This window comes from Ostrea edulis, chromosome 3 (genome assembly GCF_947568905.1).
Source record: "Ostrea edulis chromosome 3, xbOstEdul1.1, whole genome shotgun sequence".
In the NCBI taxonomy this organism is placed as follows: Eukaryota; Metazoa; Mollusca; class Bivalvia; order Ostreida; family Ostreidae; genus Ostrea; species Ostrea edulis.
Genome location: NC_079166.1, coordinates 14220263 through 14364441, shown reverse-complemented (window position 1 = coordinate 14364441; position 144179 = coordinate 14220263). Strand labels below are relative to the sequence as shown.

At 35.5% G+C, this 144179-nt stretch overlaps 4 protein-coding genes and 2 long non-coding RNA genes across 8 annotated transcripts in view; 3 read left to right on the top strand and 3 right to left on the bottom strand.

Annotated features, from left to right (window-relative positions):
• LOC130053253 (adhesion G protein-coupled receptor L3-like) overlaps positions 1 to 14182 on the top strand; it is an 18133-nt gene extending 3951 nt beyond the window's left edge. The window contains exons 3-23 of the mRNA XM_056160153.1: positions 151 to 242; positions 460 to 663; positions 828 to 908; positions 1046 to 1145; positions 1239 to 1355; positions 4155 to 4221; positions 5148 to 5247; positions 5393 to 5442; positions 5749 to 5869; positions 7155 to 7261; positions 7412 to 7514; positions 8883 to 9033; positions 10242 to 10311; positions 10507 to 10567; positions 11184 to 11269; positions 11768 to 11894; positions 12126 to 12167; positions 12705 to 12782; positions 13046 to 13094; positions 13198 to 13247; positions 13343 to 14182. Coding sequence (XP_056016128.1) covers positions 151 to 242; positions 460 to 663; positions 828 to 908; positions 1046 to 1145; positions 1239 to 1355; positions 4155 to 4221; positions 5148 to 5247; positions 5393 to 5442; positions 5749 to 5869; positions 7155 to 7261; positions 7412 to 7514; positions 8883 to 9033; positions 10242 to 10311; positions 10507 to 10567; positions 11184 to 11269; positions 11768 to 11894; positions 12126 to 12167; positions 12705 to 12782; positions 13046 to 13094; positions 13198 to 13247; positions 13343 to 13378 — 1892 coding nt within the window. The 3' untranslated portion in view covers positions 13379 to 14182. The remainder of the gene's footprint in view (positions 1 to 150; positions 243 to 459; positions 664 to 827; positions 909 to 1045; positions 1146 to 1238; positions 1356 to 4154; positions 4222 to 5147; positions 5248 to 5392; positions 5443 to 5748; positions 5870 to 7154; positions 7262 to 7411; positions 7515 to 8882; positions 9034 to 10241; positions 10312 to 10506; positions 10568 to 11183; positions 11270 to 11767; positions 11895 to 12125; positions 12168 to 12704; positions 12783 to 13045; positions 13095 to 13197; positions 13248 to 13342) is intronic.
• A 17934-nt stretch (positions 14183 to 32116) lies between these two features.
• Positions 32117 to 50810, top strand: LOC130053254 (adhesion G protein-coupled receptor L3-like). The gene is made up of 23 exons (XM_056160154.1): positions 32117 to 32560; positions 32855 to 32941; positions 36313 to 36404; positions 36622 to 36825; positions 36990 to 37070; positions 37208 to 37307; positions 37401 to 37517; positions 40274 to 40340; positions 41270 to 41369; positions 41503 to 41552; positions 41841 to 41961; positions 43248 to 43354; positions 43505 to 43607; positions 44954 to 45104; positions 46420 to 46489; positions 46685 to 46745; positions 47522 to 47607; positions 48109 to 48235; positions 48467 to 48508; positions 49074 to 49151; positions 49670 to 49718; positions 49822 to 49871; positions 49973 to 50810. The coding sequence occupies exons 1-23, from the start codon at positions 32260 to 32262 to the stop codon at positions 50006 to 50008; spliced, it is 2280 nt and encodes a 759-aa protein (XP_056016129.1). The 5' UTR covers positions 32117 to 32259; the 3' UTR covers positions 50009 to 50810.
• A 1348-nt stretch (positions 50811 to 52158) lies between these two features.
• LOC130053255 (uncharacterized) lies at positions 52159 to 60094 on the bottom strand. 2 transcript variants are annotated; one of them, XR_008801781.1, is made up of 3 exons: positions 60001 to 60094; positions 56207 to 56383; positions 52159 to 53910 (listed from the first exon to the last, which is right to left on the bottom strand). It is a non-coding gene; the product is annotated as an uncharacterized LOC130053255 (long non-coding RNA). The 2 variants fall into 2 exon arrangements; XR_008801780.1 differs by lacking the exon at positions 60001 to 60094 and adding an exon at positions 56485 to 57096.
• A 2-nt stretch (positions 60095 to 60096) lies between these two features.
• Positions 60097 to 98163, top strand: LOC125674203 (adhesion G protein-coupled receptor E3-like). 2 transcript variants are annotated; one of them, XM_048911300.2, is made up of 26 exons: positions 60097 to 60424; positions 60556 to 60795; positions 62358 to 62420; positions 70295 to 70438; positions 73056 to 73223; positions 73781 to 73882; positions 74299 to 74393; positions 74525 to 74722; positions 74854 to 74922; positions 77808 to 77925; positions 78035 to 78139; positions 78382 to 78454; positions 80773 to 80890; positions 81634 to 81683; positions 81881 to 82001; positions 82272 to 82372; positions 82687 to 82789; positions 85907 to 86084; positions 87466 to 87535; positions 89006 to 89072; positions 89280 to 89392; positions 93383 to 93509; positions 93738 to 93779; positions 94166 to 94276; positions 95885 to 95912; positions 97219 to 98163. In XM_048911300.2, exons 1-26 carry the CDS (start codon positions 60328 to 60330, stop codon positions 97281 to 97283), a joined length of 2766 nt encoding a protein of 921 aa, XP_048767257.2. In that variant the 5' UTR covers positions 60097 to 60327; the 3' UTR covers positions 97284 to 98163. The 2 variants fall into 2 exon arrangements, with proteins under 2 accessions (XP_048767257.2, XP_048767258.2); XM_048911301.2 differs by having other exon boundaries at positions 60131 to 60424; positions 60571 to 60795.
• A 4885-nt stretch (positions 98164 to 103048) lies between these two features.
• LOC125676852 (uncharacterized) lies at positions 103049 to 122639 on the bottom strand. Its single transcript, XM_056160152.1, has 20 exons — positions 121321 to 122639; positions 115887 to 116027; positions 115582 to 115744; positions 114612 to 114739; positions 113311 to 113433; positions 112349 to 112486; positions 111546 to 111640; positions 110715 to 110869; positions 110199 to 110323; positions 109671 to 109778; positions 108181 to 108433; positions 107258 to 107348; positions 106919 to 106983; positions 106435 to 106570; positions 105609 to 105709; positions 105388 to 105480; positions 105003 to 105104; positions 104717 to 104851; positions 104308 to 104398; positions 103049 to 104203 (listed from the first exon to the last, which is right to left on the bottom strand). Exons 1-20 carry the CDS (start codon positions 121802 to 121804, stop codon positions 104039 to 104041), a joined length of 2892 nt encoding a protein of 963 aa, XP_056016127.1. The 5' UTR covers positions 121805 to 122639; the 3' UTR covers positions 103049 to 104038.
• A 7197-nt stretch (positions 122640 to 129836) lies between these two features.
• LOC125676942 (uncharacterized) lies at positions 129837 to 131378 on the bottom strand. The gene is made up of 3 exons (XR_007370883.2): positions 130974 to 131378; positions 130643 to 130855; positions 129837 to 130049 (listed from the first exon to the last, which is right to left on the bottom strand). It is a non-coding gene; the product is annotated as an uncharacterized LOC125676942 (long non-coding RNA).
• Positions 131379 to 144179: the final 12801 nt, after the last annotated feature.

Here is a 144179-nt window from a genome sequence, read left to right as displayed (position 1 = left end):
TCTAGTGGTTTTGCTAGCAATTAACATATCTGGTATTTCTTAGATTAACCAAACATCTATTAGTATTATAGGTGACTAACACATTCTTCGTTATTAGCAATGACCTTTCTTTGGTGAAGGTGCCCTGTTGACAAGGCTTCTTAATTATAGGTACACAAAAAAGAACATGTGGCAAAGACGGTAAATGGGGGGAAATAAATGCAGATACGTGTAAGCAAGAGAAGTTAGAGAAGTTAGAAAATGTAAGAGTTAAATCATCTATAATGATAAGGGATATTCGCATCCACTTTTAAAGCTACATGAAATAGTGGTAATGTAAAGAAAAAATCCAGTACCCTTAATGTGATTACTTTTGGTACTGTATACAACTGAATTTATAAACTTTATCTGAAACCATCTTGAAGTAAATACAATGGATTCTGTTCATTAAACTAAAGTTTGTTTCTGCAAATGTTTAAGGCTTTGAACATTTCGCCAAACATCTCCGAATCTATGGTCGAATCATCTCTATCAACTATATCTGATATCGTCAATCAAACGTCCTCGCCTGGGGAAAAGGGCATGGCAAGTGTGGATATCGTACAGAGCGTTAATCTTATAGCCAAGATATCACAGAAAAACATCACATTTACAGATCAGAAGGCTGCTGAGAAAACAGCAGAGGTAAGACATTTGGCGTACATATTCTTATCACATACGTCGTTGACTTTATTTTTGTGGAAAGTCTGGCTGTACGCAGTGTTTATCATAAAATTTATGCACCGTTACATGGTTTCTATATATTCAAGCTTTGCATACCTAAAACGTTAGAATGTGTATTTTTACAGACATTCATGGGTGTTGTCAGTAATCTACTGGGCACAGGAAAAGATCACGTGACAACTAAGAACAAGACACAAGGGAAAGAAGTAACACTGTTCAAGCAAAATTAAATATTAGTCCAAAATTAATACAAAAATCATACACATACATGTGATACTGCAATTTACTCTTCGTACAGTGTAATAGTTTGATAATTTACTTAAATGTCTGAAATTATTTTAAGGTTACGGGTCAAATATTATCGTCTGTGGACGGATTCGCAAAGTCGGTAACGAAAGCTCTTACAGTGAATCAGAGCGTAACAGTGAAGAGGGACAATCTTTGTAAGGCATGATACTGGTAATAGTGCTTCTTTGTTACAATAGTAAATGACAGATAGAGGATAATTAAACAAGTAAACTTATTTTATTTGTCAGTGTTGAACATCGAACGGATTCCAAAACAGAAAATAGTATTTCCGAAAGAAACAGAAAATGCAGTTGACGATGGTACAAAGTTCACGTTACCAGAAGATGCACTGGGAGACATAACAGGTGTTACTTTTTACTATAATCTCATTAGAGAGAAAGTAGTAATTCTGAATTCTTACTTTCAAAATGATTGGAAATAATTGAGTGTGGAATTAATTAATGGAATGCTTGCTTATTGAACTGTTACTGGTAAATAGGCAAGGCGTTTTCCAGCTATTTTAAATTATCATTATCTTTACCTTTTAATGCTTTGTTAAAAACGTTAGCCCCTGTGCTTTTGAAGACAACCGCGCAGAATGCTACAACTAAGTATTTACTGGTTCAATGTTCATTCCATTGGTGCAAACATATTACACATCTGTTTCTGAACCCTATGCAGTTGAAAAAGTTCCTGTCAATTCAAATTTTGAAAGGGTTTTTACAGGGATTGTATTTTGTGGCGGAAGGATTGGTCAATCAAAAAGTTCTAAATGTGCGTGATATTACATTTTCTGTTTCATTCAACATATCATCTATCTTTTTACTTCAATATGTTTATTTCAGTTTTATAATATGATACAAATAGTTGAGACTTGGAACTAGTTCAAATAATGTAATTTATCAATTTGGTTGACATATTTTTCCAAATAGAACATTGATTCTTTAAAAAAACACACCTTTAAATTCATTAATATCAAGTGCAAACCCCTTTAATACACATTCGAAGTACACTTATTAAGTTTTGTTGAATGTAATCTAAATTAGAAAGAATTATCTGTTCACTGCTTTGAAGGAGAAACTTAACACGTACTGTGCGACCACATATGCCAGAAGTGGTGTAAATCAAATGTGGATTCTAAAATATTCTACAGAACTTTTAGTAAACTTGAAATCGAAAAATTTTCTCAAATCAACAACATCAAAACATTTGACTTTTCAACACTCTACACGACCATTCCCCACGATAAATTAAAGACTAAACTTTTTTAAATCATGGACTTTGGCTTCTTCAACAAAAATGGAAAATGCAAATATTGCTATCTATTGATCAGTCATCCAAAGAATTACTTTGTTAAACGTCACTCTGATTACACGCACAGGCAATCTGAAGTTGAAATAAAAAATATGCTGGAGTTTCTCATTGTCAATATCTTCGTTGTCGTTGGTGATCAGGTCTTCCAACAGTCTGTTGGAATTCTCATGGGCACCATAGGTACTCTTCTGTTAGCTGCCATGTTTTTAAATTTCTATGAAGCAGAATGTATTCAAAAACTTCTACGTGAGAAGAAACAATTTCTTGTTGTGGCCTTCAATTCGACATTTAGATATATCGACGACGACGTCGACACCATTCTCTATATTCATATGAAACAGAATTTATTCAAAATCGTCTACGTGAGAAGAGAAAATATCTTGTTGTCACCTTCAATTCGACATTTACACATATTGACGAAGTTTTGTCTATTAACAATAATAACTTTCATTCATATTTAGATTCGATAAATCCCCGTGAACTCGAAATAAAAGACTCCACTGAGCCGTCCACTCCGGCTTCATACTTAGATATTTTATTGAAAGTAGATATTAACGGCAAACTAACAACTCCATTTTATGACAAATGGGATGATTTCAGCTTCTCCACCGTCAACTTCCCATATTTATGTAGCAATAATCCATGATACCCTGCATATAGCGTTTATGTAAGCGAGCAGTCTTGATTCGGTTTGATGGTGTTTATTTTTATAGCATTGACCTATAAGCAAAATAAATAACAATTGTATTAGACAAAAAGGACAAGTTCATAATTTAGATAAACTGTTGACAATAAGTTACCAATAATACAGCTTACATTTATAATAGAAAAATATGTTTTGTAAGAAATGGACCTCTGAACTTACAAACAAATTCTGAATATATACTAAGACAACTTTAACTGCAAAAATACAATAAAGCATAAGCGTTGCAATTAAGAATAAGAGTCATTTACAAAAATATTGTAGTAAGGTAAGACCTAAGTAAATATGATTCTTACGTACCACAAGATGCACCTGATTGAAGCTGGATAGCTAGATTTTCGAAGTAAAATGTACACTGCTCTGATTTACTCAGTTTGAACGGTAACTTATAGTTAAAGGTGAATCATGACTATTGGGTAATACTTAATGACGAATGAAATTTAGCGTTACAAAACTATTAACTCAATCCAATGCGCATAAGAAAAACAACTCAATCCGATGCGCAGTAGAAGTCCCACTCAATCCGAAATTTACTATACTTTTCAAAAATGTAATCAAACGAAAAATGAATAAATACATAAGAAATCAATAAGAATAGATTTGTACTACCACATTTATATCTCTCAACTGATTCGATACCCAAGAGCTTCTTCTGCGTATGTTCAGTTTTAAATCAAAGCAGGTTACTGACAAACAAGGTGATGTTGATGGGGTACAACAGTCTCATTTAAAGTCAGCATTTCGCAAACTCTATGGTTGTTATTACGATCTAGTTTGCCAATACAAACTATCATTGGGTAAAATACTGTCTGACGTGTTTCATACCGATTGTTAGACCGTTCCTAGCACACTGATGTGTGACTACGGATAACTCCGTTTACCTGATCAAGATATAGGATTCACCGCGGGTGTGACCGGTCGACAGGGTTGCTTACTCCTCCTAGGCACCTGGTATATCCAGGGATCCGTGTTGGCCCAACTATCTATTTTGTATTGTTTATAGGAGTTATGAGATTAATCAATGCTCATTATCTTCATCTTTTATCTAAGCTATGATAGATCTAATACTGCATGAAGAGGTGTAAACAATCTCAGAATTCCTATATTGTATATAAAATCAGGTGTTGGTTCCCCACTATCGTTTCAGATGTTGCATTTACAGCTGTAAAATATGATAATTTTGGATCAGAGTTTGATACGGCAGGAAGTAGCAGGTAAGGTTTCAAGATTTATGTGTTTTGTTGAATTTTGATGTGGCATAATTTAATAACAATTGTTTTCAAATGCGTTCCAATTCACCCCAAAATACTTGTATAAAATGTACGTAAATGTATCATTCAATAAAAAGCACTAGCCATTAGGTGTGGAAGCCTATAAATTATTCAGTTAATATGATAGCCTTTGTTTATATTATCATCTCTAGAATATAAAATTTGGTATCATTTTCTAAGCATAATAAAAATCAGAATTGAAATGTCGGGCGTGTAAACTGGGAACATATGTGAACTTGTGAGTCTCCATTATCTGTTGAACAAAATGCAGATTTTTCTTGGACCATAAAGTCATTCAAATATCTAGCCCCGAAAGTATCAATGGAGCATTTCAAGGGGTTGGGAGAAGTATGGAAGGTGAATATAACGTACAGTGATCAATCCCATAACTCCAATAAGCAATACAACATGGATAGTTGGTCACGGATCTCTGGATACACCAGAGGTGGGATCGAGTGCCTAGGAGGGGAAACATTCTCTATCAACCGGTCACACCCACCGTGAGCTCTGTATCTTAAACGGAGTCATCCGTAGTCAAAATCAGTGTGCCAAGAGCAGCTGCATAACAATATACTGAATCCCAAACTCTCCACATGGGAAGCCGTGGTGACATGTACTATTTTTTTGCATTCTATTTGTATCAAAAGAACATGTCAAATGTTTATACGAAATGTAGTGAATCACAGACCCATGATTTGGGTAGACTTGAAAGGTAATTGGGTTTTATTTTGTATTGTAAGTGATAACAACATCAGTTGACAGGATATAACTTAAAAAAATTGTATCATCACATTCCTTTGTCTGAATTTCTAAGTTTGTATGCAATGTAATTTTCCTTTATCCTCATTCTTATTAATTTCTTTCCATAGGAATTCATCACTAGGCTCTAGCGTTTTATCACTAACTCTGGAAAATGTGAAAGAAATTATGAAAAATATCTCACTCACTTTCGAGCAAAATTCCAGAAATGTAAGTTAATTTTACCAAATAAAATTCCAGATCCTCGCCACTATTGTCCAAATGATTATATATATATATATATATATAGATAGATAGATAGATAGATAGATAGATAGATAGATAGATAGATTGAGAGTATCACAATTACTTACAGGCATCAGTAAATACCACGTCAGAGTGTGTCTTCCTAAATAAACCAGAACAGTAAGTTATACATATTTTCTTAAAGTATTATATACTTGATAATGTTTTGTCATGTGATATGGATATCCACTCAACGAAATGCATTGCTATAACGTCTGGAACATAAAGTAATATACTCAAAGAAGTTTGATATAAACCATTATCATTACCATGCCATCTTTTTCTAGTGCTCAAATATGTACTAAATTTTTCGATTTTTTTATACCAATCTATTGGGCTACAACGACTCACAAATGATAATCCATTTACCAACCTTTCAACTGATAAATCGAAAAAATACTCACGTCTCATTGTTGTTTTATACAGCTCTTGGAACAATACCGGATGCAGTGTTCTTCATTCCAACAGTTCATATACGACTTGTACGTGTAGCCATTTGACCAGCTTTGCTATATTGATGAGTGTAGACTTTGGTGAAGATAATAAGGTACACTGCATGAATACTGGTAAAAATAACAATACGAAAATTAAAGAAGAAGGTCATGGAAACATCTATTAATTTCCGGTGTCCAGGATCTGTAAATTCCTACTATTTATTTTTGTATTGAAAGCGATAATTTAGCTCTAACTCCACACAGAGTGAATTCTCTTGTACTACTTTCCCTTACGAATAATACTATTGGCGTTGTAGCGTAACGGACTATACTGAGGTGACTGGAAAATTTAGCTTTGTATAGTTTTATTCCATGTAATCAGAGTTTGTCGTATTTACATTCTCATTGTTGTACGGTTTATTTTGTTCATTTTCTACATTCAAACCTAGTCTCGCTTTTCCCAGAGTCTCACTCTCGAGACTTTGTACATGCGAGAGTCTGATATTTTGATTTTGAGACCAATAGACCAAAACAATTACAACTGATAAGGATATTTGCGTGTTTTTCTTTGTTCGTTGCAAAGCAAACAGAGATATTTTATTGAATGTTGACTTTTAGTGTTAAAAACGGAAGGTCTTTCACTTGAAAATTTAAATTTTGCCGTTGTAAACAAATTCTGATAGTTGCTTCGAACTTTAGTTCCTTCACGTTACTCTATCACCCAATCAGAAACAGTACCGATTTCTCGGTAAGCCTCGATTTGAAACCATCAAACAAAAAAGGAATCTTACCAGACTCTACCTTGTGCAGTCTCGAGAGCGAGAGTGTGTGGGAAAGCAAGACTACATTCATACCGTATCTTAAAAATTGAAATAGCTATTTTCATCAAGTTAAATACATTCTATATGTGAATATTCTGAAACTACTTAATACAATTTTATATGATATAAAGTGTGTACAATACCCTTAACTTGCCAGGACTACGATGAATGACTAATGTAGGAAAAGACAAGCTTCTAAATGGTGTGCTTGTTATAGGTAACAGGGGATGCTTACTCCAGTAGTCGCGACCGAGTTTGTATCAATAAATATTCTTGTTATATATTCTTAAACTGTACCTCAATGCTTAAAAAGTTTTAAAGAACTATACAAATTGATCTGTTTCGAAATATTGCACAATGTTCCCAACAGTTATGATGTCACAACCTACCATAACGTAGCTGAGTCATCTTGTCAGTGATATCATATCAAGCAAAAAAATCCAAACTACTTTTACATGATATGCATGAGTCAATGTTTTGTCTATCCTTAGTGTGGGGATTCTGAATAAGAGATTATCTAAAATGATATCATGCACGACAAATCCCCATGATATATTCTTTGATTTTTTTTCCATAGACACCACCACCGGATGATCAAAGGCTGACTATGATTTCTAATATCGGATGCAGTTGCTCCATCGTTGGCTCGTTGGCAACGATTTTTATTTACCTTTATTTTTGGAGGTTAATATCTAGTTAGATTTTTGCTGATTGATAAAATAATTATTTTTCGAAATTGAGTTGCATTTATTGCTATTTTCCTATAATCTAAGATTTGGTGTAATCACTATTACAGTGATATGATTATATGAGGACTTTTCATTTCTGTTGCAGATATATGAAATCACGGCGTTCCGTCTTGATTATCAACCTTTGTCTGGCTATGTTTATCGCTTACATGTTGTTTCTGTCAGCAAAGGACAAAACCGAAAACCATGTATGTATCTAGAAATCCACACAAGTATTCACACATTACTCACATGTTTCAGTTGTTTCAACAATTTCGTATAAAGACGATCTTTTCGCAAATTATATGGGAATTTTATAGGTCATGAAGTCGAATGTTGTGTGGCGTATTTCATGAAAATATTGCTAGCTCCTTTTTTGCACAATGATGTCGGCTAAAAATTTACTTAATCAAGATATAGCCCAGTTGATGGGTATGACTGGTCAACAGGGGTGCTTACTGCTTTTAGACACCTGATCCCACCTCTTGAATTTCTAGTGACATATGTTTTGCTTATGCTTGATTAAGGAAACAGAGTAATCCGTTTTCAAAATCAGTATGTAAAGAAAAGTGTAACAATTGACATGAAACACATCAGGCAGCATTCGACTTATTTATGAGTAGCTAGTCCAAAATATCTTACGTGTTCCTGGCTTTTTTATGATTTTGATATTTACCGTACCAGGAAAACGTCAGAACCGGTGCCATTCCGTGAACTGGAAATTCGCCGCCTCCATCTGGAGGCGGCATTCTCGGGCTGATTTTAAATACTTTGGAGTCGACTTCAATGTTAAACTCATAATTAATCAATAAAACAATGCTTCTTGTACTTGCTAATATCGATTAAAAGAAAACATCACTACATAATTCGATAACAGAAGCACACAATTGTAGTCAATCGAATTTTCGCTGTCATTTGAGCGAACAAGTCACGTGACAAAAAACAAAGGTTGACAGTTTGTAAAAAATGTTTTCATGAGGCTATCTATGTGATGAAAAAATCCAACAAATCGATATTAGTAAGCACAAAAAGCATGGTTTTATTGAATAATCATGAGTTTAACATTGAATTTTGCTCGCAAGTATTTAAAATTGGCCCAAGAATGCTGCCTCCACCTGGAGGCGGCGAATTTCCAGTTTACGTAATGGCGCCGGTTCTGACGTTTTCCTTGCATGGTAAATATCAAAATCATAAAAAGGCCTGGAAAACGTCAGATATTTCGGACTACTGAGTAGCATGTCTTAGTTTAATAAATAATCACACGCTTAACATACTATTGCGGATCGAATCAGTGGGGAGACATAAACACCATATGCTGGTGATTGCTAATTATTGCTAGATGGAAATGGGAGGTTGACGATGGAGAAGCTGAAGTTACCCCGTGTGTCATAAAGTTGTGCCGTTTATTAGATTTATAAAATATCTGAATATATGAAGCATATTTGGTATATTTTCTTTGGCGTCTTTGTTGATCTTAGAATCGTCTTTCAATTGTTAGTAGTATATTTCCTCCTCTTATTTACCTGTATTTGACCTAGAAATGAAAATGTACACATACATACTCTATAATATTTCAGATTGGATGTGTCGTTATTGCTGCCCTTCTGCATTACTTCTTCCTGGCTATGTTTTGCATCATGTTGGCGCTTGGGATCGATCTTGCAGTAGCTGTACTTGATGTGTTCAACTCCAGATCAAGTTCTGCCTTTCTACTGCTATTAGGCTGGGGTGAAGTATTTGTTTTAAAAGAACGATGTGTGATAACGGCTTCTTTCGACCCATATAAAGCGTATAGTTTTAAACTTCAAAGACAAAGTAAATGTTTCATGTCACGAAACAAAACTTACCCAGTGTATTTTTACATAATTTTTATCTGAAATTTATAGTGTTTTGAGATAGATTTGTGATATAATTATAAAAGAGTACCATTGGTTGTGCTTGATATTTTCAAACGAAAACATCAAGAAAATAATCATTTTGTATCAAAATACCGAATAAAGCAGTTTATAATGAAAGGCGAAGATAACGAATACTGATCAATCACATAACTCCTATAAGCAATACAAAGTAGAGATTTCGGCAAACACGGTCCCCTGGACACACCAAAGGCGGAGCCAGGTTCCTAGGAGGAGTAAGCATCCCCTGTCGACCGGTCACACCCGCCGTGAACCCTGTATCGTGATCAGGGAAACTGAGTTATCCGTAGTCAAAATCAGTGTGCAAAGAACGACCTAACAATCGGTATGAAACACGTCAGTCAGTATTTGACCCAACGATAGGCTGTATGGTCAAACTACATTACTGTATGTTGTATTTCCGGTTCTACGTCATTTCGATCAAATTGAAATAGAACTGTATTGTATGAAGATTATTGCACAAAATACACTTAAGCTTAGGTTAATATAAACTTTATCATATATATATATATATATATATATATATATATATATAGATAGATAGATAGATAGATAGATAGATAGATAGATATTTGGATTGATCGAATGATTGAATATTGTTTAACGTCCCTGTCGACAATATATCACTAATATGGAGACGTCGCCACTGCTGGTGAAGGGCTGCAAAACTTTACGCCTATGCTCGGTGCTTATGCCGATTGAGCAGGGAGGGATCTTTACCGTGCCACACCTGCTGTGACACGGGACCTCGGTTTTTCCGGTCTCGTCCAAAGGACCGCCCCATATAGTTGCCTCGTACGACAAGCAAGGGGGTACTGAGGGCATATTCTAACCGACATCCTCACAGCACTTATCTTTTGGAAGAAAATCAATCATAATTCATAACTTGCAAATACATCATTATAATGCTTTTACATTTTGAAGATCTTTTACACTGGATTTATGGTTTCATATTACATGTGGTGATATCCATAGAAAACAAGAACATCTCAAACATTTTTAACACACTGATTATAACAGGTCTACCAGCTGTTATTGTGGCAGTAACCTTGGGGGTAACAGAAACGCGTGGATTTGGAAATACGGAAGTGTGAGTATTGCATGTTTTCACGTATGGATAAGATGGATTGATTGAATATTGTTTTAAGGAACGAATTCTAAATGTAAGCATTCGTTTAATTGTGTAAATGAACATATGCATGTTTGATAAATAAATGTGGTCACTAATGATTTATATATTAAAACCAAACTACTTGATGTGATAAAAGCAATGTTTTATTATTAGTTGCTGGCTCGCGAGGACAACACGATACGGATTCATTGTTCCAGCACTGGTTATTATTCTGGTAAATGCTACTGCTACTTCAGAGACCCGAGTTATGTAATGTACTGTAGTAATTTATGTAATGTAAGTGATAACTACTACTTCAGAAAACCGAGTTATGTAATGTACTGTAGTAATGTATGTAATGTAAGTCATTATCTATATAGAAAAATAGGCTTTAAGTCGTGAAAATCAGTATTTATTTTGATGTCTGAACCAACGACTGAAAAAGTTTAAAATTTCCCGATGATTGTCTCTCTATGTCGATATGCTTGTCTGTCCAATATAAACATTGTTACATCTTCATTGTTTTTATCTCTCGAATTACTGAGCGAAAGACAGTCAATCAGTGAATCGTAGCGCAATGTAATGTTGATTTATATATGATATACATATTTTTAAAACAATCTTATTCACATGGAAGGTCATTCCCACTTCCAGTGGAGATATTCGTATTTCAAAAGTGGAAACATGATACGATCTGAAACATCCTCTCAAGAAGTGAGCTGGAAAACGTGACGTGTGAAAGCATGATTCCGATATTGTTGTAGCATGAATTGACAAGAAATTGTTTGCTTTTCTCGCTCTTTGTCCTTTTTATTTTATTTCCATCACACCGTTAAAATCCTTTCTTCCAGATAAATTTTGCCATTCTTGTTGTGGCAATGAGAGCTTTGTTCTCTTCATCATTTATGATAAAGAAATCAATCAGAGATAAAGCGAGGTAAGTGATGGTCAGTATTGGGAAACCTTGAATGTGTGGAATCGTCTCTGATACAATTCCATATGATACAATTCCATGTGATACAATTCCATGTGATACAATATTGATGTAATAATCATACATGTTTATTTGAAGTTTGCAATATTTGTCAAGAAAGGTTAAGATAACGAACAGTGATCAATCTCATAACTCCTATAAGGAATGTAAAACAAAGAGTTGGGCAAACACGGACCCCTAGACACACCAAAGGTGGGATCAGGTGACTGGGAGGAGTAAGCATTCCTGCCGACCGGTCAAACCTTCCTATCATACACATATAATCTATGAATTAGTTATGATATCAAAGCAGAGGGGTCAGTTTTATGTTGCATTGAATCATACGAATTTATTTCGCAGATTAGGCCCATGTGTAATATTATTAAGTAGACAACCATCAAGAATGTACCTGTTGATTAAAATATATTTTAGTATTGTAATGGAGTAGTATTGATGTTACAGGAGCGGAATACGAGGAACATGTGCGTTATTACCTGTCCTTGGATTAACCTGGGTATTCGGAATTCTCTACATAGATGAAAATACGATTATTTTCGGGTATCTGTTTGCTGTATTTAATTCATTACAGGTAGGTCATACATTATAAGGCTTCCAGATTACAAACATTTATATGTTGCAGTTTTCAACGTTTGATGGGTTATATCTATGGATATCAACGAATGTAAACAAATAAGACCATCCTAAATAGGAATGACTGTCTAGGCAAACGTAATGTGGATTTTGAAGAAATCGTGAAATTGAGCAAGAAGGTCATGTATTACATAAGTGATTAATTACGTCTTGTTTTACATTTTAACAGGGACTGTTCATTTTCCTATTCCATGTCCTGTTAAACAATCAGGTAGGATTCACATTTGATACAAATATACACTGTATATCAATACGCACATGCATACACCATAAAGAAATAAAAAAAACTGTCGCTCCTTTACACATGCTTAAAAATGGTCGTGGGTTGTGAATAGATGCTTTGGAAATGAATTATGTTCTCTCTTGGAACTTCAAACACATAGATCTATCGTCGAAGATAAAGATAAAGATTTTAGGCAGCATTTGTTCATTGTTCACAAACCTACGGTATACACATATAATGATCAGTTATAAATTATGTAATTAAAAACTCTATAAAAATTTTCACTGATTCTTGAATATCTTGGGATGTACTTGGAATGTTTGGACGAACGTTTATGCAAATAAATAATACAGTATAGAATGTCATTATTTCACTACTTTTCAATCACCAAAATTGGATATCCTTTACTGATTATTACACGTCCTTCTTTATTATACACAACAGGGGCACCTACATGTTTGGAGGGTCCATGGTTTGTACTAGTAGATCAGGTAGTTTGTATTTTACTGGTATATTATTTTGTAGGTTCGAAAAGCAATATCAAGAAAAATACAGAAATATGAATCAAGAACACTAACAACAAAATCATCGAAACATAAGTCTGTAAGTAACTAAGCTGACAAAATATATCTGATGAAGAACGGAAACGAAAGATACATGCAAATTATGACTAGCATTGTTGATTTGTTGATTTGTGTTTCCTTAAAACCAATTATATATATATATATATATATATATATATATATATATATATATATATGTGTGTGTGTGTGTGTGTGTGTGTGTATAAACACTTAAGTAAACACAAGAACACGCGGGATGTACCACTTACCTTAATCGCTCTACTGCTGCTCTTTTCAATTCAGGAATCCAAATCAAATTCTAAAGATCTGCACAGTGATGATGAGGTTAAAGGTAATTACGGGAAAATTTCTATTCCTTTTGTTTTGCTGTTCCTGCTATCCATCAGCTAAATATGTGTGTGTTGCAAATAATTGGAATTTTTATCAAATTATAGAGTCCCAAAACAACTCCGGCGTGGTTCTTCTTCCAAGAATCAATCTGTCGGTGAGTACAAGATCTTCCAATTAAGTAAGAAAGTCGATGTTAGTTTTGGAATGGTGTACGTATGTGTATTAATATTTCTGTTTACATTTTCACAGAATCCAGTTCGCCGAACAACATACACATCATTTTAACTTCTCAATGGCTATGTTCTTCATTTGTTGTCAATTTCCTGAAGGATACATACATCTGTTTTGTTGTGACATGAACTACTTGTAAGCAGATTTTTTAAAGATAAAATTGCTTAGTGGACAAAGCGTGTATTTGCATGAATGTCGAATACTGTTCCTATAATGTAAAACCTATACGGTACCAATTTTGATGCACCAGATGCGTATTTCGACAAATAATGTCTCTTCAGTGATGCTCAACCGAAATGTTTGAAATCCGAAATAACTATGAAGTTTTGGAGCTAAATATAGCCAAAAACAGCGTGCCAAAAAAGTGGAGCCAAATTCGTCCAAGTATAAGAGCTATGCATGAGGGAGATAATCCTTAATTTTGAAATGAATTTCTAAATTTTATAACAGCAATTAAATATACATCCACATTTTCAAGCTAGTAACGAAGTACTTAGCTACTGGGCTGTAGAGACCCTCGGGGACTAACAGTCCACCAGTAGAGGCCTCGACCCAGGGGTCATAATGTAAAACTTATACGGTACCAATTTTAACGTCTGAACCCTCACCTATTCTACATGTCTGTTTAAGGTCTATGTTGTAATTCCTCATCAGATGCTTTGTTTATATGGATACCTCTGATGAATGTAACAAGTAAATCAAGTACCATATTTGTTTTTTAATTATTCAATTATTTATCTAGTTTGTATAGCATGTTTTGTTGCATTTTGTATTTAGAAAAAATCACACATTTATTTTTGCATAATACTGTTGTCTTGTTAAAACATTGTATAAATTGATAGATAACTCACATTTCAATGCGAATTGAAAATTTATTTCGTCATGTTTCCGCAATTCTAGCGTTAAGAAGGGAGTATTTTACTGGCTACATAATTGTGATTATGTCATTTTTAAACTAAATCACGAAAAGGCGATTTCCATAGGCATAACAATTATGAAGTCCTACATGTACTGTCAATTTAAATGTGCAGGATATTTTTAGCTACGATTTACAGTGCAGTACAAATAAGTACTCTATACGTTTATTATTGTGTTATGAATGTAGTTTGGTTAATGTAGGTAACTAATGTACTTGTAGTGACCTTGTACTCAGATGAAGACTTGCATAGGCTCCGATCGCTGCCAAATTTGATTATGTCTCTCATAATCTAATCCATTTAAACTAAATTCGTGTTGAAAATTACGTTTTTGTAGTCATTTTGTCATAGTGGAATGGTATGAAGCCTGTTGTTAATTCAAGTAGTATATCGTCCACGTCAAGTGACATTCGGTTGATGACACATGTATCATTGTACTACCAATGCACAGTACATTTTCAAATGACAATGATATCACTGTTGCCTGACAACATAAATGCTGCAACAGCTCTGGGGTAAACAGTTACAATAAACAATGCCATAATAAAATAAATAAATAAAATAAATATTTATTCAGTATATACATACATACAAACATACATACATAAGTACCAAGAATAACCCATGAAAACTCGAAAGCTTATTTCCAATGGGGTCCTTTTGATGGACGGATGTTTGCGCTAGGGGGTCATTTATGTGGGAGGAAATCGGAGTACCCGGAGGAAACCCACCTGTCCGAGCGGGCGACCGCCATACTCTCTCACATACAACCACTGCCGATCACGGGGATCGAACTCGGGTCTCAGCGTTGAGAAGCGAGAGCGCTACCTCTATGCTACCAGGACACCCTAATTTCAATGAAGCCGGAATAAACAGAATGATATCAATCACGATCTCGTGTATTATATTAGTAAATAAGATTGGTGGAATTTCCGATAATAAACAATGCTATATACATTTGTATGTCGTGCCTAATTCCTGAACAAGTACTTAAATTGTTATAGTAAACATACATTTGATAACACTTATTTTTCAAAATAAGAAATGTTAATAAAAAAAATGATTAAGAGGGGAGGAACAATATTCACTTTTAAACTTTGAATGTATCCACGATATAAACTAGTATTCATGTTCAGATATATTTGTGTAGTTACAAAGTACACAGATAAAAAAATATATATACTTTATCTTTACATAGATCAACATAACCCAAAATAAATTCGATCTTCACCGATCCATTATTACTGAAATTATCACATGAGAATCAGTTTCAGATGACAAATATAAAAGTCTGACCTAGACATAAACTGAAATATGTCATATTTTTTCTTCAAATTAGGAAACTTATTTCTGTTCATTTAAACAATTTTTGTTAATGGTATCGCATTTTGGTCTTCCGAATATTCACAGGATGTGATTGAAGTACAATTCAACTTGTAATGGAAAGTTTCCTTCATTTAAAAACCATATAAATCTATAGATTCACAAACGTTTGGGAAGAAAGTGTAAGGTCATCAACGTTGTTTTAATCATGAAACGTTGAACAAGAGCGTGCTGTTAGCTCAGAAAGGACAACTAACTCTATGTGTTTGCAGTGACAAAGCATCACGGATAACAACACCTAGAGTCTACATCCTTTTGGAAATTATTCAACCTGCCTGTAACTTCGAATGAGCCAACCTTTTACTTTGTCCCATCTAGCCACCTTAGATTCATGTATATACACACATGTCCTAAAAGATATTAAGTTCCGAAATAGTAAAGGAACTACATTTATTTATTATATCACACAGATTTGAATGAATGAAGAAGTTTGACTTGTTTTCTGTATCGCCACGTTGATTGTCAAGGTGTACGGCGGGTGGTTATTACCGTATGCTTTTATATCTAAAATATCCCGTTCGTCTCAAATCCTGCATGTAAGTAATACGTAAGCATAAAAACTTCATCTGAATACGGGAAAGAGAGGTATGCGATCAAAGATACTGAGAAGGTGTATGGACTTCACAGGATTTAATCCAGTGACTGCTCTACCTGTAATCATAGTTCTTTTGTCAATAGTAAAATTGTGGTGTTTGATTGTATTTGATGTCTTATAACTATTCTTTTGATAACATCAACGACAAATCGCTAGGAGCTATGTAGATTTTATATTAATATCTGATTCACCTGGGAGTATAGCATGTAATATTATGTTCTAAATCGTAACTAAAATAAATTCCACATTTTCTAAGTGGTACGTGGAGTGAGGTAGATTTGACGGACTAATTCGCTATATAAAACCTACATTACAAAAATATCTTAGTGGGGGATGTTTTTCGAATATTTTATTTGCTGATAAAACTTCAAAATAAAAAAAATGCTGAAAATTGATTAAATTTTCAACCCTTGTAATTTTTTTTTCTCAGTGGATTGTAATATCATTCATTATCTATCTTACTAGTATTGCACTCAGCCCGTACATGAAATTATTATTTTAATTATTTATCTGAATAGATACGATATATATTTACATTATTTTCTATTACAAGTCGCATAGGGAGTGACCAAATAAACTGTCTTGATAAAAAAGATAATGCGATGACATACCCACCACCTGAATACGTTTCTATACTACAGTTTACCGGCAATGTTTGTTGAATGTATCACTTAAACCAGATAGAAAGGGTAAGAGAAAAAACTACCGTGCTTAGGTATATTGTCTATTAATTTTATGCTTAATTATCAAACAGTTTTGGAAGTCTTCACCATAATTATTAGATTCGTTCTTTAGATGATTTATTGTTACACCAATCAAAGTTTCTCTACAACAATGCATACATAAAATTTCATATTTGGACACATAAGATAAATTACCAGCATTTCTTTAGCTTAAAATTGACAAAATATCTATCAATCACGTTTAATAAATACACACGCAGTTTTCATTGACAAAGAGTGTTTCAACTACAGGTTGCCCATAGATCAAAGTATCAGAATTAAAAATCTCTTGGAAACTCGATAGACAAATAAATTACTTGAACAACAGTCCAAATTATCGGACGGAGCTACAGGAAGTTATTTCGGGATTACTTCAACTTGGACAACAGAAGCAAACTTGACCAGAAAAAACCTTTAAGAAGGTTAAGAATTGTTTCTATAAACACAAGTCGTTATTATGATTTGGCGTACTTGTAATAGTCATTTAGTACTTTATTTTAAAAAGTACAAATATGATACAATGTGTGTGTTGATGCTGATAAGGCAGCATAAAATAAATGAATATATACATTAACCAATAGAAGTATCATCTTGATCACAGGGAGTCTGGGGAAAAAAACCAGTACACCCGGAGACACCATTCTATGCAAAATTATGCCTATCAGTCAGTAATTATCGAAGACCGGGATTTGTGGAAGTCTGCAATGCAAATCCACAGTTGATGAAGCTCTCTATTTTGTATTCCTTATAGGAGTTTTGAGATTGATTACTGATCGTTATCTTCACCTTTCATCTTATAAAGGATATAAAATATTTGATCTGTTATAACGTTTATAAGGTATGTTATAAAATTTATTATTTTGAAAGCATTTGGCTAACATGAATTTTAATTATGAATATTATGAACATTTTCTCAATTTTTGGAAGCTCATAATGTAAAACTTATACGGTACCAATTTTGATGCACCAGATGCGCATTTCGACAAATAATGTCTCTTCAGTGATGTTCAACCGAAATGTTTGAAATCCGAAATAACTATAAAGTTTTAGATCTAAATATAGCCAAAAACAGCGTGTCAAACAAGTGAAGCCAAATTCGTCCAAGGATAAGAGCTATGCATGAGGGAGATAATCCTTAATTTTGAAATGAATTTCTAAATTTTATAACAGCAATTAAATATACATCCGTATTTTCAAGCTAGTAACGAAGTACTTAGCTACTGGGCTGTAGAGACCCTCGGGGACTAACAGTCCACCAGCAGAGGCCTCGACCCAGGGGTCATAATGTAAAACTTATACGGTACCAATTTTGATGCACCAGATGCGTATTTCGACAAATAATGTCTCTTCAGTGATGCTCAACCGAAATGTTTGAAATCCGAAATAACTATGAAGTTTCAGATCTAAATATAGCCAAAAACAGCGTGCCAAACATAAAGGATATAAAATATTTTATCTGTTATAACGTTTATAAGGTATCTTATAAAATTTATTATTTCGAAAGCATTTGGCTAACATGAATTTTAATTATGAATATTATGAAGATTTTCTCAATTTTTGGAAGCTCATCATGTGAAATTAAAACATTGTTTGCAAAGTTTAAGTACAAATACCATGACACCTTTTATATGCATAACGTTGTCTAAGAAAAACAGGCAAAAATGAAATTTGAGATAATTATGCAATTTCCTTATCTTTAACATTTAAATATGTCCGTGTGTAGAGTACTTGGGAATTTATTTTGATTTGATACTTTAAACATTTTCTAGGTTTCGTGTCATCAGACAAATACTTCATGAAGGTACAAAGTCAGAATTTAAACGTAGTTCGAGTTGTTTGCCTTCTCCAATAGTTCTAATTGTTTCCTTTATTCGTCTATTACATTTTCAATAACTAGAATAATCCACGTGAATATTTCACAGTTATGGTACATGAAAATGCAGAGATAACGAACCTTACAAATATTCTATAAAAATATAAATCTGAAACAAGGGCAAACACGAATCCCCAGATACACCAGTGGTGGCATCAAGTGCCTATGAGAAGCAACTATTCACTGTCGACAAGTCCCAACCGACATGAGCCCTTATTATTTTGATCAGGTAAACCGTAGTCAAAATCACTATATTATGAGCGATAACAACTGGTATGAAACACATTAAGCAACATTTGACCTAATGATAGGTAGCAAACCAAACATTCAATTGCACATTTGTAATGTATCAAGCATTCCAAATGTGTAGTAGTAATAATGAAATAGGGGCACCATAAAAAGGTGTAAATTTTGTTGACGATATCTGATAAGAAATTCGATGGAACAATATATATATATATATATATATATATATATATATATATATATATATATATATACATCTAAACACTTTGTAGATATTTTTGACCGTCTTACCGGTCTTCTTCAGTCGTGTTTAACTGTCATAGCAACGTAAAGCAAGACTACATACATATCAGCACTCATATATATATATATATATTATTACTACAGTAACTTGATCCGAAGAGTCGGATCACGTCTCGTTGACAGGCGCGGATCATCAGATCACACGAGACGCGAAGCGTCGAGTTTGATCTGATGATCCGCGCCTGTCAACGAGACGTGATCCAACTCTTCGGATCAAGTTACTGTAGTAATGATAAATTTAATATATACCCCCTTCCGCATTTTAAATCCACATTTATAAGATCATAAATGTAATCCAAATTATCAAAAACAGACATACCATGAAATTATGTTTTGTGTACGTAGTTTTGTTTTGTGCGGTCAATATTTTCCACATTTATGTTTGTAGCCTTGCGTTACGTTGCTATGACAGATAAACACGACTGAAGAACACGTTCTTTAAAGTATATATTTAAACTACCTGTTTTGTATTACTTATAGGAGTTATGAGATTGATCACTGTTCGTTATTTTCGCCTTCCATATATATCATCAATTACAATCATTATTCTCTCAACTGATTCGATACGCAAGAGCTTGTTCTGCGTGTGGTTAGTTTCTAAATTGAGACAAGCTACTGACAAACAAGTTGATAGTGCAGGGGTTTCAACAGTCTCAATTAAAGTCAGTATTTCGCAAATTCTATGTTCTTTATAACGATCTAGTTTGCCAATACAACCTATCATTAGGTCAAATGCTGTCTGATGTGTTTCATACATGTACCGATTGTTAGACCGTTATTGGCACACTGATTTTGACCACGGATAACTCCGTTCACCTGATCAGGATATAGGATTCACGGCGGGTGTGACCGGTCGACAGGGGATGCTTACTTCTTCTAGACACCCAGATCACACCTTTGGTTTTCTCCATGACGTCTTTTGTAATGAGCAAGCATTTGTTGTGGATGCAGTTAATGGTATTTCAATTTCCTGAATATGTTTTTATTTGAGAAGCTGTATATAGAACTTTCGTGATGCAGAAAGACTAAAAACATAGTTTAAATGATATCGGGTTAAATTGTATCTAAACAATATACGTTTCATGTTTAGTCAAATAATTGTTTCATCACAGTATTTCATACCAGTTTAATTTACAATGCGGCATTGCATGACAGATAACTAAACACCCTTTTCAACAGTGTAAACATAACACCAATACATACTAAGTGGTTTCCGGGTGGAATTTGTCCACCCTCTTAATCCAGCATACGTGCAAAGTAAACGAGAAATAAGATTGTTCGCGAAGATACCATAATTGTATCAACAATTGTCGCTCTGATTTGTTTACCTATATACGAGTATTGATTAGATATCCGGGCACAAGGTATATTGGTCATATGTGGTGCACTACTTTAAATTCTTATTATGGTAGAAAGCAACATGTCGAATTTACGTGGACTCTTTCTGTTTGGATGTGTTCTCTGTTGTTTGAAAGGTAATTACGAAGTGTGAATCCTCGTTTTTTATACAAAGCATAATATAATATCATCCTTTATAACTGTTGCAGTGGGTAGGTATTTCACATGTAGAATTTAAAAACAAAATTCATCCCCGGTCACTTGCGAATATAAAAGATGTGCGTATAATATCTTCCCGGTTTTTAAGTGCTTGAATACTGTATTCAAGCACTTAAAAACCGGGAAGACATTGTCATTAAGAAGGCACATAAAGGGTCCACTGCAGTCGTTATGGACAAACAAGATTATATAGCAGAAGCAAACAGACAATTGTCAAATGAATTCTTCTATAGAAAAAAGCAATGTTGACGCTATCATCGAAAAAATGAGATGCAATGAAGAAATAAGTCTTGAAACTTTCACCTGTCTCGTTCCCTCTAACGACAGCACACCTGGACAATTCTACCTTCTACCTAAAATACACAAAGAAGGAATACCAGGCCGTCCAATTGTCAGCGCTATTGGTCATCCAACTGAGAAAATCTCACAGTTTTTGAACATGCACCTACTACCTCATGTAAAAACCATACCGTCCTACCTCAAAGACACGACAGACTACATGAACAAAGCCCCAACTTCGAACTTGCCAGACAACACCCTTCTCGTGTCTATGGACGTTGCATCATTATACACGAATATTCTTGACGATGAAGGCATTGGGACATGCAAGGAAGTCTGGAACAGTAGAAAACACCAAAACCCGTCCACGGACTGCTTGGTTGAACTTTTAGAACATGTACTTAAACGCAATAACTTCATGTTCAATGGGAAACATTACCTCCAAGTAAGTGGTACGGCCATGGGAACTAGAATGGCACCCTCGTATGCTAACATATTTATGGGTAGACTAGAAAAACAACTTTTGCTACAAGTACCCACTAAACCCCTCAGCTGGCTTAGGTTCATCAATGACATCGAAATCAAATGGGTCGAAGGAGGAGAAAGTCTGGACAATTTTGTGTCCTTTGTCAATTCATTTCATCATAGTATTAAGTTCACAGTGGATATTTCAGATACCACCAATACTTTTCTTGATACAAAATCCACTCTTAGAAATGGTGAGATTGAATTTGATCTCCATATCAAACCGACCGACGCCCATTTATATATAATGCCATCCAGCTGTCACCCACATCACATTTTCAAGGGTTTACCGAAAGGCCCAGCAATTCGTGCAAGACGAATTTGTTCCAGTGAGGAATCTATGAACGACAGGGTCAACAATTAAAGTCCCATTTATGCAAACGAGGTTACAAACCGCTATCTGTCACTAATGCCATTGATGAGGTTAAAACAATTGACAGGTCTTCACTGTTGCAGTATAGGGAAAAAACGAAATGCTGTAGAGTACTTCTAGTCAGCACTTACCACCCTACATTGAAGACCTAAACAAAATCCTAAAGGATAACTTCCCGAAACTCTTGGATAATCATAGATTGGCAACATAATTTGGTGAGCCACCAATGGTGTCCTTCAGACGACCCAGGGATATCAAGGATTTGGTGGTAAGGGCCAGATTAGACAACCTCCTACCCGATGGAGGCTTTTCAACTTGCTCTGACAAGCGCTGTTTGCTTTGCAAATTTAGCCATAATTCAGAAACGTTCCAAAGCTTCACTACAGGCAAACCGTATAAAATATTGGGTCAACTCTCCTGTAAAACCAACAACTGCAGATGCCTCATCAATTGTAAACAATGTGGACAACAATATGTTGGGGAAACTACAAACATCAGACTTAGGACTAATAACCATCGATCAACGATCAAAACCAAACGCATGACCGAACCTGTAGGGGAACATTTCAACAAAGAAGGTCACATTTGGCAAGACATGCAAGTGGTTCTTATTTATCATAACCCAATATGGACCGATGCAGAGCGAAAGAGCACAGAACAATCCTGGATGCACCGTTTGAAATCATTCCGTCCAGTTGGAATGAATAATTTGAATGATTTCACGTGCATGAATCCAGGATAAATCCTTAATTAAAATCAGTTTCCATAGCCTAATCGCCAAATTCCACCCGATAAGATATCTTATTTTGTATGATTAATATAAATACAATTCGTTTCCCCGGTTTCAAGGCTCTGACCTTGAGTTTCTTTATTGAACCTTGAGTTATTTAGCCATAACGAGGATTCCCAAAATTGCGATTATTGTTTGACCTTCAATACTTCCTAATTATGTTAGAACATCATAAGAAATCATTACAATTATGAATTTATATAGCTCTCTCTCTCTCTCTCTCTCTCTCTCTCTCTCTCTCTCTCTCTCTCTCTCTCTCTCTCTCATATTCTAATCTCGACATTCCGACTTTTTTTAAATAAAAAAAGGAGGGGGAGGGGTGATAATAAGGGGGAAAATATATTGACCTTGAAGACTAGTATTTTATTAATATATCATCTTAAGACCTCTTAACTATGGTAAAACATTATTCTAAATCAACATAAGTTCGGATTCGCACAGCTCTTTATGTTGCGATATCAGAATTTCTAGAATGCGGCTTTAATTTGTCTGACCTTGAAAAATATGTTACCTTGAAAAATAATACTGAATCTTTTTCCTTAGACTTCTCTCCCATTCACCTATTCGATTGTTGATTTTAATGCTAGATCTGTGTCTTTTGATTGACCTTGTTTGTTGTTTAATCGTGTTCTTCTGGCAATCATTATTTTTCGCTGTTCACCATATACGAATCATCAATGGTACGGACTAACTAATATTGTTTTGAACTTAATCACTCCATATCATTATCTCCCCACCATTTTATTCCATAATCACATTGTTTTGTAAGTTTTCCCTCTAAATTTATCTGATTTCTGTGATTTTTCAAGAATAATTTCAAGATTTTGTACTATTTGCCCCAGACCCCGGCCTATTGGGGATTTTTGATTATTTCAATGCAAAATCAGGTCCGAGTATGCGATCAAAACAACTAAGACTTGGCTCCCCAAGTAGTAGGTAGGGTAAGCATTTTCATGTATAGACTGACTCGAGATCTACCTCTGAGATGTTATGTACACAAGCAAACTGTGTGAATTGGGGTAAGGCTAGAGGTTGTGAAAGGTACCTTAAAAGTGAAAGGTACCTTAAAAAAGGAAGTGCTAGCCCCCCCCCCCCCCTTTTTTTTCACAAATTCCTGGATCCGCCTATAACGCGGTTTTAAAAGACGTAAAGACGCAAAACAAAGGCTTTAAAAAGCGTATTAGCTGGAAAGAAAGGCGTAATAACGCAAATCAAATGCATATTTAAGGTGCAATGAAGCGGATTTACGAGACATAATAACGCAACACGAATATGTACGAGAATGCCAAGATAAAAACCGACTTCTCTGCACAGCCCTTTAATTCATATTAAATTTACAAGTGGTGCATTTGTATGCAAGAGAGATTTGATTTAAGAATTTATGAAAAAGGGTGTAGTGTTACAATGTAGCTAAATATTTAAAGTAATTCGAACGCGCGCAACTAGTATATTTGAATTGCTTGTTGTCTTCAAATGAATTGATGATATCAACAATTGAATTTATGTGTTTTAATTCAATGGAAAAGAGCAATAATTCAACTGCATTATTGAATTATGCACATCAATTCAATTAATGCGCACAATACTTGAATTATTGCTCTCTTCAATTCAGGTAGCTCCATCCTCAGATGATTTATTAATGGTTGAAAGTGGAAAAACTGTATTAATATCCACTCAATAAATGTAATTGAGAAGCAAAGAAAATGCGTATGTTACCTCATTTCTTTAAGATGTCAGACATAGCAACACAGAAATGTGGGTCAACATCAGAAAATCACACATTTTGGAAAATTAGAATCATAAAAATAGAGAAAAACTTGTTCAAATGACAAATTCAAAATACCAACAGTTTAAAAAACTTCAAATTTATGAATATGTATAAATCAATTTATGATTTATAATTTGATGTGAAACGAACAAAGTATCTTTTTGTTTTCAACCGTGACGTCATTTTATAAATGCATACAGTAAAACTATCATTGTTCATCAGATTTAGATTAAAATGCACAGGATGTTCACGTTCAGCATGTTGTCGTCCATCACTTAGTACCGAGGAAAATCAAATGATACCTATATAACATTGTTATTGCTGAACATAACCCTGGTCTATCTTCATTTCAAATAAATGATCCGGGTTTTCTACATTCATTATGCGTGAATTATATAGATCATTATAAACGCAATCAACATATTTTCATCATCCACGCATCGATGAAGTTATCGGGTAGAATGTTGTCCTCTATTTCAAATCATAAAGGGTATGTCATTGCACCAAAGCTGTTGTCTTGTTATTGCTGGTTTTCATCGATAATATGTTATACATTCCATGATGTTTCATTAATTATTAAACACTAAATTGTCACATATATCAAATGATCCAATCATATACTTAGGGCAAATTATTCATTTTAACTATCTCAATTGGATGGGAACGTCCATCTGTAGATTTAACTGATATGTGAAATATTTTAAATGGAGTGGGCTCAAAATTAGGTCTATTTATAGTTTCCGTTAGCACTATATATCTACATCTCCAATGGTATTACCTTTGATATCTTTACCAATTGTAATGATTGCTATTTCCTCATGAATGTGGCGAACTTGTAAACATTTCATGTATGGATCTTGATAAATATAGTATGTTTATTTTATTTAGGTGTACTTACAGCTAGTTCGCCTACCAAACCCACGACAATTCCTTTAAACACTACGGATCACACTAGTGCTTATTGGTCTTCTACAGCTGATGGTCCTACAACCCTGACAACTACTACAACTACTAAAACTTCTATACATACTACAACTCTTCAAAATAGTAAAACTTCCACAGCTCCAATAACTACTACAGCCCCTACAACTATTACAACCCGTAACACTACTACACCTCTTACGATTACTACAGCCCCTAACACTACTACAAACCCTAACACTACTACAGCCCCTAACACTACTACAGCCCCTAACACTACTACAAACCCTAACACTACTACAAACCCTAACACTACTACAAACCCTAACCCTACTACAAACCCTAACCCTACTACAAGCCCTAACACTACTACAGCCCCTAATACTACTACAAACCCTAACACTACTACAGCCCCTAACACTACTACAGCCCATAACACTACTACAAACCCTAACACTACTACAAACCCTAACACTACTACAAACACTAACACTACTACAGCCCCTAACACTACTACAGCCCCTAACACTACTACAGCCCCTAACACTCCTACAGCCCCTAACACTACTACAACCCCTAACACTACTACATCCCCTAACACTACTACAGCCCCTAACACTACTACAAACCCTAACACTACTACAGCCCCTAACACTACTACAACCCCTAACACTCCTACAGCCCCTAACACTACTACAACCCCTAACACTACTACATCCCCTAACACTACTACAGCCCCTAACACTACTACAAACCCTAACACTACTACAAACCCTAACACTACTACAGCCCCTAACACTACTACAAACCCTAACACTACTACAGCCCCTAACACTACTACAAACCCTAACACTACTACAGCCCTTAACACTACTACAACCCCTAACACTACTACAACCCCTAACACTACTACAACCCCTAACCCTACTACAAACCCTAACCCTACTACAAGCCCTAACACTACTACAGCCCCTAATACTACTACAAACCCTAACACTACTACAGCCCCTAACACTACTACATCCCCTAACACTACTACAAACCCTAACACTACTACAAACACTAACACTACTACAGCCCCTAACACTACTACAGCCCCTAACACTACTACATCCCTTAACACTCCTACAGCCCCTAACACTACTACAACCCCTAACACTACTACATCCCCTAACACTACTACAGCCCCTAACACTACTACAAACCCTAACACTACTACAGCCCCTAACACTACTACAACCCCTAACACTCCTACAGCCCCTAACACTACTACAACCCCTAACACTACTACATCCCCTAACACTACTACAGCCCCTAACACTACTACAAACCCTAACACTACTACAAACCCTAACACTACTACAGCCCCTAACACTACTACAAACCCTAACACTACTACAGCCCCTAACACTACTACAAACCCTAACACTACTACAGCCCTTAACACTACTACAACCCCTAACACTACTACAACCCCTAACACTACTACAACCCCTAACACTACTACAGCCCCTAACACTACTACAACCCCTAACTCTACTATATCCCCTAACACTACTACAGCCCCTAACACTACTACAAACCCTAACACTACTACAGCCCCTAACACTACTACAACCTCTAACACTCCTACAGCCCCTAACACTACTACAACCCCTAACACTACTACATCCCCTAACACTACTACAGCCCCTAACACTACTACAAACCCTAACACTACTACAGCCCCTAACACTACTACAAACCCTAACACTACTACAAACCCTAACACTACTACAGCCCCTAACACTACTACAAACCCTAACACTACTACAGCCCCTAACACTACTACAAACCCTAACACTACTACAGCCCTTAACACTACTACAACCCCTAACACTACTACAACCCCTAACACTACTACAACCCCTAACACTACTACAGCCCCTAACACTACTACAACCCCTAACACTACTACATCCCCTAACACTACTACAGCCCCTAACACTACTACAGCCCCTAACACTACTACAAACCCTAACACTACTACAAACCCTAACACTACTACAGCCCCTAACACTACTACAAACCCTAACACTACTACAACCCCTAACACTACTACAACCCCTAACACTACTACAACCCCTAACACTACTACAACCCCTAACACTACTACATCCCCTAACACTACTACAGCCCCTAACACTACTACAAACCCTAACACTACTACAAACACTAACACTACTACAGCCCCTAACACTACTACAAACCCTAACACTACTACAGCCCCTAACACTACTACAAACCCTAACACTACTACAGCCCTTAACACTACTACAACCCCTAACACTACTACAACCCCTAACACTACTACAACCCCTAACCCTACTACAAACCCTAACCCTACTACAAGCCCTAACACTACTACAGCCCCTAATACTACTACAAACCCTAACACTACTACAGCCCCTAACACTACTACAGCCCATAACACTACTACAAACCCTAACACTACTACAAACACTAACACTACTACAGCCCCTAACACTACTACAGCCCCTAACACTACTACATCCCTTAACACTCCTACAGCCCCTAACACTACTACAACCCCTAACACTACTACATCCCCTAACACTACTACAGCCCCTAACACTACTACAAACCCTAACACTACTACAGCCCCTAACACTACTACAACCCCTAACACTCCTACAGCCCCTAACACTACTACAACCCCTAACACTACTACATCCCCTAACACTACTACAGCCCCTAACACTACTACAAACCCTAACACTACTACAAACCCTAACACTACTACAGCCCCTAACACTACTACAAACCCTAACACTACTACAGCCCCTAACACTACTACAAACCCTAACACTACTACAGCCCTTAACACTACTACAACCCCTAACACTACTACATCCCCTAACACTACTACAACCCCTAACACTACTACAACCCCTAACACTACTACAGCCCCTAACACTACTACAACCCCTAACTCTACTATATCCCCTAACACTACTACAGCCCCTAACACTACTACAAACCCTAACACTACTACAGCCCCTAACACTACTACAACCCCTAACACTCCTACAGCCCCTAACACTACTACAACCCCTAACACTACTACATCCCCTAACACTACTACAGCCCCTAACACTACTACAAACCCTAACACTACTACAGCCCCTAACACTACTACAAACCCTAACACTACTACAAACCCTAACACTACTACAGCCCCTAACACTACTACAAACCCTAACACTACTACAGCCCCTAACACTACTACAAACCCTAACACTACTACAGCCCTTAACACTACTACAACCCCTAACACTACTACAACCCCTAACACTACTACAACCCCTAACACTACTACAGCCCCTAACACTACTACAACCCCTAACACTACTACATCCCCTAACACTACTACAGCCCCTAACACTACTACAGCCCCTAACACTACTACAAACCCTAACACTACTACAAACCCTAACACTACTACAGCCCCTAACACTACTACAACCCCTAACACTACTACAACCCCTAACACTACTACAACCCCTAACACTACTACAAACCCTAACACTACTACAACCACTAACACTACTACAGCCCCTAACACTACTACAGCCCCTAACTTTACTACAGCCCCTACCACTACTACAACCCCTAACACTACTACAGCCCCTAACACTACTACAACCCCTAACACTACTACACCTCCTACGACTACTACAGCCCCTAACACTACTACAGCCCCTACCACTACTACAATCCCTACCACTACTACAACCCCTAACTCTACTACAACCCCTAACACTACTACAACCCCTAACACTACTACAAACCCTAACACTACTACAACCCCTAACACTACTACAACCCCTAACACTACTACAGCCCCTAACACTACTACAACCCCTAACACTACTACACCTCCTACGACTACTACAGCCCCTAATACTACTACAGCCCCTACCACTACTACAATCCCTACCACTACTACTACCCCTAACACTACTACAGCCCCAAACACTACTACACCTCCTACGACTACTACAACCCCTAACACTACTGCAGCCCCTAACACTACTACAGCCCCTAACACTACTACAAACCCTAACACTACTACAGCCCCTAACACTACTACAGCCCCTAACACTACTACAACCCCTACGACTATTACAACCCTTACAACTACTACAACCCCTAATACTACTACAGCCCCTACAACTACTACACCTCCTACGACTACTACACCTCCTACGATTACTACAACTCGTACAACTACTACAACTAATAAATCTCCTACAAATACAACAGAAACAATATCAACAACAACAGAGAATAAAGTAACAACTGACAATGTAATCAATACACCAAGAACAACATTAAAAACAACAAAGAATAATGTAACAACTGGATATCCAACAACTACATCAGGAACAACACTCGAATCAACAGAGACTGATGTAGCAACCGACGAATATCCAACGACTACATCGGAAACACCATGGGAAACAACGGTGACTGAGGTTACAACTGCTGAAATTATAACGACGTCACATATACTCACAACTCCACCAGACAAATGTAAATTCTATATCACGACAAACCTTATTTCAACAATTGTGTATTGCTATGGTATATTCTAAGGTTTTCTACGCCATTATCTTTCGTTTTTCTTCTTAATCTTGATACAGACATTATGTAATAGTAGTAATCTTATGATCACAATTTTTAATCATAAACTGTTGTTAAAGGTACCCCAAAATGATACTATCTGTAGTTAGCTTTCCTGTGTAAAAATACAGATAACCAATGATCAATCTAATAAATCTTATATGAGAGTGAACAAACACAGATATTTGTCAACATCGGGGTGAGGTCAGGTGTTCAGGAGGAGTAAGCATCCCATTTTTACACCGGCCGTGAGACCTCTATCCTAATGAGGTAAACGGAGTAATGTTAATATGTAGTCAAAATCGGCGTGTAAAGAACGACCTAACAATAGGTACGAAACAGGCAGCATTTGACCTATTGGCGGGTTGTATCGTTATAACGACCATAACATTTGCGAAATGCTGACTCTAAATGAGACTGTTGAAACTCCTATTACATCAATTTATTTGTCAGTAACCTTCAATCAATGAAGGGATAGATGTACACACCATGGATATCAATTGTTTTTCTCATATAACCATACTTTTTTCTTTCAGATATTGTAAATCTAGATGTATTGATAGAACATGCGCCGATTATTGAAGGATACGAGCACGGCTCCGTTAGGTGTTCCTTCAATTTTACACAGGATTTCTTGATTGGAACAGTCAACTTTACTTGGTATAAGTATGGAGTAAAACTGCAAAACTCGTCTATTTTGTCGATTTCCTCAAATTGTGAATCCATGTATTGTTATTCAGCTATAGATTTTCTTCAAATCAGCATTCTTGTGGAAGGCAAGTATCTACATTAAGATTATTTTATCTATTCCCGAAAATATACAAAGTAGTCCCAATAAATCATAGAGTGATAAAAACAACTAGAACAACGGCTCATATTTCACGAATTTATTGCTTTATCATTTCTAAATATTGTGATGTCTGTATCATATATAATTCACCTATTTACCTGCATAAAAATATTTTAAATACTGTATAGAGGATTTCTATACCTAGGTAATGTTTGATATGCAGTGTGAGACGTAAAACAGTGTGTCTGTAAAATCCAGAACCTGATAAGTTTGCATCTTAAAAGTAATTTGTAATCTTTATTTGCATAACCAGAATTCATAACTTTGTTTTGTATGGCAAATCATGTCATTTTATATTAGTTCAAAATATTTAGCGAGCGTTTGGATAATACGGGAAAGAAACTATAAAAACGTAAAATGACGACATTCAACGAAAGTACTGCGTATGAGAAACAAACATCAATATTCGCCAAACTGTTTTCATACTGACACCTTCAAGAGACATACATATAACCCGGCGACAAAGAACATAGCCAAAATTCAGTCTAGGTCTAATGTTCATTCATTGCAATTAGAAACTCAGATTTACAACGTCTGAAGAACGACCTTATCCCACCTACCCAATACCCATACGGCGCATTCCTGTTAATCTTTTTAAATTATTTATTTTGAGGAGATATTATCAAATATGTTATATTTGTTCTCTACACACAATGCAAATCGTTTGCATAAAAATAACAATTTTTCAAACTTCCCAATGTGTACATAAATAATAGAATATATAGAACGTCGTAATCAATGACGTTGTAGCAGTGTAAGAAAGAAAAAAAATCTCATGTGGCTTTCAAACATGGGCAACTATTTCTCTTACACTAGGGATTAAGTGAAAAATAATTGTTCTACAACTTAGAACAATAATTATGTTATGATCAGATAAGGAATTTAAAATCCTCATTTTCAAGTAACATTTGGAAGAACTCTCAATTTGTTTAGACATAAAATTAGAGCATTTCAAGGATATTGTTTTTTTATCGAGATAAGAGGTACATGTATCTGTAAACAATATATTTAGAGCACTTGCAGTGTATGGATGAGTTCTAGTTTTGATAGTCTGATCGATAATTACTTCGTTCTCTTTTGTTAAGGACTATATACTTGTAACGTGGAAGCAGACGTTCCTGGAATATATTATAACGGAACAGCAGAAATGAATATAGAATTGAAACAGATGCCTGTTCTGGTGATGCGGCCTATCAGCACAGTTGTAGCGGAGACCGAATCAGTTGATATCAACTGCCACATCAGAAATGTGGAGGAAGCATATTTTGATTCAAATGACACCATGCTAAAGTTGTGCTTTGCCAACGGGACGGAAATACATAGGTTTACCGGAGACATGTACAATCAGTCTTATCGATTTGATGGACGTTTCAGCGAGAATTTTACGTGTGGGCTCGGAAACTGTACTCAATTTGGGGTATCCTCCAGAATTACTGTGACGGGAAAAGGTAAAGAGCGATCACATATGAATTCAGTACTGTTAAACAATAAAATAAAGATTGATTAATGAAAAATGGTGTTTTATCAGGCAATAAACAGTTTGATAAACAAATATATATTATTTATGTATGGAGGATTTTTATTTTTTCCATACTGTTTTTTTTTTTACAACTTTCACATAATTATTGAAATTGACCTGAATTCTGTAATGCCATCTTTATATTTGCTACTCAAAACTTCATAATAATGGGAACCAGATTATGCAATACGGTACTCTAAATAATGCATTTCATGATTTGCAGAGACCACGTTATGCCCTTCAGTCAATATATGGCCCAGTACACTTTCAGAACACGACGCCACGGCCCCTTGTCCTTCCGGATATACAGGTATTGTCTTTTTTATCGTAAACATTCTGATGAAGTGTGCAGTAAGACAAAAATAGTCATGGAAATAAGACATTGGGTAAATCTCTCTGATTGATTATGTATTTATTCAAACATTCTAGAAATTGAAATGCATAGTCACAGTTGTCCTAATTATTTTTCTTGCATTCATAATTATAGTTTGGTTGTCATTACATGTTTTGAAATATATCAAAATCATCAAATCATTATAGAATTGTGATGAAGAATTTGACAGTTTACAAAGGTTAATTTAGGCCTGTAAAGGCGTTCTATGGGATACATACGGTAATCACTTTGAGTGTATATAACAGCATGACCAGGATTACCCAGATGTAAAGTCCCAACGAATAGTCGTCAGTTAGTTAAGTACACCGCAATGTAAACATCCATTATGACAATTGATTTAGGCAACACGCTCGACACCCTGTTTACAGGTATTTCAAATGAACTGCAAACCCATGATATTTGGAATAATCTCTGCCATTGGAACACGTGGATTCAAATTGGTAAATTATGCCGATCAGTTATCAGGATGCGCAATTTTTAGTAGCTATTCGAGTAAAAAAGAATTAGTCGAGCGTCGATGGTATCGAAGAATTGTCGAATATTCGTTGACATCCCTAGAATTAAGGTTTAGAATCTGGGTGAGGTTTTTTGGTTTTTGGTTGATATGAAAACGTGGTAATAGTTTTAAAGGGAAATGTTACACCAGAGAAATTTTATGTAGATGAAAAGATAATATGTACACCAATATTTTGAAATTCAAAATTTGAAAATACCTTATTATGATGTTAAAAAAAATAATGCAGTTAAATCGGAAAGGAGTTTGCTGATACTGACTTTTGTTCATCCACGTTTTAAAAGGAAGTCAATCATTATGACGATGTAGAATAGTTCCTAAAGGTTTAAGGTTTGCGGTAGATTTAGATTCATCGTCATAATAGCTGACTTCCTTTTAAAACATTCCTTTTTGAATGAGTAGAATTTCCTTTGCCGGTCCCCGGAAGTTTACACAATGCGCAAGCCGCGCGACCCATATCCTGGTTGCTATGCAAAAGTAAACATTTCCACACCATTTCATTTTCGGCGACTTGCAATAAAACAGGTCGGTGCTAGTAACATCTGTAAAAGATAGAGCTAGTTTTCTTGATTTTTGAAGGATTAGGACTGGATTTGAAACTTGTATTTTCGTGTCCGTTTCAAAACGAGAAATGGATTGGCGGATTATTTTAGAAATACTTTCCTCACACAATATTGTGCAAAGTAATGTTATATCATACTGTGTTCCGTGTGCTGGCAAAGCTTTTTAAGTGCCCTCCAAGTTGACTCTGTCGTATTTGTGTGGGCACTGGAGTTCGGAGATCTACAAAACTAACCCTATGGCTCACAGTTAAACGATTGAATCCTTCTTCACTGAGGGAGCTATATACGCTCTTCAACAAACGCTTATAATAATGGTGCCCGGCTTTACATGTGTCTCTTAATTATAGTCACCGAGGTATCCGCAGTGCTGTCCGCCACACTGACAAAAACAGCATATTGAATATCAATGCCTCCAAATACCAACACTCCGTCCACAAGTCTTCCTTTGTGATATGTCTATTCCCCCAATTTCGATTCATCAATTTTAACAGTCCCCCAATGTGTTATTGCCGTATTTTTCCAAATAAACTTCACACACTTTTCGTCCAAAATTATACCAATCCGTTATTAGTTATTTTTTAAAGAAATATCCAGTTCATGAATGACAAAATCTTGAGCACACTTATAAACACAAAAACTGTGCTAAAAATGACTTTTTCCAATGTTAAATTGTGATTTTCAAACCAGGATGACTTTTTAATCGATAATTTCTTGATACATTTTTGTTGTTACAGCTCCAAACGTGGCTGCTGTAAGATGAGTCCTTTTGCAATCCAAATACTTCAAAACCACAAGATTTACAGATTCAGAATAAGACCAATTATGCTCTCCAAAGAATCACATATTTTCACAAGGTCTTCAATGGCATATTTGTGTACATTGAGGTTACACATGTCAAATTATTAAAGTCGTTAATGTAGAATTGGCTTGTGTGAAATCAATAACGGATAAAATTTTGAAAAATCATGTAAATATCATTGATTATTTATCACTTTTAAAATTCCACTTTATAACATGACATAATGTCAAAGAATTCAAATTCTGAGCAAAAAAACAAAAAACAAAAAACAAAAAAAACAAAAAACAAAACCGTGGAAAACCACTTATTTTTTAAATTTGCCAATCGCTAAAACGATGGCATATTATAAAGAAGGCGCATTCGAAGTACTGCTTTGCGCGTTTTATTGGGACCAGCAAAGTGGAATATTTCCCTATTTACCTTATCCACCCACCTGCGTTTGATTTCATCAGTTATTATATGTATTGTGATTTAGTGTTTTATGTATAGATATACGAATTATGAGATAAGACGAGAGAAGACCCTTAATGTCTTCCAACCATTGATTGGCCTATTCATTTAACGCGGAAAATATAACACTGTTGATGTAAACAGTGCATCGGGACTTCATATTTAGCCTTGGTGTGTTTTCTTACATACCAATCTGTTATCGTATGCGGTGACTTGTCTGTATGAACATATACTATTCTGTACTAGTTACCTCCAGGCCTCCATAACTACAGATAAACATACACACAATAGCAGTTCAAGTTGATGACAGCAGACACTATCAGGTTTCCGTCAGTCACGGAAAGAGATGAATAATAAAAAAAATGAATGATTATATTTAGAGAAAGATAAACGAATGATACGTTGTTTGAATACACACATAGATCAACATGGCATAACTATTCACTTGTTGGTATAATTTATTTTATGACCCTTAAGGTAAGATAGTATGTATTTGGGGATGACTTGGCGAAATATTTGTGTATTATGACGTCATATCCTATTTCGAAGCGCGATATATTCGGTAGAAGAGCTAACGTAATAGTAAGTCTTGCAGTATACCATCCTACCATCCGTTATTCGATGTTTTGTTGACAAAGCAGGGGAAACTTACATAATCCACCACGTGTCCTTAAAACGAATTTAGATTAGCAAAACATGATAGTTCCGCAATAACGCTGACATTTTCCCCAGATAACTTCGGGTAATCTTTTATCAAATGAAAAAAGGGCAAATCACGTGACACACAAGAGTAATCATTGCTTCGATCTTGTCTAGTGGCTTTGCTAGCAATTAACATATCTGGTATTTCTTAGATTAACCAAACATCTATTAGTATTATAGGTGACTAACACATTCTTCGTTATTAGCAATGACCTTTCTTTGGTGAAGGTGCCCTGTTGACAAGGCTTCTTAATTATAGGTACACAAAAAAGAACATGTGGCAAAGACGGTAAATGGGGGGAAATAAATGCAGATACGTGTAAGCAAGAGAAGTTAGAGAAGTTAGAAAATGTAAGAGTTAAATCATCTATAATGATAAGGGATATTCGCATCCACTTTTAAAGCTACATGAAATAGTGGTAATGTAAAGAAAAAATCCAGTACCCTTAATGTGATTACTTTTGGTACTGTATACAACTGAATTTATAAACTTTATCTGAAACCATCTTGAAGTAAATACAATGGATTCTGTTCATTAAACTAAAGTTTGTTTCTGCAAATGTTTAAGGCTTTGAACATTTCGCCAAACATCTCCGAATCTATGGTCGAATCATCTCTATCAACTATATCTGATATCGTCAATCAAACGTCCTCGCCTGGGGAAAAGGGCATGGCAAGTGTGGATATCGTACAGAGCGTTAATCTTATAGCCAAGATATCACAGAAAAACATCACATTTACAGATCAGAAGGCTGCTGAGAAAACAGCAGAGGTAAGACATTTGGCGTACATATTCTTATCACATACGTCGTTGATTTTATTTTTGTGGAAAGTCTGGCTGTACGCAGTGTTTATCATAAAATTTATGCACCGTTACATGGTTTCTATATATTCAAGCTTTGCATACCTAAAACTTTAGAATGTGTATTTTTACAGACATTCATGGGTGTTGTCAGTAATCTACTGGGCACAGGAAAAGATCACGTGACAACTAAGAACAAGACACAAGGGAAAGAAGTAACACTGTTCAAGCAAAATTAAATATTAGTCCAAAATTAATACAAAAATCATACACATACATGTGATACTGCAATTTACTCTTCGTACAGTGTAATAGTTTGATAATTTACTTAAATGTCTGAAATTATTTTAAGGTTACGGGTCAAATATTATCGTCTGTGGACGGATTTGCAAAGTCGGTAACGAAAGCTCTTACAGTGAATCAGAGCGTAACAGTGAAGAGGGACAATCTTTGTAAGGCATGATACTGGTAATAGTGCTTCTTTGTTACAATAGTAAATGACAGATAGAGGATAATTAAACAAGTAAACTTATTTTATTTGTCAGTGTTGAACATCGAACGGATTCCAAAACAGAAAATAGTATTTCCGAAAGAAACAGAAAATGCAGTTGACGATGGTACAAAGTTCACGTTACCAGAAGATGCACTGGGAGACATAACAGGTGTTACTTTTTACTATAATCTCATTAGAGAGAAAGTAGTAATTCTGAATTCTTACTTTCAAAATGATTGGAAATAATTGAGTGTGGAATTAATTAATGGAATGCTTGCTTATTGAACTGTTACTGGTAAATAGGCAAGGCGTTTTCCAGCTATTTTAAATTATCATTATCTTTACCTTTTAATGCTTTGTTAAAAACGTTAGCCCCTGTGCTTTTGAAGACAACCGCGCAGAATGCTACAACTAAGTATTTACTGGTTCAATGCTCATTCCATTGGTGCAAACATATTACACATCTGTTTCTGAACCCTATGCAGTTGAAAAAGTTCCTGTCAATTCAAATTTTGAAAGGGTTTTGACAGGGATTGTATTTTGTGGCGGAAGGATTGGTCAATCAAAAAGTTCTAAATGTGCGTGATATTACATTTCCTGTTTCATTCAACATATCATCTATCTTTTTACTTCAATATGTTTATTTCAGTTTTATAATATGATACAAATAGTTGAGACTTGGAACTAGTTCAAATAATGTAATTTATCAATTTGGTTGACATATTTTTCCAAATAGAACATTGATTCTTTAAAAAAAACACCTTTAAATTCATTAATATCAAGTGCAAACCCCTTTAATACACATTCGAAGTACACTTATAAGTTTTGTTGAATGTAATCTAAATTAGAAAGAATTATCTGTTCACTGCTTTGAAGGAGAAACTTAACACGTACTGTGCGACCACATATGCCAGAAGTGGTGTAAATCAAATGTGGATTCTAAAATATTCTACAGAACTTTTAGTAAACTTGAAATCGAAAAATTTTCTCAAATCAACAACATCAAAACATTTGACTTTTCAACACTCTACACGACCATTCCCCACGATAAATTAAAGACTAAACTTTTTTAAATCATAGACTTTGGCTTCTTCAACAAAAATGGAAAATGCAAATATTGCTATCTATTGATCAGTCATCCAAAGAATTACTTTGTTAAACGTCACTCTGTTACACGCACAGGCAATCTGAAGTTGAAATAAAAAATATGCTGGAGTTTCTCATTGTCAATATCTTCGTTGTCGTTGGTGATCAGGTCTTCCAACAGTCTGTTGGAATTCTCATGGGCACCATAGGTACTCTTCTGTTAGCTGCCATGTTTTTAAATTTCTATGAAGCAGAATGTATTCAAAAACTTCGACGTGAGAAGAAACAATTTCTTGTTGTGGCCTTCAATTCGACATTTAGATATATCGACGACGACGTCGACACCATTCTCTATATTCATATGAAACATAATTTATTCAAAATCGTCTACGTGAGAAGAGAAAATATCTTGTTGTCACCTTCAATTCGACATTTACACATATTGACGAAGTTTTGTCTATTAACAATAATAACTTTCATTCATATTTAGATTCGATAAATCCCCGTGAACTCGAAATAAAAGACTCCACTGAGCCGTCCACTCCGGCTTCATACTTAGATATTTTATTGAAAGTAGATATTAACGGCAAACTAACAACTCCATTTTATGACAAATGGGATGATTTCAGCTTCTCCACCGTCAACATATAGTGTTTATGTAAGCGAGCAGTTTTGATTCGGCTTGATGGTGTTTATTTTTATAGCAATGACCTATAAGCAAAATAAATAACAATTGTATTAGACAAAAAGGACAAGTTCATAATTTAGATAAACTGTTGACAATAAGTTACCAATAATACAGCTTACATTTATAATAGAAAATATGTTTTGTAAGAAATGGACCTCTGAACTTACAAACAAATTCTGAATATATACTAAGACAACTTTAACTGCAAAAATACAATAAAGCATAAGCGTTGCAATTAAGAATAAGAGTCATTTACAAAAATATTGTAGTAAGGTAAGACCTAAGTAAATATGATTCTTACGTACCACAAGATGCACCTGATTGAAGCTGGACAGCTAGATTTTCGAAGTAAAATGTACACTGCTCTGATTTACTCAGTTTGAACGGTAACTTATAGCTAAAGGTGAATCATGACTATTGGGTAATACTTAATGACGAATGAAATTTAGCGTTACGAAACTATTAACTCAATCCAATGCGCATAAGAAAAACAACTCAATCCGATGCACAGTAGAAGTCCCACTCAATCCGAAATTTACTATACTTTTCAAAAATGTAGTCAAACGAAAAATGAATAAATACATAAGAAATCAATAAGAATAGATTTGTACTACCGAATTTATATCTCTCAACTGATTCGATAACCAAGAGCTTGTTCTGCTATGTTCAGTTTTAAATCGAAGCAGGTTACTGACAAACAAGGTTATGATGATGGGGTACAACAATCTCATTTAAAGTCAGCATTTCGCAAACTCTATGGCTGTTATTACAATCTAGTTTGCTAATACAAACTATCATTGGGTAAAATACTGTCTGACGTGTTTCATACCGATTGTTAGACCGTTCCTAGCACACTGATGTGTGACTACGGATAACTCCGTTTACCTGATCAAGATATAGGATTCACCGCGGGTGTGACCGGTCGACAGGGTTGCTTACTCCTCCTAGGCACCTGGTATATCCAGGGATCCGTGTTGGCCCAACTATCTATTTTGTATTGTTTATAAGAGTTATGAGATTAATCAATGCTCATTATCTTCATCTTTTATCTAAGCTATGATAGATCTAATACTGCATGAAGAGGTGTAAACAATCTCAGAATTCCTATATTGTATATAAAACCAGGTGTTGGTTCCCCACTATCGTTTCAGATGTTGCATTTACAGCTGTAAAATATGATAATTTTGGATCGGAGCTTGATACGGCAGGAAGTAGTAGGTAAGGTTTCAAGATTTATGTGTTTTGTTGAATTTTGATGTGGCATAATTTAATAACAATTGTTTTCAAATGCGTTCCAATTCACCCCAAAATACTTGTATAAAATGTACGTAAATGTATCATTCAATAAAAAGCACTAGCCATTAGGTGTGGAAGCCTATAAATTATTCAGTTAATATGATAGCCCTTGTTTATATTATCATCTCTAGAATATAAAATTTGGTATCATTTTCTAAGCATGATAAAAATCAGAATTGAAATGTCGGGCGTGTAAACTGGGAACATATGTGAACTTGTGAGTCTCCATTATCTGTTGAACAAAATGCAGATTTTTCTTGGACCATAAAGTCATTCAAATATCTAGCCCCGAAAGTATCAATGGAGCATTTCAAGGGGTTGGGAGAAGTATGGAAGGTGAATATAACGTACAGTGATAAATCCCATAACTCCTATAAGCAATACAACATGGATAGTTGGTCACGGATCTCTGGATACACCAGAGGTGGGATCGAGTGCCTAGGAGGGGAAACATTCTCTATCAACCGGTCACACCCACCGTGAGCTCTGTATCTTAAACGGAGTCATCCGTAGTCAAAATCAGTGTGCCAAGAGCAGCTGCATAACAATATACTGAATCCCAAACTCTCCACATGGGAAGCCGTGGTGACATGTACTATTTTTTGCATTCTATTTGTATCAAAAGAACATGTCAAATGTTTATACGAAATGTAGTGAATCACAGACCCATGATTTGGGTAGACTTGAAAGGTAATTGGGTTTTATTTTGTATTGTAAGTGATAACAACATCAGTTGACAGGATATAACTTTAAAAAAAAAATTGTATCATCACATTCCTTTGTCTGAATTTCTAAGTTTGTATGCAATGTAATTTTCCTTTATCCTCATTCTTATCAATTTCTTTCCATAGGAATTCATCACTAGGCTCTAGCGTTTTATCACTAACTCTGGAAAATGTGAAAGAAATTATGAAAAATATCTCACTCACTTTCGAGCAAAATTCCAGAAATGTAAGTTAATTTTACCAAATAAAATTCCAGATCCTCGCCACTATTGTCCAAATGATTATATATATATATATATATATATATAGATAGATAGATAGATAGATAGATAGATTGAGAGTATCACAATTACTTACAGGCATCAGTAAATACCACGTCAGAGTGTGTCTTCCTAAATAAACCAGAACAGTAAGTTATACATATTTTCCTAAAGTATTATATACTTGATAATGTTTTGTCATGTGATATGGATATCCACTCAACGAAATGCATTGCTATAACGTCTGAAACATAAAGTAATATACTCAAATAAGTTTGATATAAACCATTATCATCACCATGCCATCTTTTTCTAGTGCTCAAATATGTACTAAATTTTTCGATTTTTTTATACCAATCTATTGGGCTACAACGACTCACCAACCTTTCAACTGATAAATCGAAAAAATACTCACGTCTCATTGTTGTTTTATACAGCTCTTGGAACAATACCGGATGCAGTGTTCTTCATTCCAACAGTTCATATACGACTTGTACGTGTAGCCATCTGACCAGCTTTGCTATATTGATGAGTGTAGACTTTGGTGAAGATAATAAGGTACACTGCATGAATACTGGTAAAAATAACAATACGAAAATTAAAGAAGAAGGTCATGGAAACATCTATTAATTTCCGGTGTCCAGGATCTGTAAATTCCTACTATTTATTTTTGTATTGAAAGCGATAATTTAGCTCTAACTCCACACAGAGTGAATTCTCTTGGACTACTTTCCCTTACGAATAATACTATTGGCGTTGTAGCGTAACGGATTATTCTGAGGTGACTGGAAAATTTAGCTTTGTATAGTTTTATTCCATGTAATCAGAGTTTGTCGTATTTACATTCTCGTTGTTGTACGGTTTATTTTGTTCATTTTCTACATTCAAACCTAGTCTCGCTTTTCCCAGAGTCTCACTCTCGAGACTTTGTACATGCGAGAGTCTGATATTTTGATTTTGAGACCAATAGACCAAAACAATTACAACTGATAAGGATATTTGCGTGTTTTTCTTTGTTCGTTGCAAAGCAAACAGATATATTTTATTGAATGTTGACTTTTAGTGTTAAAAACGGAAGGTCTTTCACTTGAAAATTTAAATTTTGCCGTTGTAAACAAATTCTGATAGTTGCTTCGAACTTTAGTTCCTTCACGTTACTCTATCACCCAATCAGAAACAGTACCGATTTCTCGGTAAGCCTCGATTTGAAACCATCAAACAAAAAAGGAATCTTACCAGACTCTACCTTGTGCAGTCTCGAGAGCGAGAGTGTGTGGGAAAGCAAGACTACATTCATACCGTATCTTAAAAATTGAAATAGCTATTATCATCAAGTTAAATACATTCTATATGTGAATATTCTGAAACTACTTAATACAATTTTATATGATCTAAAGTGTGTACAATACCCTTAACTTGCCAGGACTACGATGAATGACTAATGTAGGAAAAGACAAGCTTCTAAATGGTGTGCTTGTTATAGGTAACAGGGGATGCTTACTCCAGTAGTCGCGGCCGAGTTTGTATCAATAAATATTCTTGTTATATATTCTTAAACTGTACCTCAATGCTTAAAAAGTTTTAAAGAACTATACAAATTGATCTGTTTCGAAATTTTGCACAATGTTCCCAACAGTTATGATGTCACAACCTACCATAACGTAGCTGAGTCATCTTGTCAGTGATATCATATCAAGCAAAAAAAATCCAAACTACTTTTACATGATATGTATGAGTCAATGTTTTGTCTATCCTTAGTGTGGGGATTCTGAATAAGAGATTATCTAAAATGATATCATGCACGACAAATCCCCATGATATATTCTTTGATTTTTTTTTTCTAGACACCACCACCGGATGATGAAAGGCTGACTATGATTTCTAATATCGGATGCAGTTGCTCCATCGTTGGCTCGTTGGCAACGATTTTTATTTACCTTTATTTTTGGAGGTTAATATCTAGTTAGATTTTTGCTGATTGATAAAATAATTATTTTTCGAAATTGAGTTGCAATTATTGCTATTTTCCTATAATCTAAGATTTGGTGTAATCACTATTACAGTGATATGATTATATGAGGACTTTTCATTTCTGTTGCAGATATATGAAATCACGGCGTTCCGTCTTGATTATCAACCTTTGTCTGGCTATGTTTATCGCTTACATGTTGTTTCTGTCAGCAAAGGACAGAACCGAAAACCATGTATGTATCTAGAAATCCACACAAGTATTCACACATTACTCACATGTTTCAGTTGTTTCAACAATTTCGTATAAAGACGATCTTTTCGCAAATTATATGGGAATTTTATAGGTCATGAAGTCGAATGTTGTGTGGCGTATTTCATGAAAATATTGTTAGCTCTTTTTTTTGCACAATGATGTCGGCTAAAGAATACTCCATTTACTTAATCAAGATATAGCCAAGTTGATGGTATGACTGGTCAACAGGGGCTGCTTACTGCTTTTAGACACCTGACCCCAACTCTTGAATTTCTAGTGATATATATTTTGCTTATGCTTGATTAAGGAAACGGAGTAATCTGTTTTCAAAATCAGTATGTAAAGAAAAGTCTAACAATTGATATGAAACACATCAGACAGCATTCGACTTATTTATGAGTAGCTAGTCCGAAATACATTACGTGTTCCTGGCTTTTTTATGATTTTGATATTTACCGTACCAGGAAAACGTCAGAACCGGTGCCATTACGTAAACTTGAAATTCGCCGCCTCCAGATAGAGGCGGCATTCTCGGGCTGATTTTAAATACTTTGGAGTCGAATTCAATGTTAAACTCATAATTAATCAATAAAACAATGGTTCTTGTGCTTGCTAATATCGATTAAAAGAAAACATCACTCCAGAATTCGATAACAGAAGCACACAATTGTAGTCAATCGAATTTTCGCTGTCATTTGAGCGAACGAGTCACGTGACTAAAAACAAAGCTTGACGGTTTGTAAAAATGTTTTCATGAGGCTATTTATGTGATGAAAGAATCCAAAAAATCGATATTAGTAAGTACAAAAGCATGGTTTTATTGAATAATCATGAGTTTAACATTGAATTTTGCTCGCAAGTATTTAAAATTTCCAGTTTACGTAATGGCGCCGGTTCTGACGTTTTGCTAGCATGGTAAATATCAAAATCATAAAAAAAAAGCCTGGAAAACATAAGATATTTCGGACTACTGAGTAGCATATCTTAGTTTAATAAATAATCACACGCTTGACATACTATTGCGTATCGAATCAGTGGGGAGACATAAACACCATATGCTGGTGATTGCTAATTATTGCTAGATGGAAATGGGAGGTTGACGATGGAGAAGCTGAAGTTACCCCGTGTGTCATAAAGTTCTGCCGTTTATTATACATGTATTTATAAAATATCTGAATATATGAAGCATATTTGGGATATTCTCTTTGGCGTCTTTGTTGATCTTAGAATCGTCTTTCAATTGTTCGTAGTATATGTACTCCTCTTACTTACGTGTATTTGACCTAGAAATGAAAATGTACACATACATACTCTATAATATTTCAGATTGGATGTGTCGTTATTGCTGCCCTTCTGCACTACTTCTTCCTGGCTATGTTTTGCATCATGTTGGCGCTTGGGATCGACCTTACAGTAGCTGTACTTGATGTGTTCAATTCCAGATCAAGTTCTGCCTTTCTACTGCTATTAGGCTGGGGTGAAGTATTTGTTTTAAAAGAACCATGTGTAATAACGGCTTCTTTCGTCCCATATAAAACGTATAGTTTTAAAATTCAAAGACAAAGTAAATGTTTCATGTCACGAAACAAAACTTACCCAGTGTGTTTTTACATAATTTCTATCTGATATTTATAGTGTTTTGCGATAGATTTGTGATATAATTATAAAGGAGTACCAATGGTTGTGCTTGATATTTTCAAACGAAAACTTCAAGAAAATAACCATTTTGTATCAAAATACCGAATAAAGCAGATTATAATGAAAGGTGAAGATAACGAATAGTGATCGATCACATAACCTCTATAAGCAATGCAAAATAGAAATTTGGGCAAACACGGACCCCTGGACACACCAAAGGTGGAGCCAGGTTCCTAGGAGGAGTAAGCATCCCCTGTCGACCGGTCAACCCCGACGTGAACCCTGTATCTTGATCAGGTAAACTGAGTTATCCGTAGTCAAAATCAGTGTTCCAAGAACGACCTAACAATCGGTATGAAACATGTCAGTCAGTATTTGACCCAACGATAGGCTGTATGGTCAAACTACATTACTGTGTGTTGTATTTCCCGCTCTACGTCATTTCAATCAAATTGAAATAGAACTGTATTGTATCAGGATTATTGCACAACATACACTTAAGTATAGGTTAAGATAAACCTTATCATATATATATATATATATATTATTTGTCGAAATGCGCATCTGGTGCATCATAATTGGTACCGTATAAGTTTTACACACACACACACACACACACACACACATACACACACACACACACACACACACATATATATATATATATATATATATATATATGGATTGATTGAATATTGTTTAATGTCCCTATCGACAATATTTCACTAATGTAGAGACATCGCCACTGGTGGTGAAGGGCTGCAAAACTTTAAGCCTATGCTCGGTGCTTATAGCGATTGAGCAGGGGGGATCTTTACAGTGCTACATCTGCTGTGACACGGGACCTCGGTTTTTGCGGTCTCGTTCAAAGGACCGCCCCGTATAGTTCCCTCTTACGACAAGCAAGGGGGTACGGAGGACATATTCTAACCCAGATCCCCACAGGACTTATCTTTTGAAGGAAAATCAATCATAATTCATAATTTGCAAATAAATCATTATAATGCTTTTACATTTTGAAGATCTTTTACACTGTATTTATGGTTACATATTAGTTGTGGTGATATCCATTCTGATTTGTGAGTGACATAGAAAACAAGAAAATCTTAAACATTTTTAACACACTGATTATTTCCAATTCTGATTGACAACAGGTCTACCAGCTGTTATTGTGGCAATAACCTTGGGGGTAACAGAAACACGTGGATTTGGAAATAAGAAAGTGTGAGTATTGCATGTTTTCACGTATGGATAAGATGGATTGATTGAATAGTGTTTTAAGGAACGGATTATGAATGTAAGCGATCGTTTGATGGTGTAAATGAACATATACATGTTCGATAAATAAATGTGGTCACTAATGATTTATATATTAAAACCAAACTACTGGATGTGATAAATTCACTGTTTTCTTATTAGTTGCTGGCTCGCGAGGACAACACGATACGGATTCATTGTTCCAGCACTGGTTATTATTCTGGTAAATACTACTGCTACTTCAGAAAACCGAGTTATGTAATTTGCTGTAGTAATTTATGTAATGTAAGTCATTATCTATATAGAAAAATAAGCTTTAAGGCGTGAAAAGCAGTATTTATTTTAATGTCTGAACCAACGACTGAAACAGTTTAAAATTTCCTGATGATTGTCTCTCTATGTCTATATGCTTGTCTGTCTAATATAAACATTGTTACATCTTCATTGTTTTTATCTCTCGAATTACTGAGCGAAAGAGAGTCAATCAGTCAATCGTAGCGCAATGTAATGTTGAATTATATATGATATGCAAGGTGAAGATAACGAACAGTGATCAATCTCATAACTCCTACAAGCAATACAAAATAGATAGTTGGGCAAACACGGACCCCTAGACACACCAGAGGTGGGATCAGGTGCCTAGGAGGAGTAAGCATCCCCTGTTGACCGGTCACACCCGCCGTGAGCCCCATATCCTTATCAGGTAAACGGAGTTATCCACAGTCAAAATCAGTGTGCCAAGAACGGATTAACATATTTTTAAAACAATCTTATTCACATGGAAGGTCATTCCCACTTCCAGTGGAGATATTCGTATTTCAAAAGTGGAAACATGATACGATCTGAAACATCTTCTCAAGAAGTGAGCTGGAAAACGTGACGTGTGAAAGCATGATTCCGATATTGTTGTAGCATGAATTGATAAGAAATTGTTTGCTTTTCTCGTTTTTTGTCCATTTCATTTTATTTCTATCACACCGTTACAAACCTTTCTTCCAGATAAATTTTGCCATTCTTGCTGTGGCAATGAGAGCTTTGTTCTCTTCATCATTTATGATAAAGAAATCAATCAGAGATAAAGCGAGGTAAGTGATGGTCAGTATTGGGAAACCTTGAATGTGTGGAATCGCCTCTGATACAATTCCATGTGATACAATTCCATGTGATACAATTTCATGTGATACAATATTGATGTAATAATCATACATGTTTATTTGAAGTTTGCAATATGTGTCAAGAAAGGTTAAGATAACGAACAGTGATCAATCTCATAACTCCTATAAGGAATGTAAAACAAAGAGTTGGGCAAACACGGACCCCTAGACACACCAGAGGTGGGATCAGGTGCCTGGGAGGAGTAAGCATTCCTGCCTACCGGTCACACCTTCCTATCATACACATATAATCTATGAATTAGTTATGATATCAAAGCAGAGGGGTCAGTTTTATGTTGCATTCAATCATACGAATTTATTTTGCAGATTAGGCCCATATATGATATTATTGATAAGTACACACCAATTAAGGGTGCACCTGTTGATTAGAATATATTTCAGTATTGTAACGGAATAGTATTGATATTACAGGAGCGGAATACGAGGAACATGTGCGTTATTACCTGTCCTTGGATTAACCTGGGTATTCGGAATTCTCTACATCGATGAAAATACGATTATTTTCGGGTATCTGTTTGCTGTATTTAATTCATTACAGGTAGGTCATACCTTATAAGGTTTCCAGATTTCGAACATTTATGTGACGCAGTTTTCAACGTTTGATGGGTTATGTCCATGGATATCAACAAATGTAAACAGATAAGACCATCCTAAATAGCAATGACTCTCTACGCAAACGTAATATGAATTTTGAAGAAATCGTGACATTGAGCAACACGGTCATGTATAACATAAGTGATTAAGTACGTATTGTTTTATATTTTAATAGGGACTGTTCATTTTCCTATTCCATGTCCTGTTAAACAATCAGGTAGGATTCATATTTGATACAAACATACACTGTATATCAATACGCACATGCGTACACCATAAAGAAATAAAAAACTATCGCTCCTTTACACATGTTTAAAAATGGCCGTGGGTTGTGAATATATGCATTGGAAGTGAATGATGTTCTCTCTTGGAACTTCAAACACATCAATCTTCGAAGATGAAATATGTGAACATATTAATATCATTAGATAAAGATTTTAGGAAGCATTTGTTCATTGCATTACAAAAATCCACGGTATACATGTGTAATGATCAGTTATCAATTATGCAATTAAAAACTCTATCAAATTTTGCACTGATTATTGAATATCTTGGGATGTACTTGGAATGTTTGGATGAAATTTTATATATATAATATATAAATAATACGGTATAGATTGTCATTATTTCACTACTTTTCAATCACCGAAATTGGATATCCTGTACCGATTATTACACGTCTTTTTTATTATACACAACAGGGGTACCTTGATATTTGGAGGGTCCATGGTTTGTACCAGTAGACAAGGTAGTTTGTATTTTACTGGTATATTATGTTGTAGGTTCGAAAAGCAATATCAAGAAAAATACAGAAATATGAATCAAGATCACTAACAACAAAATCATCGAAATATAAGTCAGTAAGTATCTAGGCCGACAAAAGATAGGTGATAAAGAAGGAAAAAGCAAGATACATTTAGCAATGAAATGTAAATGATTACTAGCATTGTTGATTTGTGTTTCCTTGAAACCAATTATATATATTTATAGGTTATAGACTTTGTATGGGAAAATATGACGACCGAGTTTTTTGGCGAGTAGACGGACCGAGCTTGTGTCTATAAACTTTTTATTATATACTTTCAATTTCATTTAGAAACTAACAATAATTTTATCTTTAACAATAACTTTATTAGTTTAACTGAGTAAAAGATGAAAAACACGAAAAATTTCAATATTAACGGCGTAGAAATTTGATTGTGACGTAATGTTTGCGGGCCGGGATGTTTCCGGGCATATATCGTGTGATATATGCCCACAAACTTTTAAAGAAAAAAGAAAAGATGAACTATATATATATAAACACTTAAGTAAACACAAGAACACGCGGAATGAACCACTTACCTTAATCGCTCTACTGTTGCTCTTTTCAATTCAGGAATCCAAATCAAATTCTAAAGATCTGCACAGTGAAGATGAGGTTAAAGGTAATTAAGGGAAAATTTATATTCCTTTTGTTTTGCTGTTCCTGCTATCCATCAGCTAAATATGTGTGTGTTGCAAATAATTGGAATTTTTATCAAATTACAGAGTCCCAAAACAACTCCGGTGTGTTTCTTCTTCCAAGAATTAATGTGTCGGTGAGTACAAGAAGAAGATCTTCTAATTAAGTAAGAAAGTCGATTTTAGTTTTGGAATGGTGTACGTATGTGTATTAATATTTCTGTTTACATTTTCACAGAATCCAGTTCGCCGAACAACATACACATCATTTTAACTTCTCAATGGCTATGTTCTTCATTTGTTGTCAATTTCCTGAATGATACATTCATCTTTTTTGTTGTGATATGAACTACTTGTAAGCAGATTTTATAAAGATAAAATTGCTTAGTGGACGATGCGTGTATTTGCATGAATGTCGAATACTGTTCGTATACTATAAGTCTGAACCCTCAGCTATTCTACATGTCTGTTTTACGTCCATGTTGTAATTCCTTATCAGATGTTTTGTTTATATGGACACCTCTGATGCACATAACAACTAAATCAAGTACCATATTTGGTTTTTAATTATTCAATTATTTATCTACTTTCTATAGCATGTTTTGTTGCATTTTGTATTTAGAAAAATATCACACATATACTTTTGCATAATACTGTTGTCTTATTAAAACATTGTATAAATTAATAGAATCACTCACATTTCAATGCGAATTGAAAATTTATTTCATCATGTTTCCGCAATTCTAGCGTTAAGAAGGGAGCATTTTACTGACTATATAATTGTGATTATGTCATTTGTAAACAAAATCATGAAAAGGCGATTTCCATAGGCATAACAATTATGAAGTCCTACATGTACTGTCAATTTAAATGTGCAGGATATTTTAGTTACGATTTACAGTGCAGTACAAATATGTATTATATACGTTTATTATTGTATTATACATTCAGTTTGATTAATGCACTTGTAGTGACCTTGTACTTAGATGAAGACTTGCATAGGCTCTGATCGCTGCCAAATTTGATTATGTCTCTCATAATGTAATCTATTTAAACTAAATTCGTGTTGAAAATTACGTCTTTGTAATCATTTTGCCATAGTGGAATGGTATGAGGCCTGTTATTAATTCAATTAGTATATCGTCCACGTCAAATGACATTCGTTTGATGATACATGTATCATTCCACTACCAATGCACAGTACATATTCAAATGACAATGATATCACTGTTGTCTGACAACATAAATGCTGCAACAGCTCTGGGGTAAATAGTTACAATAAACAATGCCATGATAAAATAAATAAATAAAATAAATTTTTATTTAGTATATACATACATACAAACATACATACATAAATACCAAGGATAACCCATGAAAGCTCGAAAGCTTATTTCCAATGGGGTCCTTTCGATGCACGGATGTTTGCGCTGGGGGGGGGGGTCATTTATGTGGGAGGAAACTGAAATACCCGGAGGAAACCCACCTGTCCGAATGGGCGACCGCCATACCCTCTAACATACAACCACTGCCGATCATGGGGATCGAACTCGGGTCTCAGCGCTACCTCTACGCTACCCGGACACCCTAATCTCAATGAAGCCGGAATAAACAGAATGATATCAATCACGATCTCGTGTATTATATTAGTAAATAAGATTGTTGGAACTTCCGATAATTAACAATGCTTTATACATATGTATGTCGTGCCTAATTCCTAAACAAGTACTTAAATGGTTATAGTCAGCATACATATGATAACACTCATCGTTCAAAATAAGAAATGTTAATAAAAATGATTACGAGGGGAAGGACAATATTCACTTTTAAACTTTGAATGTATCCACGATATAAACTAATATTCATGTTTAGATATATTTGTATAGTTACAATGTACAAAGATAAAAAATGTGCTTTATCTTTACATAGATCAGCATAACCCAAAATAAATTCGATCTTCACCAATCCATTATTACTAAAATTGACACATAAGAATCAGTTTCAGATGACAAATATAAAAGTCTGAACTAGAAATAAACTGAAATATGTCATATTTTTTCTTCAAATTATGAAACTTATTTCTGTTCATTTAAACAATTGTGGTTAATGATATCGCACTTTGGTCTTCCGAATATTCACAGGGTGTGTTTGAAGTACAATTCAACTTGTAATGGAAAGTTTCCTTCATTTAAAAACTATTGAAACCAATAGATTCACAATCATTTGGGAAGAAAGTGTAAGGTCATCAACGCCGTTTTAATCATGAAACGTTGAACAAGAGCGTGCTGTTAACTCAGAAAGGACGACTAACTCTGTATGTTTGCAGTGACAAATTTAAAGAATCACGACCTAAAGTCTACATCCTTTTGGAAATTATTTAACCTGCCTGTAACTTCGAATGAACCAACCTCTTACTTTGTCCCATCCAGTCACCTTATATTCATGTCTATACACAAATGTCATAAGAGATATTAAGTTCCGAAATAGTAAACAAACTACCTATATTTATCATACCACACAAATTTGAATGAATGAAGAAGTTTGACTTGTTTTCTATATCACCGCATTGATTTTCCTGGTGTACGGCGGGTAGTTATTGTCATATGGTTTTATATCTATTCGTCTCAAATCCTGCATGCAAGTAATACGTAAGCATAAAAACTTCATCTGAATACGGGAAAGAGAGGTATGCGATCAAAGATACTGAGAAGGTGTATGGACTTCACATGATTTAATCCAGTGACTGCTCTACCTGTAATCATAGAATTCTTTTGTCAATAGTAAAACTGTGGTGTTTGATTGTATTTGATGTCTTATTTTCAGATAACTATTCTTTTGATACCATCAACGACAAATCGCTAGGAGCTATGCAGATTTTATATTTATATCTGATTCACCCGGGAGTATAGCATGTAACTGTTTGTACTAAATGGTAACTAAAATAAATTCCATATTTTTTGAGAGGTATTTGGAATGGGGTAGATTTGACGGACGCATTCACTGGATAAAACCTACATTACAAATATTTCTTAGTGGGGGATGTCTTTCGAATATTTTATTTGCTGATAAAACTTCAAAATAAAAAAATGCTGAAAATTGATCAAATTTTCAACCCTTTTAAAAAAAAATTCTCAGCGGATTACAATATCATTCATTATCTATCTTACTAGTATTGCACTCAGACCGTTCATGAAATTATTATTTTCATTATTTATCTGAATAGATACGATATATATTTACATTAATTTCTATTACATGGCGCATAGGGAGTGACCAAATAAACTGTCTTGATAAAAAAGATAATGCGATGACATACCCACCACCTGAATACGTTTCTATACTACAGTTTATCGGCAATGTTTGTTGAATACATCGCTTAAACAAGATATAGAAAGGGTAAGAAAAAACAACTTCCGTGTTTAGGTATATTGTCTATTAATTTTATGCATAATTATCAAACAATTTTGGAAGTCGACACCATAATTATTAGATTCGTTCTTTAGATGATTTATTGTTACACCAATCAAAGTTTCTCTACAACAATGCATACATAAAATTTCATATCTGGACACATAAGATAAATTACCAGCATTTCTTTAGCTTAAAATCGATAAAATATCTATCAATCACGTTTAATAAATACACACGCAGTTTTTATTGACAAAACGTGTTTCAACTACAGGTTGCCCACAGATCAAAGTATCAGAATCCAAAATCTCTTGGAGACTCGATAGACAAATAAAGTACTTGAACAGTCCAAATTGTCTGACAACTACAGGAGGTTATTTCGCGATTACTTCAACTTGGATAACAGACGCAAACTTGACCAGAAAATCCTTTAAGAAGGTTAAAATTGTTTCTATAAGCACAAGTCGTTATTGTGATTCGGCGTACTTGTAATGGTCATTTAATACTTCATTTTTAAAAGTACAAATATGATACAATGTGTGTGTTGATGATGATATGGCAGCATAAAATAAATGAATATATACATTAACCAATAGAAATATCATCTTGATTCTAGGGAGTCTGAAAAAAAAACGTACCCCCGGATACACCATTCTATGCAAAATTATGCCTATCAGTCTGTAATTATCGAAGACCGGGATTTTTGGAAGTCTGCAATGCAAATCCACAGTGGCTGAACCTCTGTCTGCATCAATTCACGTCATGACGCTGTAACGAGAAATTAACAAACCGGAAATGACAACTGTAAACACAGAATTGCATAATAACAGAGATGCTAAGGAAAGAAAAACTAGAGGGAAGAGGAAGGGTGTTTACAATTTTTTATTGTTTGCTCGAGTAAAGTTTGGACCCTTTGTCGCTGACAATGGCTCCGAGATATTTGAAGTAGTTGAGAGTGGATAGCCTCTCGATGCTCAGTTTGATGTCAGTGTTGATGCCTTTGATGTTGTTTGTCATCAGTTTGGTTTTTTCTGCACAGATCTACATCCCGTAGATTGTAGATATTTTATCCAAGAATTTTACAAGGTTTACGTTCTCCTCCTGCACCCCGTGGGGCTCCGGTTTAGAATAGGTCTTCAGTACCCCTTGCTTATCGTAAGAGACGACTAAATGGGACGATCTTTCGGGTGAGACCACAAAAACCGAGGCCCCGTGTCACAGCAGGTATGGCACGATAAAGACCCCTCCCTGTTCAAAGGTAATGAGTGCCGAGCCATAAGAGCTGAGCATAGGCCTAAATCTTGCAGCCTTTACCGACAATGGTAACGTCTCCATATGAGTGAACTATTCTCGAAAGGGATGTTAAACAATATATGATCAATCAATCTCCTCTTATATATTTAATTTGCAAAACGCAAGGTGGTGATTGTTCTGCCGCTAGTGTTGACAGTTTCACTGTTGTCTTCTAGTGCGTCAGCCATGACCCTTTTCAAAATGATACTGAATAATGTAGGGGAAAGCAGGCATCATTGCCTCACTCCGACTGTGGTATTGAACCAGGTCTCAATGATGTTGTTGAAATAGATTGTGCTGGTCTCCTTATCGCGCTGGTCTTTGATTACTCTGATCAGATCAGCATTGATGTTACACAATAACACTGCATATCATACTCTGTCGAACGCCATCTTAAAGTCAATAAAGACGTGGTAAAGGTCATGTTGATGTCGGAGGTACCTTTTGCAGAGTATCCTAAGATTGAGGATTTGCTCTGTTGTGCTGTGCCTCGTTCTAAAGTCTGCTTCTTCAGAAATGATCTTTGATTGTGGTTTCAACCCAATCCTCCTTGGCACCTTATCCCACCTCTGGTGTGTACAGGGGTCTTTGTTTGCCCAACTATCTATTTTGTATTGCTTTTAGGAGTTATGAGATTGATCACTGTTCGTTATCTTCATCTTCCATTCAACAGTACTGGTATCTTCAACATTACCTTCCTTGAGTGACTGGTGGTGCAGTAATTCTGACACTGTTGTAGGTTACCATTTAGGGGACTGAGATGATTAGGGTTTGTGTCCATGCTGTTTGTTTATCGTGTTGCCAGATGACCAGTAAGGTATTACCCTTTGCCTCGCTTCCTGTCTGGAATATCTCTGATGATATATTGTTCACTCCCGCTGATTTCTCCTTTCCTCAGCAATCTCACTGCTGCTCGAAAGATGGGATGGTTGTTGTTGCTTGCTGCACGGGGTATATGTAGTATCATTGGCGTTTCTGCTGCTCTGCAACTGTACAGCTCGGTGCAATACTTATTCCAATGCTGTACAATGTCGTGATATTCTGCCAGAAACCTTTCAGCTTTGTCTTGGATGGTGATACTCCCTCCGTTTTGTACTGGTCGAGTATTTCATCGGTCGGTATGCTTGCTTGCTATTGTTCTTTTCGGATTTCATTCTATGTCTTAACATTGTTCTTCTATTCATTTATTTTTATGAAAGGTGAAGATCATGAACAGTGATCAATCTCGTAACTCCTATAAACAATAAAAATTAGAGAGTTGATCAGGTAAAAAGAGTTATTCGTATTCAAAATCAGTGTGCCAAGAACAGTCTACCAATCTGTATGAAACACGTCAGACAGCACTTTACCCAATGGCAGGTTGTATGGACAAACTAGATCGTTATAAAGACCATAGAATTTGCGAAATGCTGACTTTAAACGAGACTGTTGAAATCCCTGCATCATGAACTTGTTTGTCAGTAGCCTGCCTCTATCTAAAACCTGACCATGCGCAGAAGAACCTCTTGCATATCTAATCATTTGAGAAATATAAACACCATATGCAGGTAATAATGGAATATTGCTACATGAATATGAAAAGTTGACAATGGAGAAGCTGAAATTATCCCGTTTGTCAGAAAATTGGGTTGTTAGTTATCCGTTAATAATTACTTTAAATAAAATATCTAAGTATGAAACAGAAGTGAACGACTCTGTGATGTCTTTCGTGTCAATGAATATGAGTTACCGTATCTATACTGGATTTCTAAAGTACATAAAACACCCTTACAAAGATACATCGCTGGATCCAGTAAGTGCTCTGAATACAATGTTGGTGAAGATCCGGGTAGTGAACACACAGTGCACGTTCCACATGGTGATAAATCGAGATAATAATCTGTTTTCCCTAACATGGACCATCTCTGCTGCTTCATGTGGTGAAAATTATTTCTGGAAGCATCTGTGGCTATATAAATTTACATCAGGATAAGATAAATTGCCAACGAGAAATAGAAAATTTCATAAACCATTCGTGTTGGCGCAAAGAAATGGTGCCAAGGTTATTACCTGTACAATCATCATGATATATGGACTAGCCTTTCAATTTTCACTCGAACTGTTCTTTTCTGACCAAGCTATCTATTATGAATGCTGTGTCGGTGCAGGTTCAGATTTTTTGCTACTAAAAATGGATGAGTATATCTAAGGGCAAGCAGTTCCCCGTGGTTATCACTGTCTTATGACAGCATCTAGCCCAATATGCTCATTACCATGTCTGAATAGTATGTATTATCGCTACTGCTAGCTATTCTCTTATACATGTATAGAGTATAACATTTGAAATTTAGGTGAAAATTGTAATTTCTAGCAATGTAGCGGTAATGTATTCCCCACAGCATTATCGCAAACCACGCCTATTGTCTCCTTTTACACTACGTCAAAAAACGTGGCTGAAAGATTTTTGAAAAATCTATGACTTCCTGAATATTCATGTTCATTAGTCAACCAATCGATGAGCTTCCATGAATATTTTTGGTGGAAATAAGCTTATTGCAATGCTCAAACATTCTGTTTAGTCGTATAGTGCCAGGGCCCAGCTAAACGTCGACCAAAAATAATAAGCATTTTTCCAAATTCATTTCTGCAAATCTTGGGAAGCATTCGGAATTTCGCGGCAGACTTTGGCAGTAGTTTAGATTGATTATGTATGAATATATTAGAATACAAAGTAGGATTTTACATTAATTAGTTTATTGTTTATCATTGGCTAACGTGGGTACCCCATATTTAGAATTCTATACCTTTACTCTTTATATAGTAAATTCGATCCCAAGCGATGCAATTGCCTGTGGTTGTAAGTAATGGACGCTTCTTTGTTGACTTCACCGGTGTAATAAATCCACCATATAATATGCATAACCATGTCACTCTCTTTCGATCATCTCTAGTCTTTCAGATTTCAACACATCCACTTTACACCAAATTTCCTCATCAAATTTGAGAATACGGTTTAAGGACACATATCATGTTTTCAAAATATACACTATTACATGCATTTTTTCTTCTTTATGCTTATAGTAATGAATTCTAATAATCGTTCGCCGAAGTTGTGCGATAATTAACCACAATACAGATTTAAATCTAAGCCCAGATTTCAAAAAGTCTAGTTAATTAGTTAGGTAGTCAATCGGTTCAGTGACGTCACATGCGCCCTTCTTCAATCAACTGATTGTGAAAGTAGTGTGAGATATTATTCAAAAACTCTGCTTTTAGGGGCCTAATTTATTCCTTATGGGCACCATTTAAATCGATGTTGACAACTTTTCCGAGTTTTATATGTTTTCGCCACCAGTGCATACATATAGCGTTGTAAATACTCAAATATAGCTAGGAAAGCTTGTAAAAAATTGGCAATATTGCAATATCTACAAACTGTTTGGTAAATGTAATTCCTTTATACATCTGTAATTGGCGCTGTTTTTCTAAAATAAACAGTGTACTTATTATTTATTTTTGGATTAGACAAATTATAATTCGTTACATTATTACACGACTAGGCCCTAGGCCAAGCTACTGTCACGGATGCATTTCGAAAAGAAAGAAAAGAAAACACACAAATCAATAAAAATAAACAAATTTGAAGTGCAAATCGTATTATTTCATTTTGACCTTATCATCATTTTTTAATTGTGATTTGCACGTCGTTAGGAAGTGGGAACACGGCGTTATACTGACGCTCTCAAGATGTTGCGAGTTCAATGGGGAAATAATTTTATAATTCAATTTAAAGTTAGGGAATACTATATTCTATCATTTATATAATTTTTAAAAAGTTCAATTACTTAGTATCTTTAAAACTTGTGTACATCTAGCAGTTGGTAAAAACTGGAAGTACAAGTTATATTATACCGGGTATGTTGTTACTTGTCAGTTGATCCAAGTGTGTATTGCATTTGAAGACCAGAACGGAATTATGTAGTGCTTAGCTTTGATATATCCATTTTCTCGCAGTTTATCAGGGTCTCTGTTTAAGCGGTTTTTGAAAAGGTGACTGAGTGGGTTTTTTTTAAAAGATAAAGTTCTTCCTCCTACAAAAAAAATATCCACGTCTTTTTTCCCGTACCTTCCTTCGACAAATTGAAAAATACTCAGTCTAAATCCTTTCTACCGACAATTAGTACATTTTGTATACCCGAGCACGGCACAAAACATCTTAATTCAATGTTATTTACAAGTCGTTAACGTGATGTTTTTTTCTCCTCATCTGTTGATGAAAATAGATGTCTTCAAACCCGAGGGCGCATATGACGTCACACATGATGGCGCGTAAAATAGCGAAAGTAAATATGCATATCGCACGATTTGAATTTCATCGCTTTCAAAGTCGAAAACTACGCAAAATATTAATTCACCAGTCGGAGAACAACATGCCTTTGTACATAAAGAAGCTACAATACACTCCTCTTTAATCCACTTTGAATTGTAGAAAAATATTACATCCCTTTGGTCGAAACAATGTGATAATAATTAAATGATAATGAAGCATTGTACAAAATGTCACCATATATGATGAAACTTTTACACACCCCACTCCTCCTGTATTCACTATAAGTTATAACTCCTATCCCGACAATACACACATCTCCAAATGAAATTGAAGCATTACAGTACAGAATTTCAAATACATCGAATAAGCCTTAAAGGAGAAGTGTTCATAAGATTTTGTGACTGGCAGACGGAGGACAAACAGAAGTATAAAAAACCAATATGTCTCCCCGGGGAGAGGGAAGACATAATTAATAATTACAGCAACCGTCACCTAAGTTCGTCAGTTCCAGCAGTATAGTGAATCAAAAACCTCAGACTCATATACTCGGAATAAATTAATGCACATAATGTGTTCCTGAGAGTTGAACTTTTTAAACATTCAAGAAAAAATAATTACTGTATAAATCAAAATAATTCCGCTGATTTGGATTTTTGGCGGGGGGGGGGGGGTGGCGTTTCAATTTTTTAAAAATCTAATAATGGTTTATTTTCACTAAATTTACGCAATGAATATCAGTTTTTCGTTTATTTACTATATGTATATGCAGAGGTTTAGGCATGTGATGGGGACATGTCTTAACATTCAACCCGTCTAATCTAACTTCCATATAGTGCCTAGAGTTTGTGATATTCATTCACAAACAGAACATAAAAAAATAAAACCCACGTGAAAATATCTTTTCCTGTCATTTTGTAAAACACACATGTCTGTTTATATGGTGCTCATAATTTGAAATAAGCGTTCTTTATTTTACATTTTAGCTTATTATATAGGCCGGAGAACGGTTTCTGAGGCACGCGTCATTTCAAATAAAACGAGGTTTTAAAGAGGTCCACACCGACGTATTTTACAATGTATTCATGCGCGCATTGCGTGGTGGCCAAGGGAAGTTAAAAAAGAAATACTTTCCAAAAATGATAATGATGTTCCAAATCGAAAGTTAGAACATTACATTACTAGTGTGTTTAACTATTTGTGTTTTACAAATATCTATATAGGAATATATGTTGAAGTAAAGCAAGTCTGTTACTCACTTTTAAGTAAATAAATGAAACATTATATATCCCAGATTACAGCGTCTTATGTATTACCGATATATAATACATACAATGTACACTGTATACTGCGTCAGAAATGAACACTGTTACTTGTTGCTTGTGGTTGATGTAGAGGATGTACGTGATCGGCATTTCCCATGATAAATGTGAATAAATATTGCTTATCTATATCTACTGGGAAAATATCACCGAGGGAGAACTTGTGAGGATATATATTAATTGGGCTATACCCATTTTTTAAAGAAATGCAATGAATAATCCTTAAGAAATAATAAGGGTATATTTTGTACAGAGTGTAATGAAATGAAATATTTCATTAGTTTAAAACACTCCGGGGTGACTAGGATGTGGGGAATCATGCTATTTATAGCTGGAGCGTTGGTTGTTTCGTCAACAGGCTGTAAGTATGCAATTTCCTAACGTAACATAGAAGTATATCTAATTCATTTCTGCAAATCATCAACACATCAATATTTTCTGTTTGTAATAGTATGAGTTTTCACTTAAACTTTCTCGGGCTTTTATCAAAAGATGATACCGTGATAGACATAAGGCAGGATATCATCAGTACACACGAAGGAGACACCTTGCCGATAACAGCAACCGTTAGAGGCAGACTGAACGCCAGCATCCACATCACCTGGTTCCGTAATGGTAGAAAGATTCCGAACAATACACGATTCAACTACCAAATTAGTCGTTATGAAGCCGGGAACAAAACCGTCATCAGAAGTGATTTAGAGGTGACTAAGGTGAAACTTATTGATGCAGGTGAGAGTAACATTTAATATAGATTTATGTTTATACTGCTGAAGAAAATCCATGTTGATTTAGTTAAGAGCACGTTCTTGACATACACAGGACCGTCTTCCGTTACTAGTATTATAGGATGTCCGGCGTGTCGGCAGATAACACGGCTCGGTAACTGTAGAGTGCTGACTCAAATTAAAAATGTTAGGTATTTGCTACTGTAATAAGTATATTACAAACGAAAATAAAATTTAAAAAAACTGTGGATCGTGAACTCAATATGCGCTTCACGATAATGCATTAGATGATAAAAATGTATAATTCAATTAATCTTACTTCATTCAATATGTTTTCAACAATTTATAAATCATCGTAAAGATGTCATGTGCATTTTCTGCAAATGAATGATTTGCATTTAGAAATGAATTTAAAAACCTACGAAATTAAACAAATTCAGCTGCATAGTCCACGAACTTGGCATAGTTAAATGCAATAAAATGACACATGTTTCATCAGCTGTAGTCATTTAGTTATAAATTACTAGTATTTAGTTATCAATGCATTGTTTTCATTATTTGGTAAGTGTACCCTCAGAATGCATCAAATTGAGTTCACTACTGAGGCAACAAAGTACTTTAGGGGAGACTCCTTATTAAACAGCATCCCAGGGGTTAACATTCATAAAGACGTATTGTGTTCAAAACAAACTGTAAAAGCTGTAATTCATGTCTGAGATAAGTTCGCTTCTGTGTGTGATGGGAATAAACCAACACTGAATGAACATATTAATACTTTGTCTGATATACTTAGGATATCAAATGAAATACAGCAGTTTAAATCAAACGCATGAGTTCTCTTTTGATACCAACTTTCGTCGCATATAAATGCAACGTCGTGTTACCCAACGACAAATAATTGATTTACAATGAAAACGTGAATATATCAAACAGTGGTCAATCTTATAAATCTATATAGAGTACAACATTGAGAATACGGCAAAACCATAGGAGAGTGCTGAAGTACCCAGAGGGAGTAAACAGCCCCTGTTGACCGGTCACACCCGCTATAAGCCCTTTGCTTTGACTATATCAACGGAGTTATTCTTAGTTAAAATCAGTATATGAAGAACGATCTAAGAAAAGCACGTCAGACAGTATTCTACCTAATGACAGGTTATATTTTCAAATTACATCACTCAAACAACCACATAACTAGTGGAATGCTTATGTTAAATGAAACTATTGAAACTTCTGCAACATCAACTTATTCATCAGTAGCTTACCTCGGTTGGAAAATTGACCGTACGTAGAACATGGTCTTAAATATCGAATTGATTGAGAGATTTGCTCAACATATGAAAATGGAAGTCGACAGGGAGGAAACTGAAATAACCCCGTTTGTAAAAAACAAAAAATGGGTTGCTGTTTGACGTTATATTCTATATTCATTAAAATATCCAAATATGAAACTGAAATATTTTCTCTCATTCTTTCGAAAACATTAAATTTTATAAGGATGGAAATGCTTCAAGTTTATTCCTTTATCAACACATTTACTAAATGTGAAATAAATTTATTTGACAGGGAACTGGACAATCACAGCGAAAAACGGGAATGAAACAGTGTCAAAGACGACTTTTGTTAAAGGTTAGGAAAAACCAATTCATCAATTACATGAACTGTGTTTTTGCCATCGTGTGTTATCTTCCACGTCGGTCACGTTTCTTGATGTACATTGTATATTTCTTTATATGTACATTCAGATAGTGTTTTATCGATCAGAATAATCTGCTACTTCATATTATCTTCATGATGTACATGTATACTATGGTCCTTATAATGATCTAGTTCGTCAATACAACCTATCATTAGCTCACCTGAACCGAAGGTTCAAGTGAACTTTTCTGATCTCTTTTTGTCCGTCGTCTGTCTGTCTGTCTGTCTGTCCGTCTGTCTGTCTGTCTGTCTGTTTGTCCGTCTGTCTCTTAAACTTTTCACATTTTCGACTTCTTCTCCAGAACCACTGGGCCAATTTCAACCAAACATGGCCAAAAACATCCTTGGGTGAAGGGCTTTCAAGTTTGTTCAAATGAAGGGCCATGTCCCTTTCAAGGGGGGATAATCACAAAACTGCAAAAATAGGGTGGGGTCATTTAAAAATCTTCTTCTCAAGAACCACTGTGCCAGAAGAGCTGAAATTTACCTGAAAGCTTCCTGACATATTGCAGATTCAAGTTTGTGCAAATCATGGCTCCCGGTGGTAGGATGGGGCCACAAGGGGGGATCAAAGTTTTACATACAAATATGTAGGGAAAAACTTTAAAAATCTTCTTCTCAATAACCACTGAGTCAGAAAAGCTGAGATTTACATGAAAGCTTCCTAACATAATGCAGATTCAAGTTTGTTCAAATCATGGGCCCCTGGGGTTGGATGGGGCCACAATAGGGGATCAAAGTTTTACATACAAAGATATAGGAAAAATCTTTAAAAATCTTCTTCTCAAGAACCACTGAGTCAGAAAAGCTGATTTTTACATGAAAACTTTCTGACATAGTGCAGATTCAAGTTTGTTCAAATCATGGCCCCCCGGGGATAGGATGGAGCCCCAAGGGGGATCAAAGTTTTGCACACAAATATATAGGGAAAAACTTTAAAAATCTTCTTCTCAAGAAACACTAAGCCAGAAAAGCTGAGATTTACATGAAAGCTTCCTAACATAATGCAGATTCAAGATTGTTCAAATCATGGGCCCCTGGGGTTGGATGGGGCCACAATAGGGGATCAAAGTTTTACATACAAAGATATAGGAAAAATCTTTAAAAATCTTCTTCTCAAGAACCACTGAGTCAGAAAAGCTGATTTTTACATGAAAACTTTCTGACATAGTGCAGATTCAAGTTTGTTCAAATCATGACCCCCGGGGGTAGGATGGGGCCACAAGGGGGGATCAAAGTTTTACATACAAATATGTAGGGAAAAACTTTAAAAATCTTCTTCTCAATAACCACTGAGTCAGAAAAGCTGAGATTTACATGAAAGCTTCCTAACATAATGCAGATTCAAGTTTGTTCAAATCATGGGCCCCTGGGGTTGGATGGGGCCACAATAGGGGATCAAAGTTTTACATACAAAGATATAGGAAAAATCTTTAAAAATCTTCTTCTCAAGAACCACTGAGTCAGAAAAGCTGATTTTTACATGAAAACTTTCTGACATAGTGCAGATTCAAGTTTGTTCAAATCATGGCCCCCCGGGGATAGGATGGAGCCCCAAGGGGGATCAAAGTTTTGCACACAAATATATAGGGAAAAACTTTAAAAATCTTCTTCTCAAGAAACACTAAGCCAGAAAAGCTGAGATTTACATGAAAGCTTCCTAACATAATGCAGATTCAAGATTGTTCAAATCATGGGCCCCTGGGGTTGGATGGGGCCACAATAGGGGATCAAAGTTTTACATACAAAGATATAGGAAAAATCTTTAAAAATCTTCTTCTCAAGAACCACTGAGTCAGAAAAGCTGATTTTTACATGAAAACTTTCTGACATAGTGCAGATTCAAGTTTGTTCAAATCATGACCCCCGGGGGTAGGATGGGGCCACAAGGGGGGATCAAAGTTTTATATACAAATATATAGGGAAAAACTTTAAAATCTTCTTCTCAAGAACCACTAAGCCAGAAAAGCTGAGATTTACATGAAAGCTTCCTGACATAATGCAGATTCAAGTTTGTTGAAATCATGGGCTCCGGGGGTTGGATGCCCGGGGCCACAAGGGGGATTAAAGTTTTACATACAAATATATAGTTAAAATCTTATTCTCAAGAACCACTGAGCCAGAAAAGCTGATTTTTACATGAAAACTTTCTGACATAGTGCAGATTCAAGTTTGTTCAAATCATGGGCCCCTGGGGTTGGATGGGGCCACAATAGGGGATCAAAGTTTTACATACAAAGATATAGGAAAAATCTTTAAAAATCTTCTTCTCAAGAAACACTGAGTCAGAAAAGCTGATTTTTACATGAAAACTTTCTGACATAGTGTAGATTCAAGTTTGTTCAAATCATGGCCCCCCGGGGATAGGATGGAGCCCCAAGGGGGATCAAAGTTTTGCACACAAATATATAGGGAAAAACTTTAAAAATCTTCTTCTCAAGAAACACCAAGCCAGAAAAGCTGAGATTTACATGAAAGCTTCCTAACATAATGCAGATTCAAGATTGTTCAAATCATGGGCCCCTGGGGTTGGATGGGGCCACAATAGGGGATCAAAGTTTTACATACAAAGATATAGGAAAAATCTTTAAAAATCTTCTTCTCAAGAACCATTGAGGCAGAAAAGCTGATTTTTACATGAAAACTTTCTGACATAGTGCAGATTCAAGTTTGTTCAAATCATGGGACCCTGGGGTTGGATGGGGCCACAATAGGGGATCAAAGTTTTACATACAAAGATATAGGAAAAATCTTTAAAAATCTTCTTCTCAAGAACCACTGAGTCAGAAAAGCTGATTTTTACATGAAAACTCTCTGACATAGTGCAGATTCAAGTTTGTTCAAATCATGGCCCCCGGGGATAGGATGGAGCCCCAAGGGGGATCAAAGTTTTGCACACAAGTATATAGTGAAAAACTTTAAAAATCTTCTTCTCAAGAAACACTAAGCCAGAGAAGCTGAGATTTACATGAAAGCTTCCTAACATAATGCAGATTCAAGATTGTTCAAATCATGGGCCCCTGGGGTTGGATGGGGCCACAATAGGGGATCAAAGTTTTACATACAAAGATATAGGAAAAATCTTTAAAAATCTTCTTCTCAAGAACCACTGAGTCAGAAAAGCTGATTTTTACATGAAAACTTTCTGACATAGTGCAGATTCAAGTTTGTTCAAATCATGGCCCCCGGGGATAGGATGGAGCCCCAAGGGGGATCAAAGTTTTGCACACAAATATATAGGGAAAAACTTTAAAAATCTTCTTCTCAAGAAACACTAAGCCAGAGAAGCTGAGATTTACATGAAAGCTTCCTAACATAATGCAGATTCAAGATTGTTCAAATCATGGGCCCCTGGGGTTGGATGGGGCCACAATAGGGGATCAAAGTTTTACATACAAAGATATAGGAAAAATCTTTAAAAATCTTCTTCTCAAGAACCACTGAGTCAGAAAAGCTGATTTTTACATGAAAACTTTCTGACATAGTGCAGATTCAAGTTTGTTCAAATCATGGCCCCCGGGGATAGGATGGAGCCCCAAGGGGGATCAAAGTTTTGCACACAAATATATAGGGAAAAACTTTAAAAATCTTCTTCTCAAGAAACACTAAGCCAGAAAAGCTGAGATTTACATGAAAGCTTCCTAACATAATGCAGATTCAAGATTGTTCAAATCATGGGCCCCTGGGGTTGGATGGGGCCACAATAGGGGATCAAAGTTTTATATACAAAGATATAGGAAAAATCTTTAAAAATCTTCTTCTCAAGAACCACTGAGGCAGAAAAGCTGATTTTTACATGAAAACTTTCTGACATAGTGCAGATTCAAGTTTGTTCAAATCATGGCCCCCGGGGGTAAGATGGGGCCACAAGGGGGGATCAAAGTTTTATATACAAATATATAAGGAAAAACTTTAAAATCTTCTTCTCAAGAACCACTAAGCCAGAAAAGCTGAGATTTACATGAAAGCTTCCTGACATAATGCAGATTCAAGTTTGTTGAAATCATGGGCTCCGGGGGTTGGATGCCCGGGGCCACAAGGGGGATTAAAGTTTTACATACAAATATATAGTTAAAATCTTATTCTCAAGAATCACTGAGCCAGAAAAGCTGATTTTTACATGAAAAGTTTCTGACATAGTGCAGATTCAAATGTGTTCAAATCATGGCCCCCGGGGGTAGGATGGGGCCACAAGGGGGTATCAAAGTTTTACATACAAATATATAGGGAAAAACTTTAAAAATCTTCTTCTCAAGAACCACTCAAGTTTGTTCAAATCATGGCCCCCGGGGGTAGGATGGGGCCACAAGGGGGATGCTTAAAGTTTTACATACAAATATATAGTTAAAATCTTTTTCTCAATAACCACTGAGTCAGAAAAGCTGATATTTACATGAAAGCTTCCTAACATAATGCAGATTCAAGTTTGTTGAAATCATGGGTTCCGGGGGTTGGATGGGGCCATAATATGGGGATCAAAGTTTTACATACAAATATATAGGAAAAATCTTCTTCTCAAGAACTACTGAGCCAGAAAAGCTGATTTTTACATGAAAACTTTCTGACATAGTGCAGATTCAAGTTTGTTCAAATCATGGCCCCCGGGGGTAGGATGGGGCCACAAGGGGGATGCTTAAAGTTTTACATACAAATATATAGTTAAAATCTTTTTCTCAATAACCACTGAGTCAGAAAAGCTGATATTTACAAGAAAACCTTCTGACATAGTGCAGATTCAAGTTTGTTCAAATCATGGCTCCCGGGGGGTAGGATGGGGCCATAAGTGGGGGGTCAAAGTTTTACATACAAATATAGGAAAAAGCTTTTAAATTTTCTTCTCAAGAACCATTGGGCCAAAGAAGTTGACATTTACATGAAAGCTTTCTGACATAGTGTAGATTCAAGTTTGCAAAGGGCAGTTTGGGCCATAATAGGGACTAAGGTTTTACATGCAAATATATATGGAAAGTCTTCAGATATGGGTCAAGGTGACTCAGGTGAGCAATGTGGCACATGGTCCTCTTGTTGGGTCAAATGTAACGATCTAGTTCGTCAATACAACCTCGCATTGGGTCAAATGCTGTCTGATGTGTTTCATACCGATTGTTAGGCCGTTCTTGGCACACTGATCTTGACTGCGGATAACTCCGTTTACCTGATCAGGATAAAGGGGTCATGGCGGGTGTGACCGATCAACAGAGGATGCTTACTCCTCTTAGGCACCTTGTCCCACCTCTGGTGTGTCCAGGGGTCCGTGTTTGCCCAACTATCTATTTGTATTGCTTATAGGAGTTATATGAGATTGATCACTGCTCGGTATCTTCACCTTGCATGTAATAATATATCATTATGTCACAAAGACCCCTGTTTTATATGGACTTTTGTTCAGAGCATAAATACCTGTTTTTCTGCAATGAATGATTGCAGATAATATTTACTTAAATTTCCCGGTTATTTAATTGCCCTATTCTATTCTGTCCGGTCCACTATCTAAACATATCCCCCATTTAACAAAACACTTATACATGCTGTATTGCTTAATTTCCAATGTATGAATGCCGTCTACACCTACTTCCGCTCTTTAGTTAAAGGATGAAAGTAATGTCAACTCATTTTACGATATACAAGTAATTGGGATAGTGAAAGAAGAAAATAAGCTGTCCTGGATTACGATATTTTATTGATCACTTGCATTTCTTCTAATTTTAATTTGATAAGATACATTAAATCTGATTTGATAAATAATTTAGCAACAGATGTAGGTGTATCAAGTAAATCAATTACGTGTCGTGTTAGTGTTACAGTGGGCGACGGTTGTTATATGTTAGATCATCAGTAATGACACCTATTCTGGGTTTTGTTTTTCAGAAGCGAAATAGACGGTTTCCACATATTGTAAATGTACACACGTGTGCGTGTATTTTCAATATCTGTCCACGCCAGACTACCATTATTCTTATTCAGTCTTTCATAATCCTGTGACTTTGCTTGTGAAAGGTGAAGACAACGAACAGTGATCAATTTCATAAATCGAATAAGCAATACGAGAAAGATAGTTGGGCAAACATTGTGTGAATAATTACCTCAAATAGTAATTAAATACGTTAGCTCTAGCAATTAAACATGATAAACCCGTGCTCATATTTACATGTATTATCGCTTTCATAAACGTCATTAAAAGCAAATGATTGTTAATTGCAGTGATACAAACTCATGTTGTTCTTTAGACATTGATATCAGACAGCTTTTACGCAGTATTTGCACCATTTGCTGTAGTGTAGTAGTAAGAAAGTTCGTAAAAATTCACGAAGAAAACATAAACCAATACAAACATAAACAACCCTAGTGTTCGTTCTCAAAGGTGGTATCTAAAACACTTAATGTGGGTTTTTTAAAATTAAAAAATACGAGTAATTTACAATATCATAAGCATGTGTATATGTCTATATATAGGTTCATCATAGAGACAGTTCATGCATGGAGTACTCTTTCCTGGAATTAAACCAGCATCCAAAGATATAAAGTGAACTATCTTGAACATATCAGTCAGTTGTAAAATCAAAATGAAAAAGCAAAGATAACAAACCGTGATGAATCTCATGAATTCTATATAGAATACATTATTGCGAGTAAGGCAAACATTGACCCCTGAACACCAGAGCTTACACATTTTACCCCTTCTGATAATGTATCTCAGGTTCGTACGATTCATATTTGATCCTTCCTTTTACACAGCTCTCTCACCTAAGTTCTCTAAATTACAAAGCTTTTAGAATTATCACATAAAAAGTTACAATACTGTATAATCCACGTACATGCTTATTAATTACGATTTGAAATGTCTATTAGGCATTCATCCGAAACAAAATCTTTGGAATTGTTCCATATTATCCATTCCAGCAGGATTCATCAGGTGCACTTAACCTTTTAGGTTTTATGTTAATATCATTGTGCATTTGAGACTGTGAGAGTTCCACTACTTTGGTCATTGTCATGGTTTGTTGCATAAGTTCTGAAAAGTCAATTGTGTCGATGCGTAATTCAAACAAGTGCTGCCCAAGTTCGTTTTTAAATCAAAATGAAAAAAAACATGTAAAGTAATACGAAAATCTCAAAAATATGATGAGTATTGATTTTCTCAATCATGTTAAAAAACCTCGCTCACAATTGAAAAGTGTTAAATGCAAATTGCAATATATAGTCTAAACTCGTCGAACACCGCTTATCAATACCTATAATTAGGCATCTCCGATACTAGGTGTATTAATACATGTACAAACTATACCAATTTATCGAAATGAATTCATTAGTATGTAAACAACGAAATCATAACAAGCAGAAATATGATTCATCCAAAGCTTTATCTACAGAATATAAACAGTATACACATGTACTGACGACACGGGGACAAGTAACCGATACTGATGATCGCAGATAACTCCTACCACACTGCGACACCAAATTGTAACTTCCGGTTCTTGATGAAGCAATTTTGAATAAGTTATCTGCACATTCATTGATTATCATAGGACAACTTATTACCAGAAGAAGAAAAAAACAATTCCCCGTGAAAATGGTATTTCCTTATAAACCACGAAAAACGAGAGCCCAGAAACATCGGTGCTACAATTAATGTTGTTTAACTGTGGTTGATGTGAGGAGATGAGTTTTTTTTATATTGGTTCGCGCTTGACCATGTGCGTGATTCTATATAAGAATATTTGTGTTCTATGTTGGTATGCTTGTGTTTGTCTCTAAACATAGCTTTTCGCATTTAGAAATTAAAAGTTTTAAATTTTTTTCAGTGTACAAGAAACCTGTACTTAAAGCTAAGAGGATAACAGTACTGGTGAGAGAGGGGTCTTCAATATTTCTTGTCTGTTACTGGACAGACAATGGACATGAAAAATATTTCCCTGAAATCCTATTGCGTTCAAAGACAGGCACACGTGAGTATGCGAAAAGAAAAGAAATAGAAGTTATGGTGAATGAAAGAGTATTCTCTGTGACTCTTAAAGAACTGAAATTAATGATGAAATATATATTGACAACATTTTAATATTTGTCATTCAGACTAGATGAACACGACTGCGCATGGTCTAAGCATGGTCTAAGTAGTGATTGCGCCTACACCAAATCCTCTCGAGTCCTCGGTATTTAGAAGTGAGAATTATGGGTTTTTCGGATATGACCTTAAGATGACAGCTCTGCGTAGCAGCATACTTTTCAACTAAATAGGAAATAATCGCTAAGTAAAAATGTGCATATTGAGTCCCATGTGATGGTACATATTGAGTCCAAATTGATTGGCAAAAGGTCGACCGCCTTGGTCGGGGTTGTTGAAAATCTATTGAAATCACATAAGGGTTCCAAATATTCAGCATTGTTGTTGTTATCCCCCCCATTCCTATCTATCAAGACCGGCTACAATATATTCCAATGGACGACAGTATGTACAGTGAGGGTAGGTAAAACGAATGCCTTGTCTCAGTGCATATTGTCGTCAGCCACAGTCTGTGCCAACGGACGACAATATGTACAGTGAGGGTAGGTAAAACGAATGCCTTGTTTCAGTACATATTGTCGTCGGCCAACGGACGATAATATGTACATGTACTGTCACAGCTTCATATGGTATTTTGGTGATTCCCAACCCCTGTTGCAAAGCCCAATACGTGATCAGATGTTAATTTGGCTAAATGGTCAGAAATGTCGAAAAACTATGGTTGGTATTCAATCATGTTTTGAACATATTTGGTCTCATAAAAATGCAATTCTGTATATAGACTTTACAATATGTTTAGGAAACATCATTAACAGTCAGTTATTATCATTTTTCACTAGTATGGTTAATTCCATGCGATCGGTTTGGAAAGTCCATGGATAATTTGTGCCGAATTAAATAGAAATGAGAAATAAAAGAATCATTAATACTATTTCCAACTAACTATTACGCAGGTAAAGTTATGTTCATTAAAGGAGAAGGCAACCCAAAAACATTTACATGATAAATTATAGGATTGATTATATAAAAAAAAAATGTCATACTATTATGTTGATATACGACCTAGATAAACTTCAGTATTAATTTGAAAACGTTTCAAATTGAAAATCCCGCCAGTTATAGAGGCTTCCATGATGTGGAACTCTTTTGTATTCAAGACCACAAAAATCAATAATTTTGACGTCATATCGTCTGTTCTGGTTTTGATGAAATTCTAAGATCATTAAAGATGTGCATGTGGTAGATTTTTCGAATAAATAGGTTGATGCCTTCAGGGATTGTCAAGCAGTTAATTACACTAATATAAAGGGGATATGTGAAATAAGGTATTTTTTCGAAATTCCTGACCCAACCAAGTCATCTGAAAAGAAATGACAATTAAGTTGAGGTTCGAGACATTTGTATGAAGAAGAAAAAAACGTGTACCGTTTGCCTGGTCTGCGACGCAACTGAACGTATTCTTTACTCAATTTCTTCATGCGAAATAACGGGCTAAAATCTATACAGCTCCAAACTTAACTGTTCATGACTTGTCATGTTTACAGTGCTGCTGATGAAATAAACCGGAACCGACGGTGTGACGTCATGAATTGAACTTCAATGGCCGCTCTCTTAGCGGCGGGAAATTCAAAATATATGATAGATTAATATTGATTTAATCGTGAAGCAAGGATTGTTGTTGTTAAAGACTGTCATTTACGATATCAGTAAGTAATTCCTTATTCATAAAAGAAACAATCTGGTTAGGGTTGCCTTTCCCTTTAATTAATGCATCTATATCCAACAAATTATAATTGCACTGGTCACTAAATGTGTGCATGCTTCAATTATTTGATCTGACCACTAAATGTATTTATACTCTACAAAAACCTTTATAATTAATGTCGGACACCATGTCTGAAATGTACCAAGATTATCAGCGGTACTTTTTTTCAAACGTAACTTTTGTGAGAAAATATGTTTCCTATTAATTTGAATTACAAATGTATATGTGTCAGTATGTAGAATCACGTGAAAGAAGGGTCCCTTCCCAATGTAATGAAATAACGTTTGAGGACAATGGCAATATTTCAATGAAACATGATATGACTCTTTTTAAGCACATGCTACCACCTTCGGTGTTTTCAAGGACCATAATTGCCCTGCTCTCAATTTTGCATTCTTTATAGGATGTATATGTATGTTCCCCTTTCCTGATATAGTATAAGTGTATTGACAATTTGTAAAAAAAAACAAAAAAAACAAAAAACAAAAAAAAACCATATATAATATTTGTACATTTACAGTCATTAGTAACGATTTTGTTTGTATCAATTTCATATCTGATTGATGGTGATCATTTGTTTTTATCAACAATAAAAGAAATATCCACTTAACATTATATTCAATTACAGTATCTTTTGAATTTAAGCGATCGTTCAATTTGAATATTCAACAACATAAAGCTTTTAAGAGAATTTCAATCCCAAAAGCTTTGTTTTTCTTTAAGTTAAACATATCTCCTATTTCATAATGAGATATAGAGAAAGGGACTTAATTTTACATTTATATAATTGATGAAGCGCTTCGAAACTGGATATCCACTCGGACGACAGATAATTCATATGCAGTGTTTCTGAAATCTGAATCCGCCATCCTGGACAAAGGTTTATACCATTGCTACAATAACAGAACCGATGGCGTGTTTTCAAAACAGTCAAAAGAAATTGACGTCCAAATCTATACAGCAGGTAGTATGATTAAACATCAATTTAAATTGTGAGAGTACTAAAATAGCCTATGCCTGCTGCTCAGTCCCTTTGACTATTTGTGAATAAAATGATCAAACATCGATTTAAATTATCAATTCTCTTTTGGTACAATGATCTGTCTTCCATCAAGATGATTATTGTCATGATTATTTGACTAGTTCTAACTTACTCAAAATATGCAAGCACGTAGCATCCTTTGCATAGCTACTTGGGTTGTGGGCAGCAGGCGAAGACGATCATTTTACGACTATTCAAATAGTATTGACAAACAATAAATAAGAGGTCGAATTCAACCAAAACATCAAAATTATTCATGAGTACATAGACTCAATTCATCGGTTCAAATTTAAGTTTCGATTACATTTTACTATAAACAGGGATGACGACTAGTCAATTAGTCAGACTTTGCATGTAAAATATCAGACAAAATGAATTGAAACGAAAGGACCCTCTCCTCGCTTGTTATGTATCCTAATTTGATTAACTTGTTTATTTCATGAAAGGGTTATTATTTAAGATAAATTGTTCATTAACAGACGCTGTCGTGTGTCCGACTTCCTTAGACGACAAAGGGATTAGCTGGACCAGTGCATTTAATGGCACAACAGAGTATGGTGCTTGTCCGCCCGGTAGTACAGGTAGGCCTTGAAATAACACCTTTCATAAAACGACATTAAAGATAAAAAAATATATATCAGGGACATGAAACATATACATTAAACATATTATGCATATAATATATATATATAGATAGATAGATAGATAGATAGATAGATAGATAGATAGATAGATAATTAGGATTTACGTTCTCAGTTACATACACTCATACCAAACTTCAAGTCAACCTCAGTCTCTCTAAAATAACTGTATACATTGTTATAAAATTAGAACATTTAATGCAATTAAAGTAATTCATTACATGTTATGGTATTTGAATATTCATGATAAAATGCTTAGATACGTATTGAATTAAGATTTATTTTTCGTCACTACTAATTCTCTCGAATTTGGGATGATGAAATTGAATTGTTTTAGTTCTCTGATTTGTTCACAGGGTATTCTTCGAGATTCTGTGATATTACAGGCAAGTGGAATACCACGGATACGTCTTATTGCTCCAATGAGGAGTTTGACTCCATCTCAAATGAGGTACGATTTTCCTTACTGGTTACAACCAGAGAACAGTATACTAGTATTCCAAATCATGTCTGATTGTAAAATTTTATTGAAAACGCCCAGCTTTTGAAAACAGTCAATTTCTTTTTGTGTCTTACTGGTAGTTGGATAACCTTGATTCTGAAATAGCGGATGTTATGTTGGATGACGATGATGTGGATAAAGCTATAAACAATACGCTGAAAAAGATTGAAATGGCAACACTCAATGATACAACAGCAGGTGACTTAAACAGAACGATGAGAATACTAGAAAGAGTAATCGGCCTTACAAACTTTAGTTCCGGAATAATAAATGATCAGGTGAAGAGTCCAGCACACGGTGTATGCTATTTACAAAAAATAATAATAGTTGAAAAGAAGAATAGCGAGAAAATCGTTTTATTTTATAAATTAACTACATACAGCTAACAATACATTGATCTCATTTCAAGTCATTTTTCGGAACTGTCGACAATGTGCTGTCTACAAGGAACACAGGCGCATGGACAAGATTGTCACAGGTAGAATCAGTAAAAATCAATACCAGTTTCATTTTTTATCAATTTGGGGGAAAATGTTTTATATTCAGGGTTGCTAATGTTGCATATCCATATCCAAAGAATGAATACTCAGAGAGAAATAAATATTTGCGACCACAGAACTCTCCTTGTCAGCATGTCGGTAACTGTTCTTTTTTTACATAAACCAGCCACAATTCGATAAGCGTTTTACAGACTATACGGGGTATGTGTCGTAAAACTAAATATACTGATCAAGTACAGGAACCCATTGCAAAAGTTTTTGCTGAATCTTTTCAAATGTTTTTTCGTACATTTGTTTGGTGCCTGAGGTCTCCACTCACCAAGCAAGTCGTACCAGGGAAACGGGTATTCTCCGAAAGACGAAGAACGGACTTGTTACTCCTTACATTTAATGCTATTATTTACTTAATGGATATTTGAGGATGATACAACGCGTGTTCACACAATCCTAAAGTCGATCTCTGTAACTTTTGATTGTTGTAAGTTCTTAATGCACGTGATTCAGGCACCAGTAGTCTATCAAATACACGGATTCTCAGTATTTGATTGCATTGTCTTTAAATATAACCGCTTGTTGGGGAATACTACGTCTGAATGATGCTCAATGCAACAATACAACTGGACGACTGGGAAAGGAAACAGGTGTGTCACACTTGGCAGTTGCGAGAAATTCCAATGTTGCATAAATCACTACATATTGCCTTTGAAGCAACTATCCACAGCATGGTTTAGCAAATGCAAATTTTACATCAACAGTTTAGGATCGCTTCATCCAATTGAGTCATCTTTGTCAACAATTCACCGCAACGTCATCTACAACATCTGCCATCCCTGGAATTCGCAGAAAATCCTATCAGACTATTCGCAATCGACTACGGGATGCTGGTAGTCAAACGTTCATAGCATTGTTCTTACTTCGCAACACCACTGGAACCAACTTCAATGGTCTCATACTCATAAAGTATTGCCGCGGCAAAGCTGGCGGACAGTTTGGTTTGGCGATAAATCTCACCTTTTACAGCAGAAACCTGTTGAAAAGACTCAGAGTGTGTAGGCGCCCAAATGAACGTTTTGCGCAATGTTGGATCTAGAAGGATGACCGATTTGAAGGGCGTAGTGTTAAGATATTAGCAGCAATATCCTAAATAGGCAGGACAGCATTGATTCACATACAGGGTATTTTGTCAGCTAAACGGTTAATAGATGAAGTTATACAGCCACACGAGGTCACAATAATGCAGCACCCTGGAGCAGTAATCTAACCTGAGATTTCGAGTGGACTAATGTCAATTTCTGGGAAGTGTATTTTTTATTTATACATCGAAGGAGAATTGGGAAATTAAAAAGAAAAACTAGGGTCGCAATGCTTCTTATTCAGCTACATTTTTCTAAACATAACCTTTTTTCACTTCAGATGTATTCGATTAAACTTAATTTATTTGTCAGTGTCAACACAACATAAGAAACACAAATCAATCAAAACATAACATATATGCATAATCATATCTTCTAACAATACAGATAAAATGATTTTATACTAGTAATGGAAAGAAGATTCTTTCCATTACTAGTATAAAATACTTTGAGCAACCATCATCTCAAAGACACCAGGAGTTTTGCAATAATCATATTCGTGGTTTTAAATATGACAGGTGTGAATTATTTGCAAAGGCTATCCTAAAAATGAAATCGCATCTTTAAAAAAAACTTGAACGACTTTAAAAAGATGGATTATATATCTCGCTAAAACTTTTGCAAGAGTTGTTGTTATAAGTGTAAATGTAAAACTTATACGGTACCAATTTTGATGCACCAGATGCGCATTTCGACAAATAATGTCTCTTCAGTGATGCTCAACCGAAATGTTTGAAATCCAAAATAACAATGAAGTTTTAGAGCTATTATAGCCAAAAACAGCGTGCCAAAAAAAGTGGAGTCAAATTCGTCTAAGGATAAGAGCTATGCATGAGGGAGATAATCCTTAATTTTGAAATGAATTTCGAAATTTTATAACAGCAATTAAATATACATCCGTATTTTCAAGCTAGTAACGAAGTACTTAGCTACTGGGCTGTAGAGACCCTCGGGGACTAACAGTCCACCAGCAGAGGCCTCGACTCAGGGGTCATAATGTAAAACTTATACGGTACCAATTTTGATGCACCTGATGCGCATTTCGACAAATAATGTCTCTTCAGTGATGCTCAACCGAAATGTTTGAAATCCGAAATAACAATGAAGTTTTAGAACTATTATAGCCAAAAACAGCGTGCCAAAAAAAGTGGAGTCAAATTCGTCTAAGAATAAGAGCTATGCATGAGGGAGATAATCAATCCAATTCTGTCTCAGTTGTCTGTAGAATCAATGTAGTGTTTAACAAAGTAGTTTTTGTGGATGACTGATAAACCGCAGCGGTGGCAGAGAGGTTAGATCGTTCGCCCCGCATGCCGAATACCGGGGTTCGAATCCCGGCCGCGACAGACCTAAATCGTTAAAACAGGTAGTGACAGTTCCATCGCCAAGCTCTCGGCATCAGGTGTAAATGTCATGGGTCCTCGGAGATGACATTAAAAACGGATGTCCCGTGTCACAGTAGGTGTGGCACGCAAAATAACCCTCACTGCTCAATGGCCGTAAGGGCCGAGCATAGGCCTAAATTTGAAGCCCTTCACCGGTCTTGGTGACGTCTCCATATGAGTGAAAAATTCTCGAGGCAGACGTTAAGCAAGATAAAATCAATCAATCTAAATATGAATATTTCCTTTTTTGTTTTTGGTGAAGGAACAACTTTCTATGATATCAGAAAGTCAGTTTTTAATGAATGAATTTACAGTATTTCTATATAATTGCATTTTTTTCTGCAGACAGCAAATGCGTCTGATGCTGGTACTGTTATGAGTTTAGTCGACAGATTTAGTGTTTATGCCAGGCAAAAAAGACGAAATTCAAGAATGGCTAATACATTTAATGGAACGAATTTCGGTAAGAAGCTTGTAGACTAATTTTAATGGAAACCATCTCTTATATATATATATATATATATATATATATATATATGCATTGTTTTAAATTATGTTCCTTTTTCATTTAGATGTGCAATTCGATGACATAAATTCAGAAGATAACATCGCTTTTCCTGAAGTGGGACCCAAGAAGTCATTTTTAGTATTTCCTCGTCAGAGTCAAAATCAAACAGGTACGTTATTTTCTGTAAAGGATTAACTAGAATTACAACTTTTATAATGATCCTTTTAATCCACTTTAACTGTAAAGGTAATATGATTAGATATATGATTTGAGAAAACAGAAATAATGATGCATATCGTTTTCTGTTGAGTATGATTTATAAACCAAACATCGATTCGCTTTTGATGTCGGACGTTCGTATTCTTTGCAACTTTCAATTCTTTCTCACCCGTTGTTTTTGCTTTATTTCAGGGAATTTCTATGCTGCTGTTATTTACAGAACAATTGCAAGTGTTCTTCCTTCTAATATTAGGAACGTTTCCAAGTATGTAGTATATCGTTTAACAACAAGGTTCACAATCCATCCATACCCAGTCCTCTTATCAATATGTAACTAACTGTGATGAATTACAATAAAGTTTCCCTGAATACACCACTGGTATTAAACTGATGTACGTAACTGCAGTTACGTACATCCCAAGACGGCGGAAGAAGAAACGGGTAATTTTTCAATTTAGATTATATCTGATCCTATCAACTATTCAGTGATATTAATTAGTCAAATTTGTGTATTTCTTTACGCTTTATCCTTCAGAATGGTAAAATCCGGGTTTTTTCTCTCCTGAATGGACGAGTTAAACTCCTATGTAAAAACACACGTGATATACGTAACTCATTAAAATATTTTTGGTTGATGTACGTAATTTTCGTATATGATGTACGTAACTGCAATTCACTCGTAGTTCGACAAACCCTAAAGCTTGCTTTCTAAACAGCTAAACAAGTGGAGAAGTAATGCACATACTTTATGGCAGAGAAAGAATGTCATTTAGCGATAAAAAAAAAACTCATTCTATAACTTCTTGAGATATTTGATACGAACAGATGCTGCACATAGGGAAAAGGCGGGGGGGGGGTATTACTCCAAATTTTGTACCATTTAAAGACTATGCCTATTCTTGGGAGGACACATTTTGAATTTTGGTGTCTTTTGGGGGTCCAACAAAACCGAAGTATTTCTGTCGGGGGAGAGGGGGTAGGTAAAATGGATGTTTTGGGGTTGGTTTTCTTGGTATTTTGAAGGGGTTAAAAATTTAAAGGAGAAAACATCATTATCATTAACTTGTATGAATGTTTCACAAGCTTAGAATATCTTGATTTTAAGATGTTTTAAAATTTTCAGGTTATGTAGATTTTCAGTAATTCTTTATTATTATTTTAGGCGGGGGGGGGGAGTAAAAATGTGCGTAGATATTTGGGGGATGTTTTTACCAGGTATTTCTTTAGGATACGTTGATAAACATGATTTGTTTGGTATTCTTTTGCTGCAATACTACGTAGACTCAAGTACTCAGCTGGAATTAACTCTCCTGGAAATTTTTCATGTGATCTCCAGAGCTCCAGAGTCTGTTTTAACCGAGTACAATTAATACCAATTAATTACCTTCAATATATTATTTTGATATCATTTCACGCGTTCTCGACTGCATATGCATGATATACATAAGTGTTGTAACACGTCCAAAATTTCATATTTCTTCATATAAAATTACATTTTTTTTCAACAACAAAAAAATCTGTTGGAAGCCATTTTCATCCGATTTTTGTGAAAATTCTTATTGTGAAATTCAGAAATATAACCAATTTCACTGTTTAATGTTGAAATATTTTTATTACTAAGTCTATGTCAATTTAATGTTTGATTCTTTAGATTTTTTTTATGGCCAAAAAAGGGGCGAACAAGCGAATTTTTCATTTTTATTCAAACTAAAATTTAAAACTAAAGACATATTATCATATATTAAATGACCGGTCCCTTATCTTTTTGTTACAAAAAACATGGTCGATGCTGTACTTGCTCATACATTAACGAGTTCGGTTACCGTTGAAGAATATTTGTGGCGTACTTTGAATGAAGTTTATCAGTGATTGTGTCATTTTTTGATTGATTGCTCTTTGACTTATAGCATTATAGGTACTACATCATAGATATGAAAGAACGTTCTTAAATCTTCTTAAAAGAGCTTAAATTGAACGTTTGATTTGATGACATGTTGGTAGCATTATTTAACATGTGATTTTTATTGATGAAGGCATTCTATCGGGCTTTTTGAATGAACAAATGAATAAAAGTTTAATGGAGATCTTTTGAGTTACGTACATCTTTTATGTGCAAATCGGAAAGTTACGTACATCATATTGTGAAAGTTACGTATATCAATCTACGGATTTCACTTACCGATTGCAGCAAATTCGGGACAGTATCATGAAGACTTTGGGTACAATTGTGAACTATTGATATAAATAGACATCCTCTTTCGTGAAGTGTATTTCACTTTGCTTTCTAAAAGACAAAAACATCGCTATTTTAATTTACCTGTTTCTTCTTATGTCATCTTGGGATGCACGTAACTGCAGTTACGTACATCAGTTTAATACCAGTGATACATTGAACATATGTCATTTTCCCAGTACATTTTTTTGTTAATTTAATTTCATACAAAAAGTAATAAAAGTTGGTATCTAAACGTATTAAAGAACAGAAAGCTACAACAATTTGTGCATGTTTTGTTACACACGTTAAGTTTTTCCGCAGGAAGTTGTGGGATAGTTAGAAAATTCATGCATATGCTTCTTTTTCAGAGTTAACATGACTAGGAAATCTACATTCGTGAATACACCGGTATTGTCCTTTACGTTGGATAACGCCCCAGATGTACTGTCCCCGCCATTAACATTGACATTCAAAACCATAAAAAGCGTACGTAAATGAATATGAACCTTCATTGATCGAATAACGTATAAGAATTAATTTTCAGGTGTAATATGGAAGTTGAAGATAACGAACAGTGATCAATCTTATAACTCCCTATAAGCAATACAAAATAGATAGTTGGTCAAACACGGACCCCAGGACACACCAAGGTGGAATCAGGTGTCTAGGAGTAAGCATCACCTGTCGACCGATCACATCCGCCATGAGCACTAAATCCTGATTTAAATATATCTAAATGATATTCTATATTTTCATAATTCTTCTAATTGATTTCTTTACAGTAGATATTATCGGAGATTTTTCTTTTCCATTTTATAAACTATACAGTTATACTGCAGTTATTTTCAAGCTGTGAAAGTAACAAATCTGGAATTTTCACGCAGTGAAATTCATACCCAGGTGTGACCGGTCAACAGGGGATCCTTATCCTCCTAGGCACCTGATCCCACCTCCGGTGTGTCCAGGGGTCTGTGTTTGCCCAACTATCTATTTTGTATTGCTTATAGGAATTATGAAATTGATCACTGTTCGTTATCTTTACCGAGACTACTTTTTGTCTTGTCTACTGTTTACTGAAAAAATATAGAGCGTTTGATTTGCATTGTTTTCTTTTAAAACTATGCCATTTTTATTTTTGCCGTCTAGAATTGAATGTTCCAGTCATGGAATAAATTTCATATTCAACTGTTGAATGTCTTTGATATATTTTGCCATTATTCTTGCTTCAGACTACTGATTCATCCTCGGCAATGTGTGTGTACTGGGATTTCCTAGCAAGGTAATGCTAATTTGATATATAAAGCGTTAATTCTATTTCAACATAATATTCTTATAGGTTCTGATATAATTTGTTTCTCAAACTCAGTATTGAAAGACCAGTGGTGTTTACAATGCAATTACAGGGAACTATTTTAGGTATAGTTTTGAATAACAACCATACACGTTTGTGGATATATATCATATCCTGTTTTGAAGAGGTGGGCGTGGCGCATGGCACACTGATGGATGTCAGCGTATAGAATCAACATCCAATCAAATAATCTGTCAATGCAATCACCTGACGAATTTCGCTGTATTGATGAGTCTGAAATCAAACGTGGGTAGTTAATGCAAGTACACTAGAATGCAAAATATGAAAAAATTGTGCTGATATATATATATATTTTCTACAACAACATAAAGTTTCTTACTATGAAATACATGTACATACTGATTGAAAAAACAAACCAACAAGCAACGCTTACAAACGGTTTACTTCATCACAATCCAATGTCAATGTTGTCAGATCTACGGTAGATTGATTGCAGTATATAATGTACTGATTAACTACCGAACTTACACGACTGTCTCCTAATTGTATTTGTAGGTAGCAGACTCAGCGGTACTCTCTCAAATATCTTTGATAGGAAGCTGTGTTTCAGTTGTCTTTGCTTCAGTGACGGTAATGATGCATATGATAGTTTGGAGGTAATGGGAATGTACTATAATTGAAATAATCGATTTAGTAGAATCCGTTAAATACGCGACGCGTTGATTCTTATTTTTCTTATAATTAAATTTAGTCAACATTAAATGATTGCATCCTGTCATATTGAAATAGCTTAAACATTGATGACTACTTGCTTAGATTGGATTTGTTCATGTATTAGATATTTGTTTCCCTCGTGTATTTGTAATGTGTAAGATTTAGACGAATATTTTTCTTTCTCATTATTGATAACGATAGAGAATGTTTTCAACAAACTTGGTACGTAAATAACAATGAATGGGTGCATTTACAGAAACATGAAGAGTGATGTGACAATTCTATTGATGAATCTGTGCGTGGCATTAGCAATATCCTATGTGTTATTCATAGGAGGGACAGAGGCCTCGTCCAATGAGGTTTGTATCCTCCAAGTACTTTAAATGTATTGTCGCATAGCCGAGTTTTGGCGGGGCAAACATTTGACTTATTTGGAAGAAAGAAAACAAGAGTATTTTAGGAATTCTTGTACCAGAAAAGAGAACTTTACAAGGTGTGAGTTAGCATTTCATGCATTAAATTCAATCCCTTAAATTATTTCGTAATACGAAAAACTAAATATCCCTATAACATGTGTATAGATTAAAATCCAATAACATGAAACAATGTTCCACTAATACAATATCTTTTATCAATATGTCTATTGCATCTATCTATACGGGGGGGAAATAATGTTTATGATAATCAGAAGCCTCACTTTAAACCTTAATATTTGAAATGTGGTATTTAAAGCAATGCAATTTGAATGGCATAAATTTAACATTCCACGTATGTTTTCTATCATATGACACATCGATTCGAACACATCATTTAGCATTTGACCCAACGATAGCTTGTATTTGCAATTTATATCATTGTAAATATAATAGAATTTGAGAAATGCTGCGTTCAAACAAGAATGTTGAAACTCTGTAACATCAGCGTTTCTCAGTAGTTTGTCTCGATTTAAAACATTCATCATATGCTATCTATCTATTTTGTATTGATTTTGGTAGTTATGAGATTGATCACTGTTCGTTATCTTCACCTTTTATTCATCATATGCAGAACATGCTCCTGCATATTAAATTGAGAGATATTAACACCAGTTGTAGATGATCATGAAATATTGCTGCACAAATATCGGAAGTTGATGATAGAAAACCTTAAGTATTCCTGTTTGTCATCAAGTTGAGCTGTTAGTATGCCCTTAACATCCATGTTCAATAGAATATCCAAATATCAAACAGATATGGAAGACTCCGTTCTTTATTTATCATACTTCCGCAAACGAGGTATGCGTGACAAGGATAAGGACTTGGTAAAACATTTGTTAGACCCAACAGTGTTTTTACCCCCCCCCCCCCCTTCTAAGAAGAGAGGCATATCGGTTTGCACCTGTCGGTCGGTCGGTAGACTACATGTTTTCCGCTCAATATCTTAAGAACCAATCACTTGATCGTAATGATATTTCATATGTGGGTTGGTTATGCAAAGACGAGGATCCCTATTGTGTTTCAGGTCAAATGGTGAAAGGTCAAGCAACAATCTACTATGGACATAAGAATATCTTGTTTGCTCAATATCTTGAGAACCCTTTACTTAAGAGGTGTCAACTTCGTAAACTTGATTTTGAAGTCACATGGTCAAAAGTCAAGGGTCAAACTAAACTTGATACACTGGTACGTCTTCAGGAGATGACTCCTTTTGATTTTGAGTTCACATGGTCAAAGATCAAGTGTCAAAGTCGGCATAGGAATATGCTGCCCGCTCAATATCTTGAGAATCCTTTGCTTGACAGACATCAAGTTTCGTACACTGGTGCATCGTCAGTTGAAAATTACACCCCTTGATTTTGAGGTCACATTGTCAAAGGTCACTGGTTAAACTGGACATAGTAATATGTTGTCTCCTATATTTTAAGAATTATTTGCTTGATTGACACCAAACCTGGTGCACTGGTGCAGCATAAGGAGTAGATGACCCCTATTGAGTTTTAGGTTACTTGGTCAGTCACCTCCTGACATTGAGAGATATTGTCTACTCAATATTTCATTTTGGTGATACTACTATCAATCAAATTATGCATGTGCATAACCATTTTCAATTTTGCATCATGGAGGCATATATGGTTTACAAATATCTTTTGTTGTAATGGATTTTATAAGGTTTTATTTACCAAACGAAAGTTTCTCTGTGGATCATTTAATAATTGTATAAATGTGTGCAACAATCATGCAATTGATTTACAAAACTTAAATTTCAAAGTAGATTTAGAAATCCCAATAGAGTGTCCATATTTTAATATTTATTCCCGATATCATTTCATGCATATATATCGTATCCCTTTATGAAAATCAAGGGGGGGGGGGATACTGTAAGTATTTAGAACGTGTATACATTCCTTATTTGCAAATTACATGATAAAAATGTTTAAATCAGTAGTGATCTTAATAGATTAGGTAATAGGAGATTCGGGTCTACACATACCTTTAAAAAACTTCCATAACCATAACAACTTTAAATGATATCACAAAGTCACTTCACGTTGAATTTGATTACGAACTCACGTAGAGTATTTCAATTCCACCTTAGTTTTGTCCCCTACACGATCCTCCGCACCTTTTTTGTATCAAATGTATAATAGAGTGCAATATATCGATCTTAAGAAGACAATAGGTGTGTGACGTCACGGTCTATGTTATGACGCCATAATACAACTAATGCAGCAAAGGAGTTTATCTTCTGCCACAGAAAATACAAACCTTTTTTCCATATCTGGATATAGCAAACTCATGAAAGGTGAAACTAAGAACAGGATCAATCTCAAAGCAATACAAAACAGAGATTTGGGCAAGTACGGACCAGTCTTTCATTTTTGGATATGTTATTGAACATAGGGGTCCGTTTTTGCCCAACAATCTATTTTGTATTGTTTATAGGAGTTATGAGATAGATCACTGTTCGTTATCTTCACCTTTCATGTTAGTGACAAACTGACAACTCAGCTTTGTGACAAACAAGATGACTTCCGCTTCTCTATCGCCAATGTTCCATATATATGCATGAATATTCCATTTTAACCTGTTTATGATATTTTTGTCTCTCATTTGATTCGTGTGTGATGTATTATTTTTTTTATAATCGAAGCTAACGTATAACAAATATGTTGATGTTACAGGGATTCTCGTTTGAAGTTTGCATTTCGTAAATTACATAATCATTACAATGATCTATTATCAAGATAGAGGGCACGCCCGGGGGTTTCCGGTCAACAGGGAATGGTTATTTCCTCTGAACTTGATCACTTGACTGGTTTATCCAGGGGGCTTTTTTGCTCTAGTCGTAATGTTGCGTTCTTTATGGGATTTATGAGTTTGATTGTCTTCACTTGTCAGGCTTTTTAGAAATTTGATATTGTCCAAATCTTGAACATCACGTTTCTTTTGTATTATGCATGTTTTATATTTGTGTTGTACATGGTATTTCATTTACAGGTGGTCTGCAAGGTAACGACGTTTTTCCTCCACTCAATGCTGCTTGTCATGTTCAGTATGATGCAATGTATTGGAATATACTATTTCCGGAATGTATTCCTGGCCTCCATTTGGTTGCGTTTAGCAGATCAATTTTCCCGAAGATCAAGTTTACCTTGGTTCTTAGTGTTGGGCTGGGGTAAGTTTTAAAGTAAAACAAAGTACAAATATATTGTCTGTTTCCACTCTCCTCGACAAAAAATATCAATGAATATTAGAAAAAATAATATAATGACAATATGACCAATCATTTCAAAATACATACGTACAAATGAATACATACAGACATAGGAACCATTCTTGAATTATCTATGGTAAGAGCTGAAGATATACATACATGTACCAGTTTATCTTATAAAACCACTTCAGTAATAATCAAATATTATGTTAAAAATGCACGGCTTCTCCATGATAAAGAGAACGACTTCAGTATGAAGATTTATCCGTTTATAATGCATACACTGTACTTATGAAAGGCGAAGATAACGAACAGTGATCAATCTCATAACTCCTACAAGCAATACAAAATAGATAGTTGGGCAAACACGGACTCTTGGACACACCAGAGGTGGGAGTAGGTGTCTAGGAGGAGTAAGCATCCCCTGTCAACTGGTCACACCCGCCGTGAGCCCTATATCCTGATCAGGTAAACGGAGTTATCCGTAGTCAAAATCAGTCTGTCAACAATGGCCTAACAATCGGTATGAAACACGTCAGACAGCATTTGACCCAATGATAGGTTGTATTGACGAACTAGATCGTTATAACGACCATATAATATGCGAAAGGCTGACTACAATCGAGTATGTTGAAACCCCTGCACCATCAACTTGTTTGTCAGTAGCTTACCTCGATTTAAAAACTGACTATACGTAGAACAAGCTCTTGCATATCGAATCAGTTGAGATATATAAACACCATATGCAGGTGATAATGGAATATTGCTACATAAATATGGGAAGTTGACGATGGAGAAGCTGAAATCATCCTGTTTGCCATACAGTTGAGTTGTCAGTTTGCCGTTAATGTCTACTTTCAATAAAATATCTAAGTATGAAGCAGAAGTGGACGACTTTGTAGTGTCCTTTATTTCCAGCTCACAGGGATATATCAAATCGACATATGAATGAAAGTTATTATAATTGTTAATAGACAAAACGTCATCAATATATCGAAATGTCGGTTTGAAGGTCACAGCGTATACTTCAGGGACACGGAATGTTTAGATTGTGATCATTTAATGTGAAAATAACCAGACAAACTGAGCAAATTTTTGCAATTTTACATCTTTGTGTTGGAAAGGATGCGTCACTGCCAAGAATATAGACTTACTGTTCACAGACCATTCACAAACCAAGTATTCGAATACAAAAGCAGATACGTTACTATCCCGCGCTGAATTACACGAAAATGGCGTTTGTTTTCAATAATATGGTTTAGATACAATATAATTATAGTTAGACCATGGCAATATTGTGTGTATATACGTATATATAATACATCTTTCTTATCAACTTCAGCGATACCATTTATTATATCAACGGTGACGATTGGGATTTATGTGAACAAAACATATCATATATCAAATTAGTAAGTATATGCATTTACTTATATGTAAAACTTATAGGTACCAATTTTGATGGCAATTACTTATCTAAAACAGCAACTGATAAGACATCTTGTATAAATACTAATAATCTAAAAAAGAACCGAGTGTCGGTATATCATACACATTAAATTCAGCATTTCGCAATTTCTATGGTCGTTATACAATATGTAACGATCTAGTTCGTAAATACAACCTATCATTGGGTCGAATGCTGTCTGACATGTTTCATACCGATTGTTAGTCCGTTCTTGGCACACTGATTTTGAATACGAATAACTCCGTCTACCTGATCAGGATATAGGTATCACGGCGGGTGTGACCGGTCGACAGGGGATGCTTACTCCTCTTAGACAGATGATCCCACCTCTGGTGTGTCCAGGGGTCCGTGTTTGCCCAACTATCTATTTTGCATTGTTGATAGGAGTTATGAGATTGATCACTGTTTGTTATCTACACCTTTCATACTGTACAATTAATCATGGGTGTTCGGATAACAATTGAACCAATTGACTTATAGAAACCGACCCAAAGATGACCGATGAGGTATCGTTTCGTACGTTCTAGTAGTCGTTTCGATTTTTTGAATTATTTAGTCAAACATGTATCTTAAACAAAATATCGCGTCTCTAATCACTTTCCACTAGATCTTTCAAGCATGTTCTGAATTTAAAAAATTGAAGATGTAAAACTTATACGGTACCAATGTTGATGCATCAGGTGCGCATTTCGACAAACAATGTCTCTTCAGTGATGCTCAACCGAAATGTTTGAAATCCGAAATAACAAGATAAGATCAATCTTATAATTCCTATATTCAATACGGAATGAAGAATAGGAAAAACACTGACGCATTCACGAAAAAAACGAAAATAACGAACAGGGATATGTTTAATATTCTTGCACTAATTCGTAATAATTATGAAGGTTAGAGTTAAAATGGCGTGGTCACCGAAGGATGAAATTCCGAAATGATCAAGCTGTAAAAATTTCGGAAACACACTAACCTAGACACATGAATTGATGATAATAAATTAATGTAATAAGCATAGCTTGGCACAAGAGATTTAAGGCGAAAAGAACTTCAATGGATATGATAAGAGATCCAGCAGAGACTCTCCTGGATTTCGTAACATACCACTGTCATATCGTAAGTTTTGAATGTACTGGGTGGGTGTACATACATGTATGCACATATAACATTTACAATGTGGAATCCTTTACACTCACGAAGTAAATTAAAATATTACAACATGACACTATTTTCAGATTACATGTACTTGTCCAACTTTAAATCCTATCACAAAAATTTATAGTCATATCAGATAAAGATGTCGGTGTCTCATTTCAGTAAGAGTTTGCATAAAGACATGGAGATCAACCCTGGTGTATCAATCACACATACTGTAGAATTGTGTTTTCTAACATTCATTCAGAGTATTATATTTTCATAGTTGTTGGCTCTCGGCAGAAAGTGGTTCACTGTACTTCTTCGTGGTTCCTGTTTGCCTGGTGGTCTTTGTAAGATTCATTTGAAATATGAGCTTTAAGCATGTACATATCTGGTATAATCGTTCTTTGCAAATGTATCACATATTCTCTTGAATTTATTCAATATAGATATACATGTATTTGATGAAAGCTACACACTACAATGCTAGAATGATATTTGGCGACTTTCATATTTTCGACAGCAATATATATAATGTTTTTTGTTTTTTTTTACAGAACAATGTTATCATTATACTCACATTGCTGAAAGTAAGCCTTTCAAGAATGAAACAGAACCCAGCACAGATCGCTCAAAATACGGAGAAACCCAACATAGTGGCAAAAGCTCGGTATGGTTCTTTTAATAAGATGTACTTTTTAGCACAATTTGCAAGTAATAATTCAAATCTGGAACACCACAACACACTATGTACAAGTCGTTTTATGTTGTTACCATCAATACCTGTCCGTCCTTCTGCCTGTCTGTGGCAAACAACTTAAACCTTGGTAGTATCAGGGTTGAGATTTTCCTCTTTTCACAGGAAATACCCCGATTTGCTCAGTTTTTAAAGAAATAAAAAGCACTCTGCATTTGATCTAAAGTGGCAGAAAATGATATTTTCCAGGCAGGGTGAGGCGCTTTTCTCCCTTTTCGACCAGTTTTCCTCTGATTTCTGAGGAATTCAGTCACATCTCTGTAGTATATTTTACACCATAAAAGGTAGATCTTTCATATTTGGTACAATTGTATGTGTATTTCCTGTAAAAAGACCTTTCTATTGACACTAAAGTATTTGACTGTGTGATCTTAACATTGACATTTGTCCTACTTTTAGAAAGTACGAATATAAGCTATATCTTTTAAACCGTAGAGCACTACTTTCATAATTAACATGTGCATTTCTTGTGAAAATACATCTCCATCGGCACCAAGTTGTTTCTCCTTGTGACCTTGAAATTAACATTGCCTTACTTTGAAGAATATTCACTTCAACGCTGTAATCCATGGGGCATCAGTGTTTCACAAACACATCTTGTTGCACTTAAAATCTGCTTTTTATTTATTGGCATGGATGTAAATGTACTTTGTTCATTTGTGTCAATACAATATAAGCAATGTTTATTAAGGTGTAATTATAATAAATAAATGTACACACATATTTTCTAACAATTTAGATAGTGACAAAATACAATACTATTCAAGTGAACATACATAATTACCTTTTTTCATTTAAAATACATAAGAAGAATAAGTTTTAAAATAGGTGTATTGTCAATTTTATAAATGACACACAAGGTGTGATATGTTGCTTCGAAATTCTAAATGAACATAAAAGATGGGTTATAGATTAAATGTATTAATTATTGGCCAAGAAACTAATTTTTTTTTTTACGAAAATTGGGCGTTTAAATGTAGTTGCTTTTAAAAATCGGTATCTGTTTGGTCAAATACAATGTTGTAATACATCAACCAAATTCATGAATTCACAACCTTTAAATTAGTTTTCAGACTTTATTATTTGTATCATCAATAGCAAGATATCCATCTATTGGGAAATATTGGTGCATTGGATATGTTGGAGTGTTCGGTGGATGAAAAAAGTCGCCAAAAATAACAGCGCTTTTAAAAAGTTCTATTCATATAAATGACGCATTGGTAAATGGTAAAAATTAAAGTTCTAAACTTTCAAACTACAGCTTACTCCGGATATATTGAATTTCAGGGGACCAATCTTTTTCTTTCGATATAACCAAAGTTCAAAATAAGCGAAATCGGAAATGTCGACCATATCGGAGGCTTCATCTGGCATCTTGATCCCGATTACGAAAGTAGAAATATAAATTTATTACCTTACACAATTTACAACATTTAGATAATTGATTGAATTTAGTCCAATGAAGATTTTCATTTTTTAGAAAATATGTGAGTTTAGTTAACTTTTGTTTCTTATTGAGCTGACCAAGAATTAATGGTACCTGTAAAGTGTGAAACGAAATCGAAACGAAACGAAACGAAATCTACCGAAACGAAACCCACCGAAACGAAACCTAACGAAACCTAACGAAACGAAACAGATTGTACAACCGAACTCTTTTAATTATAGTAATTAAAAATGGTATTTTGGGCCCTTGTGAAAGTTACCACATACAAATAAAATCCGCCTCCCTTTTGATGTAGGCTTTAGGCTTGACTGATACAAAGTTTTAAAAATTGGAAGGGGGGGGGGGGTGAGTAAGCAAAACGTACATATCCGAAGTTGATTAAATAACATGTGCAATTAGTTTCAGATCCATAAATTTCAGAACGGAGGGTTACAGTCTCACAGGTCGGAGGTCTTAACGAGGGGTGGGGTCGCCGGCGCTGGATCCGCGTTTGGGCATAAATACATGTTTCAGTGTTTTTTGCTCTAAAGACAAATCTATATATAAATGTGGATATTGTGTATTTGTATGTAGTATATCAAACGGTGGATTCTGAGTATGTCTTCCCGTTCTCTTTGTAATTTATGCTTCCCTTGTTCATAAGTCTTTTGATTTTGCAAAATGCTGACCTCCTGATATTATTGCATAAAACAATTTCCGTTTTCCATCCCGTTTTCAATTTCACGTCTTAGCAACACCCCAAATGTATAGAGTTATCTTTAGACTCACTACATATCAATAACTTTTAATAATACATGTATACATATCTTACCGAATTGCATTCATAAAATATGGCATACTATTAAATTTATTTCATTATTGAAAGTATACACTCGCACCTCAGCAGTTAGATATAAAATAAGAGGTTAAGAGCTCTTCCTGCTTTCAACTTTCTCAGACACCAGCTTCTTCAAACAATGTATCTATACCCAAAGGCGGATCCAACGCCGGGGACCCCCACCCCTCGTTTAGTGTGTTTCCCCAGACCTCTGAGACTGTAACCCTTCGTTCTGAAATTTACTGATCCGAAACTAATTTCACATGGTATTTAATCAACTTCGGATATGTACTTTGTCCTTACTCACCCCCTTCCAGCTTTTAAAACTTTGTATCAGTCAAGCCCAAAGCCTACATCAAAGGGGAGGTGAATTTTATTTATCTGTGGTAACTTTCACAGGGGCCTAAGATATCATTTTTAATTATTTTAATTTAAAAAGTTCGGTTATACAATCTGTTTCGTTTCGTTTCGGTAGGCTTCGTTTCGTTTCGGTGGGTTTCGTTTCGTTTTGGTAGATTTCGTTTCGTTTCGGTAGATTTCGTTTCGTTTCGGTAGATTTCGTTCGTTTCGTTTCGATTTTGTTTCGCACTTTACAGGTACCCAAGAATTAATATTTCAATTTCCGATGTCTACAAAAATTTGTCTTCTACTTTAGGTAGCGTCTGTTCATAATCTTTTTTTATTATTATTTAAATTTACACATACAATTTCGAGGTTGATTGTATGTCACATTTTCATCCGGAATTTCGTTTTTGCTCTCGTCGCTGATATTTCGCTTACAGTATGTACATGTCTATAATATCGGAAGTAAGTTCTCCCCTGGAAACGATCGCCGTGAAAACATTCGACACACATGTACATGTATGTCTAACATCAGAATTTCAGAATCATTTAAAAAAAAAATAAAGTTCACTAACATAAGCAAGTGGCATCATGTTGTCTGTAAAGACATTGTCGTTGTCCACGTCAGATGTTATATACTTTATTTGGAGATTTTAATGTGAATCCAGTCTTGCAAAAACTTTTTAATGCACTGTTATAGCTGTAAGGTGTTTGAAGTTACTGGGGTTAAGCAAAATTGTAATTTTAGATTTTGACTTCAAATTTTTATATCTATTGCAGTTATCAATTTGTATTTGGTGTCCAATGATAAAGTTTTCCTTTTTTGTGGGGAGGTCAAATTTTACAAACGATCCCGTCATCAAACTGTTAAAGAGTGATTATACCCCACTGTGATTTCATTCCTATAAAAACACGCAATGAAAAGTAATCCATGGGAAACCATTTAACTGACACCTACCGGTGTAATTACGAGGCCACCAACCTGGACAACTTCCATCACAGGTGACTTCAATATAGCCGTTATAAAAACAATACATTATCTACTCAGCGGACCGATAATTGGTTTCAAAATAAGCGATATTTCAATATAAGCGATTTCAACTTAACCGATATTTTAATGCAAAGAAAAGAAGAGTCTGAGGATTTTGTTTTACTTCAAAATAAGCGATATTTCAAAATAAGCGACTTCAATATAAGTGGAGTAAGTTGTGCTACTAAATCGCTAATAGATAGACATATACATAGATATATACAAAGATCAAACGTTTTAGGTGTTTAAATTATCAATATTCATCAGATCAGCCTTAAAGAACTTGGGAACCCTTGTACCTGCACTCGGTATTACTTGGGCCTTCGGAATCATGTCTATGAACGATACTACAGAGGTCTTCCAGTATCTATTCACCATCAGCAGTTCTCTACAGGTAAACGTAGCCTCGTGATTCTGGGTTTATTTAGGGATGTGTACCTAAATATACCATGATATCAAAAGAATATATATTTTTCATCATCTTCGATCAAATAAAAATAGTTGTGTGGCTTCAACAGTAAAATGCATTACAATTACAGAAGAGATCATTTGGATTTTTGGGTTTAGTAGGGCAACGGTGTTTCTGAAACATTTCATGTTCCCGATGTCTTGCATTTTTCAGGGTTTCTTTATTTTCCTGGTTCATGTTCCTTTGAATAAGAAGGTAAGAAAACAACCATCATTTGGTAATCAAAGTTAGTGGATTCTGAAGAAAAAAAATTCTGTTGATCAAACCTTCTCTGTTTAAATCAACTGTATCCTAAATTATATTACGTTTGATAACACTTGACTGACCACATGCTTGTTTAAAGATCTTTTTTTACATTTAACATTGTTTAATATGATAAATGTGATCTGTTTTGAGTAATTCCAAAATACCACCCTCGTAATCAACTTTTCACATACATGTAGTTCTAGTTCTATAAATGATAGGATGAAATGTAAAAGTGAATGAAGATAACTAACAGTGAATTTGATTGTATTGAAAAAGTATATAGCAGTTGAAAAAAGAAATATTGATTGTTTGAATAATGTTTTATCGTTGAGCAGTTACGAGATGCCTATAAGAAGAAGTTCAAATTCATAGAGTCGATCTCAAGCAGCCAAAAAACCACTGTATCAACCGAACGTACAACGAATTCAAGTCCGGAAGTCTCAAAGGTATATTTAACAGCATTGTTACTCTCAATGGAATAATAGCATACAATCTTTTGAGTTACCATAAAAATAACCTAAAATATAAGCAGAAGTTCTAATATATATATATATATATATATATATAAATATATATATATATATATATATATATATATACTCGAAATAAGCACTAAGTTCCAACTACAACAACACCCGTTATCTAAAAAATACAAAAACAATATACAAAGCACTAAAATAAACAACGATACAATCAACCAGATTGTCAAATTTTTGGGACGACCTGTCCCTACTTGAGGACAAACGAAAGGAATTACATAATGTGACCAATATTAAGAGAGAATAATAACAAAACAACAAAAACTACATATAAAGAACGCAAGGTGGATCAGCTCTTTGGATGAATAGGACATGATTGGTAAGCCTAAAAGCCACAAAACATGTATTCTGCGATGTACATACGTTTGTAGATTAGCGTAGTTGTAGTTTGTAGTGCTAGTGCTAGGTGTATTTCTGTGTCATTTTGAATAAATTGAAAATGATTACCGAGTTACATCGTTATTCGTACACAATATATATTCACTTTTCAAACAAAATTACACGTTTTCGTGGTAAGATATAGACCTTATCATGCACAGTCCTTCCAACCTTGAACAAGAGGCCCATGGGCCACATCGCTCACCTGAGTCACCTTGGTCCATATCAGAAGACTTTCCATATATATTTGCATGTAAAACCGTAGTCCCTATTATGGCCCCAACCTACCCCTGGAGGCCATTGTTTTTGTAAACTTGAATCTACACTATGTCAGAAAGCTTTCATGTAATTGTGAACTTCCTTTGCCCAACGGTTCTTGAGAAGAAGATTTTTAAAGATTTTTCCTATATATTTGTATGTAAAACTTTGATCCCCCTTGTGGCCCCACCCTACTCCGAGGGGCCATGATTTGAACAAACTTGAATCTGCACTATGTCAGAAAGCTTTAGTGTAAATATCAGCTTTCCTGGCTCAGTGGTTCTTGAGAAGAAGATTTTTTAAGATTTTCTCTATATATTTGTATGTAAAATTTGATCCCCTATTCTGGCCCCATCCGACCCCCGAGGGCCATCATTTTAACAAACTTGAATCTTCACTATATCAGAAAACTTTCATGTAAATATCAGCTTTTCTGGCTCAGTGGTTCTTGAGAAGATTTTTAAAGATTGTCCCTACATATTTGTATGTAAAACTTTGATCCCCTATTGTGGCCCCATCCGAATTCCGGGGACCATGATTTTGAAAAAACCTGAATATGCACTATATCAGAAAGCTTTCATGTAAATATCAGCTTTTCTGGCTCAGTGGTGCTTGAGAAGAATATTTTGAAAGATGTTTCCAATATATTTGTATGTAAAACTTTTATCCCCCTTGTGGCCCCATCCTACCCCCGGGGGCCATGCTTTTAACAAACTTGAATCTGCACTATATCAGGAAGCTAAAAACGTAAATATTATGTAAATAGTATGCAAGCCATACAGCTATTACAGTACAAATACATGTCGAAACAGGAGGAGTGTAGTAATACACACATTTAATCAGTATTTACTCTTGTCATTGTTTGAATTTTCTTATTAGATACCAAAGAGAAGAAAGATGCATCAAGGTACGTACAGCTTCTTGTTCATGTATTTGGTGATCAGGTCTTCCAACACTATGTTGGAATTCCCAGGTGCACTAATTATATTCCCCTATTAGCAGAACTGTTTTAATATTCTTACGAGACAGAACTATTTTCAAAAAGTTCTACATGACAAGAAATATTATGCTGTGGCCATCAACTCGACATTTAAATACATTGACGATGTTTTATGTATTAATAATGATCAATTTCATTCAAACGTTGATTTGATACATCCCAGTGAACTCGAAATAAAAGACACCACGGAGTCGTACACATCTGCGTCATACCTAGTTATTCAAACATATACATGTATTCAATTATCACCTACATATGATGTTTATGTCTCTCACCTGATTTTTTTACGCATGCAAGAGCATGTTCTGTGTATGATCAGTTTTTAAATCGAGGCAGGCTACTGATAAATAAGGTAATGTAATAGGGGTTTTAAGTCTCGTTTATAGTCAGTATTTCGCAAATTTTATTGCCCCCATAACTATCATATTTACAAATATAAACTTTTTGACTATGAAAAGTGAAGATAACGAACAGTGATTAATCATCTCATAATTCCTATAAGCAATACAAAATAGATAGTTGGGCGAACACGGGCTCTTGGACACTCCAGGGGTGGTATCAGGTGCCTAGGAAGAGTAAGCATCCCCTGTCGACCGGTCACACCCACCATGAGCCTTATATCTTGATCAGGTAAATGTAATACTATTATATCGTTTTAACCAGATTTTGTGAAAGTTTGATAATTGATAAAGTTTGAATATGTATTACTCAACTTACCCGATCGTGATATAGGACTCACTCGCTATGTGCCTTATACCTTGGTCATGTTAACGGAATAATCCATAGAGAAAATCAGTATGTAAAGAACGGCATAACAATTGGTATAAAACACTGCATTGGGCGTAATGACACATATTTGCAGAAAAAAAGATCATTATTACAACGACCATCGAATTTGCGAAATGGTGCTTTTAATTGAGACAGTTAAACGCCTCTCAAATCAACTTATTTGTCCATAGCCTACTTGGGTTTACAAATACTAATAATCATTTTGCCCAGAATTGTTTCTAATAGGAACTTGGCAGACATAGATTTAGTTCTTGAAAACTTCATGAAAATGTTGACAGTTTAACGAAAGATAACAAACCAGACAGACGGCGCATAAATATGATAAGAAAACGTATAGAGTGATTTGGGTTCTGGTGGACTAAAAAAAACTAATCTTGTCAAAGGGTTATGTTCATTTCAATATTGTATGTTGATATTTTTGTAGATGCTGCCGAAGACGGTGTAGTACGGTTTTCAAAAATTGTCAGAGACTGGAATCCGAGCAGTTGAACACGACATATTTTCAATGGACAGAGATACTCGGGACAGTCCTTTCTTATTTTTGTGTTGAAGGAATGGGTTGTACGTCTTAACATTTCTTGTTTAAAAATTTTAAGAGGTATAGATGGACTTGCACACAGAGTATCTGTCGTGTGTTTTACATGGAAAGAAAACTCTGGTCGTATTATTTATTATTTATCTCAGCTTATTATTCCATTTTGTAACAGATATGCCATTTTTGTATGTAGCTAATTTTGATACAAAATAGAAAATAGGATTCCAAGTAGGACTCGTTGAAATATCTGAAATGGATTATTTATCCTAAATTACCATACAGTCAATCATGTTAATATATTACAGCACTACAGTTGTGCATCATGCATTTTTTTCCTAACATACCACTTGAAATAAAAGCTCAATATCATAATATTTCCAATGCGTACTGTAAAGTACGTTGTTGTTGGAGAAGTTATGTAATAAAACAATAAAACAATGCAAATTTGTGGAAAGATATTTTGCTTGCGAACGAAATGAAGTACAAAACACTGTGAAATGTAAGGTAATTCAAAATTTAGAAAGGAAATATCAAAAAGATAATTTGTGGTCTTGTACTCAATAAATAACATTCTACGTGGTCCTTTATTAGACTGTTATTTGAGTTGATATGATTTGTAATATCAAAGTCTACGTTTTAGCGTTATGTATGTTAAATTTCTTAAATACCACATGTGTTGAATTCAAGAACGTACGCGTAGCAACATGCATGCAACCGGTTGTTTCTACAATAACGTACAGATAGCAACATGTATGGACATGTAACTTGTTTCTACCATTCATCATTCAGTGTTGTATCGCAATGTTTTGAAAATAAAGGATTATTTCATTGTCAGTGTATTGAGTATCTAAATAGTATCTATAAAGTTAAGATGTAATCCTTTGATTATTAGACTGAAATGTATTTGGTTATTAGAATGATGTACAGTCACGTCGTCGTTCAGAGGACGTGAGTCAGAGTTAGACTGCATAACATGTACATGTACCATGCAATCAATTCCAAAGACTGCAATAGCAATTATAGAAGACACGGTGTGGGTGTTTGAATATGAGAAGCCCTATCATCGCTATAATGGATTATAGCATGAATTCACGAAATAACACAAATTGATGCCCAGATATGCGATACTTCAATTTGGAAAATTCAAACAAGGATTGCAGAACCAAACAGCTGTGAATCTGTAGCTATACAAAAGATTACTAAGTTTCAACATGATGAAATGTACATTATGCTTCCTCAGATACACTATACCCCAAGAGAATAGTTAAATGCATCAACGTTTCTATGTGGCTATTGACTATGTGAATTTCTACACCATGAAATACCAGAAACAAGTCTCGGGAATTCAAAGTTTATGAAACATGCACGCGTTTTGTGGGTTTTGTCTTTAAGTTGGAAGACAATTCGTGTAACGTTAATCATTCAATAAGCTCTATAACGCCTACAGGTATTCCTATATTTGTATATGACAACCGACATCTGTCCCAGTTATCAAATTCTGCTGATTTGTTAACGTGAGGTATATGAAAGGCGAAAATAACGAACAGTGATCAATCTCATAATGTGATTTATCATTTAATGATAATCTCATATGTGATCTCAATAAAAAGGGCTACTCAAACCTCCAAATTAGTAAATATGTAAATTGGGCAGTTCAAACAGTGACTGTTACTGTAAGTATTCAGTTAATCATACACTGATTTCCGTCATCCAGAAACGTGTGTTCATTATATAGTGTTGATTGATTGGTAATATTTTTGTTTATAGTTCTATGTCCCATGTTTCAATCGTATAGACACGTCACCAGCTTTAATTGAAGTGCCAAAAACTTTTATCCATAAGCTTACGGTCTTAGATGTAAGGATTCGTCATCTTGACAACAGCTGCCGTAACTCAGAACTTCCGTTTTTAAGGTCGTATCCGTGACTTTTACTTCCCAATGCCGGGTGCTTGGCAAAGAACGATACTACCGTTGTAAACGTCTTAGATTTTATGCAACGCAGGAATCAAGCAAGCGATCTAACCACAAGTCTACCGCCACTGGTCTTTAGTGATACACGTACTCCATGCAACGAATAATGAGACAGCAAGCAATTGTTGCATAATAGATATTGATATGTTCTTTTTTTCATGAAATATCCCGTTTGATTAATCTTATCATTAGTGTTAAATGCCAAACGTTTACTCCTTACGTCATATCTGCAGATGTTTTAATACCACTCAGTAGATTAAGTAGCAGTCTGATTGTAGAGAATAAAAATGGACAAAAGATGTCCATGTAAAAGTAAGTACTGAACCGTATCGTACATCTATGGTCGCTATAACGATCTAGTTTTCCAGTTGCTGTATAACGTGTTTTATGCAAATTGTTAGGCCGTTCTTTAAAACACTGATTTTGAATAAGAATTACTACGTTCACCTGATCAAGATATTGGAATCACGGCGGCTGTCACCGGTCAACAGGGGATGTTTATTCCTCCGAAGCACCTGATCCCATGTCTGGTATATTCAGGGATTCGTGTTTGCTCAACTCTTAATTTTTTATTCCTTATAGGTGTTAGGAGATTGATCACTGTTTGTTATATTTACCGTGTACATCATGTGCATTTTTGAACAGCGCGAAGGATTTGTTGTATGGCAGAGTCATGTGGCGTTACATTAAAATATACCTACCTACGTTCTAACTGAACCAGACCATGATATGTTATGTTGAACCTCCCTTCACTTCGTTGTAACGTTCCACAGTGGTTTATTTTCGGATCAACATTTATATTTCACCTTGATTAACTTGATTTAAAAGCGAGACTTGTTATCAAAGTTAGCACTGTTTGTCGAAGGATGTTCAAAACCAGAGCTGGTTGATGGACAGTGTTATCCCTTATGATAACCCAATCTGATTAAAATCGGCTCCTCAATCTGCTACTTTTTTATTGTTTTTATCTATCCCTATTGTGGCCCCAACCTACCCCCAGGATGCATGCTTTTTACAAAAAACTTAAATCTGTATTATGACAGAACACTCCCATGTAAAGGTTAACTTTTCTGTTCCAGTAGTTCTTCAGAAGAAGAGTTTCACTACATATTTGTATGTAAAACCTTGATCCCCTAATGTGGTCCCACACTACCCCCGCGGACAATGATGTTAACAAACTTGAATCTGCACTATATAAGAAAGATTTTATGTAAATGTAAATTTCTCTAGTCCAATGGTTCTTGAGAAGAAGATTTTCAAGGATTTTCCTTCTATATTTTTATATAAAACTTTGATCCCCTAAAACTTTGATCCCCTATTGTAGCCACATCCTATCCCCAGGGGTCATAATTTTTACACACTTGAATCTGTACTATGTCAGAAAATATCTATGTAAATATAAATTTTTCTGGCTCACTGGTTTTCAAGAAAATTCTAAAGTATTTCCCCTGTATATTTGTATTGAAAACTTTGACCGCTTATAGTGGCCCCACACTACCCCTGGGGGCCATAGTTTTAACAAACTTGAATATGTATTATATCAGGAAGCTTTCATGTAAATGTAAACTTTTCTGGCTCAGTGGTTTTTGAGAAGATTTTTAAAGATGTTCCTTATACATTGCCATGTAAATCTTCGATCCCCTATATATCCTACTCCCGGGCGCCATGGTTTTAACAAACTTGTATCTGTACTATATCAGTGGTTTTTAAGAAGGTTTTTAAAAAATTTCCCTTTACATTGCCATGTAAATCTTTGATCCCCTATTGTGACCCCACCCTAACTCTAGGGGCCATGGTTCTAACAAACCTGGATCTGCACTATACAAGGAAAGTTTTTTGGTCCAGTGTTCTTGAGAGGGTTTCAAAATATTATCCTTAAATATTTGTATGTAAAACTTTGATCCCCTATTGTGGCACCATCCTACCCCTGGGGGCCATAATTTTAACAAACTTGATTATGCACTATATCAGGAAACTCTCATGTAAATTTGTACTTACCAGGGTCAGAAGTTCTTGAGAAGAAAACTTTTAAAGATTTTCCCTATATATTTGCATTTGAATCTTTTGTCCCCTATTTTGGCACCACCTTACCTCGGGGCCATGGTTTGAACAAACTTTAATCTGCACTGTGGCAGGAAGCTTTCATGTTAATTTCAGCTCTTCTGACCCAGTGGTTCTTGAGAAGAAGATATTTAGATGACCCCACCCTATTTTTGCATATTGTGATTATCTCCCCTTTGAAGGGGGAATGCCCCTCATTTGTTCAAACTTGAATTCCCTTTACTCAAGGATGCTCTGTTTCAAGTTTGGTTGAAATTGGCTCAGTGGTTCTGGAAAAGAAGATGAAAATGTGAAAAGTTTACGACGACGACACCAACGGAATTGTGACAAGAAAAGCTCAAATGAGCTAACAAGGGGCGAACTGAGAAGCTGATTTTACTCAGATCAGACTAACATAGATAAAGTGTACCTTTCGTATTTTTTTTTACGCTTCACAGCTCTCAGCTCTATACATCGGATATTATGATGAAAGGATGTATCCTCTTTCCATGAAAATATACACATGTAGCCTAATTTTCAATATACTGTAAGTATACTACCAATAAGTCGAGTTAACAACGCTTAGTATTGACTCCACTTTTGGCACTCTTTTTTCCTAAAAGTAGTTCTAGCAAGTTTATCGTTATTTCAGATTTCAAGCATTTTGGTTGAGCATCATTGAAGAGACATTATTTGTCGCAATGTGGATCTGGTGCATCGAAATTGGTACCGTATAAATTTTATATTATGACCCCTGGGTCGAGGCCTCTGCTGGGGGACTGTTAGTCCCCGAGGGTCTCTACAGCCCAGTAGATAAGTAATTTGTTACTTGCTTGAAAATACGGATGTATATTTAATTGATGTGATAAAATTTAGAAATTCAGTTCAAAATTAAGGATTATTATCTCCCTAATGCATAACTCTTATCCTTAGACGAATTTGACTCCACTTTTTGGCACTCTGTTTTTCCCTGAAATAGTCCTAGCAAGCTTATCGTTATTTCGGATTTCAAACATTTCGGCTGAAGAGACATTATTTGTTGAAATGCGCATCTGGTGCATCAAAATTGGTACCGTATAAGTTTTATATCATATTATTTCACTATTTCTCATGGATTTCAAATGCAGGACTCGCCCTTTTCGCAAATCGCACTTCTTATGTCTATTTTTACGCCTGCCTGGTTATCCATTTGCATTTGAATACTGTTTGTGACCAATATGCATGTATATGCAGACTGATACCATTGTCAACTCGTTCTGTGCATTTGACGTTTGCAAATAACGTAATTTGGTGGAGAATTAACGAAATTATGAGCATGAATTGTAATCACATACACTTAAATATTGTATTCACATAGAGATAAGTATCACCTATCTTAGCCTGTTTCAGTAATATATGTATATCAACGGAGTATGTGAAGGTTCCCGTGGGAACCCGGGTAAAAATAGGTCCTCAGTACCCTTTCCTTGTCGTAAGGGGCCACTAAATGGGGCGGACCTTCGGATGAGACTGCAGAAATCGAGGTCCCGTGTCACAGCAAGTGTGGCACGATAAATATCCATCCCTGCTCAAAGGCGGTAAGCGTCGAGCATAGGCCTAAATTTTGCAGCCCTTCACCGACAATGGTGACATATCTATATGAGTGAAATAGTTTCGAGAGGGACGTAAAACAATATACAATACAATACAATAAGTGAAGGCAGTATCTCATGTGTTGTAAAATTTTATTTACAGTTGTAAAACCAAGTCAGAGACAAAACATTCTGGATTGAAAAATATGTGAAATGAGTTACTTAACTTCGTATTCACCGTTTCTTTTTCAATATCCAGATTTTAACAACGTTTGTATTTAACATAAACGCCATGTGTAAATTCAACAAAATGTGAAACTTTACTTCAATAGATGCATATACTGTTACAGTATCAAAATGTACAACAAAATGTGAAACATTACTTCAATAGATTCATATACTGTTACAGTATCGAAATGTACAACAAAATGTGAAACATTACTGCAATAGATTCATATACTGTTACAGTATCGAAATGTACAACAAAATGTGAAACATTACTTCAATAGATGCATATACTGTTACAGCATCGAAATGTACAACAAAATGTGAAACTTTACTTCAATAGATGCATATACTGTTACAGTATCGAAATGTACAACAAAATGTGAAACATTGCTTCAATAGATGCATATACTGTTACAGCATCGAAATGTACAACAAAATGTGAAACTTTACTTCAATAGATGCATATACTGTTACAAATGTGAAACATTACTTCAATAGATGCATATACTGTTACAGTATCGAAATGTACAACAGAATAAAATAGATCACATACATTACACGCACTATGAATCTTCCATTCTCTTTCTTTCTCTCTTCAACGATGCAATGCAATATACCATTTTACTGACCATGCATTACATGGGCCAAACTTGTATCCATCCTCATTTGTTCTTCGTGAGAATTTATAATAGTATACTAGCATACATGTACAATCACTCCAAAATGGAACCCAAAAAACGATACTGATATACTATAGCTGCCAGAGGAAAGTTTGTATATCAGCGGTTCTCTGCCCTTGTATCCAGCCGCTGCCGTCAGGAAATTCGATTGATTACACACGGCTCTCACAACCATTACCAATGCAGTGTTCCAGTAGTTAGAGTGTGGGCGGATGACGTCATACATTACTCATGTCTATATCAGACACATCCGTATCAGCAGCAAGTAATTTAATGTCTGTAACATATGTCACACTTCCGGATGTCACGTGATCTTTGTCACACGTGTGAGGTTGTATGTCCATCATGTCCTCGTATGTTATTAGTGACGACAGTTCCCCTCCCTGCATATTCAAAACAAGTTCAAAGTCAAACATTTGCATTTAAATAAACACTAGGTAATAATAAATTTAGTATAAGTAGTATATCTTAACAAAACATATCTTACCTTATGAATCTTGTCAAGTTCGTCTACAATTGCAGCAAAATTTGGACGGAATTCTGCATTAACTTGCCAGCACCTCACCATCAAATCAAATCTGAAAGAAACAGGAAGGACATCCATCAGTATCATGAACCCGAACGATTTAATCACCCAATGGAATATTATAAACATTTCAGAGATGTGGGATGTAAACATTAAACAGCTGTTTTTCAACATCATCAAATCTTGGTAAGCTCATGACAGTGAATTGCTTACCAGGTATCTGTTTTGATTTTTAATCGTCTATATGGAGTTTATTCACTGCAATATTTGTGATTGGTTGATTTGAATATTCCTTGATTTATAAGAATATTGAAACGTAGAACTTAATTTTTTTCTAAACCCAGCGACAAGTGGTAAAACCCACGCTTACATTTGATGTGGACACAAAGGGGGTTTATCAAGTCTTTGTCCTCCCTTTACATATTTCATCACTTCGCCATTAGATTTTCCGGGATATGGCACATGCCCCATCGTAAACATCTCCCAGAGTACCACTCCGAAAGCCCTGTAAGATAAATAATGTATATTAGCAATGGTAATTCGGCTATCAATATTATTTGGCAATTCGGCTATTAATAGTATTAGCATTTAATTGTCTAATATGTAACTAATGTAAACAATTTCCACAATCACTTTCTAATTACTCAATCACATACCATACATCTGTCTTGGACGTGAATATTCCGTCTAGAAAACTCTCCGGCGGCATCCATTTAACCGGCACCATAGCTCTGCCATTTTTTCTGTAATAATTGGTCCTGCGAAAAACACACAACCATGAAACAATCAGTAACACAGAACTGAAGTTTCATGAGTTCAACATAATCACCCGTGATATTCGATAGTCCCGTCGTTCTTAATGTCATGCATTGACACAACGTTTGACCTGATTCTACTATTATTTTCTGTATCTAATATAAATTTTGCTGATACCTTTGACCTGATTCTACTATTATTTTCTGTATCTAATATAAATTTTGCTGATACCTTTGACCTGATTCTACTATTATTTTCTGTATCTAATATAAATTTTGCTGATACCTAAGTACATCTCTTGCCATTCCAAAGTCTCCTATCTTTGCAACACGGTTAGGTCCCTTTTCAGTCAGAAGGCAATTTCTCGCAGCAATGTCTCTATACAAAGATAAAACGCCGCTAGAATGTTTATTTCTCAAAACCAGCTCTGTGCTCCTTTCCTCTCCTTAATAGGTTTGTTGTTTAAAGAAGTGTCTATATTTCAATGTCATAGTACTAGTACGCACCTGTGAATGAATTTGTTTTGCTCTAAGTATTGGCACCCCCGTGCGACGTCTATCGCTAACTTCAGTAGATCGTGCAGAGTGAGATATGACAACTCGTGAGGCTGGAACAAAATTGAATGTTTTTGTGAATTTTTCTTCCCTTCATGACATTAATAGCCACAGCTGTCTACTGAATACTAATAGCGCCGTCAAAGTTCACAAACAATGAATATATACAATAACTCGGTCAAGTCTGTTTTGGAAAGAAAGGAATTACTAGTATTTGCGTTTAGCAAGAATATATCAAATCAGGTAACTTCATTCAAAGAGAGAGAGAGAGAGAGAGAGAGAGAGAGAGAGAGAGAGAGATTTCTATTCTGTTTTTTTGTTGTTGACAAAAACATCAAAAGGGTTAGGTACAAGTTCAAAAACTTAGATAGCCCTCTGCCATGACAATAATTTATAAAATGGTCATACGTTATGAGTAATCTACAACGGATACAAAGAAATACAAGGCATATGAGGACTATTTCAAATTAGTGTTTACAGAATGTACAGTGTTTACAGAGTGTACAGGTAGTTTTATTATTTAATTATCATCAAAAAGTTAATAACACCCCTCCCCCCCCCCCCAGAAAAATGGTCACATTCCTGTAGAAAAAAGTCTCGTTTATTCCAAAACTTCCACCTAATCGTTCTTGGTGCTGTTTACAAATTTAGCTATATTGAAAATGAAACTATAAAATGGTAAACAAAGTCTTGATCACGTGAATGTCTGAACATCACCAGGACGCTTAAGATACATGTAGATAGATAGAGATAGGTGGATAGAGAGATAGATAGATACCTGCTTCGGCCGTGACTCCCTTACAAAGGCTCTTAGCTCTCCACCCTCCATGAGTTCCAACAGGAGATACATGGAATTGTCAAAATCATCAGTAGATATTCCAAGAAATCGGACGATGTTGGGGTGGTTAAACTTGCTGAGAAATAAAAAAAAATACATAACTCACAAGATGTACAAGAAAACAGAATACAAACCATGTGTGTATCATCTGAAATGCTCAATAGTCATCGGATATAAGTATTTTGTTAGCCTTAAAAAATATGTAGTGTAACGTACTAAAAACCTACAATGTTTAAATTAAAGAGTATATATAAATGATATTAATCCAATTGACGCCAGCTCGGAGTAAAACATCATAAAATCAATGATTGTTTTATTCTCTCACAAAATCATTATACGTTTAAAGCGTATTAAAATCAAAATCTCCTAATGATTTTGGTATTCGTTACAATTATCACATATTCTTATTCTCCATTTTACTAACCTTAATGTTACTGCCTCAAAAAATAATTCTGTTTTCGTTTGTTCAGCGCATAATGTTGGCAACTTCTGCAAATAAATATAACATTCATTTTCCAAAATTCTTCCAATAAACATGTTATACAATTTTTTAAATTTCAAATCATCACATATTCTGACATTTTTTTCATATAACTTTTGTAGAGAATACCAATGGTCTTACTAAGTATCGATAGCTACTCATACCGAGTTCGGAATTTCTTACTTCGGGTGGACACATTTCTTGATATTCACTCAATAACATATAAAGAATATACTTATACCTTGAATAAAACTAAACGTACACATTACACGTGTAACATACCTTAACGGCTATTGGTAAGTCAGTTCGGACACGTGTAACATCAGCAAGAAGTCCGTAATATACCTCACCAAACGCACCTTTACCCAGAAGCCTGTAAACACAAAAGGATCAATGAGGCAAAAGTACCAAGACTATCAGTCAGTTTGGTACAAGAAAGGGTAGTATAGTCAATAATCAGGGAATCAACTTGAATTGTTAGTTATATATCCAAAGTCCAATACAATGTGTAGTGGAGATTTATTTTTTGCGACAATATAGCATACAGTTCAATATATAAGTGGACTAGCCTGTAACACTTTAACTGTCATATTGAGCTTACCCGACTAATTCAAAGATTACTACGTAAAGCAATACTAACATGGACACAGAATAAATCCATTTTCTATTTTCAAACAAGTACAAATGTATATAGAATAAGGTGATCGACCTCAACTGCAGAACGAAACGAGGGTGAACTAAACCTGGTTACATGTAACTTGACAATATTCCATATTTGGTATTAAGCTTGAGAATACCTTATGCGTTTTACGTCCCTTTGAGAACTTTTCACTCACCAGGTGTCGATGAAGTATCACAAATTTAGCTTAGCGCTCAGAGTTGTGTCATTAAGGGTTCTTTAACGCGTCAACCCTGACGCAACACAGGGACTGCGTTGTAAGGTCACATCAGGAAGACCCGTAACCCTCATTTCCAAATGCCAAGCATTTGACGAAAGAGCAATCATTGTACCCAAGATCGCATCTTAAGTTTGACGTGGACATGACACGAGCAGGGATCGAAATCAAGAATTCCTAGTTACGAAGCGAACGCTTTACCCCATGAGTTACCATGGCCGCTTATGCTTAAGGTAGGCTTGCGTCAAGCTAAGACGAGGTAGTCCCCCCACCCCATTCTTATTGGTTTTGCTTTCAGGTTATACTTGCCTGACAAGTTTAATTTTCTTTCTAGGTATATCTCGAATCTTCTCCTCGGTCCACTCGTAGTAAGGAGATATACTGGATACCGCCATATTACTGGGGACGAGGGACTGTCTTTCAATGTCCGCTAACGATGCATCAGAAATGTCAACCGGAAATGAACATTTCCCATCTGATCCAGATGACGTTGTAGAAGTAGATACCGGAAGTATATTTCGAAGACCCTCGTCAGCCTTGCAGTGTTGCCTCTTTTTGAAAGCTAGTGATATATAACATAATATATACACATAAAGCGCATATCATCTTGTTGAAACAAATAGTAGTTATAATCTTAATTACGTGTAGGTTCCGAGCGCACATCAATACAAACTTTTACATGGTGTATTTCAAAACTGAGGAATAGTCAAATCTATTTTTATATCATGTTTTGGTTTTATCATGCTAATTAAATAAACGCCCTTTAAAATATTTCTTTCAATCAAAATATTGCTCTTTACTGTAATGCTTAACACAACTGATAAAATAACTAAAATGCTCGTATCAGACATACATTTTCATACTAATTTTCAATGTGTCTCACAAAACCTGCCACATACAAAAATTGCAAACGCTCACTTGCTAAGGGGATTCGTAAACCTTTACAACAGAAAGCACAAATAAAACAATCAAAAACATGAACCAATGTTGTTGTTTTTTTTCTGCTGACGATATTCGGAAAATAACTTAAAATATTATATTGTTTGGAATTTCTCAAAATCTAAATTGCTAATATGCCACTTGTTTTCAAAATAAATCGAGAGTTACGTCTTAACTATACAAAAACATAACACATACATACACAGGCAATGGGGAAGGGATTGCACGGATCCAATTTTACTGACATTTTTCGACGCTTTTTTTTTTTTTTTTTGCTTGTAATTTTCCCCGGCTGATCCACCCTTTGATAATCAATGCTATATGCCTGCTACCCCCCCCCCCCCCCCCCCCGTCAAGCATGTTTAATTAGACAGTCATTATTTAATGAAAGGTGAAGATAACGAACAGTGATCAATCTCTTAACTCCTATAAGCAATACAAAATAGATAGTTGGGCAAACACGGACCCATGGACAAACCAGAGGTGGGATCAGGTGCATAGGAGGAGTACGCATCCCCTGTCGACCGGTCACATCCGCCGTGATCCCTATATCCTGATCAGGTAAACGGAGTTATCCGCAGTCAAAATCAGTGTGCCAAGAACGGCTTAAATGTGTATATTCTTGTAAAGGTAGCGAAATACTACAGTTTCCGGTAAACAATGGCCACTGATTTAGAGTGCACAGGTCCTCTGTAATTCTGTTGTTGCTTTCACAAACTTTATTTATCTGGGGCATGTTGATACTTTTATGACATTGTGATATAACCTATCTATCTCACCAGCCGGAATAATAACCGGAAGTTTATGATCAGTGTTTAAAATTAGATCCGGACACTTCTACCTTAAATCAAGTTGGATACCTGAGAATAATACAACTGCGGTTACCACGGCAACGACAATACCGGCGCCAATTCCAAGGATTGTGAGCACATAACCAGAGTTGCCCTCTACTTCCACCCGTGTTGACACTATAAACATAAAATTCAAAACTTAAATCCTCTTATAAAACTGATTATGGAATAAAGCGTAATATGAAACGCAATTTCTCCATGTTTGTCATACCTTAGAGCACATCAAAATTAAGCTGTTTGTCATGTATAGTTTTGCACCGAAGCTAACCATAATAATATAGGTATACAGTATAATACAATGTAGATAATTTCATTATACTATGAAGTATATGAATTAGATATATCATAATATCTACCTTCAAGATTTTTTTTTCAACCGCCTTTTTTAATTGTAAAAAAGAAAAAATGTGCTTTTAGTCTATAGCATCTTTTGTTTCCGATGTAAATCTCTGTATTAAATATTTCATCTTGTAGGGACAATTATTGCTAGCTGAATAACGTTTCAGTACGCTTTATCTATTTGTGCAGTAAATTTACCCTCTTCCATGTGAGGTGGTTTCCAAACATCTGATTTTGTGAAGCAATCTGGTGTCAAACTTATTTGATCCAAGGCAACAAGGCCAGAATGAGCAGCCATTTTCCCTTGCAGTATTACTTGAAACCTGGCAAGAATAAGCATCTCTGATTTATTTATTTTTTCATGCCAAGATCACATCCATTCAATCGTTATTATATTTCTTTGTTACAACTTGATCTCTCTTAACCTAAACAAAAAGAATCTTCTTTTGTTCGCACATATTGACCAACTGAACATATTAATTCAAATAAAATGTACATTGTAGATATCTCATTAACATTTACCCACATTTTGATGCTTGCAATACATAATTCTTAAGGTATCTGTTTTGCAGCAAAAATTTACAAAACAAAAGCGGTAAACTAATTTCTTAAGGTTCCTGGACGCCAAGATACTTTAACCAAATGTACGTCAATCAACGCATGACGTTAATGTCTACTTTTGATTGTTAGCTCTACTTGTCACTTGAGACTTACGGTTGATATCGATGTGGTATTCGCAAAGATGTCCGCTGCCATTCCGGTTCGCTGAGCGACTGATCCAGAGATTTTATAACGTCACAGTCAGATTCATTAGAACATGCCAGGACATTGATTTCATCGAAGAAGTCTACCAAATACCAAAAGCGTACCTGTAACGATGGCATTTATGCAAATTATTGATTGCAAAATCCGAGGATGAATTCTGAAAATTACTCCCACGTCATTACATATTGTACATTTCCATGACAGTCAGATTGTGATTGTCCAATGTAAAAACCACAAAGCAGACCCCGCCACCATTCCCGCACACACGTACAATCTCGTCTTGAATATCTTAATTATTCCAAATTTATAAATATTCTAAACCAAATATTACATATCCTATTGTATTTCCTAGTTAATTACTGAAATTTAGAAATCGAATATAATCGAATAATTTGGAACTTTTATCATAGGCTCTTTCACTGGTAGGGAATGGTAAAACATCTAGTAATGGATATGAATAACCAGGCACTTCTCATACATACAATATATACACTTATTTACATTTAATAAGTTCTGATAGACTATCTTATGTTTTGATAAAAGCAATGACATTTTTACGTTACATAACGATCTATATATTTCCAAAATATAGATACGAGAATAACCGCCTAACGTGTTTGATTTATGGAAGATAAAATGTATTTAAAAAATGGTAAGCATATGGGTAAATTCCGTATAACTGATACAGACTCCGACAAAAATAGAATTTTTCTAACGGTTTCAATTCAATCACTCCGTGAAGTGAGGTTATCGGCCTTGTGTTATAAAGCATACACCTACTCTGCAATCTCTAGAAGCATTAAACGGTTGCAGTACAGGACTTGTCAACTTTATGGGTGTCCCATCTTCACACTTGCTGGCAAACAGTGCAAAATCTGTAAAGAGGAAATGAATTGAATCAACTGTAGAGAGAAAAAATAGAACGTATAATTTAGAATGGTTTTATTGAGTACATCTATTTTGGGATATTCTAGTATAGGAATTCATTTCTAGCACTTAATATTAGTTTGGCTTCGTACTCGCACAGAGACGCATGTATATGAAATTTAGATTCTACTACATGTTGCATTGTACAGATTAATATTGATTTTTTTTTAAAGATTAAGTCTTTAAATTAATCATCAGCTAGTTTACAAAAAATCCATAAAATTCCTTTCTGGTTTTCCCCCTTTTTTCTGGGCAAATACACTAAATTTCACTGAATTATCGAATTGAATTGTGATCTACGATGTTATTGGTCTTCTGAGAATTATGTAATTTCGGAACATGTCATTATAGAAAAAAGATGAATAGATACACACCAGAAGTTCTCAACAAAAGCAGTTGAAGAAATTGCGCGTACACGAAAAAGAAATAATATCGAGAAAGCTATTAATAGAATCACGTGCTGACGTACAGCATGTTAGTGTAAGCATACGTCTCAAAGGCATAACATTATTAACTTTTGCCAAAAAAAAAGCACTCTGTCAATTTCAAAGTTCTTATGTAATTCTAACTTGATCATAATGCTTACTCTAAAGATAAAATTACACATAGAAAAACACTTAAATTGCTTTCCGAGACGTTAATTTCATACTGTGTACCTGTTTGGCCATAGGCACAGTACTTTTTGTTTTTGAGTAAATGTTGGTCATATGCACGGACGAATGGACACTGCGGATTCTGCAACCAGCTACACTGCTTGTTGTCCACGTCACAGATGTATCTATAGTTATGTCTCTCTGTTTAAAAAGAAAGGGGCGTGGTGATCATAATGAAAATTCTACTTCTTTGGTAGCTAACGCATCGCATTGACCTCTAAAATGTCAAGAATTGTTTTGATATATGCTTGAATTATTCAAGATATCTAAACTGATTACTAAAGCCTACAAAACGGCACAAGATCAGCCATAGTTGTATACAGATACAGTGCAAGACCTGGTCGAAAGTTATTAGTTTTGTGTACGAACACGATATAATAAATCATTCATGCGACAATTTTGTGATTTAATTTACTTAATGGTGGTAATCTTATTGTACTACATGAGTATCATTAAACACAGAATAACCCCTACCCCCACCCACCCCATCTGATTATCGAAGTCTCTTAACAAATCGTATCAATTCCCATTTCATTTTTGATCTGACGTGAGAAAACTATATCATTTTATTTCGATGACACGTGCAAGTAAACATAACGTTCTACTATTCTTAGTTTGTTGGATATCAGCCAATCAGAAGGCTAAAAATTACTCAGTCATAAAAGCAAACTATGTATCACGTACAATCTAATTTTATTTGTAAAACGAATTTTGTTCGGCTTATTTGATTTCCTCAACATTATTTACATCGTATAAAATTAGTCGAAATTATATCACAGCATGTACCGTTCGACGTTAAAAGACAGTTAGCTCCTCTGAATCCATCATGTTACTATGGAAATATCTTTCGCAGTTTATAAAGCATATCAATCGTATAAAATTAGTAGAAATTATCGAACTCATTTAAACAAAATGATACATTTAGATAGAAAGAAAACAGCATTTAGAAAATAATGTAATTTTACCGCAGAACTCCCTATCTTCGTCATCTTGCAGAGGGCAGTCTGGATTTAGGTCACAGACCCTGTCATTCGGAATACATTTACCAGATGAACATCGGAACTCATTCTCACTACAGTATATGTCCTCTATAAAAGAAAATTGATTATTTATGTCTGAGATTGCATAGAGGTCCTAATATATTTACTGTTTATTTTCATATTCTGTTGTATTTGCAAGAATCCTACCAAAAGGTACATGCTAACGGCGGCGACTCCTTTCCGTTTCTAGTACAGAATACAGAATTGCACTTGTACATGCAAGACGTTATGACCCTAAATATCTCTAATGACAAAATAATTGATGACGAAGTGTAAAACATACTATCGATAATAGTGGCTTAAGGCATCAATGGAGATCCATTTTAGCCAACGAAATTAATAAGAGAGAGAAACAAATATGGTAAATTCAAAAGTTTTAGGGTTGCCATGACACCCCCCCCCCCCCGGTGTAAAAGTCCAAGGCAACGACTTGGTCGGAAACAGAGGGAAAATTCCTCCGGATGTTTCTGGGATTTAAGATACATGTATATGGCATGGCCTTTTTGTCTTATTATTGAGAAGCTGTCCCCCACGGAGAGGGAAAGCATTACCTCGGTACCCCATGAGAGACAGAAACCTGGTCACACACACAGCGACCGCGATGCCACCTATTGGCGACGATGACAAAGACATGCTTTGCAGATCACTAAAAGGTCTCAGAGCGGTCGCCTTAAGGTGTCGGAAAGATCACTTAATAAATCCATGCGCAGCCGTTCTTTTCAACAAGCATGACAAACTGGATGCAATTTATTTGGTCTGTGGACTGTAAGAGGTCTTTAAACGGTCTTATTTCAAGCTCAGATCAGTCTTCTTTATGTATCTGGACAGGATCCGTGATTGATCGGCAAAATACTATTGATCTATGGACGCATCCTCAGCGCTATCAGCGGAGTGGCAACTTATTGCCGTCTTTCGCATTGCAGTCGCATTGTATGTGTGACCAGAACATAACATATACTATGGTCATTTCTAGATGATTCAAATTACAAAAACTGTGAGATTAACCTACTCAGGCTGGCTCAAACTCCGTTCTCAAGTGTCACACTCAGAAAAAGAACGTGTGTAGCTTAACAATTGTCAATTCGTACTTTAAATAAATAATGACGTGTGTATACCATGTTTTGTAATGTTAAACATCACTATGCTCTCTTTGTCTCTCTCTAAAGTAATATACATGTATCTAAAAGCGTAAGTAGAAATCCTGTGCACTTTTAACTCCTGGTTACCTTTCACAGCAGTACAATTTTCCATCCACATTTTCTGTATAGCCGCTATATACAACGCGTGAATGCAGACTAATAGCTGGAACGTCTCGTTCACTCTCCCAATGGGAATTTTTATCACAGTCCAATTCCTGCAACATCCAATAGAAATTCTTTCTGAGGTTCATGCAATTTGTGCTGCAATGTCATATGCTATGCGTTTTATCTACATAAAAAATTAACATTTAATGTGACATACATTTAATGTCGTTACAATGACTACGTATTTCTTCCCAGATTATTCATGGGGATCTCTACTTTTTTTAGTTACCAATAAATCAAACTTTCAGCTTTACCAGATGGACGCTTGTGTAACAGAGCATGCACTCTGTAGATATTTAAATGTAACAGAAATCTGCACTCCATAATCCCAACGTAAGGGAGCAGCGAATCAATCTTTAAAAAACCCATGTTCCACAGAGGTAGTGCGCTCAACATGTTTCTCAAGACATTAAAGGGTTAAAACTTTTAACAGTTTTTGTTTTTTGTTTTTATTTATTATTATTTTTTTTTTTTTGCATGTACGTCATAATTGTTCGTGTTGATGCAGTGCCTTTTGTTAACATTTTAAAAGGTCAATAGGTTCAGACTTATTCATGCGTCTTTTAAAACAACTTCACAACACGTCATAATTGATATAATAGGCAAACAAACAGATTTAAACGATGTAAAAAAGAATTATAACGTTCTGTAATAACTAGTGCATGTTTTCATCCAGACCTAGGAATGCAGACAAAATCTGAATATCATATGATAGTGACTTTACCGTCTTATCAAAGATTCGTGTTACCTAGAAACAAGAGTTCAGGCTTTAAATATTTCGTTTTTAATTGTAATTTAGATAATGCCACATAAATCGCATTGTAAGCAGGATTAGATTTAATAGGAGAAGATCTGTGTTTAAAGAGTTTGATTTCATACAATATATCCTTACATCAGAATCTTATTTTCAAAATGCATCAAAGGCGTTATTCCTTTGGACGAATTGATTGAAACGGTGATGTAAGTGGTTTCGTAGGCTGCCATCAGGATGTTCAAAGAACAACTGCTTCCGCTTCCGTATATGTCACGTGACCACCAGTGTGTCTTGTCTTCCTCTACAACATGGCGACAATGACATATAAGTAACTGAGAGAGAAAGAGAGAGAGAGAGAGAGAGAGAGAGAGAGAGAGAGAGAGAGAGAGAGAGAGTGTGTGTGTGTGTGTGTGTGTGTGTGTGTGTGTGTGTGTTTACTGTACCTATGGCTGCCATATAAGACTCATTGTTCTTTGGTTTGGGTAGATTTGTACACCATGGAAGTTTGCAAGAGTCGGACCGCACCAACGTACCGTTCGTAGACCAGGCTACACAAGAACTGGTTTTGTAGTTGCAAAAAGTATCTGTTTAACATCAAATAAAAACAAATACATTACAGCAGAGTCGGAAGCAAATTCTTTTGCAAGACATGTAAACGTACAAGCAGTAAACATTCTAGATTAATAGTTTTTAAGTTGTGAAAATTGTGCATCATTTGAATGCACTCAATAATGGAATGTGAACGTATAGTTGATATTGTAGAAAGTTATGTCATATTAGATTAAGAGTAAGCGAATAGGACACGTGATTAGCGAAGATGCATTAGATAAGTATATCATGATTAGAGATTCAGGGGAAATTCAAATATCCGTGGCGGATCCAGAGGGAGTCCCAGGGGTCGAAACCCCTCTTTCGTAAGAACAGTTTGCTAAATCTAGATACAAATAACGCATTTTAAGGGTGCCCCCCCCCCTTGAAAACCAAAATTAACGGTAGAACCCCTGTATTTCAAAAGTTTCTGGATTCGCCCTTCAATATTTTACGTAAAAGTCTCATAATGCATTTTATAGGTCAGCAAAAGCGTAGCATAATAATTACATATACTTAATGCAATATGCATGCAATGTTTGTCAAGTACCACGGAATGTACCTGCTTACAATTCAACATTAGCAATGATTCAACTAATGGCGCGACAAAATATGTTAGACACCCAGGGGAGTAAGCGTATATGTGCAAAGATATTTCACCACGATACAGCTTAAATATGACCTGCATAATCAAGTTATCGCTAGTTAATAGACACATTTGAATACATGTACACGCACTTCTCCTTTCATTCACAGAAATCCATGAGCGCCTTCATGTACTTTTAGAAGTCAGATTATGCCTCATTAATTTCCCATGTGTTTATTACTACATACCGTAACCATACGGTAAGATGTTTTTCAAAAGGCAAACTGTATTTGAAAATATTAATAAAGATTTATCCAATAACAAGTATTATCCATGAAATGAAGAATGTTACTCACCAATTCCATATATTACTAGGCTATGCATAACACATTTCCATCTAACCAACCCCCCCCCCCCCCCCCCCCCCCCCCCCGATGTCCCCTCTCCCCTTGATATTTATTTGTTGATGAAGTATATATGAACAATTACTCCATGACAAATATGTCTATTATGTTATATTGATTTTCCCAACTTCCGTAAACAATCAAGGATAATGTTTAATTCTATATCGATCAAGTCAATCCTCCGGTCGGCAATACATATATGTATTCTATTAATTAAGGAAATGTTTTAGGGGCACTAATTGTATTATTTATGCAGATTTGGGTACCAACAGCGATTTTTTCTGTCCTTTGCATGTTTTCATGACCTATCCCCTAGGCATTGAATCTCCTACTTCTCCTGTGAATAAATTTCTAACAGTGAAATTAACCTTATCATCCCCAGTCAGGGACTCTAGGTACAGTATTTGTTATTCTCGACAAATATTAAGATGACATTCGGCGTTCGGTCTTTAATCATGTTAATTAAGAAATTAATCGATTTCGTTTTCACCGTTCCATACTGCTCCGCTCGTCTTAATGGATGTGTCAATTTTGTTTACTGCCCTGTGCGTTGTTTGCGCGTCAATATGGTGTAGATTATATACGTCTAAATCTGTATTCCGATTGTCCTTATTTTATCATACATGATGTCGTCCTTGTGACAACGGAAGGATCCTCTGGAAGAATGAAACAGCTTTAGCTAAACACGAGAGTGGTAAAACAGTGATAAGAATGGCATGACTAACATGGCCTCTGAAAATAGACTAATTCTGCAATAATCTTGGTGCGGGTTTGACACATTTTCCAACACAAAAACAAGCGATCCCAGACCTATAATGTACGTTAAAGAAAGGGATTATTGATAATGCTTCTGTTTACAACGATTTGTTTTTAAGAGGGTTAATGCTTTAAACTCTTTACAGAGTGTGCACGTCTGTTACGACTATTACACTTTGCTGTTTCATCCATTATTCCAGGCCTTTAAATCTGCCTCAATTTAAAAAAAAAAGAAAATAATAATGAATTGATTGAATTCATGTCCGCCACTTTAGAGACGCACTGGGTACTGTGAGAAGATTCCCTATTGCACTTAGTCAAACTATTACTGTAACACACTGTAAAGGAAGGAGGTGCACAATACAGGGCCAAATAGTTGTATGGATTTCATTAAACACAAATGTTTTCTTACGAACGGAATGTACGCTATGCCTGTCCACTTCTCTAAAGAGAATAACCAACAGAATATGTAAACAAGGGGATTTTGGTCTCAATGTCTGAATTTTCAAAATAATGGCAATTTTTTTCTTTTGATGAACATTATTAAGATTTTAAGATAACACATTATTCTTAACTAAACTTTATGAAAATCAATCGTATGTACTTTCCCTGACCCTTACAGTTAGTTGATATGCAACTCTTCTATAATAATAACCAATCCAGAAAAAAATACCATCTGTATCATAAGCACTTCCCGCGATGTAAATCAACCGTACATTAACATGTACTACATACCCAAAATTTATTAACTTAATGATTGAAAAATATATTCAAATTATAGCGTTTTCAATTACTTATTTTCTTGTTATTTCGAATTTCTACTGCCTCCACCCCGGTCTACTTTTCTTTCGCCTTGCCTTTAAGACACTTGCGTTTGACTTGGATTGTATTACACAGTTTCAATTCGATATCACATTATTCACATAAACTGATAAACAACATTCCTAAAAGAACATATAGTGTTGATTTCTAACCCAGTATGACTATACTTACATATATGTATTATAATGCTATTCGTTGTCTTTTGATAATCTTGAAAATCAATACCAATTTTATTATGTGAACGGAGTAGATATCTTTGGGAAAGTTTTATAAAACCAAACGGCCTGAATTAAGTGCTTGCGTGCGTAATTGTGTGGGCGCGTTTGTGTGTGCATGCGATTGTGTGTGCGTGCATTTGTGTGTGCGTGCGTTTGTGTGTGCGTGCATCTGTGTGTGTCCTTCACGAAAGCGAGTAACAAAGCGAAAAGGAATCTCAAAAGCGGACAGTCTGAAAATGAATAAAGTTTCACCAAGAAGGATGAGCATCAAGCTTGTTCTTGATAATGGTGATATTGAATACAGTGCAGACGTGGAGTAAGCTACATTCTGCTGACGTAAGCTTCGTGCATTACGGTGACTTCGCCGAGTAAAGGCAAATAAATGGGGGAGGGAAAAGTCAGTTTGATTGCGTACATAACTTGGACAATCAATGCACATGGATATGTGGGATCGACGGGGATATCTGCAGACACGTCAATGACCCGAGCAATAGCATTTTCTTTTGTCGAATACAAAGCTGACCGTAATTTAATTGTTTCTCGTGGTTCTTCTTTTCAAACTTATGCGAAGTTTGCGTTCAATGTGAAAAGCATGGTCGTACATCTGAGTTTTCCTTTCGATTTATGATATCACGAAATCTACATTGCACTCAATGTCGGGAGATACTGATAGGCAGTGGCGTTTTTATTTCTCGTAGAAATTATATCTAGGGAAAAATCAGGTAAATTCGTCAAATTGACATCAGTTCTCGTGTAGTATAATCCTTGATGGTTAATTAGAAAGTATTGAATTCAATTGGTTTTAGAACTCTGGGGGGGGGGGGGGGGGGGGGGTCTTTTATAGTCGTTTATTAATGTGGAATTTGTAGAAATCGGTTTATCTATGAACATAAGTCTTTACTATATTATGTACGTATTCATCGACCTTTGTTCTTCATTAGGCTGTTTGAATTAGTTCTATGTTTATCGTCAGGAATACAATTCAAAACCTACGAGGAATGGGGGATATAAATAAATAAATGTGTCCAGTAAATCATCCATCAATCCACTTCATCGATCTAGTGACATTAAAATAGGGGCCCCTATATAAATGATGTTGCTTCTTACTCGTGCTTACATAATTCAAAGATGAACTGCTCCCCAGAGAGAATTTCAACTTATCAAGTTAATCTCTGATGACATGTCGTATTAATATCTTATACTTTTTCATCAAAAGTTAAAAACAAACAGAATTGTACTAAGGATTTGTTTGTTTAGGACGATCATGATTTCACCGAAACCCACGCGCGCGGGTGACGTTAAACCTATAATTTATTCAGGACATTCTTACTAGGCCGTATACATATTTCACATACCCATTCAAAAATCATGACACTGTCATTGCAACAATGCACCCCAAGAGTGCGAATTTTTTCTTCCAAAAGAATTCAATCTGAAAAGAATTTTTCGATTGCCATTCATTATATAATGTCGTGTTATTTCCACATCACAAAACACTTCCACATCTTATTGTTCTGTTCACTCATAAAATCCACAAGGTATAATCAAGCATTTTCATTGACAAGCGGACAGAAAGCCATGATGTTAAAACACAAAGATCGCATTAAAGGATCCATTTAGATTAAAAAAAACTGATTTTGACAGCATCCAATATTGGTATTTGAATTATCATCCTGAATAATGAACAAGGATGGACTGTCAACACTGATCAAAGATGAGCATTGGTTCTTGAAACAATCGAGTCCCCCACAATCTATTATTTTCATTGCATTTTGTTGTCATAAGAATAAATTCGGGTCGACTTAATTACATGATGTAATAGTTATATCAATCATTGCATTGTCTCTAGTAAACCTATGATGTCTCAATATATTTAATTTTTCGATAAATGAAAAAAATCAAAACAATCACCTTTCTTTTTCGCATAAAAAACCCAAGCCATATCACGAAATTTGGATAGAAGAAATGGATTTAGTTCCTTTCAGACAAATTACATTTTTCGTATATTTCAATTATTTCTATACTCTCACTATAAAAATACTTAGACATTCATTTTTAAGAATATTTTACAAAACGCCTTGCGTGCATATGCTTTGGAAAATATGACCATCATATCTGACATTTTCTCCGAGTAGATTTGCGTGATATTTCACACACATCGAGAAAGATACTATAAATATGCCGCATTTCCTGTGTTCTTCTCGAAATAGACACTGCATTTGCTGAGCCAGCGGTAATTATTTTACTTCTTTGATGATCTTTTATGTTTTAGTAAGACGCATTGAATCATTAACACACTGCATTTATCAAGCATCTGTCATTATACATCTCAAATATCAAACGACGCATACGTACAGAGGAACAATTGTATTGCCTTTTCATTCATTCAGACCCGATATATAGAATATGTTGCCATACAAATATCGACAAACTTGTTCACATTGTTTTGAATTTGTAAATTATCTTAAGGTTTGAGAAAAAAGGTATAAAAAGATATTTGTACCTTGAAAATATGCCTCCATTGTCTGGACGGAAAATGGTGTCTTGTCCACGAATGTGTTAGCTCTTATATCCTCGTTGTACAGAGAAACCGTTAGATTAAAAACACCCTCTTTGACACACTCTGAACAACGGGTGTGTTCAATAGAAAATTCCAGATAGAGTTCTGTTGTGTTCCTATACTGTTTCACAAGCGTCAAGGGCGAAAAGTGGAAAACCTCGGAATCGTATTTCGGGCATGTTAAGTACAGTGTCCATGTTGAATTTGAACTTTCCAAGTACTCGGGTGCAACCTTCAAAATTGTCCTGATTTTCTTTAAAACATGTCCTCGGATTTCGCTTGCAACGTCGTAAATGAAAGTACTGACCACACGAGGATGCCCATCGCGGTTCATCACCTGGACATTTGCAGGAGTCGTTTTAAGTACAAATCCGTGCGATATACTCAGCATTAACAATAAGACAAGAAGAAGTCCGCATTTCGCCATTTTAAATGTTTGTATGTTGCTTATTTAGGTCCACGTACAAATTTAAATTACTTGGATTTAAAAGTTGCAAACACAGATTAGCTTCATCGGCTTAGCTTTAGAAGATTAAAAGAAATTCTCATGACTGCCAGGCCTGAGCGTCAATTTCTTTTATCCACAAACTGTAACGTATCGACAGTGATTCATTTACAAAAACGACGATTTCATGCATTCGTGAGCAGTATTTTCAAACGTTAGTATTCGATAATGTTTCTTCGATACTCATATTTCTACTGAAGTTCATGCGACATGAATCAGCCTGTCGTGTCAAGAAGTCTGAAGTATATTTGCCAGACTCTATCACTTTTAAATAAGTTTTTCCAGTGCGAGCTTGGCAGATGCAGGTAAAATCGATTGTTTACATCTCTTAACGAAGAACATATAATGCGTGTTGTAGGAGTAAGCGTTCTTATATATAACTCCCATTTCGTCCCACTCGCTACCCCCTTGTACAGCATAACCCAATGATATAATGAATCATATAGTAATTTGATAGAGACAATATTGTTTTGGAAAGATCTCGCAACTATTTGGAGGAATACTAAAGTTGCAAAACTAATTGTCACGTCCATTTTAGTGTTTATTCACACCGGCAAGTCTGTATTGAAAGCGACGTCCAAAATAACGCTCCTCACAGGAGTATCAATCAAAAAAGTCACCGCTTTTAGAAATCTCCGGAATTTTTGCACATCCCTCCACCGAGAAATACAATTTCAGCAAATTCGATACCAGGGATCAATTATCAAGATCTCTCCTGATGCCTTTACAGCATATCAATTCGCTTTAGTTTTGGTCGTTCAATAAAACAATTTATAGCAGATAAAAAGTCGACATGACATTTCCATAACATTCGTCCTGATTCCATGTGAATTGTTTCTGCACACTTTGTTTATTTGTTCAGTTTTTGTATGGTGTGTTTGTTTGTATGTTTTTTTTAACACTTGTTTATTTCTTTGAGAGTATGTTTGAGAAGATTACGTAACAGCAGGTCCCACGTACGTGTACATAGCTATTTCATCTGATATTTCATTCATTGCAGATCGGGTCGTTGGTGTGGCTATGTAGCAGACAACTTTTCACTACAATCTCTCTCTCGCTCTCTCTCGCTCTCCTCTTTCTGCCTTATGCATGGTTTCTTAAGACAATTGCCGTCTTGCTTTGTGGTAATTCACAATTTGCCCAACTGTTTCTTGACCCGTGTTCAAACAGAATTAAACAAAAAATTAATGATGATCGATGGCACTATAGAATTTCTGCTGATTGGGACTTTGATCGCCGTGTTCCCCGCTGCCTGTGTAACAGGTATAGTACTCTATGTGTAACATGTTCTATATACGTGTGTAGTAGTCACATGCAGGAACCGTTATGCTTAAGTTTCTGTAACACTCCATCATTCCATTGTAAACTATCTGTTAAAAGTTTACAGTCAGAGAACGAAATCCTTCATTTAATGAAATCATGAAGAATACTGAAGTAAATCTTGCATTTAATTTACCAATTCTGACACGGTCGTTTTCGACATTACGATAAAAATCTAGAACATTACAAACAAACAAAACGTGTTATTCAGCTTATAGATGCTTGACCCTCTGGTGGTGGCCAATTATTTCTCCCTTTCCTTGAATTCTCCAGAAGAAATGTGAACATAATGTCTAAATGATGCAGAGTCTATCGTCAAGATTGTCAAAGGTTATCGTGGATTTGAAAAAAACCCCAACAAAATATTAATCATAAAAAGATGGCTATCGATGCTTTCTGATGATACCATTGGAATCGGGATTACTCATCGAGAGGCGTCAATAAGATACATAATGTTCTCTGCATTGACACTATTAATACAAACATGTAGCATATTATCTTTAAGAAATGAAAATTATTTTTTATATTATATACATTCAACTTTCATTTCTGCCGGAATTCCCCAGCCGTTAAAATAGACGTGCTATATTTCTCAAATTCATACTGGCATTGTTCACAGCTGCCCCGCATTTATGAGAACATGGCTATCATTAGAATTCATAAAAATATCAATGATAATTTACAGGGATTGATCATGCCGGCAAAGTCTCGGTTTAGTAAAATACGACCCAGCTGATTCCAAAGATTCTATTTCCGGCATGTAAGCACTTTATCAAGAAGTTTGAATAATCTAACATTCGTAATGTTAATGTGCATACTTTGTACAATGTAGCACCAACTTATTGTATTATCACTCCGATTAATTACAGATTATCATCAAAATTTAAGCGCAAAGAAAGTATCTAATTCGCCATTAAATGCAGTGTATTTGTGATCCGTGAACGTTTCAGCTTTTAGTTACATATGTACATCTATACCGGGTTCATTGTGATCCGTGAAAGTTTCAGCTTTTAGTTACATATGTACATCTATACCGGGTTCATTCTCTTTGTTACTGTGTATGTAATCTTCATCGACTTATGTCAGCAGCCTGTAGAGGTGTTGCGTCAATGACAGCACTAATCAGATCGATATCAGTGAAAAATGGAGCAAACCTGAAGAAATGCAATATTTTATCATTTATTATTGATATACAAACAATGGACATACTTATTACAAGTTGACATGAATCTGTTTTATCGGTGTGAGTGGAAATTGTTGCAGTCTCCTAGGGAATACTTAACCGGACTTTTTCTCTCTTTTGTTCCTCTTTTTATCCTGGAAACACACATTTTAGGAAACCTCTAGGGAACACTTTATAGGATGCACCGTGCATTAATTTCTTCATACATCCCACTTGTGCTTAGTCAACAGTCTATTTCACCCACTCAAGCGTGGTAGGCAATCGCGCCGCAAAAGGACACATATCACTATTTCTACATCTGCTGTGAATAATTTATAGATTATCCAACAGGCATTTTTTGCATTCTTTCAACAGATATCAAATTAATAAACCCCGTGTATCCCCCTAGACTTCAGAGTCAAATCTTTCTGGGTTTGATAAAAAGCCCACGTATATATTTTTAACAATGCACACGCTTTCAGAATCGTTTAAAGGGACATGGACCCGACTTGAGCTGAAAATTTGCAAATTTTATTCTTCCATTTCTAATGTTTAGAATGCTTAACTAAGATATTTCTAATGGTCAGCAAAAATTTGAATGTTAGATGTCAAGGTACATGGGGGATACATAACTCACAATTCTTTGTAATGTAAACAAGACAAGTACATTTACCGTGTTTTTGTTTATATAAGTTAATTGTACTAGTAAAAGTTTTGTTTCATAGAGTTTTTCAATTCAAAAGTTAATTCTGAACACAATTAAATACTTGTAGTTTCTAATGTTTGGCACGTCTCATTTTGTTTTAAACATACTATTTTCTATTAAGTAATCTATATGTAAACAAAAACATGGCCCGAGCCTTGCTTACATAACAAAGAATTGCGAGTGCTGTATCTCACTTGTACCTCAACAACTGATATTCAAATTTTGGTTGACCATTAGAAATACTTTTGTTAAGCACTCTAAGCAATTAAAAAAAATGGAAAATTGGAATTGGAAAAAATTGGAAAATTTTCAGTTCAAAACGTGCCCATGTCCCTTTCTTATATATTTCATTTAAAACTATCCAACTTGCGCTTTTGAAAAGGACGTTTCGGAATTTTATACACATTGCCATAATTCATGTTAACACGAGGAAACCTTTCTGTTGATTATTTCAGTCTGTTAAAGGCGAATGCAGTCGTTCTCCATTCCTGTGGGGACCCTGGTTAGAATAGGTCCTTTGTACCCCTTGTTTGTCGAAAGAGGCGACTAAATCGGGCAGTCCTTCGGATGGGAACGAAAACATGAGATCCCGTGTTACAACAGATGTGGCACGATAAAGATCCCTCTCTGCTCAAAAGCCCTAAGCACCGAACATAGGCCTAAATTTGCAGCCTTTCACAGGCATTGGGTGACGTCTCCATATGAGTGAAACATTCTGGATCGGGACGTTAAACAATACATGTATATAACCAATCAATAGTTCTCCCAGTTCTCTCCCTTGTAATTGGGAGCGCTCGCGTCGCAGCCGTGGAAGTCCCGGATTAGAATCTCCATCGCAGCGTATCATCGATATCAACTACTGTAAGAATTGTTTGTTCCTTCACTAAGCGCATGACGATAGGGGCGGACGTTAAAAGACTTTTAGAAATGTCAATGCCGGAGGTCCCATGTCACCGTTATCACGCACTCTCACCGCTGTGCTGCAGTAAGTAACCTTGGGCACTATGTAAAGGTCAAACTTTGTGAAACTCCACTTAAAACTAGAGGGTGAAAAATTCTCGAATGGAATGTATAGCAACATACAAACTTCGTTTTATTCTGAATTACTTTCCAGAATTTGCATTTAATAAGATGGATATTCATCACTGTAGCTGTATCCAAACATTGATGGTGTTGTTGAAATGTACATACTCTATGAAACCTGCGAGGAATAATGTAAATATCTGACGTCATCATCTTCCCTATCATCATTAAATCACTATCAAATTAACCCACAGTTTATTATTTACATTTACCTACCTAGTTTGTTTGATGTTTAAATATAAAATCAGGAAAGTATGAAGAAACAAGCTTTTAAAACAAATTGTGTAAAACAAAATGTGTGCTAATTGGAACGCACAAAAAAAAAAATCAAAATTAAATGATCCGAATTTAAAGCTTTTTTGCGAGAGACAATTCAATGTGCCAGTTTCGAGAAAAGAGCTCTCTTGTGTAGGAGGTACATTTAGTAGAACTTTGAGTGCCTAAGTGGGACAGAGTTGACCTACAGTCAGTGAGGAAGACAATAAAATGAATTAAAAGCTGCTTATCTTTAAATATGTAAATGTAGGAAATACAAAATACTATCGAAAGAAATGTTTTTCTAAAGTGGAAACATACATGTAAGAACACTATCATATTTGAAAGTAATATCCTAGATACGATACCTACGATCAACAAAATTACGTGATATAATAAGAATTCCATGTATTTAATTACTCCCTGAATACTTATCACTTACTTAGTTTGTGTATCAGTTGAATTCATGTGACAGCATATGAGAAAAATACTAAGTACAATTACTGATGCAGTGTTAAATATTCGTCCCACTCCTGCATGTAAGTTGTTTTGCGCCTTCCTTTATACGAGAGTTCTTCAAAGGGAAATAACTCGAACGTATCTCGAAACCGGCATATTGAAGTGGTTGAGATTGGTATACAAATTTTGATGACATCACATTACATCTATCACACTGACTCAGTGTGCAAAAACTTAAACTACAAATCATTTACACTACACCAGATAAAAATGTCTTTACCCATACATACCAGAAAACTTTAATACTATGCATATAATCTGTAGTGTATTAAAGGGGAAGGCAACCCAAAAGAAATTTACACAATAGGATTAATTACATGTATGAAAGGTGAAGGTAACGAACAGTGATCAATCCCATAACTCCTACAAGCAAAACAAAATAGATAGTTGGGCAAACACGGACCCCTGGACACACCAGAGGTGGGATCAGGTGCCTAGGAAGAGTAAGGGACCGGTCAATATTTATTGGGGGGTTGGGACCAGTGCATTCCATATTTCCATTTTTAAAAAACCCTATGTCATATCTTCTAAAAATACCCCCCCCCCAAAAAAGTTGCTGTCCTATATCAGATGTGTAATTAAAAAGTTTGTGTCATATCTAATAAATAAATATATATGTATGATTAAAAACATTTTTACTTCACTTTAAAGGTCAACTGAAACGAAATATAACTTTTTCCATATTAAGTATGTATTTGCTTCATTTAGATCGTATAAAATGATTGTGCGGGTTTGTTCGGTTCATTTTGGTCATATATCCGCGATACGCGCGGATAAAGATAGCGCACCTGTGTCAGAGCAGAAAATATTGCGGGAGTTATGCCCCTTTACACGAACCCGCCATATTGAAACTAAAGACGCTAATCAGCAGGTGACGTCCGGTAAACAACGAGTAAATATGGTGTTTTGTGCGGTTCCTGACTGTAAGGTTTAATATAGACAGAGTAACAATGTTTAGTTTCCCTACACACACAAAAAATTGCGGAATTTGGGTGGGGAAATTAAAAACAATGGATTAATTATTGGCCGTCGAAGCACTCTATTGAGGACTGTTAGGCCTACATAATAAGCCGTCCATCAGCTGTCCATGGCATGGTCTTTGCATGGAACACTCAAGAATGCAATGAAAGAAAAAGCCAATCCCAATTCTCTTTGATTACAAACCGCTACACGTAGCTACAAAGACCTGAAAGGGCCGAAAACGGAAAACAGATTTGGACTTTCCCCTTCATAAACAAAACTTCCAGAGCTGTGGAGAAAAGAACGTAAGTTTTGATGTAAATGATATTGGCTTTTTTATTGACATTGATATAGTATGACACGATTTATTTGTTTATTTGTTCTCTATACGAATATCCTCTACCCCCACCCGTCACACAATTATTTCATACTGAAGCTTATTTTTATTACCCCCCCCCCCCCCTTCATGCAGTCACACAAGTCATTCATAACTGAAGTTTACTTTCATTCATTTGTTTATATTAGTTTATATGAGTTAGAAGTTGATGACAATGTCCGAATCATTCTTCCCCCACCACCCAATTCCAAGACAATCAACAAAAACAACCAATTCCATTCAATGTCATATGATCCTGCCATTCAAAATGATTAAATCATGAATGGGACAAACACTTATGAAATGACTACACAAACCACATATGGAATGATTGCAAGATTTGTACTAGAGCCACAAAATGACATGAATTGTATTATCAAATTTGTTTTCAAAAATATTACACATTGGTGTAAATTTAATGGATACTTTGAATGTTCAATTGTTCATGTAACATACATGTACATACATATGTATACAAGTTAGGTGAAGGATATCAAGTAAATATCTATGAATATTATTCTAGATTGAAGTGAACTTTTGCAAATGTGTAAATTAGAATCATAGCCAATATGCATGTTAAGTAACTTTGTATAAAATCTGAATATTTTTTCACTTGTGTTCTACACTCATGCCCTTTAGATTTTTTACACTTTGTCCATGATGTTACTCTCGATACTGTTACTAAATTTGAATACAAACTCAATACAGTGTCAAACATGAAAAAATTGTAAATTTTTCTAAAATTCATTATTTTTATGCCATAAAGGTAAATGATTTTAAAACAAGTAAATATAGGACACATATTTGTACTGAGTTCCCCCCCCCCCCCCCCCCAAAAGAAGCAATTTTACAATTTACTAAATAGATAAATTGTGAAATTGATAAATGAATATTTCTTACAACCATAGTTTTGATAATATTCTTATAATTATGAGATGGAAAATTAAACTTGTATCATTAAATAAATCCAGTTGTTGGAAAAAGAAACGGAATACATGTACAAATTTTACATGTAGGTCAATTTTGACCATTGACATACTTATTTTCATTTTTATCTACTAATTTGCATTAAATTATTTGAAATACTTGAATAAATTAGCAATTTCAATCTAGAAAATATTAAAGAACATTGGTATTTAATAGTATCTAGACATTTATTTTACAATGCTTCATTAATATGAAAATTAATTTTCTGCGACATTTGAATTTTTTTGTTTTTCTTCACCTCAAATATGTACATTTTTTAAATTGACCCACATAATTAGTATGTATGTGAGTGGATATTCATAATACTAGACAATAAGTACATGTTTATTGAATTGTAACGTTTTGTTATATTTCAGATTAAGCCTTTGAATTGATGCAGGAAGTGATCAGTTTGGCTCCTACAGAAACTCCAGGAAGTTAATATAATGGATGTTGTTGGTAATTCTCCTGCCCCGATCACAAATTCCTACCAACATGTGTCAAACTCAGGTGACTGGGACCTGTAGACCTTTTGGATTTAACCCAAATTACATATATGTAAATTGGTGATATATATTATGTACAATATAAAAACTGAACATCAAGCTATGTTTACTTGTTTATATTTATTTATATCACTTATGAAAAATGCATTAAGAATTTATCACACATTTAAATTAATACCAAAGGGTATTTAAATCCACAGTACTGTTGTGATGGAATGATTTCTTATCATAGTCACAACGCAGGATAGAAGAACTTTCCAATTGTTTTTCCCAAGCTACTACCAGATCTCCAATATGCATGATGTCTGTAAAATCTGTTAAAAAAATTATGAAGAATTTTAAAATTTCAAATATAATTGATGACTTTCATCTAACCAAAAAAAAAAATTGTGGGGGGGATGGGGTTACTTTAAATATGAATGATTTTTCAGGAATTAATTTCTGATTTAAAATTGATATAAAATGTACACATGGTTAGACAGTAAAATGGGTAAAGATAAAACATAAGAAATTGATTGAGGCACATTTTATGTTTATTTGAAAGGAAGTGCATAAAAGGGTCAACAATTCAGTGGGTTTAGATATTGAAATAGGAGAGGTTCATTATGACTATGGCTCATAGTGAATCAGGAGACCGAGTGCCTGCCCCATTGACCATTGACATACTTATTTTCATTTTTATCTACTAATTTGCATTAAATTATTTGAAATACTTAAATAAATTAGCAATTTCAATCTAGAAAATATTAAAGAACATTGGTATTTAATAGCATCTAGACATTTATTTTACAATGCTTCATTAATGACTATGACTATGGCCGTGTCATAGTGAATCAGGAGACCGAGTGCCCCCCCCCCCCCCCCCCCCCCCAATATTAACTTTGAGTAATCATAACAAAATACATACTTGTGAATCAATTCCCCCTCCTCCAAGGGACCAATATTTTGTATGCATTCATAATAAGCTGTTCCTTTAACCAATCTGTTGAGACAGTTTGCCACAACAAAACCTTCGTGATCTGTGATGCAGGACACGCCCACTTCTTCAATCCTATGCACTGCAACATTTGGACTCCCTTCTTGAGGGCATTGCGATGACATTACTAGCCTATATGATCACCTGTTAGAATAATAGAAAACTAGTCTTAGAAATACATGCTGATGCACTTCTGAGCTTTGAGTAATCGTTTCGTTTTCATTAAAAGTCTCATATAAATAATTAGCCTAAATTAACAAACCATTGCATATCGACCTCGCATATCAGATGGTGAACAGGTGAAGGGCATTCGTCCGATTGATCCTCGCTGTTTTCTGAATAACTATCGTTTTCCACTAGTGGGGATGCGTCTCGCTGTACAACTGGTTCGTATTGGCAGGGCTGCACATTAACACTAAGCGATATATCTATTTCAGGAATACAATCTTCCGAATGATTTTCATATCGTGCCGCCATATTGAAATATCAGGTTCGCCTAAAGGGCAGATAACTCATACAATAAAATTTACCGGGTTGAAATTAACGATGTCGTATCTACCTGGATGATCGAAACAAAAATTATTCTTATGTGAAAACATTTAAGGAATGGTATTTTCTTACGGAATTTATTTGAAAAACGAACTTTGAAAATCGTTTCAGTTGACCTTTAAAAATATCTGGAGTAATTATCACTTAGAATTTGTCTCTCTATTGTTATATCAGCTGAGAGATGCAAGTTCCTGAGAAACTTCCGTTTACTTTGTCATGGTTGTCTAGTGAAGTTACAAATCTCATTGTTTTCATCTAATTTTTTTTTCATTTTGTTAAATTGCTGTTTAAAGTGCTATATTTTGCATATGTTTTAATTACTGAACTGTTGCTTCATGTACTTGCAAGTATTTTTCACATCTCAGCATTCTCTATGAAAGATGAAGATAGCAAACAGTGATCAATCTCATAACTCCTATAAACAATACAAAATAGAGAGTTGGGCAAACACGGACACCTGGTTATACCAGAGGTGGGATCAGGTGCCTAGGAGAAGTAAGCATCCTCTGTCGACCGGTCACATACTCCGTGGGACCCTATATCTTGATCAGGTAAACGGAGTTGTCCGTAGTCAAAATCAGTGTGCCAAAAAAAAAAAAAAACGGCCTAACTATCGGTATGAAGAAGTCAGAGAGCTTTTGACCCAATAATAGACTGTATTGGCAAACTATCAATTTATCAAAGATGTGTTTAGAATTTAGTTAAATACTGGTCTGTATCCTTCTAGTTATGACAAACATGATGTACAAAATCCATACTCCATGCAAAACTTACCTGTAATGTTTCCAATTTTATTCACAGCTTGATACTTCTTTTGTAATTATTACATGTTTTAATATTACACACAAGATGTGTTTGTGAAACACAAATGCCCCCGATAATGGCCAATTCCGAAGATGGCCGAGGTCACAAGGGGAAATATCTTGGTACCAGTAGAAACTTCTTGTCCAAAAAATGCTCATGTACAATATTAAAGCTCTAATATTTATCATTTAGAAGTTATGACCAATGTAAAAAAAAAAAAAGTAGGTCAAATGTCAAGATCAAAAGGTTCAATACCAATGCAAAGGTCTTGTAACAAGGAATACTCATGTGAAATATCAAAGCTCTATCACTTACTGTTCAAAAGTTATTAGCAAGGTTAAAGTTTTCAAAAAGTAGGTCAAACTCCAAGGTCAAGGTCACGGGGTCAAAAATGTTGGTACCCACGGAAAGGTATTGTCACAAGGAATACTCATGTGTAATATCAAAGCTCTATCACTTACTGTTCAAAAGTTATTAGCAAGGTTAAAGTTTCAGACAGAATGACAGACAGGACAAAAACAATATGCCCCCGATCTTCGATCTCGGGGGCCTAATTACAAAGGTCCAGTATTTTATTGCAAATTATCTCTAGAAAATTCAATTTGGACTTGAAATAAACCATACATACAATTCAGTATTATTGTTTGTAAGATATTGAATTTAAAGTTTGAAATACTTTATAATACTTTTTGTTCATTTGCAAAAATAGATAAATAAGAATAAAAATATTGATGTCCTATCGGTGTTGAAAATAAAAAAAAGTTGGAGTCCTATCACTATGCAAGTCAAAATAAATGTGTGTCCTATTACATTTTGCACTGGTCCCAATCCCACAATAAATATTGGCCAGTCCCTAACCATCCCCTGTCGACCGGTCACACCCACCGTGAGCCCCATATCCTGATCAAGTAAACAGAGTTATCCGTAGCCAAAATCAGTGTGCCAAGAACGGCCTAACAATCGGTATGAAACATGTCAGACAGCATTTGACCCAGTGATAGGTTGTATTGACGAACTAAAATGCTGACTTCAATCAAGACTGTTGAAACCCCTTTACCATCAACTTGTTTGTCAGTAGCTTACCTCGATTTAAAAACTGACTATACGCAGAACAAGCTCTTGAGTATCGAATCAGTTGAGAGATATAAACATCATATGCAGGTGATAATGGAATGTTCCTACATAAATGTGGGAAGTTGACGATGGAGAAGCTGAAATAATCCCGTTTTTCATACAGTTGAGTTGTCAGTTTGCCGTTAATGTCTACTTTCAATAAAATATCTAAGTATGAAGCAAAAGTGGACGACTCTGTGATGTCTTTTATTTGGAGTGCAAATGGATATATCGAATCGACATATGAATGAAAGTTATAGTCATCGATATATCTAAATGTCGAATTGAAGGCCACAGCAAGCGATTTCTTCTTCTCACGTAGAAGTTTTTGAATAAATTTTGCTTCATATGAATATAGAAACAGGTCAGCTAACACAGGAGCACATTTCGTGCCCATGGAAATTCCAACATACTGTTGGAAGACCTGATCACCAAAGACCACGGAGATATTGTCAATGAGGAACTCTAGCATATCTTTATTTCATCTTCAGAGTACTTGTGCGTGGAATCAGAGTGTATATGATAAAACATTTGTCAAACTATTCTGTTGATATACGGCCTAGTTAAGCTCCAATTCTAATTTGTAAACGTTGAAAATTGAAAGTCCCGCCATCTATAGAGGCTGCCATGATGTGGAACTCTTTGTATTCAAGACCGCAAAAATCAATAATTTTGACGTCACACCGTCTGTTCCGGTTTTGATGAGATAAGGTCATCAAACACAATGCAATCGGATCACGGGCTCGTCCTTTTCCGTAACCGATAAGAAGGTTCATTTGTGGATACGGAAATAGCCGAGTAATTACTATTGAACATGTTGAGGTTCGTGGCATTTGTATGGAGAAACGTGTGCCGTCTGTCTGGTCTGCGACTAGACAGAACGTCTTCTTTTCTCGATTTCTTCTTACGAAAGTCTTTACAACTCCAAACTTAACTGTTCGTGACGTGTCATGTTTACAGTGCTGCTGATGAAATAAACCGGAGCTGACGATGTGACGTTATAAATCAAACTTTGATGGCCGCTCTCTTAACGGCGGGTAATTTCAATTAAATGATAGCTTAATATTGAATTAATCGTTAATCAAGGATTTGTGTTGTTAAAGACTGTCAGTTACGATATCGGTAAGTAATACATGTACTTTATTAAAAAAAAGCAACAATCTGGTTAGGGTTACCTTTCCCTTTAACCCCTGCTTGACTATTAGGGTACATAATATGTTGTACGGTGTGACCGTTGAGGCGAGCGAAGCCCATTAACATCTTGCAACACGACTTATAGACATTGTATCCGCCTCTTCATTAAACGCGGGAAATATAACGCGGTGGATGTAAACAGTTATATTGTAACGTCATATTAGCTCCAATGTTTTTTCTTCTTCTCTCAAACCAAGCAAAAACAAAACGTTTGAAGCTATAAGAAAGCTTGTCTGGAATTTAAAAACGTTTATGGTACTTTCTAAACCATATAATTATTTTAATTACTGGTTTGTCCATGAAGTATACCGCAGTGACGGCGACATTTTTCCAGAAGCATTATGGGTAATACTCGTATTTTTTTCAGCTGATGAAGAGCAAATCACGTGACTCATATGTGTAATCATTGGAGCAAGCTCGTCGCGACGCGAGCTTCGCTCGCTATAATATATCCAAACGTGGTATTGAAACAATATTTAAATCACAACAACGAGGATAATTCTGGATGCGAGTCAAGTTTCCTATTCTTAACCATGTTTAAAAAACTTGGTTCGCTGATAGTTTATGAGTTTATTTGCACATATCTTTCATTATCTAAGAATGTTCGCGGTTTCTCCCGTGGGGATCTGGAAATATATATTCAATACCCCCTGCTTGTCGTAAGATGCAACTAAATGGGGCGATCTTTCGGATGTGACCGCAAAAACTCAAGGAACCGTGTCAAAGCAGGTGTGGCACGATAAAGTGTATAAAAAGCTATCTTCTTTGCTCAAAGACCGTTTAAGCGCCGAGCATATGTCTAAATTTTGTAGTCCTTCACCGTCAATGGTGGAAGATTCTTGAGTGGGACGTTAAATATTAATTTAACCGTTTGATTCTCCATTTTTTTGGTTAGTTCTACTTATTGCGAATCACGATCATCGATTACCAAGGTTTCGTACACAATAATTAAAACCCTCTTAAAAATACTCATATATGTATTATTTACTAATATTAACATTCCTATGGAAAGTACCACGACATATCAGGTTTTCTCGGTCTCAACATATTTTAAAAACAATGTAGAGAAATACATTATCAGCTGCCATACCACAACTTAAGCATGCTTTTTTTCGTATACAATAATTGTGTATATATGTATTTTAATCACGATTTGGAATGATATCTTTGTTGGTTGTATATTGTTAAAAGTTCCGCTCGAGAACCTTTCACTCATATGGAGACGTCACTATTGCCAACGAAAGGCTGCAAAATTTAGGCCTTTGATCGGCGCTTACGGCCTTTAAGCGGGGGGGGGGGGGGGGGGGGGGGGGGGGGTCGGGGGGGTGTCTTTATCGTGCCATACGGGACCTCGGTTTTTTGCGATCTTATCCGAAGGACCGCACAGTTTAGTTGCCCCTTATGACAAGCAAGGGGAACTGAGGACCTATTCTAACCCGGATCCCCACGGGATTGTGATTGTTAATGATATATAATCATAATAAGTCACATAGACAGAGCATGTTTACACAGTGTGTATCAACTAGAAGGCCCTGGAGAAGACTAGTGCGTGCGCTAATCAGGTCACCTTCTTGAAATAAAGTATCTTTATCATCATTGATAACGACTACATGTACACAGTGGCTGTATGGAAATGGGTCATTGCAACTTTACTTACTTTTTAAATTGAAATCGCCATAGATGTGACCCTTAACGTTGTACAGCAAAGGTTGGTTGAATATTGTTTAACATTCCGCTCGAGAGTATTTCAATCATATGGAGACGTCACCACTGCCGGTGTAGGACTGCAAAGCTCGGCGCTTATGGCCATTAAGCAGGGGATCTTTATCGTGCCACACCTGATATGCCGTGTCGCGGCAGGTGTGGCACGATAGAGATCCATCCCTGCTCAAAGGCCGTATGTGCCGAGCATAGGCCTAGATTTTGCAGCCTTTCACCGGCAATGGTGATGTCTCTATATGAATGAAAAATTCTCGAGAGGGACGTTAAACTATTTATGCAATCAATCAATAAATGTTGATGGACATCTTATAACAATGATACGAGGAAATCAAACCCACAATAGGCTCGCCAGAACAGAGCAATAACAATTAAAAACGATGTGTATGGGAAACACTGTTGTTCTCGCACGGTAGCAAAGTAAGTATGGTCCAAAAGAAAGGTTTTATCACAAGGAATACATACGTAAAATGAGCTGCTAAGGTTAGTTTTCAAAGGTAGGTCAAACTTTCCAGGTGAAGGTCGAATATTTTGTTACCAAAAGGAAAGGTCTTATCACAAAGAATACACGTGTGAAATATGAAAGTCTTGTCACAATACAATGAAAAGTTATAGCCAATGTTAAAGTTTATGCGGACAAACAGATGGACAGACCAAATACTATATGTATACACCCCCGAATCTCCGATTACAGGGATATTAAAAAACCAGTGAATTAGTACAACGCAAGGTACGCCTACTTACAGGTACAGTGTATTTCTTAAACCTTGTCGTTTATCACGATAATTAAGTAAGAAATGTAGTAGGAGTATTTTCAAGTAATACATTGATTTTTAGAAAATACCTGCACCGGTATATTTCAGGAAGTTAGTTGGCATTGTAGTTCACAATTACAACTTATTCACGAGGAAATCGCTGTCATTAAGATTTGTAGCGATATTTAAGGCAAAAACATATAAATAATCATATATATATCTTAAAGTTCCGGGGAAACTGTCACGTGATCTTTTACACTCCTAGATATACCCCAGCAATTTTTAGAGTTTTCAATCATGTAGCACATTTCCTCTTTTACCGTACTGTACCCAGTAGTTTATAACAACAGGTGGTATCTCTTTTGCTGTACATGAATGGCTCATCTGCACCAGTTGTTTGAACCAGTCATGAACGTCATTTAGAACCGTATACATCCTCCGTTATTGGTAAGGATTTGTCGCAGTTAAGTATGTTTTTTAGCCTTGAGGATTCATTTCGTAAACAGCTACCTACACATTGTTCGACCGAGATAGGTTTAGACAACGGTAGCGTGTTAAACAATACCAAACTTCATTATAACTCCGGCAGTGACAGACAAAACACGTGTTAAGATGAAATACGATATGAACCCTAAATTAGTTTCATCGTGACGTTGTCTATTTCAATACCAATTGAAAGCTCATTCATGGCATGACTTTGCATGTTGCATCGATTAGATGTACATGTGCATACATGTATATAGTGTTAAATATCAAAATCATGAAATGTTCGCTAAAATAAAAAAAACACACAACTAATTCAGGCCATACAAGACATAGCTGAAATAAATTTGGCAAATTCCAATAAATGTATGATATCAAAATGAGTTTAGGAGTATAATGATGCAATGAAATGCACTACACCGACGATGTAACTATTAGTGATTGTCTTCTTAAACATTGTCTCCCTGTGCACTGACGATTGCTATACCTCAAATCGCATACAACTTGAACTACAATTTATTTTTTCATTATCATCAAGAGCATCGTAAATTGTTAGTGTGTAAAGACATTGTATATAGACATTCTAAAATATGTTAAACATGATTATTTATTTTCCCTGTTTTATCTCCCTTGTTGATAGTCTACTGTTTCTTAATTTCGTTCATTAGGGTTGCCCCCTTGGCAACACCTGTCACCGCTTGAGGAACATCATTATACGAGTATCGGCGCTATCCTTTATATATTTTCATGTTGGATTATTCCGTTACTCGCCAGTAAGTTAAGCAAAGATCACTTTTGACTTGTTAAGTAATAGTCCAATATTCTATGTCAATCAAATGGAACGGAATAAGGTCTGATATCCCCCAGAGATCTTGCTTTTCCATTGATATTTTGTTGGCGGTGGTGGGATATGAAATAACAGCAGCGCCCTCAAAGTTTATGTATGTATTTGATTGGAGTGATTAACTGTGGAACTCTTTGGGTGTGTGAGAGATGGTTCAAAACTTTGCATTCATATCTACACATTGTCAGATAGAGGAAAGTGATTGGCAGCGTTTAGCTAATTTTCTGCATTGCAAAGAAAAGTAAACAACTGGAGTGTTCAAGTAATTACAATTACACACCTCACTTGTTTGTCAAGATGTCAGGCAGAATTTATAAACATCTCTACAATGGGTTTGGTTGAAAAATTACCCCCTCTTCCATACAAAGTCACTTCACACGAGGAATAAATCACTTCGAGGCTTTATAGATTGATTATACAATGTATATTGTTTACCGTCCCTCGCGAGAATATTTCACTCACATGGAGACGTCACCATTGCTGGTGAAGGGCTGCAAAATTGTTTAACGTCCCTCGCGATAATTTTTCACTCACATGGAGACGTCACCATTGCCGATGAAGGACTGCAAGATTTAGGCCTATGCTAGGCGCTTAGGGCCATTGAGCAGGGATGGATCTTTATCGTACTACACCTGCTGTGACACGGTACTCCAGTTTTTGCGGTCTCATCCGAAGGACCGCCTCAATCAGTCGCCTCTTACGAATGGCTAAATGCATAGAAGTTCCATACAGTATTTGTTCTGAATGAAAGGCATTAAGTCATTATCATGACCAAATGTATAAAAAGATACTATGTTGAATTAAAGAAGTTTATGTTGTATGACCTGTACTATAGTTCGGGGGGTGCATTTTACAAAAGAACTTACGACTTACGACCAACTTTGCATATTGGAATTCTTCGGCGTATTGTAAGATAATTCACTCATATGTAAATTAGTGAAGAAATAATGTTGAAAATTAAGTTTAAGAAATGTAATAATTCCTTCATTCAAACTAATATCTGTGTAATACAATTTCAGACTTGCGACTTTGTCGTAAGTTGTATTGTAAAACGCGCTCCTGAACTTCAACGCAGAGGCCTAAATTTTACAGCCCTTTACCGGTAATGATGACGTCTCCATATGAGTGAAATATTCTCGAGTGGGACGTTAAACAATACACTATCAATCATAAGTCTGGGTGGGTGGAGGTGTGGTGATAGGGAAAAATATTCATATTAACGAAACAAAATGAATGCATGTGAATTGAAAAGCTATCATTTATTCGTGGTTCAATCATGAGAGGATTTTTATTAGAGTTTTCCTATTTAAGCGTTTCGTTGTCAAATTACAGCCCCCCCCCCCCCCCCCCCCCCCCCCCCCCCCCCCCGCAATATTCATAATATATATTATGAATCAGTGGGATAAGATATTTTTTAAAACGTGGATAAATTAGTGTTCTGTGATAATGACACGTATATTTAAGCTTCCTGGAACATGAAAAAATGTATAAAGAGACACCATAGATCAGAGAGAAATATTTATTCGTGGTTCGAATTTCCTCCATTATTTACATATAGGTTATAGTGCAATAATAATATATATCCTTGACCCAGGCGTCTAAGCGTTTACGTGTTAGAATTGACGCGGTCATGCTACGCGCGGGACTTGAACTTATAACCTCCTGGTTACGATTAACCAACAAAACGGGTTTAAATACATAGCACAGCGACGAATATTTGATCGTTACAGTACTTCTCCATTATCTCTCGCCAAAACTTTCTTTTAAGAAACGAGGACAGGGCAAAATTAATTCAATCATGGATGTAAACCCGAGCCTAATGGCCCAGCCTAACACCCGATTCATTCAGGTAATACTGAGACGCATTGCTACACGCAAATATCAATATTTATCATTAGCTTTGATTCACTGAAAGATAGAATAAGGGAAATACTTATGTCATTTAGCAGACATCATGTACTGACCCGATATCACAATGATCCCCCTTCCCCCATGCTTTAATATACACTGCACAAGAGTTCTTTGTTTTCACATTGTTTTGAATGCACAAATAGCTTTTTCAATCATTTTTTTCTTTGTTCATAAGGTCCACTGAGACCTAATCTCGGAGCCCACGATATTTGGTCTGAGATATACGTAGCTATTCTTTAATATGTTCCAAACAATTACCGATATAGCACTACACAGTGCAACATTCAATGGCCGAAGAGCTCAATGACAAATCTCTTGACCGGAAACATTGTCATCCAATTTATATTTTCGACTATTTTTATTTGCATTCGCCTATGGGTAATATTCGCGAGGTAGCCAATCTAAATACACCTAACTCATGAATACAGTAACAAATCCCCCGGACTTAACGAGAGGATTGTCACGCATCTCGCCTGCGAATAGTAAATAGTTCATTTATGTTTACATTTATGTCGCATGCTGTTTATCTTTACTAAAACAGCTCACTGAAGCTTGTTTTTGCTTGCAATGACTAATAACAAGACATTGAGAATGTCATTTATTTAATATAACAAATGACGAAAAAGTGAGAGTTCACAACATGATAAGGGGAGATCAGCATATTTTACACATTGATACCATATTGTGGACACGTCACTCATGGTTTTCTCTACCTATAAACACTGTTACATAATACTGACCACTGTTACATAATACTGACCACTGTTACGTAATACTGACCACTGTTACATAATACTGACCACTGTTACGTAATACTGACCACTGTTACATAATACTGACCACTGTTACATAATATTGACCACTGTTACGTAATACTGACCACTGTTACGTAATACTGACCACTGTTACATAATAATGACCACTGTTACGTAATACTGACCACTGTTACATAATAATGACCACTGTTACGTAATACTGACCACTACTGACCACTGTTACGTAATACTGACCACTGTTACGTAATACTGACCACTGTTACGTAATACTGACCACTGTTACATAATACTGACCACTGTTACGTAATACTGACCACTGTTACGTAATACTGACAAATTCATACAGAAGAGAGCCCTAAAGAGCAAATGGATGGCGAATGATCTGATTATATCCAGCGTACATATTCAATGAAAGGTGAAGGTAACGAACAGTGATCAATCTCATAACTCCTACAAGCAATACAAAATAGAGAGTTGGGCAAACACGGACCCCTGGACACACCAGAGGTGGTATCAGGTGTCTAGGAGGAGTATGCATCCCCTATCGACCGGTCACTCCCGCCGTGAGCCCTATATCTTTATCAGGTAAACGGAGTTATCCGTAGTCAAGATCAGTGTGCCAAGAACGGCCTAACAATTGGTATGAAACAAGTCAGACAGCATTTGATCCAATTATAGGTTGTGTTGGCAAACTAGATTGTTATAACAACCATATGTCTGTGTTTTTGTCTTTGCAAATCTTCCATTGATAGACACTTCATCACGAATGCGCTGTGTATACCTACAGAAATATTTGATAAATATAGTACATAATACGTCTGTTTCGTCCGACAGAAATGAAAGTAGAATGTAGATATTTATAGGAAATAACTTCCATTTTTGAAAAGACATAACGTCCGACAGAAATGAAAGTAGACGGAAATAAATTTCATTTTTGAAAAGACATGGGGGCATGAAGTGCACCACTTCATAATTCTATCGTAAATATGAAATATGGCGGCAGTTCTTAACCTCATCTATTTTTATACCCCCCGCAACAAGTTGTTGGGGGGTATACTGGAATCGGGTTGTCCGTCTGTCTGTCCGTCCGTCCGTCCGTCTGTAGACGCAATGGTTTCCGGGCTCTAAAGCATTATCCTTTCCACCTACAGTCACCATATCATATATATGGACTACCCATCGGATGAAGATGTTCCCTATCGATTTTGGGGTCCAAAGGTCAAGTGCACTGGACATCGAAGTAGCAATATGGTTTCCGGGCTCTAAAGCGTTATTCTTTCCACCTACAGTCACCATATCATACATATGGACTACCCATGGGATGAAGATGTTACCTATCGATTTTGGGGTCCAAAGGTCAAGCGCACTGGACATCGAAGTAGCAATATGGTTTCCGGGCTCTAAAGCGTTATCCTTTCCACCTACAGTCACCATATCATACATATGGACTACCCCTGGGATGAAGATGTTCCCTATCGATTTTGGGGTCAAAAGGTCAAAGGTCAAGTGCACTGGACATCGAAGTATCAATATGGTTTCCGGGCTCTAAAGCGTTATCCTTTCCACCTACATTCACCATATCATACATATGGACTACCCATGGGATGAAGATGTTCCCTATCGATTTTGGGGTCAAAAGGTCAAAGGTCACGCGCACTGGACATCAAAGTAGCAATATGGTTTCCATTTAAATTCTTTAACGGCTTTTTTCATCGCATGTAGATGCTGTGTTCCTAGATACCTTTTGGATCATAATACTGAAGTTTTACCTATTACCAACACCCTTTGGGAGATTGGGGTAAGTGGAGGGGGGTATTCTTAGTGAGCATTGTTCACAGTACCTCTTGTTTGGAATAAAATAGTATATCCTACATTCAGTGCCGTCATTTTCTCTTGGAATTGACAGGTGAAAATATTTACCTGAGGGTGGACCTGGTTGTCTTTCGGGTCTGGAGATATTTAAGGGGGTTTCGGTTTCGAATTCTAATCATACGAATAAAGTTGACAACCATTTCATACAATATATGCAGACCACGATTTCCCCAGTTTGATTCAAAAACAAAAAAGTTAATCAAAACAATTTGAGTCATATCAATAATATTTTCCTAGGAAGGTCGAGGACTGACCAGCTGTGGAATAAGCCCATGGACAGTACCCTGAAGCCTCTTGGTTTTTGTCTCACATGAGCTGAAAACTCAAGTGAGCTTTTCTGATCGCCTGTTGTTCATCATCTGTTCATCTGTCTGTAAACTTTTTACATTTTCGACTTCTTCTTTAAAACCACTTGTCCAATATCAACCAAACTTGGCAAAGAACATCCTTGGGTGAACGGCTTTCGAGTTTGTTCAAACGAAGGGTCATGCCCCCTTCAAGGGGGAAATAATCGCAAAAATATGGTGGGGTCATTAAATTTTTCTTCTTCTCAAGAACCACTGGTCCAGAAGAACTGAAATTTACGTGACAGCTTCCTGACATAGTGTAGATTCAAGTGTGTTCAAATCATGGACCCCGGGGGTAGGATGGGTCGCAATAGAGGATCAAATTTTTATATACATATATATAGGGAAAATCTTTCAACATCTTCTCAAAAACTCCTGGGCTAGGAAAGTACAGATTTACATGATATTTCCTAAGATAGTGCAGAGTTAAAATCATGACCCCCGAGTAGAAAAAAAACTTTTAAAAATCTTCTCAAAACCATTGGGCCAAGAAGTTTAAATTTACATGAAAACTTATTCCTGACATAATACAGATTCAAGTTTGTAAAAATCATGGCCCCCGGGGGTAGATTGGAATAAGAGATCAAAGTTTTACACGCTAATATATAGAGCAAATACTTAAACATGCAAACCAAGGTGACTCAGGTGAGCGATGTGGCCCATGGGCCTCTTGTTACATTTTAGCACGATTCACATTCACATAACACGTCTAAAACATCCGGCTTTCCCTTAAGTTTTCTTTCCCGTCCGCTTTTCTCTCCATAGGCACACATTTGTATAGATATATAAAAGTGGGTTCATAGATATAAAGTATATATTAATATAATTAAATATCATTAATACTGGAAAAGAGTTTGAATAATGGTCGTGTGCTAAACAATCATACCACGAGACAGTGACGGGCAACCAGCGTGTTCAGATGGAATACGACACGATTGATTAAGTTTCATCGGGATGTCTATTTCAATACCAATTAAAAGTTTATTCATGATTTGCAGGAAACACCTACAATCATGTTTACAGATATTCTATCAATTATCGATTAAAATGATAGCTCTCTGTACACATTGCTGTGTATAGTGTTAAATATCAAAACTCTGG

Excerpts from the sequence above, each read along its gene's own strand:
- LOC130053254 (XM_056160154.1), top strand. The coding sequence starts at position 32,260 with ATGAATATAGAATTGAAACAGATGCCTGTTCTGGTGATGCGGCCTATC. Across the intron at positions 37,308-37,400 it reads AGTGAAGAGGGACAATCTTT|TGTTGAACATCGAACGGATT; the intron begins GTAAGGCATGAT and ends TTTATTTGTCAG. Across the intron at positions 41,553-41,840 it reads TTCCTAAATAAACCAGAACA|CTCTTGGAACAATACCGGAT; the intron begins GTAAGTTATACA and ends TGTTTTATACAG.
- LOC125674203 (XM_048911300.2), top strand. The coding sequence starts at position 60,328 with ATGAAATATTTCATTAGTTTAAAACACTCCGGGGTGACTAGGATGTGG. Across the intron at positions 78,455-80,772 it reads AATATTAGGAACGTTTCCAA|AGTTAACATGACTAGGAAAT; the intron begins GTATGTAGTATA and ends CTTCTTTTTCAG. Across the intron at positions 82,373-82,686 it reads ATGCATATGATAGTTTGGAG|AAACATGAAGAGTGATGTGA; the intron begins GTAATGGGAATG and ends GTGCATTTACAG.
- LOC125676852 (XM_056160152.1), bottom strand. The coding sequence starts at position 121,804 with ATGGCGAAATGCGGACTTCTTCTTGTCTTATTGTTAATGCTGAGTATA. Across the intron at positions 115,745-115,886 it reads GTCTTATATGGCAGCCATAG|AGGAAGACAAGACACACTGG; the intron begins GTACAGTAAACA and ends GCCATGTTGTAG. Across the intron at positions 108,434-109,670 it reads CGCAGTTGTATTATTCTCAG|CTTTCAAAAAGAGGCAACAC; the intron begins GTATCCAACTTG and ends ATATATCACTAG.